Below are 141,052 nucleotides of genomic sequence, written 5' to 3'. Positions count from 1 at the left end.
GCACACACATGTGCACACGGTTGCGTACGTGCACACACACGTGCACGCGCACACGCTGTAAATCGACCGAGGAACACTCCATTCCCATGACACGTCAGCATCCGTTTCTGGGGCCGCCACCAGGCTTTACTGACATCACCAGCGACCCCCATTTCCATGACGTGTCACACACGCGTGTGCAGGCCCTGGCAGGGGAGAAAACAAGATCCCGAGTATTAACTCTTCCTTCTTCTCTCCGGAACCTCGATTCGACTCCCTGTTCCTTAGATTCGTGTAGCAAACGGTCTTGTGTCCAACTCCCTGATGCGGATACTCCGCACACAAATATGCACAGATGTATGCAAATTTATGCAAATATATGGACACACACACACACACACTCAGGGAAAACCTTAGCTTGCTTTAGCCGCACGACTAGCTCAGACAAGCCCGCAGACCACGCCACGCGCCTGCCTCCTTCACACAGCACAAGTACATGCGTGCGCGCCGCGTGGACCAGGGGCCGTGTCCCCGCTTGGTTATTCTGCGGCAAAGGGAAAAGCTGGCTTGTTCCCTCGATTCTTCCAGCAGCAAAAGTCGGTTGAAACAGTCAAGCCGTGCCGTCGGTGCTACCCCAAAACAGGACGTCCGTTTTATCTCCACGCTCACGTCGAGGCAATGGCGTCAGAACCCGCGGGTCTTCCTGCTAAAGGCCGCCCGGGATGCCCGCAGGAAAATCGAACCCAAGAGTTGGCCGGAGCCTGTGTCCGTGCACAGACGGGGAGCCGGCGTCCCGGGGCCAAGCCCCACAGCTCGCCGCCCCACCTCAGCCTGGCTCAGCCTCCAGGAGAGCGAGGGGCCCGGCCAGCTGCCCCGAGAGCCTCCCACTCTGACAACCGCCCCCCACCCAGGCTCGCGCAGTGCCCCTCCCGGGAGGGCTCGGGCACACGCCCTGCTGCGTACCCTGCTGGGCCCTCCCGGTTCAGTGTCAACCACACGGCGGAAGGGTCAGCGTCGGAGCTGCGATGGCCGTGAGGGAAAAGCCTGCGGCGTGAGGACTGCAGGACAGGGGACCCGGATCTAGGCTGGCCTCGAAACGCCCTCCGAGGGGCCACAGCGAGACACAACCCACGATCGTCCACACGAACCAGCCGCCACGGTTGGTGACCCGGGCTGTGCTGCGGACAGACGGGGAAGGCGCCCAGGAGCCTCCAGGGCAGGGTGTGAACGAGACGCAGGCCTGTCCTCCTCGACACTCGGTGACCCTGGCTGCGGGAAGTGGCGTTCTGTGCGGGCGTCCCCTCCCGCGGGTTGTTACGTCACCTGCACTGGGTGGAAGTTTTCTGGCCTGTTTCTAATAACCGGAGGCTGACAGCTGGGCTCTTCCCAAAGGAATCCGCTTACGTCACCCACGGGAATGACTTCCAGCCCCTCCTCGCAGGCACACAGAGGGGCCCTCGCGTGTTAGGTCATTATCACAAACACGTGTCGCCCCAGGACTGGGGTCACCCGTCCGGGACATGCATCACCTTCGAAAAGAAGCATGCATTTCCGTGCCTTCGTTGACAAGCACTTGTCACACGATGCTATTTAAAATATCGTGACATGGGGGCGCCTGGGTGGCTCAGTGGGTTAAAGCCGCTGCCTTCAGCTCAGGTCATGATCTCAGGGTGCTGGGATCGAGCCCCACATCGGGCTCTCTGCTCATCAGGAAGCCTGCTTCCCCCTCTCTCTCTGCCTGCTTGTGATCTCTGTCTCTCAAATAAAAAAATAAAATCTTAAAATGACGTGACATGTATGGGAAAGAATTTGGAAATACATGGCATGTGCTGGTTTACTCTACCGTGGCTGTAATGTCATTTCAAATATTTTGCTGTTTACCTAACTCCATGTCCCCAGGGTCACGGTCTGTCGCCAGAGTGTAATGTCCCATGTTGTCCAGCAGATGGTGGTAGTGCAGGAGGACAGCTGCCGCAGGCCACGCGGTCCTGGCCGTTCTGGGGCGACCCTGGGGTCACAGGGCCCTGCTGAGCACGGCATCCTGCCCACCCGTCCTGCCGTGAGAATCCAGACCCCAAAGCCGGCACTGACGGCCTCAGGGTCACCCGGACCGTGACGGAAACAGGAGAAGACAAAACCTCTCTCACGACGGCTTCCAGTCCGGGGCGGGTGTGCACAGTGTGCACAGTGCGAGTGTGCACAGACGCGGCCCGCGGCACTCGGAAGCCAGAAGCAGGGCAGCAGCCCAGACGAAGCCCCGGCGGCGTGGGACCCGCGGGCCGCTCTGCAGCCGCTGCCGCCCCGCCCTCCGTCTGCCTCCGTGGTGGCTGGTTTGCGTGTCAAGGTGACGGGGCCGCAGCAGGCCCAGACGAAACACGATCGCGGAAGGGCTGAGGGCATTTCCCTGAGGGCCCAGCGCTGAGTCAGGGCTGAGTGAGGACGGTCGCCGGCACGGGTGGGACGCACGCCGTCCTCGGGGGCTTCTGCTCGACCGCATCACGCATCCTCTGCCAACAGACGCCTGCTTCCGGGGCCTTCGACCCGCACGCCCGGCCTCGGGCCTCCAGCCGGCAGGACAGGATCCCTCGGCGTCCCAGCCCCATGACGTGGCCGCCAGCACCTCCTCAGAAACCGCTTTCTAGAAATAGAGGCTTCCTGCTGGTTCTGTGGCTCCGGGGAGCCTACAGCTGCCTCCATCCTCGCCGGCACACTGGGAGGCATGGCGGAGCGCATCTCCGGTCCGGAGAGGGGGGAAGACAGACGGACGCCCACGGCAGGCAGCGCAGGGGTCAGACCCCCGTCACCCGGCCCCGGCGGGGTCTCTGCTGTGGCAGCAGCTGCTCCTCGACAGTTTGCACACCTGTGGTAAGGAACACACACTGCCTGCAGGCCAGGGTGCACCCTGCGAGTGTGAGTGTGTGCACACGCATGTGCACACGTGACCGTCGTCCACCGTGCGTGCGTGTATGCACGTATGTGTGCACTGTCCGCTCTGTGCGTGTGCACGGGTGTCACCCTCCACCGTGCACGTGTGTGTGCGAGTGTGTGTGCACACGTGACAGTCATCTCCCCTCACATCCTGGGCTAAGCTCGGGTGGTTTTCTTTCTTCCATTCTGGTTTGTAAGTGTAATTCCTCCCAGTCTGGCTCACAATCTAAGGGGCATCAGGGCGGCCTCCCCTGACTCTCAGGCCCTGTCCTGTCCACCCTGCCCCCGCTCACTGCCCGGGGTGGGGGGCGGAACGTCTCACATCCGTGCCCCCACCCCCAGCTGTGGCTCCGCATCTCCTCCGCTCTCCCAGGACACACAGCCCACGTCTGCTGGAGCAACAGCCGCCGCGCCGTCCCTCCCTTCCGAGAGCCTGCATCTCGGGTGCACGAAAACCAAGCAGGGGGGCCTTTGAACTGTGCCGAATAAACGATCAGTACCTAGACGGCGAGAGACAGCTAGAGACCGAGACAGAGGCAGCCGGAGACAGACGGGGCGGGGGCCGCCGCCCTTCAGGGCCGGGAATCAAAGACCGCCGTGTCTGTAGCGACACATGGCTCGTACCTGCAGCCCTTCGGAAAAATCACAGCGAGCAGCATCAAAGAAAACTCTCTGTCAACACAAACCCTTTCTCTCCAGTCCAGCCTCCTTGATCCGCCGAGGCCACGAGTCTTCCCGTCTGTTCCTGGACAGCGGCCGGCCAGGAGCAGGGAACAGCGGGGAGAGTCAGAGCAGGGCCCGCGGGGAGAAAGGGCCTTTGTCCGCGGACTTCCACACACACACATGGACAATGGACACTTGGCCTTCTGTGTCCCTGTTCCCAGGACGTACAGAGGGAATCTGTGACAGGCAAGACGGGAGGTGGAGAAAGCAGCTTGTGCTCAGAACACTGCCTGGGAACTCAGTGATATCACGTATGAAATCCTTCCAGGAAAAGGAAGCGAGGGCAGAAGGGCCGAGAGCACACACAGCGGACAAGCGGCCGCTGCCACGGCCGTGCCCATCCCCCGAACACGCAGAGGCGGTGTGGCAGGCGGCCGGCCACCTCTCGGCGCTGCCTGCCTGCTCGCTGTCCCGACGGCGGCGTCCAAGGAGCTGGCAGGGCTCTGCCGCCCAGACGGGAACTATGGAAACCAGGCCTGTGTCCTCATTCTGGCCCCGAAGGAGCCCCGGTCCCGTAGGGGGTAGTGGGGGCTGGGCACCGCACAGCACACTGCACGCTTCCTCTCCAACACGGCTGGACAGACGGACGCACGGGAACCCTGACTGTAGAGCCACACGGGGGACGTTGCTGTAAGTCAGATGGTTGCCCCTCGAATCAGAAAAACCTCCTGACATTTTGAGGAGTAAAAACATTTTCTAAACAGCAACAACCCCCGGGGCAGCTCTTGACCGAAGGAGAACCGAGGTCTTCCCTTCTCGGTCCTGGGGCTCAGGCAGGGATGAGGAGGTGGGATCACTCCCGGGAAGACGGACTCCGGAGAAGCTGCCGACGGCAGCCACGAGCGTCCTGCCCCGACCTGCTGTCCACAGGGGCCGGCACAGCCGTGGCCCGAGCATACCACAGACCCTGGATCAGAGCTCACTGCTTCCTGGTGCAGGGCCCGTCCTCACTCACAGAATCTGCAGGCTCCTGGGTGCATCTGGCTTCAGAGCCGAGCAGGGCACCATCCCGGCTGCGGGGCGGGGGCTGCTCCTTCCCCACGGCTAGCTGGGGGGGGGGGCGAGTCCCTCAACAGGACGGCGGCTCCGAGAAGGAGCGGTCGCTGCGATGGGCATTGTGTGTCGCAGGCAGCGGCCACGGGAGCCACACAAAGCACCAGGGGCGGCTCTTTCTTAAACGTGTAGAGACGGTGAGAAAAGACCGAGATCGATTAAACACACACCGAACACGTCTGTGTGTCTGCACGCCACGGGACACACCCAGGGACGCGTGGGCGGCATGCCGAGGCTCCGCCGGGCCGAGCGGCACCAGCGGGACGGAGCAGGAATTCCGAGCCCTGGGGTGCGGTCACCCCGTGCCCCTCGGCGAGCGCGGGCCGCTGAGCACAGACGTGGACAAACGGGCTGCGGGGAGAGCAAGCCCCGGACGAAGACGGAGCAGACGCACCCGACGCATCCGACGCAGCTGGGTGTGGGGCAGGTTGTCCTACAAACTGGCGGGGAGCCTGCTGGCTGAAGTCGAGTGCTCTAAGGGCGCGAACGCTTCCTACAGATTGCCCTGATGGTCTCACCCGCGTGTGGGATGTAACAAGCAAGACAAACATGCAAAGGAAAACAGAGAGAGACACAAACGGAGAAACAAACCCTTAACCGCAGAGAACACCCTACTGGTCCCCAGAGGGGAGGGGGCGGGGGGACAGTGGAAACGGTGGGGATGAAGGCACGCGCCGGGATGAAAAATAGAATAAAATAACTGAAAATAAATAAAAATTGCTCCGAAAGGAACACTGATTGGGAAGCACACGAGGGCTAGAACACGCACGTGTCGGGCGCATCTGATGGTGCAGAGCGCTCCCCTGGGCCCTGCACGGGTCCTCCGAGACCAGCCCTCTGCTCTCTCGTGCGGGCGGTGGGGCTCACACCCGCTCCCGCAGGGCTCTCACCCGGGCCCCGGGGGTCTCCCAGCCCCTGCCACACGGCTGAGCGCCGGCCCGCTGCAGGTGCCGACGGAGTAGCCGGACCAGGGCAAGGGAAGCCGGGCTGGCTCAGGGAGGACAGCCCAGCAGACAAGCCCACGCTGACTGGCAGGATGGGGATAAACACACAGTGAGCTCTAGCTGCAGGCTGATAAGATCCATCAACGAAACCAAAGCCTTCCAGGGAGGAGACGCAGCCCGGATGCAGGGGAAGGGAGTGGGCTGCTGTCAGAGGCCTTCTGAGGGAGGGGATGGAGGCCAGGAGCCCCGAGGAGACCAGCGAGCAGAGGCCCAGAGAGAGCGGATCCCAGGGTCAGTGCTGTGTGGGGAGCCAGAATGCCTGGAAAAGAGGAGGAAAGGCAGGAGGGAGGTGCAGAGGGCTTGGTGGGGGCTGCACGTGGAGCCCCTGGGCCAGGGCCTGTGCTCCAGGCAAGGGTGTGGGCATGCTACCGGGGACTCTGAGGGGATGGTGAGTGGCCCTCCCAGGAAGGGCGTCCCTCAGACAGGCGCTCAGTGTGACGACAGCAGAGGGCGAGGTGGACCCTCTCTGGGGATGTCTGAAGTCCTTGCCGGCCTGCCTTCCCACGGAGGCTCCAAGACAGCAGGGGAGCTGGTCGGGGGGCGGGCAGGGCGCTGCAAACCCGCACGAAGGCCGCCAGAGGCCTGAACACCAAGCCAGGCCACCTCTGTGGAGCCGGGCCGGGTACCCCGTGCATCGCAGGATCGGGAGGTGCCCCTGGGGGGTGCACACGGCCCGCCCGGAGAGGGGGCGGTGGGGGTGACAGTGTGTCCCGGGCTCGAGGACCGTGGGGCGGCCGTCGTACGGACTGGCCTCAGACACGCTTACTCAGCCCCTGAGTAATAACCACATGAAGCGGAAGCTTCTAGCTCACCGGCTCTCCGGGGCGTTGCTGAGTGTAGAGAACTCGGCGTTACGGACGCCCAGACGCACGCGCCCCTGGGGGTAGGAGCAGCAGGTCCACGGCCGCTGGGCCGCTTCCTGGGAAGGAGACCCCCCCCTTGGTGCCGCAGGGGTTCCCTCTCTGTCTACCAGACGCTGGTCACGGGGCGCTGTGGGCTGCTGGTGGGGTTCAGGGCGGCGTCCCCACACCCAGAACAGACCTGGCCCTCACGAAGTGCCCCATCTTGCTGAATGCGACAGCCGGTCAGCACGTGGTCACGGTCTCGAGGCCCTCGGGTGGCGAGTCCGCCCGGGTATGTCGGAAAAAAGGCCACTCAGCTCGGGGCCTGCGTCCGAGCGTGGCTCTCTGACACCTGGAGGGCGCGGCGGGTCCAGGCGTAGGCAGGCGGGCGGGCTGTCCTGGGCAGGTAGGCCGCGGGGGCTCCCCCGGGAAAGGGCCGCTTTCCCGATCTCAGAAGTCAGGGGGCCCTGAAGGGGCCTTGCCATGTGAGTGTCCCCTTGGGGACCGGCCGACCCCACGACATGTCCGTGAGGCGTGAACGCGACCCTGTGCGTGAGCTGCCCGGTGTGGCATCTGCCGTGGCCGCTCAGCCCGCGGAAGCTGTTTGTTCCCACAGCCGGGTGACGGGGCTGGGCGCTCCGCAGTGCCTCCGAGTCTCGAGTCTCGGTGATTTGCTTCGCAGGGACGCCCGGATGAAACGTGAGCCGTGGCAACCTGTCGGTGGGGGGTGGGGGGACACCTCAGCCGCAGCGTCCGAGTTCATCTACAGACTGGCTCGTGCCCCCTTTATCCCAGAATGATGTCGCCTGCCTTTAAGGCTGCCCACAAATGAGAAAATCGCGGGAGTCCCACCGAAGCCAACGGAAGGGAAGGACGGGAAGCCGGCAGGTGAGAGCCAACGGAGCAGTGGACAGACCCGTCGGACCGCACGCTCTCCAGCTCGGGAGGACCAGGTCGGCCCCTGACGCCAGCCCGGGACTAGAACCCGTCAAACCAACGGCCGGATTTGGGGGATTCTCGGAGGGAAGACACAAATATCAACGTTGTCACTTACCAATTTGCAAGAAATCTGGCTGGGGAAGTGGGCTGCTGCTGCTCGCCGTTCTAATTAACCCTGCACTCACGCTAATTACGCAGCAGTCCCTGCCGGCCACGGGGCTTTAAATACTGCATCTGCTTTGAGGAACAACCTTTAAAAACAATTTAACAAAGAAAGAAAGAGAGAGAGAGAGAGAGGAAGGAAGGAAGGAAGAGGCAGATGACAGATGCACACAACACAGATAGATCTCAAAACCATTGCGCCGCATGAAAAACCAGAAGAACAGAAAAAAGCAAATGCCGTGTGTTTCCATGTTTACAAAATTGATCTCTAGTGACAGAGGCAGGATGCTGACCGCCCAGGGCCAGGATGTGGGGTCAGGCAGCAAAGGAGTCGGGTGAGGTCCGCAGGGAAGCACTTGCTCCGTATTTTGTACAGGAACTCAGGGTACCTGTATCTGGGTTCGTAGGTATTTTGTCAGAAGTCATGGACCTGTACACTGACAATGAGGCTATGTGGTTGTGTGTAAATTGTATCCTGATAAAGTTGATCTAAAATAATACATGAACGGAAAACTCATGTCCACACAAAAACCTGCGCACTTTATCCATCGTTGCCAAAACCTGGACCCAAACAAGGTGTCCTTCAGCGGGTGGTTGAGTCAACTGTGGTGTGTTCAGACCCTGGAATAGTGGTTAACCCTAAAAAGAAATGAGCCACCCAACCATGAAGACACGGGGAAACCTCCAACGTGCTTCACCCAGTGGAGGAAGCCAGTCTGAGGGCTACTTGCTCTGGGATTCCAACTCTGTGACCTTCGGACAAGGTAGAACTACAGACACAGTAAACAGATGAGTGGCTTCCAGGGGATGAGGAGGGAGAGGGAGACTTGGGGATGGAGAGGGAGGGCTGGGGATGGAGAGGGAGGGCTGGGGATGGAGAAGGAGGTCTGGGGATAGAGAGGGAGGGCTGGGGATGGAGAGGGAGGGCTGGGGCTGGAGAGGAGGGTTGGGGATGGAGAGGGAGGGCTGGGGCTGGAGAGGAGGGTTGGGGATGGGGGATGGGAGAGGGGCAGGGGGAGCACAGAGGGCTTACGGCGGCGGTGAGACTACTCTGTGTGACCCTGTCATGGCAGGTAGGAGTCCCCACACATTTGTGCAAACCCGAGTGTGCGACACCAACAGTGACCCTGACGTGCACTGAGGATGTGGGGGATGAGGACGTGTCCATGGGGGCTCCTCAGTGGTGACAACGCCCCGACCAGCGGGGATGCTGGTAGTGTGGGGAGAGGAGGAGGGGGAGGCTGTGCGCGTCGGGGGGAGGTGTAGGGGACTACCCCGTTCTGTGCTGCCGCCACAGCCGGACCTGCCGGCAAGGGTCCCTGCTGTGCTCCAGTGCAGAAACTGCCTCTGATTTCCCAGCCCAAGGTCACTGGGTTGGACACTGCAAGCCTTGCCGAGTGTCTGGGCTCCCTCGCTAGCATGTAAGCGGCGTATCATAAAGAGCTCGTCCTCAGTGCCCTCCTTGACCCCACTCGGGGTGTGTGACGAACAACCTCTCCAGGACGATCCAGCCGGAGCAGCACAGGCAGCGTCACCAGGACAGGTGCGGGACGAGAGGCAGCCCCGGAGACGGGTCAGCAGCGAGCACAGCGCCACGGGGACCTGGGCTCTACGGGGACCATCGCACCGTGCGGGCCCCCAGCACGCAACGCGGCCGTGAGCCCCGGCGTTACCTGCGGTGTTTGTGAAAACCCAAACTCCTGGCTCCCCGGGGACAGCTTTAATGGAGCCTCTCGTGTTGGGACCTAGGATTTTGCATTTTTTAGGAGTTCACAAAGGGCCTCTCCCGGACTCTGAGGTCTGAGAAGCCCCGACCCCGGGGGGTGCCTGCGGCAGGGTGTGCCCACGGCTGACCCGTCAGCGCTCCGATGGCGTTGTTGATGATGCAGGTACGGAAATGTGACCGTTCATGGGGTCGGGCGTCCCACAGGTCCCAGTAGCAGGGGACAGACCCGCCACTCAGAGTGAACGCAGACGATGTCCTGCCTCGGTGCTTTTTCTACCTTTCCCAGCCAGCACCAGGGGACAGCTTCATGGAGTTTAATGACCCGCTGTCGGTGATCAGCGGTCAGTGCCGGATCCCCTCCCGAAACGCTCCAGTGACGGGCTTCTAGCGGGACCGCCTTGGGACACGGCTGCTTACTTCCTGCTGCTGGAATGCTCGGAGGCATCTGCGGGAACCAGCAGGTCAGTCTGGGACAGCGCAGTGCCCAGGTCAATGTCCTGTTAGCGCCAAAGGGCAGGGCCACCAGCCACCAGCAAAATGGTCCCCAAGGAAGGCGCTCGGCGGCCGCTGTGCTCTCTGAAGAATTGAGCCCAATGACTCCCCTCCGCAAACACAGATGTCAGTTCATCTGCCGGAAGTGGTTTTAAGAAAATCTTCCTTTCTCACGGGATGAGAATCTCAGACCAGCGATGTGAGCTTTTCCCATACCCTCCGTGGGCCCCAACTTGTTATAAAGTTCATCATCTCCGCCTGCAAAGCCCCTGTGTTTTGTGGCATTACAGCTAACTGAAAAGATGTGAAAGGCCAAGAAAATCATTCCAATCTATTATCAAAATCCCAAAACTCAGGGTGGGGGCATAGGGGGAGGGAATGGCAGCTGTGCAAAAGTTCAGATTAAATTCTGTTTTTGCAGGGAAAAAAAGCCGTTAGGAAAGTAGAGACGGCAAGCTCGGGTCGGGGAGCTCCTGCGTCCCCTAGCCTAAGTAACATCCCCCAGCCCCCCGCCCCATGAAACAATATTTTTAAGAGGAAAAGAAATAATTTCTTAAAGAACCCCTACAAATTAACAATGGCATGGGCCCATGATCCTGGGGAGTGCGAACTGTAAGGATGCTTGGGTCTACAGGCTTCCCTTTGTAGGAGTAAGTGACCATGGAGACCCAGATGCGTGGCCGGCGTGGAAACCAACGCGTGGCACCACGGGCAGGGGAAGGGACAGGTGAGCGGTGGAGGTGTGGACAGGCACCTTGTAAGTGTGAAGAGAGCGTCAGCGTAAATGTGGGGGCTGGAAGGAGGCTCGGGGGTCATCATACCCTCATCCACCGAGGGGAGCTGCCAGCACAGGCCTGTGAGGGCAGGTGAGGACGCCTCTGGCTTCCCGAGGGAGGGCAGCTCACCTGGGGCTCCGCTCTGCCTGTCGGGGTGTGGGGGGGTGGGCAGAGAAGCAACCACGGCACAGATTCAGGAGCAGTAGCATTTCCAATGATTTATTTCATCGTGGCGTAAGCAGACACGGACAAGGCTTCACAGCAATTGCGCCCAGGCGCGAGAAACCGAAGCGTTCGCTCATTCCCTGCACGTACAGCGTCTGCGGGCCTGACCTGCGGGGAGCAGGGCTGGTGCATCTTCACTCGATGCCCCCCTGCAGTCTGTCCACGCTTGTTAGAGCCGTGGAGGGCGGAATCCTCCCAGGAGATACGTCCAGCCTGCACTGCGGCTCCCCGAAAGCAGAGTCCCGGCGCGTCACAGCGGCATGCCTGGCACCGGAGCGCGGGGGCCTGGCCGTGCACACCGGCAGGTCCGGGGTGCCGGGGCAGAAAGGCGGGTGCCGCTGGCGCGTGTGCGTCTCCCTTCCCATCTTCTCATGAATACCACAGCCCAGGAACAGGGTGAGAAGGTGGGATTTCTTGAATGCCCGACTACACATTCCATAAGCTGGGGAAGCATCTAAAATAAAACACAAGCAGCCCATCTGCTGCCATTCGGCCCTGCAGGTGCTCCCGCGAGCTGTGGTCCCAACGGACCTCAGCTTTAGAAAATACAGCCAAGGACCTCAAACACATCCCGTTTGAGAATTGTTCACAGGAAGTTACCCAAGAGCCCGCCCGATGAGCCAGCATTACCAAAGGCACCAGAAACGGCGCCGATGGGGCAGACGGCTGCGCTTCTTGAGTGTCTGCGGCAAAATGCACGCGTAAGAGTTCGAACCGCAGCAGCCACGCAGCCACGGCGTCTGTGTGCCCTCTTAGAGGGGACCCCAGGGATGCAGAAACCCCAACAGCAAGGCCCAAGTCCAGCTCAAAAGCTGCCAAGGGTCGCTTGGGGCTCAGGTTGTTCCCAAGACCAAGAATAAACGTGTGGAAGAAGACATCGCCTGCCCGTGTCTCTGCGGCTCGAGTGAGTCTCCATGGACAAGGGCTGTCGGCCAGCCAAAGGCCGGACCTTTCTGTCCACTGCAGTCTCCCCGGACAAGCCCACTGCTCGTTCGCATATGGGGACATGGGGAAATGTCTGCGTGCCGGGGTCACCTGCACGAGAGTTATGGGTGGTCCTACACACATCAGACGCGCTGGCCTCTGACAGACCAGTCTTCAGGAGTCTGCGGCAAAGCGAGCAACCCGGGAATGAGAACAATGAGTGAGAACAGTGAGGCGTCCCGACCCGGCGCTGGTGCAGGCCTGCAGCGTCCCGTCGTCTGCAAAGGGCCCTCCTGGGAGTATCAGCCGTCAGGGGCAAGTCTCGGCAGGGGATGCCCCCCAACAGCCCCTCCCCACACCACACAGTCCTCTGCATCGTGGCCCCGGCCCCCACCTGCTTGCCTGACTGCTGCAAACCTTGTGGTTACAATTCCAAATACTGGCCGAAAAGCAAAATAAACTGGTCCTCGTGGCATTTGTTTCTAGGAGGCATTTGTATTTAGAAATAAGATCCACGCTCTTCTACGTCCATCCACCTATCCTTGCCTTTCCCTGGGCTTGCTCGTGCATTCCAGTGCGGCAAACCCTGGAAATCCAGGGCCAGTTCCCGCAGGAGGGATGCCAGGTCTGGGGCCGGCCTTTGTTAAATTAAATCATAGAACAACACACAGAACTCCAGCTGGGCACGGGACGCTGAGGCTGTCAGCGCCTCCCATGTGCCCCGTAGGGACGAGCCTGCTTCGGAAACTCACTCCCACAGCATTTTGTTTCAAAACAGCAAACATCGCAGGAATGATTTCACGAGCAAAATCACAGTGGTAGTATTTCATGAATTTGAGAATTAAGGAATGAAAATATTGGCCTGGTTCCATTTCATATAAAAGCTTTAGCATAAATATAACATTCTAGATGGAAATGTGCTAGGACACAAGGCGCACATTTCTTTACAAGAACATTGTTTCCTTTTGCTCTAACTTCCCTTTCCGCTACCGTTTCTGCGTTCTACTCCTATGGAAGGCCAGGCTAGGCGAAGTCTGTCCTTCTTTTCTAAGATGAAGAACCAGGCTGCCAAGATACCTTCTTGGCTCAGGAGCAGTCTTGAGAGAGCACATAGGTCACCAGAACATACTCTCACAGAAATCCTAAACTCCATCCCTCTGACTTGTGCATCATGACGCAAGCTAGTCATTTCCAAACATACTTAACCGGTAACTTCCACAACCACAGACTCTTTACAAAGCGTAACTTATTTCCCAATGACCCACTGTTGCTACAGAGACGTCAACCCCCACCACTGGAGAAAGAACTGAAAAGCAGTAAGGGGGTGCGTGATTTCCTCTGGTTAAGTGCCGGTGACTGTCAACATGCACTTTTCCTATTATAATTTTTTAAAATGGCCTCAATTCAGAATCCAGATCGGTTTGCCTCTATTTCTGAGCACACACTTTACCCTTAAATTCTTAATAAACAGTAAACTCTGTCTACACCTGTTTGGAAAGTAAAATGTTATAACAAATGAGCAATCACTTGGTTTCTTTTTAACGCTCGTGACCCCTCAAAGTACTGAAATTGATGTTAATTCTATTAGGGTATTTTGGAAGTCGATTAGAAAAAATGTAGTTTACCTGCTACTTAACATTATAAATACACATTACGTCCCCCTTGTGTCAGCATACTTCCTGTCACTGCCACATCTTCCTGCCAGCATACTATTAAAAATTAATCTCTCTCGTCAGAATGGCCTAATACATCCTGCGAACATCGGTAACTAGTGGGTTCCAAATGTGCCTACATGTTCGTCTTTAGAAGTGCCAAGAGGGGTTTCAACCTTCTTCTCGGGGGCGAGGGGAAGGGGCACCTGTTTCTTTGTGCCCGTTCGAGAACAGGAAGGTGGCTGCTCATGTAGAGGGCACCTGAGGAAGGTTCCTTTCAGAACAGACAAGCATCCTTGGGGTCAGCTTTTGCTACTCACGGTCCGCTCTCTGAAGTAAGTCATTACTAGGACATCGGATATAATCATTAACACCCTTTAACTCAAAAGTCTGTAAGCTCTCTGGGTTGAGAGGTGAGATGGAGTGGCCCTTGAGAGGGGGTGAGGCCCCTTCTGTGGGATCCGCAGCAGACAGAGGCATCCTTCCCCGCTTGTTGGACAGGAGACAGGGACAGATCCCACCTTTCACGCTTGTGACATCGGAAACTAACCCAACCATAATAGAACATAGGATGACATGAGCCTTTTCACTAAAGCAGAAAAAGTTTCAAGAGCTCTGCGTATGGGTTATGAGTGTAAATCTCAAGCCAACAGAGCCCACGGTGGACTACTTCAGGGGCTCCCCCGTGGGGCGGTGGCCCTGAGCTATGTGCAGGGCCTTCTCCTGGTGCAGCGAGGAAGCTACTGTGCACACTCCCGTCTGGGACTCTCCATCCCACTCGGGAGCGTAACCGCCCCTGAGCACCCCGGACAATCCATGGGCACTCTGGGACCCACCCACTCATCCTCAGGCATCATCTTCCACTTCCTCCTCCTTCTCCCTCCGACATCCCATGCCATATTTGTAAGGTCACCTCTTTACAAACACCTTACATATTGTGCCATTGACCCCATGGAGCAAAGCGGTGCAAAAGGGAATGCAGAATAGGGCAGCAGACCTTAAAACAGCATTGCGAAAAGTCTTCAAGGCCCCTCGACAAGCTTCCAACTTCAAAGGGTTTAAATGGTCCCCATGGACCGTGCCCCCCCCCCAACCCCTCCAGTTGGATCTCCGCCCACGGGGGCGTCCCTGAGGGAGATGCCCAGGTGGACCCCGCCCGCCCTACGCGGCGCCCTCCTCGCCTCGGTCCGGTTTCTCCGGCAAGTTGAGCACAAACGGGAAGAGCGCGCCTCGGGCGTCCAAGGGGACGCGGAGCGGTGCGGGCTCGAAGCTGCCCCCTTCGCCCGCGCCCACGTCCGCGCCCGGCTCGCTGTCCTGCGGGGGCACGAAGCGCCAGGTGCCTGCGCGGCTCACGCAGTAGATGGTGCCGTCCAGCGCCACGCAGCGGAAGGGCTGCAGGCTGGACGGCGCGCCCGGGGGCCGCAGGTGCGCGGCGCAGCGGCTCCACTGCTTGGCCAGGCAGTGGTAGCGGAACACGCTGACGCCTCCGGCCTCCGCCGCCTGCGAGTCGCCACGGCCCCCGCCCAGGTCGAAGCGGTAGATGAAGCCATCCAGGGCCACCATGGCCGCGGAGCGCTCCCGACTGCTGCTGCACGGGCACTCCTGCCACTCGTCGCGCCGCGGGTCGTACTTGAGCAAGCGGTAGAAGAGGGAGCCCCCGGACACGTAGATCTCGCCATTGCAGGTGGTGGCTTCGTGCGCCACAGCGAAGGCGCCGCGGGGCAGCGGGGCCACGGCGGCCCAGCGGTCGGCGCGCGGGTCGTAGCGCTCCACGCTGAGCAGGCACTCACCGCCCACGGCGTACAGATGGCCGTCCAGGGCCAGCAGCTGCAGCTGCGAGCGCGCTTGGCGCAGCGGCCGCACGGTGCTCCAGCGCTCGGTGGCCGGGTTGTAGCAGAAGACCTGGTCCGAGGGGCGCGCGCGGCCGTCGGGACCCGCCGGCCCCACGCCGCCGGCCACGAAGAGGTAGTTGTAGAGCACGCACAGGCCGCAGCCCCGCGCCGGCGCGCCCTCGGGCAGCCGCGTCAGCTCGCGCCACTCGCCGGCCGCCTCGTGCAGGCAGTAGACGGCGGCGTCGCCCCGACCCTCCGCGTCCCCCGACGGGCTCTGCGGGCGGCTGCCCGCGCGCTCCCCGGCAGGTCCGAGCGCGGCGGCCAGCAGGCGGGCCCGGCCGGCGCGCAGGCGGCGGCGCAGCAGCAGGTCGCGCTCGGCGCCCGACAGGCGCCCGAACACCGCGGGCTCGCGCAGCACGTCCAGGTAGTGGTCGCTCATGAAGCGGTAGGCGGCGTCGCGCAGCTCGGACAGCCGCTGCCGCTTGGCCGCGCTCAGCACCTCGTAGCAGTTGGCCAGGCTCAGCTGCGGTGCCACGGCGTCGGTGGCGCGCTGCACGGCGCACGGTAGCTGCAGGCGGCGCGCGCCGGCCACCACCTCGGCCACGTTGTCGGGTCGCACGCCCTCCATGCGCCCGCTGTACGCGTAGGCCAGGAGCAGCCGCAGCGCCGCCCAGCCCACTCCCTGCACCCGCAGCACGTCCCGGGACGCGCGCGCGCGGAAGTAGTCGCTGCGAGCCGCCAGCACCGCCTTGTGCGCCCGCAGCCGGCGGCCCGACACCTCGATGACCAGGTCAGGCTCCCCGTGCGCCGGCCCGACGCCCGGGGGCACTGGTGGGAGGTCCCCGGGCTCCTCGGGGGACACGGGCTCCTCGGGGGACACGAGCTCTTCCAGCGACGTGGGCTCCTCGGTGGACACGGGCTCCTCGGGGGACACAGGCTCCTCGGGGGACACAAGCTCTTCCAGGGACGTGGGCTCCTCGGTGGACACGGGCTCCCCGGGAGACGCGGGCTCTTCCGGGGACGGGCGCTGGGCTGGGTCCCCGGGCTCCTCGGCGGACGCGGGCTTTTCCGGGGACACAGAATCCTCCGGGGACGCGCGCTGCTCGGGGTCCCCGGGCTCCTGGGCGGACGCGGCGCCGGCGCTGCCGACCTCCCACTGCCGCTCCACCACCCGCTGGCCGCTGCGACGCGAGGGCGGGGAGGACGCTGCGCCTTCCGCCGCGGAAGCGCGAGACTGCGGCGGGGAGCCGTCCCCGGAGCTGAAGCACAGCGACGCGCGGAGACTGCAGGGTGTCTGCGCGTCGGGCGGCTGCAGGCTGCCCTCTCCCGGAGCCGCGGGCGCGCCGCCCCGGCCCCCGGCCTGGCCGCACGCTCCCTGCGCAAAGGCGCCCCCGGCCTCGGCCCCGCGGCCGCGGTCGTCCCCGGGGTAGAGGGCGCAGGGGGGCACGGGGTTCTCCATGGGGACGCTTGCTTGCGCCACCGCCGCAGCCGGGCCCGCGCTCAGCAGCCCACCATGACCGCGCCCTGACTCGGGCTGCGCAAGGTCGCCCGTGCCTCCGGGGCTCTAGCTTCACGGGCTTTTCCTGGCCGGCGATCAGATTTCACTTGTGTGTGCACGGTTCCTCCGGCCCCCACACCGCTCCCCTCTGCCGCGAGGAGGAGTGCGTCAGCGCCTGCAGTCTCAGCGGAACTTCTGAAGGAGGCGTGGGCCAGCCCGGGGCCAGGGTCTCCGTGGCTTGGTCCCCAGGCCGGTGCACCGATGCTTCTCCCCTGGAACGCGCCGACGGCCTCCCGGTGATCTGCAGCCCCTTCTCTGCAGCGCGGAGCTACGGGGAAGGGCTCACAAACCAGGGCAGGCCCTTTTTTCCTGGGCCAGCGCTGGTCACTTTACTTTCATCCCATCAGTCCCATCACTGCATCCCAGGACCAACACGTCCAAGGCCGCTGCCTCTAAACTTCAGAACCGGGATTTGCACTTCAGTCCCTGTGGAGTGCACCCCCAAGCTTGCTTTTATTTTTAAGACTCTCATTTGTGATCCGGATTTCTATTAGTCTCCTGTCCGGCTTCAGCAGCTCTGGTACCTCTGCATCCACACTGTTCACCCCCCCCCGGGGGTGGGGGTGTCCATAATTCACTCGCCAGGTGGGTGTTAGAAAAACAGGATTCCTGCGGCAGAAGCAGCCTTCCTCACTCATCCGGCTGGAGCCTCCTCCTTTGTTGGAACATCAGATGTTTCCAGACGGTGTCAGCACACTCTTGTTCCTGTTTGTGGGAGAGAGAGAGGGTGTTTGAGTGTGCACTCTGCAGCGGGGTCACTGTGTGTCAGTGGGGTCTGCCACACTCCCCCACCACTGCCACAGTAGGGGACCCACAGTGGATGGGAAAGGGGACTGTGACTCGTCACTGCTGGAGAGTCAGATGAAGAAGATAAAGAAATCAACTTAGGGCTTATTTTCTCTCCTTATTCCTGCCCTGTTTGTGAGGCCCAGGGAGAACCCGGTTCAGGCAACGAGCTTTAAAAACATCCGGTTTCTCAGAGTTTGGAGGGGAGGGGGTGGGGGGATGGGGGAGCCTGGTGGTGGGTATTATGGAGGGCACAGATTGCACGGAGTGCTGGGTATGTGCATAAACAATGAATCTTGGAACACAGAAAAATAAAATAAAATTATTTAAAAAAAACAAAAACATCGGGTTGATCCAAACAAAACTCCTTTTTTATGGGTAAAAAAAGGCAGTCAAAGGTCAACAAATTCCTATTTTCAGCCTAATGAGATGTGTATGTAAAGGATGCTCAGTGGGAAGCACAATGAACCTTACTAATTTTACTAATATGTGACAGTTTTCCTACAGTCTTTTCCAGTTGGTTTAAAAACCGAATATTTGGAGAAGGAGCAGAGACACTTCTGTGGACTTGGCCTCGGAGGCTCAGCTCTGTAATCTGTTTGAACCCCTGGCTCTCGGAACGAGCCTCTGAAAAACCTCAGAGAAGCAATTCTCCAAATAGCCCACATGCAGCCAAAGAAAAGCCAAACCAAGAAAAAAGTATGTGTAAGGCAGATGTGAGCACCTGCAACGGAAGCATAAAATATAATCTTCCCTAAACTGGCAAAACCTTCTGAGACTCCCCAGCCTGAAAGGGGTCTTAGCAGTCTTACCACGAACATGAGGGGAGAGTCGAATTGTGTTCTAGCTTCCTAACGAAGGGAATACCAGCAAGAAAAACAGCAAACACAGCTTCATTTTCCATTACTAGCTAGGATGTGTTAGCCTCTCGAACGAGACGGGCGTTTCTTAATCAGCTTCCCCCGACGTCTCCGGATTTCTGCCTGTCCTTCCAAACACTGTCCCCTGAGGCTGTCCTTCCAAAGACGGTCCCCTGAGCCTTGCAGAAGCTCAGAGTTGAGTATGTCTACCTGTTCGCCCCTAGCCTCCCGCTGCTGGGTTGCTAAAAACGCTTTTCCATTATTTTAGCAGATGTGTCTTCAAGTTGGAAATGCAAAACCTTCCATTCTCTCTGCCTTTCCTGTCTTCTGTCTTTTCCAGAAATCCTGAAGGGCAGCTTCTGTGGCAGAGCCACTGCACGGAAGGCCATGGCCAGGGTGCACGGAAAGGCCAGGGGAGGAAATGCTGAGCGAGCTGGATGCCTGGCCCACTGGGGCATGTGGGTCGCGGAGAAGCCAGCAGGACAGACTCGCTCTGGTGTTTACTCAGCTGTGGCCCAGCCCTGCTGTGACACCATCTCTGCGCTGTCCACTCTGTCCCCAGCCGCCACACCCAGCGAGGTGGCCATGGACGCGAACCCCGGAGCGCAGTGAGGGAGAGCGGCAACGGCGAGAACCCCAGGCACGTGGCCCCCCGGAGGCAGCGGCACTCTGTCCGCGAGGTCATTCTGGGGAAGGTCTGATAAAACTAAGGTGTATTGACATATCTTACTAAAAACCGCACAGATACACAGAAGAGAGGTTGTCCGAGTCAGGGGTGGGGGAGGCGGGCAAGAGGGTCAAAGGGCGTGTGCACACGTGTGTGTGAACCCAGATGTCAGAAACTCGGAGAGCCGGCTGCTAGGAGGCTCCTTCTTTATTTAACACGTCTGTGCACCTCCCAAGACGGTGGGCCTCAGAGGACCAACCTAGTATTTTCTTTCTTTCTGTGGCCTGAGAAAGGGTCCCAGAACGTCCAGGCTCTTTGGCTGACCTGACGTCAGACTGGATAAAAACCTAAGCCCTCAAGGTTGTCTTCGTGTAAATCGTCGCAGACCTAGAGAAGAGCCGTCGACGGGCGCACCTCGCAAAGCTGACGTCTGGCCCGCTGTGTTTGCAAAGCGAGACAGAACGAGGCCAGTAACGGAGCAGGAGAGACACCAACACAATCCCAAGTCACCGGGGTCTGAGTTTTTAAAGTTTCTTTCCATGAATTTCTTGACTATTTTTAAAAGTGATTGTATGATTTCCTAAGATGGACATTATTTATGTATCTAAAGTGGGTATTAGTTTATTTAAAATTAAATAGGCTTCATTATTATAGAGGTTGCTTAAAAGACTCTTCGTTTTAAATTTTTATGGTCGGCATTTTGAAAAAACGTGTTTGTTTATAGACCCGGAGACGCGTCTGAGCGCCTGCGACACGCGGCGGATCTTGTTGCTCGCAGGGGTCCCTCTCCCGTGTCGTCCGCGTCCCAGCCAGCCTGTTCACACACATCGCCATCCACCCCGTTAGGTCCGGAGTCCCCGGGGATGGCGCCTGCAGCGGCCCACCGTGCGCCTCCCCAACACCAGAAAGACCCCAGGAAAGAGCCGGTCGTCGGCGTGAGGTTCGTGAACAGAGAACGCCGTAAGCGCAGGAGCCTCGCGGAGCCCCAGAAACCTGCAGGGAGCCTCGGGAATTCCATTTGGTTACAGAATGCGTTGATTTGCGTCAGCTGTTCATACAAACACGGATTTTCAAGATGATTTCGTCTTCGGGCCCCCGTTACAATGACTGGGCAGTTCCGGAGGGGCCCGGAGCAGGCGCCCAGGCGGCAGGCCGACCGACGCTCTTCACCCCCGGGGCCTGGGTCCCCTTCCCTGGGTACCCGACACGACGCAGAACAGACTTGCAGGAGGACCGTCCAAACGCCGGGAGCAGCATTTCCGAGGCCAGAGCTGGCCACGGGAACCGTCAGTCACGAAATATATCTTCATTCAGAAATGCAGCCCAGGAACGCCGCTGTCTGGCCACGGCAAGCGAGGGGCACGTGGGGTCTCAGAAGCGTGGGAAGCGGAGCCCGCGGGGTCTGCCTGCGAGAGATCGGTAACGTGCTCCAAGCAGGGCGAGACGCGGCGAGTCAGAGGCCCCGAAGCCCAGGCCGGCCGTGTATCCCGTGGAGCTCAGAAGCGCTCGGGGCGGCTGGTGCGGGAGTCTGTGGGTAATTACAGGAGCGCGGCTGCCCTTCGGTCGACCGAGTGACACCGATTAGGGTTTATCCCACCCGACGGCAATCTAGAATCCTGTTTCACGAAGGACCTTTCTAAAAGACCAGATGAGCTGTGACAGGGCCTGACTGCGCAGGGGCAGCGAGAATGCGATGGCTGTTGTCCCGTCCCGGGCGTGGGCTGCCCCAGGCAGGTTCTGCCGCGTGCGCGGCCGTACAAACACGCCAGGACCTTGCTCTCCTGAGCTCCGCTGCGCAGCAGAGGAAAGGAGAAGGGGCAGCCCCCCCACATGGCACGACGACGCCAGCTCCTAAGGGCCAGAACCGGAACCAGCGCCTGGCTCACGGGCTCGTGCCGGGAGCCCAGGCCCGATGTGTCTGGACGCGTCGGGTCCGTCCCTGGTGCGGACTGCGAGGGAGGCGACTGCAGCGGCATCCGCACGCTGGGTGCACTGAAGCCTCATCTTCCCGAGCCCCGTCCGTGGCCCAGGACAACTGTCCACGGGGTCCTCGAAACTGGCAGCCCCGCACCCCATGCTGGGAATAAAGCAGACAGGTGCGCGGGCACCTGCGCTTTCGCGGGCGTTATTAGGGGAGTTACGATCTCGGTAACTTGAGGGGGCGGATCTTCAGCAGGAGGTGATGGGAACAAGTAAACTCCTCGGGAATTTCCCGAATAAAAGCTTTACGTAAGAGCTGTTCTTCAAGTCCAGAGTCCAAGGCCCGTGAAGCAGACAGGGAGCTGCCTGTTCCAAGACACCAGACGCCCCGTGCCTTGTTCCACAGAGCACGGCCTCAGGTCAGGTCTGGCCGCTGGGACACGGCAACCTGCCAGCTGACGCAGGAGCAGGAAGGGCCCTGCCTCAGTGGGGCAGAAATCAAAGGCAGGCTTGTCTTCAGTCTAGAAAAGGAAGCCAGCTCACACAGCACCACCCGGGAGACGGAAGGAGAGGCCCCTGGGTCGAGCCCGGCCTCCGGCCAGGTTCATTCTGGGGCGTCCGGGGTCCCTGAGCTAATCAATTCCATTTGTCCCATAGCTGGCTTGCGTGCGATTCCCATCCCTGGAAACTGCAGTCTTCCTAACCAAAAACCAGAGCCTGCGTCACAGCACTGCCTTGGGTTTATAAAGAACTCAGCACAGCACAGTTCCTGCCCCCGGGAAGCGTGCACAAGTGGGCATTCCCGCCCTGGTCAGCACCGCAGACAGCCTGGGCCAGGCCAGAACGAGCGCCGACCATCCCAGCCGTGTCCAGACCGGCCCTGTCGCCAGCACGGCAACTCGGGGGTCTGCGCTCATGGCTCACGGACGAGGACTAGCAGGACAACCACCAGGGCCTTGATTTAGTAAAGGAGAAGATGCCTGATGCCCAGAAATCTCCAGTGACTAGACTCATAAAACCAAAAAACTTAGCAACAGACCCAAACAACGCCCAAGACTGTTCTAGCTGCTCACCCTGGGAGCAGGCCACCGAGTCCCCAAGGGACTGCCTCCTGCTGGGCAGGAGTTCAAGAAAGCTGGTGGGAGCCTGGGATGGCAGCCCAAGGTGCCGCGTTTGGCGGAGCTGTGCCCCCCACTCCACAGGCAGCTCTCGCCTGCTGTGCGAAAGGCTCCAGTGAGGGGGTCTCTGTGTCCGCACTCTTGACCGTCCCCCGTTACCGCCTGCCGGGAGGGAGTGAAGCGTGTAGAGAGATAAAATTTACAATAACCCAGGTGGACAGCTAGGTCAGAGTTTGTTTGAACGGATTTACTGTTCTGCTTTCTTCATCAGACCATGGTTTTGTTTTGTTTTGTTTTCCCTAATTCAAGAGTTCAGAGATACACAGCACCTTAGAGCTCCAGGACGCACAAGACGTTCCTCTGCTGGTGACGTAACGACCATACGGGGAAGGAGAGCAGGATCGGAAGAGCCGCTGCAGGCAGCTGAAGGGAGCGCCACGTCTTCCCCGCTGCGGCGAGAGCGGACATCGCCGGCCGCCGCCGCACCCCCGGTCCCGTGGGCGCCCGAGTCCCAGGCTAGCAGAACTGAACGGACGTGTCTGCGCGGTCCTTCCAGAGACCGTGGCCACGGTGGAGGACTCACCGTCTGCTCAAGCCCCTTCGGACACACACTCGGAATATGTTGAAATAGAAGCGTTTGTCCCTGCGGGTCCAGATTCAAGAATTACAGATTTAGCCAAACACACAGCGTGAACACTAAGGTTACAGATAGCATCGCGGAGCGTCTGGAAAGAGACACCTGAAGGGCAAGACCACGCTGCACGTTCTCGCTGTGAGATGCAGTTCTGAGCAGTCGGTGTGGGTAGACCCGACGCTCCCGCAGCTAATCTGTTCTGCACATCTGCTGACATCAAACTGAGTGTGCCCCAGGGATGGAAAGCTGGGGTCAGAAAGGAGCAACGACCTGAGCCAAATAAATCCCAGTTTTTCTCAATCATTCGACCTATTAAACCCCCACGGATACCTCAACGTTGATAAATAATTAGCAATCTTCATTCCTTACCCTATTTATTGGGCAGACGTCTACGGAACGCCTACAATGTAGCCGGAAGTGGACCAGGGACCCGGAGGCATCCAGGAACCCCGCCGATGTGGTCCCAGCCCCCACCAAGGCCCCGGTCTAGGGAGGAAGGCAAGCCTGAAGCCGTTCTCTGCGTTCCCCGGGGAATGAGAGTCGTGTCATGAAGGACACACTCAGAGTTCTGAGAGAGAATGACGGCTGGACTGGAGGAGTCTGGGGTCCTCTGAGAACAGGGAACGCACGCTGACCCCCGAGAGGGTACTCGGGGTGTCGGTGAGACGGGAAGCACAGCAGAGCCTAGTAAAGGGAAATCCTGCGATGGAAACAAGCTTGACCAGTTCTAGAAACGGGAGGCGGCTGGATGCCCTGGGGCACTCTGCAGGTCAGTGGACCGTCACGCCCGTGGAGCCACAATGTCTCCACGACAGTGGAAACCCCTTGGTGGCTGGTGGAGAAGGGAAGGGAGGGGGACCTGGCGGTAACATGAGAAAGATGGCTTTGTGTCCTTTTACACAATAAGAATTCACTGAGGAGCTTTTAGACTGATTTTGGATCTGCCAAAATTACTCTACCATAAAAAAAGAACTAGATTTACATGTATCTCTATGAATACATTTCAAAAACATAATTTTGCATTTTTGAGGGTTGGTGGTTTGTAATCCCATTTACACACATACACGCACAAAAGAACACTATGTTTTGGGAAGAAGACGATGGCAGACATCGGGTCTAGAAGTTACTTCCCAAGACGGAAGGAAGGAATGGGGTCTCCCACCAAGTCAGAATCATTTATTTTCCTTTAATCTCAAAGCATAAAGGGCAAAAGAGTAAGGTGTGACATCTTTTTAGGATACTTGTGTAATTATTACATTATTTATGATATTTTGCTTCGTTTTTAAATTTAATTTACTTATGTATTTGAAAGAGAAAGGGAACACAGCAGGGGCGCGGGAAGGGGAGAAGCACATTCCCTCCGAGCGGGGAGCCCGATGCAGGGCTCGGTTCCAGGACCCTGAGATCATGACCCAAGCCAAAGGCAGAGGCTTAATGACGGAGCCACGCAGGCATCCCTTGTTTATAATTGATAATTTGAGATGTTATTCTGTGTGTTTACATGGCTGCCAGGGGGCGCCTGGGTGGCTCCGTGGGTTAAAACCTCTGCCTTCGGCTCAGGTCATGATCTCAGGGTCCTGGGATCGAGCCCCGCATCGGGCTCTCTGCTCAGCGGGGAGCCTGCTTCCTCCTCTCTCTGCCTGCCTCTCTGCCTGCTTGTGATCCTGTCTGTCAAATAAATAAATACAAAAATCTTTAAAAATAAATAAACAAATAAATGGCTGCCAGTATTTATCAGTTAGTGAGTCTGGCTTAGTCCTAAAAAGTGATGGAAGCCACAGCCTCACACATAAGTAATAGGTTCATCTGCAGGGTAGGAATCCCCTTAAGTGGCCTTATTCCTAGTGCTGGGGTTAAGTAACTTATTTGTTACTCATTCGTTAAGTAACTTATTCAAGATGCTTAAAGTTCCAGTGCAATTTAAATATGGCAAAATTAAATAAAAGCTCACCTTTTGTCATCTTTAAAGTTAAGCCCTTGGTTTTATAAAGGAGCCTTGTCCAAGGTCACACCAGTTGCCTACAGAGTTTAATTAAAACCTGTGAAAGCCTGGGGCGCCTGGGCGGCTCAGTCGGTGAAGCGGCTGCCTTCAGCTCGGGTCCTGATCTCAGGGTCCAGGGATCGAGCCCCGCCTCAGGCTCCCTGCTCAGGCGGGAGTCTGCTTCTCCCTCTCCCTCTGCCCCTCCCCCCCACACACACTCTGTCTCTCTCTCAAATAAAATCTTAAAAAAAAAAAAAGTCCCAACCCAGTGCCTTTTCCACTAATGTCACTCGTTATTCACGGCTGTTGGGACGAGCTGAAGAGGAGGGACCCCTTCTCTCCCACGTCTGTTCTCCTCTGGTTTGGCTCGGGCGCCGCGCAGAGGGTCCGTGCCCCCCTCCCACCGCGCCTGGGCATCAGCACCTCCGCACAGGCCCCGCACGGAGGCGGCTACTTCCCGGGAGCTTCATGCTCGGCCGCGGCAGCTGCTGACCAGGAGCGCGGACTCCTCGAGGCCCGGGGACAAGGCTCACAGCGACCCGGCCAGACGCGCAGAACCGGCCTTCCTGTCGCGGGCCCCGCACGGCGCCGCAGAGAGATGGCGGGAGGGACCCTGCGGGGGATGCACGGGGTGTTCCCAGCCGCCGCGGGGCGCCCCCGGAGGGGAGGCAGCAGAAGGGCTCAGACCTCGCACAGGGGCCGCCGCTATCCCTGAGGGCACGAGCCGGCAGTCTGTGCCCGAGCCCGGGGGCGCGGCCGTGACCGCTCCACGCCGCGGTGCAGGGTCGCCGGGAGAGCGCCCACGAGGAGGGCTCGCAGCTCCGTCCCGAGGCCGACCGGGGGCGTGTCTGGTCACCTGCCGTCCTGGCAGGCCCTGCCCGTCCCGAGGAATAGCGTCCATCAACGAGTCGCCGACCTCACCATTTGCGTCGCGTTTTCTCCGCGTGAGCTTGAAGCTAACGTGAGGGGAGTTCGGGGTGAGAGAGGAAACTGCAGCCTCGCAAAGATGATTCTGGGGGAAAAACAAACAAATCCAGTCGCACTTGGCAAACGCCAGCCACAGTGAGCCATCGGGGTTACTCCGGGGCTGCGGCTTCCCAGCGAGCCCGTGAGCCCCCGGCAGCGGCCCCCGCCGTCTACCCAGGGTTTGGAGTTCCGTGAAGACGCGGGAAGTCACTGAGTGGAAAAGGGGGCTTTGAAGCACCGTGTATCCGACCTTGTAGACACGGGTCAGGCTGTGAGCACCTGCACGGTCCACTCTGTCCCCACGGCTCCCGCACGACCGGCCGCTTGGACAGGTCATCCAGCGCGGCCACGGTGCTCCACGCCTCGGACGGAAACTGCTCCAGAAAAGCAGATTTCAGGACAAGGACTTTCCAGAGCATCTCATTTGCAAAACATGGGACTAATGAACAGGGAATTTTACCACTGAACTACATATCGTCCCATGCCATCATGAAAACCCGTTCTCAGGGTTTCTAAACATTTAGGAAAAGGCCTCCCTCACGATGCTGAATTTAAAGACCGAGATCACGAGGTGGCCCATGCCATTAAAAGACAGAGAGAGAGAGAGAGAGAGAGAGTGCACAGGGGAAACACATGAAGGAAACACGGAGCAGGGCGCCTGACGGGACCGGGCGGCTCCGTCGTGAAGCACTTGCCTTCGGTTCACGATCGCAGGCTCCTGGGACGGAGTCCCACATTGGGCTCCCTGCTCGACAGGAAGCCTGCTTCTCCCTGTCCCTCCCCCTGCTTATGTTCTCTCTCTCTCTCTCTCTGTCAAATGAATAAATAAAATCTTTTAAAAAACAAAGACACTGAGAAAAGTGCCAAAAAGTCTAAAATCCTTGTTGATGTGTGACTTCTTTTTTCATAATTTTTGGTGTCTCCGAGCCACCTCTCCTCGAGGTGTACTACCGTCAGGATTAGAAACTCACACACACGCCCCTCTGGGTCTACACACTCTTGCCCATGTGTACACACTTATGTGAGCACATGCACATGCACATGTGTGTGTCCATGTACAAAATAAAACCACGCTGGGTCCGGCCGGGCCCCTGAGAGGAAGGGCGTACAGTGAAGAAAGGATCACACGCTCCTAAGGGCCAGGATTTCAGGCACATTGTCCTGAAGATGATGCATCACTTTTAAGAGTCAAATTTTGCTAACTCTTAGGGGTGACTTGGGCGGCATGTTTGCAGAGAAAACACACAAACCTAAATCCTGCCGAGCCTGAGAGCCTCCAGCCCCAGAACCTGTTCCCAGGCTCAGGACGTTGGGGCCCCCAAGAGCACCGGCTCCCTGCCTTTCCCAGAAACAAGTGAAACGGAGTCCACGGGTCAAGGCACTGCGCAGGGCCCCACAGCCACGGCACGCGGTGCTGTGCTGGGGCCAGGATCCTGCTGCGCCCTCCGTACGTCCAGGCCCTATCTCGAGTCCAGGAATGTCTGAGATCCAACTCTTCGTCAAGACGCCTACAAATCCCTCGACAGTGCAGCAGACTGCCCAGGCGACCCGTGGGTGTGGTCTGCAGACTGGCGGGGTCAGCCCGGCAGTCCCCTGGTGCTCATCTGCTGGGGCTGGAAGAGCGGGAGCAGCGGGCGAGGGTGTGCCCTGTCTCCGAGCCTCGTCCTGCTTGCTGCGGATCACCACCCCGCGGGTCGGGGGTTCCAGGGGCAGGACAAGTGCCTCTCAGCCCACACTCCTGGGTCGGGAGACACCAAGGCCACCACGAACCCACAGCCCACGGCCACGTCCAAACAGCATGAGACTCTGGACTGCAGTGCCCCTACGAAGGCCTGAGCCCCGCGTGGAGACACCCTGAGCCAGGGGTCCCGTCGGTGGGTCACAGCCTTTGCTACATCAACTGGGCCTCTGTGTCCTCTCTCAGGATTTCTCCTCGAAATGTGGAACCTTCCAGAAGGACTCAACAGCGGAGTAAACACGACGGCGTTGGCACGAAGACGCGTCCTGGTGACCGAGGGAAGAGACTGTCCTTTCTGTCCTGCCTTCTTTAGAACGAGAACTCCGGAGCTAGAACCATTTAGTCCGACGTCCATATTCCGTCTGAGGGACTCCCGTCTGCCCCAGAAGGGCAGGAGTGTGCACAGGGGTCAGCCCGCGCCCAGCGCCACAACAAGCCCGTAACACAGTGTGACGTGAGCTGTTGCCCAGACGCACTCCACACAGGCCATCTGCCCAGGATGGGGGAGCAGAGCTCCAGTCTGCACCACGAGCCCCACCCCCGTGAGGACACGGGAGCACCGTCCTCCTGGCAGACGAGGCCTCTACACCTGAGCTGCCCCATGCTCTTGATCAGGGTCAAGTTCTTTTTCATCATTTAGTCACATAGTCATTCAACAAACATCTGATAATACAAGCCTACCGATGCCAGGCCCACGCGTAGGCCAAGCAGAGCACAGGGAACAGGACACAAGGGACCCTGGCACACAGGTTCCCGTCCCAGCAGGGACGCCTACCCCACATCAGCCCCCTTGCCCACCCGGTGTGACTCGGGGAGGCAGGTGCGGAACTGGCTTTGTGGGGCTCCTAGTCCTGGCAGGGCAGTGACAGATACACCCCAGCCATTAGAACCAGGGACTGAGGGAATGATCACAGACAGGGGACAGGTTGTGGGGGGACAGGCCTTCTCTGGCACACCCAGGGACCCTCCCGGAGGAAGCGGTGTATTGGGGTCAAACAGGCAGAGCAGGCCTTGAGAGGAAGCCGGAAGGGCAGAACAGGCCCTGGGCCCCTCACAGAGGGAGCTGCTGGTGGACAGCGAGGAGCCGGAGCTGGACGGACGCACAGGCGGATCGCTGGGGCCCGTGGTCCCTCCCGAGGGGGCCGTCACTGCAGCACATCCCACGCTGTCCCCAGCAGGTGAGGCTGACCCCCCAGCGTCGGTGCTCCTGACCCGACGCCGCCACGGGGAAGGGAGTCCGCATGGCAAAGGGCAGTGCAGCTGGTCCTGGTTCTCCCCCTCGGAGGACTCGCACCCCGGACCCCTGCCCCACCGTGCGGACATGGGGAACACCGGAGGGCCCTGGGGGAGAGGCCGCACGGACAACTGGCCATGCCCCGTGTTGGGGTGCCCCGCCTGGGCTCTGGAAGCAGGAGCATGCCTTGGAGAGGTCACCCGCGCTGCCCTCGGCTGAGGGAGGCCTGGAGAGCTGTCCCCCCATGACGCTGCCAGATCTGGGAGCCGCAGACACGCAGCTGTGCTGGTGGGGGGCAGTCCGCAATGACCCGGAGCGCCCATGCGGGGGTGGCTGCGGCACACACTGCCGCGGAGTGGGGCGGCGGGCTCGGCCGGGGGCGCCGCCAGGAGCAGTGACTCCCGCAGCTCCCACCGCTGTGGGGCGCGTGGGGTGGCCAGGCCTGCGCTCCGGGACCCCCGCTCCGCCGGCACAGAGGCTCGCGGGCTGCTGCTGGGGTCGCCCTCGGCGGCTCTGATCCAGTGAGAGCGGGCAGGGGTGAGGCAGGAGGTGTTCTGCTCTCAAGGGAGATGCGGGAGGCACATAAAGGAAGCAAGCCTTGCGGGGGCCGGGGTTGGAAGTAAAACCGGCTCCTGTTGGTGGGGGCTGCAGGGCTGTCGATCAGCAAAGGAGCTTCGGGGAAACGATCACATTCGGAGGGCACTCGCCGTCTGTGAGAGGCTCCGGATATCAGCGGGGACGGGGGGGGGGGGCGGGTGGTCGCTCAGCCAGAGTGAGGCCACTTGGACGCTCTCGAGGGCAGGCCCCACAGACTCGGTCAACCACAGCTTTTAGGAATTTTTAGGACTTTCCATGGCAGTGGTGGAGAAAGGAAAGGCCCGGGGCCGTGACCTTTGCAGGCAGGGCTTTGAACGGTTGGCGCGAGGCCCACGGAAAACCCGCCAGGCCTGTCAGCCCACCACAGCGGAGGAGCTACTGCGTGGGCCCCAGACAGCACAGGAGGAAAACAGGAAACGGGCTGAGAAAACCATCAGCGGCAAACACTGGCCACTTCTTATGGAAGAGAAAGGACTGGGAAGGGAGAACCAGGAGTCCAGAGAGCAGAGCCAGGAGCGCTGGAAAGTCATGCCCAGGAATGAGACTGGAGCCTGGTCCAGGAACCACCCCGTCCGCCGGCTGCAGCGCACCTTCCCCGCCTGGCTTGGGAACAGGACAGTGCCCGCAATGATGCATTTTCCGTGTCCACGTGGCTGGGCACCGCGGCCAGACACTCCCTCGAGCACCAGTGTATACTTGCTGAGAACGTAACTGGTCAGAGGGGACTCACATTTAAATCCATAGACTCGGCTAAGACAGATCCCCCCCGGTGCAGGGGGGCTCATCCAGTTGGTTGAGGCTGGGGCGGAGGAAAGGCTGAGACCCCCAGGAAGAGAGAGTCCTGCCCTGGACGGCCTCAGGCTCCAGCGGCCACACCAGCTCTTCTGCGGAAGGGCTCTCGCCAGGAGCACGGCCTGTGGACTGCACACCGGCCACCCCGTGATCACAGGGGCCGATACCTGCCCATAAGTGAACCTCTCAACCTCTCTGTGCCCAAACACGGACATCCTGCTGTTCCAACACAAGGGTCCGCTGCTGTGGTCCAATCCCTGCCCATCACGGCCGCTGGATGTCTGGGGCAGACAGCGCCTCTCCTCGGGGTGTGGGTCTTTGTATGAGGAATGAGCTCAAGGACTAGGGCCCAGGGGGTCTGCTGTCCACGATGAGATCCTGCGGTCTGAGCCTGAGGCCATGGCAGGGTGAGATTTGGGGGCTGGAGCGGGAGTCGCGCCACTGCACAGGGGAGGGATGTGGATTTAGCGCCGAGAGGATGGGGTGTGGCAGCCGGTGAAGATGGCCCCGCGGATGCGCCCCACGGACGCGTCCCAGCCAGCATGATCTCCTCACAACGAGAGGGCATTCCTCCAAGGAGGGCAGGGGCCACGTTCCCTTCCCGTGATCGGGGCAGGCCGGGAACTGTGAAAGTGCCGCAACGGGACTTCCAAGCCTCGTTTAGGAAAGGGGGTGCAGCTCACGCAGCCCCATCTGCTCGGGACACAGTCCTGAGGAGCCGTGCCCCAGCATGGAAGAATTCCTGCACACAGACGCTGCTGGGCAGGGGAGTGCCCCCGGGGCGGCCATAGAGACAGACAGACAGACAGGCTCCCAGGGCCCCAGCTGCTCCAGCCCCCACCTGATGGCGTGAAGCCGGTCTGGACCCCAGACACCAGAGACCAAGAGCCTCAGGGTGGTCCCAGCTCTCATCCTTCAGACTAGCCCATGTCCTGCACAGTGGCACAGAGGTGAGCTGTCCCCACTGAGACCCACTCAGACTGTAGACCTGAGTAAATGGGTTTGAAGCCGCTCCCTTAGTCTGCTCCAGCTGCTATCACAAACATACCGTGGCTTTAATGGCTTGTAAACAACAGACTCTGATTTCTCGCTGCTCTGGGGGCTGGGCAGTCCTAGATCGGGGCCCGGCATGGCTGGGTGAGGGTCCTCCCCAGTGGCCGACTTCTCGCTGTGTTCTCACACAGCTGAGGGTAGAAAGAGGGCAGGCTCACACCGTCTCTTCTCAATAGGGCACTAACCCCGTTCAGGAGGGCACCTTCCTCATGACCCAATGGCCTCCGACAGGCCCCACCTCCAAATGTCATCGCACAGGGGCTACAGTTTCACATGCCTTCATGGGGGACTTGAGGGACACCCTCTGTCACTGGAACAAGGCTCTCACGCCCATTTGGAGAACGGTGGGCTGCAGCTTTGACAACGGGAAGCCCTTAACCACCCCCACGTCAACTCTGTTTGTAAATGACCACCCTGACCGCGGCATGAGAAATGGACCAGAGGGGACAAGAGTGACGTCCAGCGCCTCCGGGGACAACTGCCACTGTGAAAGCAACAGGCAATGGTGGCTCCAAGGTAGCAGGGACAGGGAGCACACACACAAAGGATTCTAGTCTCAGACTTTATCATACAACAGTAATAAGAGCGTTAAAATTGGCACTGATCATCCCACTTCATGATTTCCCTTTATGATTCAGTAGGTCCCAGTTCTGTAAAATTAACCCACATCCTACTCCAACAAATCCTAAAGCATAAAGCCCCATCAGCTTACTTAAAGAGAAAAACACAATTAATTGAGGATTAACATTATCTTAAGTTACAGATTATGACTCTCTGCTCTCAGTGCTCCTCCCTGGCTTTCTTTCAGTTTTTGTGTGTCCTGTTCCTCACCACAGGGCCTTTGCATATGATTTCCCCTGGAACTCTCCTTAGCCACTCTCATCCTTCTGACCTATGCTTTCTTCGTTTATTCCTTTCCTTCAGAGCACGTGGGTTGTTACTACAGGTGAATTTACACGGCCCCATGCTTACCACATTTCACCTTGTAGAGTCTCGGCCGCAAGAAGTGGGGACTGAGTCTACTTCACTTGCCGTTCTATTCCTAGCACCTAGAATGGTGCCTGACCCACGGAGGCACTCAAAAACTATTTGCAAAAGAAGGAAATTAATTTTTAATTGGTCAGCCATTGCATAAGAAATGGGATGGCTTCAACTTCCAAGGCACTGTTTATTTTAATATCTTTTCTAGCACGAGCCAGGTTCTTGGCAAAAGATAAACTCCTAGAAGTTTTTATTTTATTCCAAAAGTTACTGCTGCTCTGTTTGAACTATATTGCAAATATGCACTGGATACGGACACTATAATTTTAGCATAATTATAATAATTGCAAGAGGAAAAACCCCAGTCAGGGCCACAGTGGAGACGGTAATCGCTTGAAGTCCAGAGAAGAGCAGATATGACCCTAAGTCACCAGGGGAAGGTGTGCAAAATGGCACAGCGGTTTTCTGATCTGCAAGCAGAAGGCCCCACCGGGCACCTCCGAAGCCCACTGAGGCAGCCATCTTCATGGGTCACACAGCTCAGATGTAGGGAAGCTTGGGGGCACTGCAGCTGCCTAAGTGATTCCAGATGCCTTGCAAAGCTCTTCTTACTGAGCAATTTATGCTGTTGGCATTTAGAAAACAACAGAAATATGATTCCAGATGGAGGCGTTCAGAGCTTGGAGAGCCTCTGTTTTTTGGTACAGGAACAAAGACTCCAAAGGTGTATTTTAAGCTAAAAAGAGACCTTCACCTTCCCAGTGCCAAAGCTGCTGCTTGTATGGGGACCCACGGAAGTAAAGTCAGAAGCAAGGGGGACTGTCTAGAAAGATCGCCACAATTCCAGATCCTTCCATCCTCCTGCTAAGGCACAAAGTGGTCTGAGGGTCAAGGTAGGGCCTTTCTTGAACGAATGCCCAGATTATCAGAAAGGCAAGAGGGCCATATACAGAGTCGCCCAGCCTGGAGGCTAAGATCCACAACATTCCACTTCTGTTCTCCCCTCCCAAACCAAGACTGCTTTAAAGACAGGCAAAATCTTCTAACTCTTCTCATTGTGTTCTAATTATATTATCAGCAATGTCTGCACAGTTGACACTAAGAGCTCAAAAGACTTTTAATCTCATTAAAATTTTTGCTTAGTTATCCCCTGAAGAGACAGTTGGAATAACAATTACCATAAATTTGCAGACAATGGCCAGTACCTGGCAGAAATCTGAAGGCAGGGGGAAGCTGTCTTCTGTGGGTTTGGAGTATGGAGAGGGGTATTCTAATAATAGGACGCCATTAGCTCAGGATAAAAGGCTCAAGGGCACCGTTGGCATCCATTAGGAGTTCCTAATTAGAGTCTGAGTAACTGCCACTTAATGAGATGGAGGGAAGTGGCCAGAGAACAGGCTGGGAACAGGGCGAACCCTTCATTCCCTCGATGCTCCAGCGGGATGAACAAGAATTTAAGACCTGCTGGTCACGAGCCTTTAGTGGTTTGAGCAGAAATGCAGCGTCTTACCAAACTGGCTTGTTCTTTTTCTTTGCCCTTAGAATAAATATGGGGGGGGGAGTAGAGTTTGAAAATATGGTTTTGTAGAAAATTAAGAGATGGTAGATTATTTAAACTCTCCTGATTTAACGTTATGGAAGCGGTCCCTCCAGAGCTAGGGACCCTCCGGCAAGAGCTGCGCGGGCCGTGCAGGAGCAGGGGTCCCCAGCACGTGGGGGTGCCCACGGGCGGGAAGCGAGGCCGGCACCGAAACTCCCTCCAGACGTGTTCCGGGGACGGCGCGGGTGAGCCGGTCGCTCGCAGCCCGCATCCACCGCCCCATCGTGATGTCGGGCACGTTCGCACAGGCCACCAGCGGAGGCGCCGGGCGGCCGGGCTCGGTGCCGGGATAAGCCCCCCGCCCCCACGAGCCGCGGCGCAGGCCGGCGAACCCCGGGGGGCTCGGGGTCCTCAAGCGCGGCCACAGGGCGCAGAGCGGCCGAAGGAGGAGAAAGGGCAACGCGCCGTGGACGTGGCCCCCGTCCCTCCGCTTCCCCGCGTCCCGGTCCCCGAGGGACCGCTCTCCCGCCCCCTGCGGCCCCACGAGCCGCGCGCTTCCGAGGCGCAGCGCGCAGGCCCGGGCCAGCCCCCAAGAACGCGCGGACCCCCGGCCGTGCCAGCCGCAAACGTGGCCACGGCGCCCCCCCCCGCCCCTCCCCGAGCGACTGTTTCCCCCGCGGCGGTCACCGCGAGGGCAGCGCGGGGGCTCGTCGTCCTCGGGACGCGGCGCGGCTGCCGAGTCCCACCCGCCTCGTCCCACCAGCGGCGCGCCCCGCGGGCGGCGGCCGCCCCCTTCCCCGGGAGTCCTCGCGGATCGGCCTCCCACCTCCACGCCGGCGCCCCCGGGCCGAGACCGCCGCCCGCCACCCCTCTGCCCACACCTCCCCCGGGGGGGGACCGCCCCGGCCGCCTCCCCCACCTCGGCAGCCACCCCCTCGCCACTCCTGCTTCCCCAGTCCTGCGCCTCCGGGGGCGTTCGGCCACCGCCTTCCGTCCTCGGGGCCCTCCCCTACCTCGCCGCTCCGCGACGCGCCCGCCACCCCCGCGCCCCCCGGAGCCGGGACTCCGAGCCCCAGGCGGGGGTCTCCGGCGCGCATGCGCGCGGCCCTCTTCCCGCGCACCTGTGAGAGCGCCGGAGGCGGGGCGGTCCCCTCCCGCGCACCTGTGCGAGCGCCCCGCGGGTTCCCCAGCATCCTCCGGCGCCCGCGGGGGTCTTCCGGCTCTTCCGGCGCCCCAGCGAGTGCCCCCGGAGGGTCCTCCGCCGCTTCCCGCGCGCCAGCGAGCGCCCCGGGTCCCTCCGGCGCCTTCCCGCGCTCCCCAGAGCGCCCGGGGTGTTCCGGCGCCGCCAGGCCCGCCCGGCGAGTCCCCCTGCGCCCTCGCCCCCGGGAAGGGCCCTCCCCCAGCCCGCGCGGGGCGGACGGCGGGGGCCCGGCGCTGGGCACTCACCTCGGCCTTGGAGGCCCAGCCGCCCCGCCGAGCGCGCCCAGGCTTCGAGCCGCGGGGGCGGGAGCGGCCACAGCCTCCGCCGGGCGCGCGTGCACACGGGCGCGCAGCCTCCGGGCTGGAGCGCGAGCCCGCGCCGCCCCTGCCCGCGCCGGGGACGGAGCTGCGGCTCCGCGCGGGGCCCTCCTCCGCCCGCCGCCCGCCGCTCGCTTAACCCTTTCCGCAACCGTGGCAGTTCCTGCAGATGCGGGCGCTCCAGGCGTGGAGAGCGGCGCCACCTGTGTACCCACGACGGCCCACGCGGAGGGGCGCCGACGGCGAGGTGGACCCCGGCTGCACCTCTTGAATATTGCTTGAACCCCCCAGCCACCCCACAAGAAGCGAAGACCAGGTTCCCGCCGGCGCGCTGGGGTCTCTGCCAGAGGCCACACTCTTTTGTGTCCAGCGGCCCCTCCCCCGCCCATCCTCTGCCAAGCCCTGAGATAATGGGCTGTAGTGTGTATATATTTTGTGCGGGAAATTAGAGACATGCATTGTTGACATATGTAGTGATTGAAAACCTATCGCCTGCCTCCTCGTAGATTCCAGAATAAAAAAGAAAAACGTTTATCACGCTGCAGGAAACCTGGAAACTTGTTCGGTCCAGCAGTGTGGCCTCCAGCATCCCCAACTCCCTTCAGCTCCGGCTGCAAGTGCAGCCACCCGGCCGGCTTGTCGGGGCCTCAGGGAGAAGCGGACAGCTGCCCATGGATGGGGAAGACATTTCCACTGACTTCAGCGGCTTTTTATTCCTGCATACAGCTGCTTCCTGCCGGGGTCAGTTCTAGTTAACACCGGGCCCCCAGGGTCAATGCTATTTTTAAAGGTTTTGTGCAAAATAAGGTTGATTAGATTTCCACAGGCAGAGAGGGCCTCAGACTCTGCTTTGTTTCAAGTGTTGCTTCTGACAGTCTTTGCCAGCTTACTGTGCTAGGAGGCTTTTGGATTTCCGGACCAGGGCTAAGACTATGAGAGCATCCTTAATTCATTCAGTGGCCAACCAGAACACGCCAGGATTTGGATCCACGACAGCGGAAACCAAGCACACCACTGGGGTACGTATTTTTACATCATTGGTTAACTCTAGCAGAAAGATCTTCTGGGGGCTGCCATCATTCCCATCATGGCCCATGTGAATTTTGTTCTGTTCACTTCAAAAATACTCCGAAATCTCCTGGGGTCTTTTCAGTGATGTCTGTTTACCTCACGTGGAGCCCGTGTCACTAGCTCACCCTTCCCCACTGACGCAGAGACACCAGAATACAGTTTCATCTCACTTCCCCAGCTGGGCCTGCAGGCCTCACTCCCGGTCTTTCTCAGAGGAGCTTTCGGCCGACCCACAGAGTCAGAGCTCCGCGTGGCTTCCCCGCCCACCTGTGCGGGTCAGTGTCCAGTGGCCACTAGCTTTCCCCACCCACTGGTACTCTTGCCAGCGAAGTACTGGCCCATCTCCTCCACCATTCGGCAAACTTCCAGGGGTCCGGTCATGTGCCATAATTAGTTTTTCTTTTCACTTCACAACGCTTGCTGTATACTAGATTCTCGGTAGATGTTTACTGAATAAAAGAAAAAGTAAATGAATTAACTGAAAATATCCATCCATCCCCTACACCATCTGGCAGATAAGGTGTGTGGGGAGCCCCATCCATTTTCAGACTGTTCATGTCTTATTTTAAAAGACGTACTACGGCCCCAGTATGGTCGATGGGAATTGTAGAGGAACGATCCATGCACTTAATGAATTCCGTCCAACTACAGGGACCTCCAGAGTGCCTGAATCCGAACGTGGGACATAGCAGCATCAAGAAGACAGACTTAACTTCAACATTAAATAACATCTATTTTAAGAGTACTTCGAGAATAGTATTTTACTATTTTCAATTTTCCACGGCTCAGAAAGAGCCAAATCGTGCACGGCAGTTCTGAGGAAATGTACAAATACATCACTGCAGAGCTGTGGAGAATGTAAGTGGAACCCGGAACTGTCCTGGGTAGGGCGGTCTGCAACCCCCTGAATGCTGGGGTCTGTAGCAGCCTGAGCTCCAGGCCTGGGGGACTCTGAACCCCATTTGGAAGCTGCGTGGAGAAACCGAGAGAGCACGGCCTTGGAATTCGGCAGGTTGGATCTCAGAGCCCCATCCCACCATCTGCAAGTCTTGAGAATTCTGAACAAGAGACCTGACCTCTCCGTGCTCCGCTCTCCTCTTCTGTAGATCGGGGACATGACTGTTCCCTCCGGCGGGGACAAACCGAGGTGATTCTGGCAGTGCTCTCAGTGCCGCGAGTCCTAAGTGCAGGCACAGGCCAACTGCTCTCCTCGCTTCTGTCGGAGTCCGTCCCCCGCCGAGATGACTGTCAGCAAACGCACTGGAGCTCTCCAGGTCTGGACTCCCCCAGACTGGGCTCCTCATGCGCGTGCAGGGCTTAGACTAGACGAGGTACGTGGCTGTCACTGAGTCACAGGTTCTGAGCCCTGTTAGGACGTTAGATACCGTTTTCCTACTGGTGCTGTTACCAGAAAGCATATAATTTCCCCAAAGGTTTTAATAGCCCGTAAGAGTGTATGCATTCCTGCCTTCCAAAAAAAAAAAAGGCAATTAAACTCCACGAACTGTCAGGAATCGATCCAATTGCTACAAAGTACTTTGAGTCCCTTGGCATGAAAAATTAATTAGAATATCCTGCGTGGGTGTGGGAACAGCACTCCGTGCTTCATGTAAAACGTCTGTCCACGCTGTACCAACGTGAGGCCGTCTCCTCCACCAGGTGCCCTAAAATTCGCCATTCCCCACCGCGACGGCCCCCTTCGTCTCTGATGGACTGGGGGCCACTGACACTGTTGGGAAAGCTAGATCTTGAATACTGTGAAGTTCTTTCCCTCATGTCTTGAATTTTCCCAAGTATCTAATGAGCAGCATCTGAGAAATTTACACTCGGGAGAGTATGCGCCTACGTCCCCCGAAATGCTGCTGACGAGGGAGGAGGACTTGCACCGCGTGCTGCTGACGTCACCCGGACTGCGTGTTACAGACGCCCCCGGCGTAGGAGGATACCTAGAGCCCCTGATTTGAACGGGACAACCGAGACCCGTCTGTTTCACCTTCTAGAGCAAGTCGTGACCACAGCTTGCCCAGTCCACGGGAGGGTGATGCCTTGTTGTACTGAATGTCTCCCTCCCGCTGTCCTCTATCACACTCCGCGAGATGCTGGCACCTGGCCTGTCCCTTCCTTCACTCGGCTGCAGGCCACCAGGAGGCCATGAATCTTTGTCACGGGGGTCGATACGGCAGCCAGTAAGAGACCATTAAGCTCATGAGTGCTGATACTGGTAAACCTTCTTTTGGAAAAGATATAAAAATTTAACAGTTATTTTAAAGTATTTTCAAGGTATGTGTTCATGTGTTAGAGCAAATTACTTGCAATGAAATCTGATTTCACCTAAGTCTCCGTAGTAGTACGTTCATGCGTAAGCGTACGCGTACTTGTGCAGAACACCTGGTGGAGATGTGCACGCGCCACGCCAGAGCTGGGAATGTCTCCCTTCTGCCGTGCAGGAAGGTGGCCTCCGGAGAGATTAGTGTAACTCATCTGCCGCGTGGTGGGTCGGGGATTCTCACCCCGTCCAGCCCCAAAGCCCTTCCTCACAGTGAAGCACGGTCTTCTCGAATGAATCAATCTGATCTTCGGAGTAAACATCAAGAAGGCTGATGAGCACAAAGGTTCTTATGGACTAGGTTGTGCCTCGCTCCCCACAGATATCTGCCGGAGTCCTAACCCCTTGGTATTTGGGGAAGGCAGCCAACCAAACATGAGGTCATCAGGGTGGGCCCTAGTGTGTGACGAGTGTCCTTCCAGGAGGAGGTTCGGTCACAGGTGTGGACGGGAATAGAGGAAGTGACAGACGCAGGTAGGAATGACGGACGCCAGGAACACCGGAGGTCCAGGTCCTCTGACAGCCCTCGGGACGGCGTGGCCCGTGACACAGGGGTGTCAGCCTGGCCTCAGGACCGCGGGAGCATCCAAACCTGTGGTCTACGTCCCTCCCCACCCCTAGATGGTGCTGACTCTGGGCAGCCCCTGGAAACTGACACAGAGGTTTCTCGTCTTCTCTGTGCAGGCCGTGCCTTCCAAGCAGTCCGCCGCGAGCAGTCAGGGGTTTTGGTTCTTATTTGACATTGATTGTGGATGGGCCTTTCTAAAATACAGTAAAAATGAATTGGTAGAAAAAGGAGGATTTAGAAACGACGTACGAAATACGAAGCCATTTCCTTCATATGAAGCTAAAGGGGCTAGACCCGGTCTGTGTCCAGCACGCCGCACGCCGCGTCCGGTGGGGGCTCTGGGAGGTGGCCGTGGCCCGGGCTGTCCCCTCCACCACGGACAGCTCCAGAGCCCACCTGCCAACACGCGGGCGTCCGGTTGGTCCTCGCGAAGCCCCAGACCACAGCACTCAGAGTGGACACGGGTGGACGTCTATTGCCCACTTTTTGCAGGCGATGTCTTCTTCTGGAATCAGGCAATGCACTTGTGAAAACTAGTCTGGGGCGAGGGGAGGGACGTCTGAACATGGTTCTCATCTCCGGTGAATCTCTGCAGAATCCAACAGCCTTCCACCAGACGGCTCTCCCTGCTGCTCTCTGGGATTCCGGCGGGCGCCAGAAGCCACACCGGGACGGCCTACCTGAAACCTCTCAGGACACAGGGTGCTCCCAAGTGTATGTTTACAAAGTGTCGGACCCTGATGCCTGCACTGCCACTTCCCCTTGCCTGGCCGCGTCAGCCCTCAGCCTCCGGGGACACAGGCGGCAGCTTCTGCGGGAGGAAGGGCCACGTGCGGAGGGCGCCCCCCTTCCTCTTGGTCGCTCCACCCACCACTCCACCTGTTTCCTTCTGCAGAGGGAGAGCCAGGCCACCGGAGGGCAGGGAGGGGGCGGCCGAGCTGGGGCAGGCCACCACGGGTCCAGCTCCACCTGCTTCCTGATGAGCTGCCTGCTGGGTCTCCCTACCCCAGCAACCACAACCGGTGGGGTCCCACTCCGGAGTCTCGGTGGAAGGGGATCCCCGGGAAACCCCCGGAATCGTCAGAATGCGTGTGGCTCTGCACCCTTCCGGAGCCCCGCTGGGAGTCCCCTGGAGCCATCAGACGGGGCAGGGGGTGGGGGTGGGGAGGGTCCTGGTGTGGGAATGTCCGTGGCCCTCCCACGGACGCTCCCCAAGTCCCGGGAGTGCTCCTGCCTGCACAGGGGCCCCCTCTCCCAAGCCCGTTCTGCCTCCTGCCCCAGGGTCTCTGCTAGGACTCTGCGGCTCAGTGGGTGCAAAGCTCCCAAAGCCGCTGGTTGGGGGTCTGTGCCCGCCTCCCTGCCGGGTTTCCTGTGCAGGGACAGCTTCCCGCATGTCTGCACGTGAGCAGATGGGAGCTGCGTCGTTCTCTACCACCCTGCCACAGTCAGCCCCGCTGCCCTAGCAAATCCAGCCCCGCTTCCTTCCTTCGTTCCTCCCGCGTCTGGGGGCTGCGAAGTCCAGGGTCATCACGGTGTGGCAGACCGGCCGGCGCAGGGAGGGTCGGTCCTTGGCTGTGTCCTCCTCTGGCAAGAGCGACCTCTGGGTCTGCTTCTCTGATAAGGACACTCATCCCAGCCCCCACCCTCAGGACCTCGTCTGTCCTGACTTGCCCCCCAGAGACCCGTCTGCAGGCGCCGAGCTGCTGGGGTTAGGGCTTCAGCCGGTGAATCCGGGGCCCAGACCTGCAGTGCGTAGCAAGCCCTCGGAGAAGGGAGGAAGACACACGCCGCCCTACCCCAAAACCAGCACTACTGGATTGTTCCGTTCTTTGTGCCTTTTATTTCCCCCTTGAAAGTGTGCTGTTTTGCTCTTAAAACTTGGGGGAAAAAAAACCACAAAAACTGCATGTGGTTACATTGGATGAGTGTGTTAGGGAAGGATCCACGGAGACTCTGCTGGCTACCCCGGCTCTACCGGCCCCTTGTTTCCAGCTGTCTCCTCTCTGCGGGGGCCTCCTGCTTCCCCCTACGTGGCCACAAGGTCAGGCCCCAGCCCCGGGCCTCCGCAGGGCAGGAGCGTTCTAGGAGGGTGCATTCTGAAGGGACAGGGCTTGCACCCCAGGACCTACTGCCTCCGCCTTGCACGAGGGTACAGGGTCCCCTGCAAGGACTCAGCAGGGGGACCTCGGGCCGCTGAGCCGCTGGTGGACTCGAGAGCCGGTGCCTCCAAACCACGCCCCAGCTCCCTTAGAGAACAGTAACGTGTCCTGTGCACAAGGCCTCTGGCCTGGGTTCAAGGGGCCTGCGTTTGGGGTCTTACCTGTGCCAAGTCCTTGGACATGGGAGACCCACCAGGCTGCAGGTGTGCTGTGGGAACAACTGGGGGGCTTAAGCTCTCAGAGGCCCCTGCTGAGGTCAGGTCACCCTTACCCCTCCCGCCGCCTGCTCTCGGCCGGCAAAGCAGACAGGACAGAGAAGAGGTCAGAAAACGTGTCCCAGGCCTGGAGAAGTCCACCCTGGACCGCGGCCAGAGAGCGGAGGCCGCGCCGTCGGGGAACCCTCCGGGGTCAGGCGACACTGGGGTGATTCTGAACAGGGAGCCGCACGCTGGGGAAGCTGCTGGGACACAAGCAGGCGGCTGGTGCGTGGGCTGCCGGTCACCCCCAGCAGCAGGCCTCTGCCCGAAGGAGGAGCCACCTCGTCCCCCCCCCCCAGTGGTAAAAAGACCCTCCAGACTGCTTTCCTGTCCTATCCTCCCCTTCTCCCTGAAAGGCCTTCATGGCCCACGACAGTGTGAGACGGAAGCTGGAAGCCTTCTCAGAGACCCCCCGTGCGGCGGCCCGGCTCGCTGCCCCTCTAGCGGGCGTAGTCCTACATGCATCAACACCGGTGTTTTTAACCCACAGGACTGTGCAGGGTCCCCGTGGTTGCTGTGGCAAATTGCCAGAAAACTGGGGGCATCAAACAATACCGATTTATTTCTTAGGAACCTGACCTGGGCCTTGCTGGGCTGAAGTCTACATGTTGGCAGGGCCGGGTCCTTCTGGAGACTTGAGGGGAGAACCTATTTGGTCGTTTCCAGTACTCGGAAGCCCTTTCCTCTGCTGTCACGGCCAGTGGCGGGCCACCTGCGGCCCCCTCCCAGGCCCGTCTGCTTCTCTGACCCGCCCGCCTCTCCCCAGCAAGGACCCTTAGGACAGTACCTGGGCCCCAATGATCCAGGCTCATCCCCTCATCCCAAGATCCTTAATTGATCCCAGCTGCGTGGGCGGCTCCCGACAGCGTCCCCTGCAGGCAAGCAAGCCGCGCACTCGCCGGAAGACTAAACACAGTCAAGAAGCGGGGAAGCCATGGGAGATGCAGAATGACCAGGGATGGCAGGGCTGCTTGCCGGACACGGAGTCCCGGGGGGGAGAGGCGTCCGTCAGGAGCCGCTGCTGCAGGCCAGCCACGTGCCAGGCACTGAGTGAGACCTTCACCCATCACTTGGTTTAAATCCTGTCGCCCTTGTGAGGCAGGAACTAAGTGCATTTCACAGATGACACAGGTGAGGATCAAAGACACAATTTGCTCAAGGTTTGATGTTAAGCAAACCTAAGTGGCAAAGCTCCTACTTGAACTTCAAAGCCCCTGGGGCGCCTTGGCAACACAGTCATTAAGCATCGGCCTTCGGCTCAGGTCATAATCCTGGGGTCCTAGGATTGAGCCCCACAAGGGCTCCTTATTCAGCAGGGGACCTGCTTCTCCCTCTACCCCTCCCCTTGCTTATGCTCTTTCTCTCTCTTCCCCCTGCCTCTCTCTCTGACAAATAAATAAAAATAAATAAAATCCTGACTTTCAAACCCTCTGGTCTTAAGCCCTTGTCTGCTTTTTCTTAAAAGTGAAAGAAAGTTTCAGAATGCAGACACAGACCAGGCAGGTGGCTTCCAGCAATTTCCTGGCCAGTAACTTGGACAGAAGGAGGTGTGAGTGCTTTCCTGGAGCAGGAAGTACAGACACATATACCTCCCAGCACACCGCCTGCCTGTTCTTCCTGGAAATTCAGAGCCCCTGATGGTCAACCACAGCCCCTGGGGACCCTCCAAACCCAGCCTGTGGATTCCCATCTGAAGGGATTCTGTCTGGGGAGGAATTCCACAGCGGAGCCCGTCACGATCTCTGATTCCGTGGGAGGCTGAGCCCGAAGTTACCACGTGTATAGGTCTGGTGTGCACGTGTGGACCGTGCCTAACGCAGAGTGTGGCCGGCAGGAGTTTCTCTCTCTCTGAGTACGAATCCGTATCTGCTCTTGCTTCAATGTGCTTATTGCCCCATTAGTCTGTATCAGGAGTTCTGTGTTGGGACCTAAACAAGGTATTTCTTAAATGTTTTTTAATCTTTTAATGTTTATTTTTAGAGAGAGTGTGTGAGCATGAGTGTGAGCTGGGGTGGGGGAGGGGCAGGGGACCAGACAGAGAGACAGACAGAGAGAACCCCAAGTGGGCTCCACACCCAGCATGGATCCTGCTACGGGGCTTGACCTCACAACCCTCAGATCATGACCCGAGCCGAAATGGAGAGTCTGGTGCTTAACCAACTGAGCCACTCAGGCCCCTAAATAAGGTATTTTTATGTTCAAATTCGAGCAGCAGCGCAGGGGCCAGGCAGGAGCCCGGGACTCTGAGAACAGAGCAGAAATCCCATATGTTCACACCAAAAAAAGAAATCAACCAGCTGATCTCCAGGGGAGCACGAGAACACGGAGACCCGGTGTTCTGGCCACGGCACAGCAGACAAGGGGCTGTCCTGTGCTCCGGGGCATCCGGCAGCATCCCCGACCTCGGCCGGCCGGCTGCCCCTTCCAGTCCTCTGTCAGTGCCCCCAACAAGTAACGACAACGAAACGTCCCCAGAAACAGCCAACTGTCCCTGGGGGGCGGGCAAATTGCCCCTGGTTGAGAACCACTGAACTAGAGATGACGGAACAGGAATCCCACATATTGGGCATCACGGTGGGGAATAAAAAAGAAAAACAAGCAGTGATTATTTCTGATAAGCAGAAAAAAATAAACAACTCCTCCGTTCCGTACCTACCCAGAACACGGTGCAGGGCTCTCCCTCTGCCTGCGCGCGGGTGAGCCACACTTCCACACCCCCACACCTCTGAACCTGCCAGCGTGGGGCCGGAGCACTTACCGGTCATCTCTGATTCTTGTGCCCTCACTTCCCGGGGGCTCCCCCAGCTCTGCGCGCAGCCACTGCACCGAAGCAGGCCAGTGGGCACCCGGCACGCTCCCTCCTCCTCCGCCAGCACCTCCGTGGGCCCGCCCCCCACCCCTCCCCCCACTCCCCCCCACCCCCGCCCACGCTTTGCCTCCACCGTCAGGAGGCATTCTGGAACACCGCGCCTGCCGTAGGGCTGCTCGTCCTCCTGGACGGCAGCTCGTTCTCCGGGGCTCAGCTCGGTGCTCCACGCAGGGGGGTCCTTGGGAACGAAGCTCCTGGAGCCCCGCGGGGCCTGCGCTGCAGGGGACCGGGCGCAGACCCGCAGCCAGCAGGCCCCTCCTCCTGGTGACGCGTTCCCATCACTGGCAGTTTAGCACCAACACCAAGGGGGACGCTCCCAGGTCACGTGAAACCTCCGATTTCTGTGGCCAGTCTCTGTGTGGTTTTGCTTCCAGCCCTTCTGTTTGCTCTGCGGCCTGGCCGGGCTCCAGGCAGCCCAGTTACACAATCCCGCCTTCACAGAGCCCCAGCCAAGGGTCTGTGCCGCCCCCTCCTTCCCTGCAGCCCCACCCCCCACCGGCCATCCCGGCACCCGGCGGTTCTGGTCATGGCCTGGGCCGACTCCGATCGGGCTGTCGGGCACCAGCCGCCCGTTTCTGCTGCTCCTGGCCGAGTCCCCTTCGGCCAGACTCCCGAGCGCCCCGAGCACACGGGAGGGACCCAGGCCGTCTTCCTCGCACGGCAGTTGTCTTTAATAAAACCACAGAGTCAGACTCAGAATCTGCACGACACGCCCAGAAACCACACCGGAGCAGCAGGACAGCTCTGAGACGCACCCGTGGCTGCCCTGTCGCCATGCGAGGTTGGCGGAGGTCGCAGCCCTCATGTGACAGGGGCCGAAGAGGGCAGCCGCCCCTTTCCTGCCCTGGCTCTGCCCTTTCTCATGAGGGGCCTAGGACTGGGCACCTTCGTGGGAGGAATAAGAGAACAAGTCACTGCTGCGGGTCCGGAGGGCGAGGGACACACCTGAATCCACCTGGAGGGACCAGTGCGATGCTCTCAGGCCGCAAAGAGGAGGCAGAAACGTGCCTTCAGGCCAGCAAGAGCTGTCAGATCCCAGAGAACCACCAGCTTGTCAAGGGTTCATCCTCCCCGAGGCTCTTAGGAGAGAAGCAGCAGGAACAGAGTGATGCAGACCCCAGCGGAGGGGCGGGCGGCCCTGGCCAGCTGCCTTTCTCTTCTTCCGCCCTAATCCACATTGCCCCAACTGCTCCTTGCAGGCAGGCGAGCAAAGCTAGCACGGAGGAGGTGTGCGGGCACGAGTGTGTGTGTGTGCATGCATGAGCGTGTACGGGAGCTGTGGGGGCAGGATGTGAGAGAGAAGGGGTTGGGGAAAGCTTAAGAAGCGCTCTGTGCCCTGAATCGGAACCACGCACGGGGTGGGAAGGGAGTTACTGCCCAGTGCTCAGCAAAGTGCCTAGAGACGGTCCCAACACGGTGCCGTCGCTGGGTCTTCCAAGGCAGCCTTCCGCAGAGACAGAAAGCGCAGCGGGTACGGCGTGCGCACGGACCGCCTCCCTCAGGACCCCGCAGTGTGAAACGTCTCACAGAAACTTCCACGTCAGCCGCGAGGCTAGCTGCTTCCGAACCACTTACCCGTAGCAAAACCCAGGTTTACGAAGAGATTTTGCGCACGTAAGATCCAGAAGTCACCAAAACACTGCACAGTCTTTAGGGCCTAGAAGATGTCCGTTTTACAGGGACTTGACAGGGATGAAACTGGCTGAAATGACCTCACCTCCCTCCCGATCTGGGACACGCTTACCAAACTGAGTATACAAAGTACCGATCGACAGAAAATGCTTCAGAACGTGACTTAGAAAATCAAACAGGATGACTGCTACTGCGGAAATCCCGTTTCTCTACAGCCGGTGCGAAATAGCCCAGAAAGCAAAGCCCGTCGGCCGCTCCTGGCCGGGGGCAGCCCTGCCGTCTTGATGCAGGCTGTCCTGCGGCAAAGTCGCAAACTGCCCCCACCCCAGAGGTTGCACAAAACCGGGAAGAGGGCCCTGGGGTCCTGGAGGAAGCCTCACCCGGGCCTTTGTGGCCAGTACTTGCTGGCTCCGCACCTGGGGCTCACGAGGCTCTGAGGACATGTCTTCTCTCTGCCGGAACAGGGACCTCTGGCAGCCGCCCCTGCTCCCCCCTCGCCGCCCCCGCTCTGAAGCAGGGCCACAGAGGAAACGGTGATTTTGGAAAAATGCGTTCCCAAGATTTGGACTGCAGGGAAGACTGTGCTCTCAGCCAAAGTGGTAGACACAGGAGGCCGTGTGGGAAGAGTCCAAGCGGGTCAGGTCAAAACTGGGTCCCTGCAGGGGCTCTGGGACACATGCAGGTCAGCGCGGGGTGGGGGGGGATCAGATCTGGCCAACCCAGACCAGCTGCCCCCTGACAAGGCACTGGGGGCAGAGACAGGAGGAGGTGTGGGTGCCCTGACCGGGATGGGGTGCAGGAGCTGGGGGTGTCCCTCACGGGGATGGGGCAGGAGGAGGTGGACAGCAGAAGCAGAGGACAGCTGTAGGATGACCTCACTACCCCCAGGTGGCACCAGGACACCCCCACCACAGGAGGCCTAATGTCCCCCACACCGGGGCGCTCTCCCAGATGAGCCCCGTCACATGCGCACAGCTCCTGGCCTCAGGACGAGGTCTGCGCGTCTCCCCTCCCCGAAGCCCTCCAGGACATCACCGTTTTCCTGACTTGCTGTTCTTGGTGCTTCTGGGGGTGCACCCAGCCGCTCCCTGACGCAGCCGGGCCTCGTCCCGCTCTGTCTGGTCTCTCCACACCCAAGTCAGCCAGATGGGAGCCCGCTCCCCGCAGCCAGGTTGGGGCGGCTCCCATCTGGGCCAAGCTTACCAAGGCTGTTTTCACCAGTAGGTACAATCACAGGCATCCAGAAGGCTGGGGCAGGGTTGGGGGAGCAGAGGGCCAGGGGGCAGGGGGGAGAGGCAGAGAGGCCACCGCACAGGAGCAGGGGGAAGGCAGTTGGCCTGCACTCCTGGCGTACCCCAAGCTTCCCCAGCAGCCCATAATCTGCTGAGCCTTGGAGCTGGGCTACTCATCCCCGGACAGCTGCGGGAGCTGTTGGGTCCTGCAGTATGGGGGGTGGGGCTGGGACCCCGAGGGCTCACTACTGAGCAGGTGGCTGAATGCCCCAGGTGTCCGGGGACAGTCCAGGGGCAACCCGTAGATTTGCAGATGTTGGTGCCCTGCTAGGATACCCAGTTCCCAGCCAGCAGATGTTTCCAGGACCCAGATACCCTCCCTTCTCCCCAGAAAGGGCACGGACAGACCCATCCCACAGGCTCACCCTCTCCTGCCTCTCACCAGTTAGTCTAGCCCACGGCACGTGTCCACATTGCTCTGCTCCTTCAGGGGCTCAGAGCACCCACCTCCCAGCACGTGGAAAAGGCACGTGGACCCGCTCCTGCCCTCGCTGCTCCAGAGGTGACGGGAGGGTCTTGCCCTGCCCTGCACCCCGCCCACTCTGGAGGGCCCTCCTCCTGGGCCAGGCGCTGGCTGGCTCGGTGGGGCAAGCTGCCTGCGCTCGCCGGGCTGTGCAGGCCGCCGCAGAGGGCTGATCACGGACCCGTACGAGCCTCCCCGGGGAGCCCTGCGTTCCGTTGCGATTGGACCCTGGCTCCTCGTGGGCACCAGCGCCCGCCGCCAGCCCCGGGCGGGAGCCATTCTCTGCCTTCCGGATCGCTGCCCAGAGGGGCCCACGTGGCGCCGGGCAGGTCTGCTGGTCTGCTGGGAGTTTTCCCTTTGGAAACCAGACCTGAACCTCAGCAGCAGTGAAGGCTGTGGGTCAGGTGCACCGTCCCCGGGGGGACACGGAGGGCGCAGGGGCCGCTCTGAACTCTACCCTTGGGGCTGCAAGTTCGGGGTCGAGGCCCCACAGAGCGGGTGTCGGGTGAGGCCTCCCTGGCTCAGGAGGTCTCCTCACTGTGTCCCCACGAGAGTCCTGGACGGGAGACAAGAGTCCGGGGCAGGCGCGGGGCTCCCATCGCCCTCGCGACCTCATGACCTCCCACCTCCTAACACGGCCACCTCGGAGCCTGGGGTTTCAACACATGGATTTCGGGGGGCGCGTCCAGCAGACAGCACTGGCCCAAACCCACCCCGGCTGTGGTCTGACACAGACGGTCCCGGGATGCCGGAGGGGGGCCAGCCCCACGTGGAGGCACGCGGACCTACCAGCTCAGGGCTTCGGTCTCGGAGCCACGGAGGCCGCTGCCCCAGGGTCTGCGAGGAGCATGAGGGAGCCTGGCCTCGCCCCACGGCAGGGAATCCCAGCCTCCCCCAAAACATGGCGGGGGACAGACACCACGGCAGGAGGAACTCGGGGCTCTGCAGGGGAGGCGCGTGAACAGAGAGACGACGGCGGCCCCATGGGGGGACCCTTCACCGCACACGCCCGACGCCGAGCCCAGCCAGGCTTCCGATACGGGAGTGCGACACGCGGCATCCCACAAGGTTTGTCCAAATACATCAACATCCAAACGCAGAGGTAAACCCTGGCTGGTACTGTTTGGGGTTTACTGTCATTGTTTTTATTATTTATGCCATAAGAAAACTGGGGGTTGTGAGTTTTTTGAGATACTGAAGAAGACCAAACACCTTTGGGTACCAAGGTTTCACAACGTGCACACGGGAGAGCTCGTGTTTCGCTCCGCCGTGAACACACGCAGAAGCCCACGGTCTCACCTGGCGCGGGTACCCGAAGCGGGTCAGCCCCAGATTCCTCTGCGGTTTACGTGGAATTCGTTCCACTCGCGACGTCACTCAAAGTGCAAACCGGCGTGTCCGTGAGTCCCAGACACGAGACGAGAGTCCGTGAGTCCTCTCGGCTTCTGCCCCAAAGCACAGCGTTCCCGCACACCTCGCAGACCTCATGGCTGTGTCACGGCCCCGAACTCCCAAACCAGCAGGCAGTGCTCCCGAACCCCAAAGGGCCCCGCAGGCCACCCCCGACTTGCCGGACCGGAAGTGCCCCTCCGTGTTTCAGGGCAACAAAAGGCAATTCGAAAAGTGTATGTTTACATAAAAAGATTTTATTGATGACTTAAGATAGCAGCTAACGATTTAAGAAAGCTTAGGGAGATATTACTCTCGGGGAGGGGGGTATATATGCACCTTGGAAAATATTTGGCTAAGTCATAAAATTAGCATTTTTAGTCATTTGTAAAGTGCTGAGAAATTTATCTCCAGTGACGCCTGCATTAATGGTTTTAAAGCACTAAGTACGACGCGGATACGCGAGCCCCACGGCGCGTCATGGATCTCAGCGCTCGGCCGCGCACCCGGACATGCGCCAAGTGATGGGGCGCCTGGATGGCAGGGCTGCCCACCTCGGCCCGCGCCCCACGGCCACACTGACCCGCACCGGGGCAGAGCCGACCGGCGCCCCTTCCATGCGTTTCCTGCGACAGGGAGACACATGGCACCGCGGCGTCCGTGCCATCAGACACGAGGAGGGAGGCAGAGCTCAGCGTTGACGCTCGAGCGTACACGTTGTTGGGAAGGTACTGAGTGTTTTGGTTCAAAGCAAACATCATTCGGGAAATGTTACAGATCTCATATCGACTAAAACGTTGACTGTTAATTTTTAATTGACAAAAATGCAATATAAAAATACTACTTTGTTAAAATATACAATACACACAGGACACCACTTTGGAAAACCCAGTTCACCTCAGAAAGCAAACCAGTGCCGCAGACCAGGGTGTGTTCAGGCTTTCTTCATGGTTGCCCACGCCGGGCGGGAGTTTACAGACAGTATAAATAGAAGCGGGACTCGGAACCAAGCAAAGTCATTATTCTGAAAATTGTTACTAAGGGTCCCCACTACTAACAGGGTGTGTTTTGCCAGACGTTCTCAGTCCACAGATTAAATTCTCGGGGTAATGGCACAGGGGTGGGTTGGGAGCCCCGCGTGCCTGCGGCGGTCAGGAGTGTGGGGTGCTCCCCAGCAGCTGCCGACGGCCCCCACGGGCCATGCGGCTCCTCTCATTCCGCACCTGCGGCTGCTCCTGGAGGGCGGGCACTAGCTCGCCGGAAAACCCCACCACCGTGATATTGCACGCTTCTCCCCCGAACACCTACTTCCTCCTCAACCAGCACAGACGCAGTCTACAGCCCTGGTCACCGACCCGGCGGAACGCCGCCCCCTCGGCAGGCCCGGGGCTCAGGCGCTCAGCAGGGGGATCTGCCAGACCATGACGGAGGAGGCCAGCTCCTCCGGGCGCTGCTGCCGGGCCTTCCTGCTCACCCGCCGGTGGCCCTGGCCCCCGCAGGCCACCAGCACGGAGCTGGCTTTCGCCCTCCTGGCCCGCCGCCCCCGGCTCGGCAGGACGCTGGGGAGACGCAGGAGGTCGTAGACCACACTCTCCTCCGATCGGGGCTCCAGGGAGCCGGAGCCCTGCGAGGCAGTCAGGGACCCGGACGACGAGGAGAAATCGCTTCTGGGAGTCCCGGAGCCCAACGAGCCCCCCAGCCAGATGCCATCCGCACCGCCCTGACTTGGCCCGGGCCCCTCACCGGGGGGTGCCTCCTGCTCTTCCTCTGGGGCCTCTGCGCCGGGCGGTGGGCTGTCCGTGGGCTTGTCCTTGTCTGTCCTGACGGTGGCAGCGGCCATGACCAGGAACTTGACGGGCCCGTTGTGCGCGTGGTAGGAGACCATGCCTCTTCCTGAGCCGTTCCGCACACGCCGCGTGCAACAGACAGGGTCACAGGGCAATCAGCAAGCATGCCTCTCTCGTCCAAACCACCGAAACACACGCAGACCTCGGATACCAACGGACAGCCTCAAACCAGAACAGCGCGTGGCCATGTTCTCGTGGCCTTTTACTGAATGCCCCCGATGCTTTCAGAGTGATGGTCAGGACTCCCGGCACCCGCGGTTCAACAGCGGCCCCCCCACTCCCCATACGGGGCTCCCCTCACTCGCACTTGAGAAACAGATGTGATTTTCCTGAGTCTTGACAGAAAAATCAAATGCCGGAAATGTGTCTGTTTGAGGCACAAGATGCTTAAAATGCCAGCAGCTTCCTGCTGTTTCTTGTTACATGAAGGCCCTGTGCTTTAGAACGAGTTCCTTCCATGGTTTTAATTAAACTGGGGACTCTTCTTTCTAGCTATCTGATTTATTTACAGATGGGGCACTTTTCAATTTAAGAGTGGTGTGAAGTTAATTTTAAAATCTTCACCTGACCTAAGAGCGCATGTCAGAAACTACCCAGAGGTCTATTCTGAAATAACGATCCGTTCCCATCCCCAAACGCCCTGACCCTATGGGTCATCAGGTGGGAACAGGGTGTCCACACTTCAAGCACTGCACAGGTCAGGTGACAGGGACTTGGCAAGCGTGCACCCTTCTTTACCAGGCGCTTTAAGGCCCGAGGCCCGTTCCTCCGTGAGCACAGTGGCAAGCTCGCAGGTACTGGGGGCGGGGGGGCAGAGGGGCAGGAAGGCTCAGACACCAGCGAGCAAGGTGTCCCCAATGTGACAGCTGGGGGAAAACATGTCCGTGTCACCAAGGGAAGGTGAGCACATGCGTCTCCTACACGCCCATGACTCCGCGCCTGGTGTGTGCCCCAGAAGAACGGGGGCCGGTATCAGCGGAGGTGGCCAGATGATCACGCCTGCAAACGCGTCTCACTGCCAACAAGCGTGCGTCTTGGCAATAATGTTGAAACAAAAAAAGTCACGGAGGAATATGCATGGTAGGAGGCAATTTTAGAAAATGGGAAAAACAGCAAAAATACGAATTTGGTTTTTGGGGGTAAAGACTGGCAAGACTTTAGAGAAAAGTTGATGATGGAATGAGGTTCTGCATGGCTGTGGGGGGAGGGGCGCCAAAGGGAGGACTGGCACGTTACGCCCGGGGGGCGGGGTCGCCGGACAGGGACCCCTCCAGCAGCACTGCGGAACTGGACGTCGTCACACCTGCGACTGTGTGTGTGTGCCATACACGGATCACAGTAGAAACAGAAATGAGGACAAACAAAAGGACTCCTCAGCCCGACCAGGTGCCCCTGGATTTATGGAAAGATCTATCTATGACAGGCCCGCCACAGCTCACGGAGGACAGAAGGGCGTCTGGAGCCAAGGAAGTACTCTGCGGTTGTCATTTGGAAGAAACTGTAGGAACAGAATCTTCATGATCATTCTGGTCAATTTCCTACAGGTTCTTTCTCTGAGACTTTTCCTCCCACGGCTGATAGTACGGAACCAGTGTAAAATTTAAGATCTTGGTTTTACTTCCAGAGCTCACCTTTCTCTGTGTCGTTCATAGCTTTCCACAAACATCATTTTTACCAGCTTTGTTATATTCCAAAACGGGAGCACAACCACTTTCTTAAATCTCTCTTCACCCTGATTTTTAGGTTGTGTCCTGTTCTGTGCTGAGAAAAACTGAACGCTTTGTCAAATATCTTGTTTGCATCTTGCTTTGATCCTCGTCTCGGCTGCCTCCCGAGGCAGATTTCCGAACTGAAACATCCTGACTACAGACACACACACACACACACCATCTTCAAGCTCACGTTCCCCAATCCCAGATCGCTTCCCGAAAAGACTGGACCTGTCCAAACTCCTGCCGACACGGCAAAAAAGCCCGTTTGGATGCTGAGCTTCCTTCTTTGTGATATAAAATGTAACAAGCGTCCGCGGCCACCAAGCAAAATCCTCTCTAAATGACAGAAACTAATACATGGCCATAAAGGGAACGTGCAAACACGTCCTGGGGTCGGAGTGACCCTGGGCCGCTGACATCAGCACAGACCACATGTGTGCACTGAGCGCTCAAGTCTACACTGAAAGGAAACATGCGAATTCCCACTGCGTCAGCAGCTCCCGGCATGCGGAAGCATGAAGAGGGCTGAGTGAGTGCCCGGGCGGGACGGGGGCCCGGGGAGTGTCTACTCACCAGTCACCTTGGGGATGCCCTGCAGACGTGGGACGGGCAGGGCCACCACGACGCCCAAGCTGGTGCCGACCATCAGCAGGCCGTGGCAGACGAGCAGGCTGGTCACCGACAGGCGCTGGTGCCCTGCACAGAGAGAGGGAAGTGGGGGGGTCTCGGCCACTGCGCGGCGCTGGGGGCAGGCGCTCGGTGCCCGACCCGGACATGCCGCCGCCTCAAGCCTGAATGCTACCGTGCCACCCACGGCCTCCCGGGGCTCTCCGGCTACACACTGCGCTCAGTCCCCCTGCCCGGGAAGACAGGGACCGGGGCTGGGCTGCCGTCCTAGGCACGCCAGCAGCAGGAGCCACCGGGCCTTCCAGGAGAGAGGGGCTCCACTGCGCCCAGGACGGACGTGACCCGCAGCCCCACTCAGCCATGGGGGACCTCCCGCAGCGTCTGCCAGCGGGATAAGGGCGCATCTGGGCTCAGCATGGGAAACGGTGTGGGAAACGTTCGCAGGGCACGGCAGAGTCACAGGGGCCGGCACGGCTTCGGCTGCTTGTCCCGTTTGGTTTTATGGCCACGGCCCCAAGGCCCAGAGATGTTGCACAGCTTGCCGTGCGCAGGGCAGCCCAGAGGCTGCTGCTGGGCCGTGGGACTCGCCAGGACCACGCTAGGGCCACGCTTCCGAGGAGAGTCCCTGGGATGCCCCAAGTCCCACTGACGGCTCTAACGCCCACATGTGGACAAGAACCGCTGTTTGCTCCTGAGAAGCGACGGCAGCATTTTAAAGACAATGTGCTGCTTCTCCTCTGTAGAAACGAAAGTCACCTCCAAGGACTCTACGTCCCACTGAAGTCCATCTTGCAAAAAAATACGGACACAAATGGTCTAATACCAAGGCCCAAGGTAGACTGATGCGACTATTTGTATGTACTTTTTTGCAACAACACACACACACTCACAACGAAAAACCAAACAAAAAAACCCTAAGACCCCCCAAAAAACCCAAGACCCCCCAATAAAAAAACAAAATCTACAAAAAAAAATTCAGCTTTATTTCTCAATATAGACTTCTATGTTTTTTTTTCAATTTATTTATTTTCAGAAAAACATTATTCATTATTTTTTCACCACACCCAGTGCTCCATGTAATCCGTGCCTTCTATAATACCCACCACCTGGTACCCCAACCCCCCACCCCCCACCACTTCCAACCCCTCAGATTGTTTTTCAGAGTCCATAGTCTCTCATGGTTCACCTCCCCTTCCAATTTACCCAAATTCCCTACTCCTCTCTAATGCCCCTTGTCCTCCATGCTATTTGTTATGCTCCACAAATAAGTGAAACCATATGATAATTGACTCCCTCTGCTTGACTTATTTCACTCGCTGGATACAAAGTCAATGTGCAGAAATCAGTGGCTTTCTTATACACTAACAATGAAAATACAGAAAGGGAAATTAGAGAATCGATTCCATTTACTATAACACCAAGAACCATAAGATACCTGGGAATAAACCTCACCAAAGAGGTAAAGGATCTGTACTTGAGGAACTACAGAACACTCATGAAAGAAATTGAAGAAGACACAAATAGATGGGAGACCATTCCATGCTCTTGGATCGGAAGAATAAACATTGTTAAAATGTCTATACTGCCTAGAGCAATCTATACTTTCAATGCCATTCCGATCAAAATTCCACTGGCATTCTTCAAAGAGCTGGAGCAAATAATCCTAAAATTTGTATGGAATCAGAAGAGACCCCGAATCGCTAAGGAAATGTTGAAAAACAAAAATAAAGCTGGCGGCATCATGTTACCTGATTTCAAGCTTTACTACAAAGCTGTGATCACCAAGACAGCATGGTACTGGCATAAAAACAGACACATAGACCAGTGGAACAGATTAGAGAGCCCACATATGGACCCTCAACTCTATGGTCAAATAATCTTCGACAAAACAGGAAAAAATATACAGTGGAAAAAAGACAGTCTCTTCAATAAATGGTGCTGGGAAAACTGGGCAGCTATATGTAGAAGAATGAAATTCGACCATTCTCTTACACCGTACACAAAGATCAACTCAAAATGGATAAAAGACCTCAACGTGAGACAGGAATCCATCAGAATCCTAGAGGAGGACATAGGCAGTAATCTCTTCGATATCAGCCACAGCAACGTCTTTCAAGATATGTCTCCAAAGGCAAAGGAAACAAAAGCGAAAATAAACTTTTGGGACTTCATCAAAATCAAAAGCTTCTGCACAGCAAAGGAAACAGTCAAGAAAACAAAGAGGCAACCCACGGAATGGGAGAAGATCTTTGCAAATGACAGTACAGGCAAAAGGTTGATATCCAGGATCTATAATGAACTCCTCAAACTCAACCCACACGAAATAGGCAAACACATCAAAAAATGGGCAGAAGATATGAACAGACACTTCTCCAATGAAGACATACAAATGGCTATCAGACACATGAAAAAATGCTCATCATCATTAGCCCTCAGGGAGATTCAAATTAAAACCACATTGAGATTCCACCTTACACCAGTTAGAATGGCCAAAATTAGCAAGACAGGAAACAACATGTGTTGGAGGGGATGTGGAGAAAGGGGAACCCTCTTCCACTGTTGGTGGGAATGCAAGTTGGTGCAGCCTCTTTGGAGAACAGTGTGGAGATTCCTCAAGAAATTAAAAATAGAGCTTCCCTATGACCCTGCAATTGCACTCCTGGGTATTTACCCCAAAGATACAGATGTCGTGAAAAGAAGGGCCATCTGTACCCCAATGTTTATAGCAGCAATGGCCACAGTCACCAAACTATGGAAAGAACCAAGATGCCCTTCAACGGATGAAAGGATAAGGAAGATGTGGTCCGTATACACTAGGGAGTATATGTTGTTTTAAAAGCTAATAGTGTTTACGTTCCCAGGAATTCTGGACATCTGCCTGTTTGAATGATGTGGTTTTGGAGACGGGTGGGCACTGTTTATTTTGCATACAGGTATAAAATGCCTAGAAAACACACAGGTACAGGTGTGTGGGCAGTTTCGGAAGCACATGAGACCAACGCACAGCCAGTATGACTGAGTGACGCAGCACGTGTCGGAAGGCTTATCCGCAGGTTCCTCATAACACACCCCCGGAGGGAACAGAAGCAACAGCGAGCCTCGCCGTGGGGGAGGACACGCACCAGCTGGGGCTCTCTCCATCCCAGAAGAGAACCACAGCACGTGGGCAGGGCCCAGCTGCTGGCTAACCCGGGATCGGCCGCCGCTGACCACTGCTGGCTAACCTGGGATCGGCCGCCGCTGACCACTGCTGGCTAACCCGGGATCGGCTGCCGCTGACCACGGCTGGCTAACCCAGGATCAGCCACCTCTGACCTCTGCTGGCTAACCTGGGATCGGCCGCCGCTGACCACGGCTGGCTAACCCGGGATCGGCCACCGACGGACCACGGCTGGCTAACGCGGGATCGGCCGCTGCTGACCACGGCTGGCTAACCCGGGATCGGCCGCCGCTGACCACTGCTGGCTAACGCGGGATCGGCCGCTGCTGACCACGGCTGGCTAACCCGGGATCGGCCGCCGACAGACCACGGCTGGCTAACCCGGGATCGGCTGCCGCTGACCACGGCTGGCTAACCCGGGATCGGCCGCCGACGGACCACGGCTGGCTAACGCAGGATCGCTTGTTCTGGCAGCAGGTGAACTTGGCTTTGCTGCATGCCACCCCCAACCAGCACTCACCGAGCCCCAAACGTGTCACCCCACCCCCTCCGTTCCATATTCTTCTCTCTCCACATCCAACACCAATGTTCCCCTTTCAGAGACCAGCCTTTCTAGAACTTGACCCCTTATCCTGTTTCTTCCGCATCAAAGGTAACTCTTCCTCCAGCCCCTGCTGCGGAAGCTGCAGACACGTTCAACATTGTTAGGAACCACCAACCACCAGCGACCATCAACGAGCAAAACAAAACCTCCCCCGGGTACCACCAGCCTCCCTCCCTCCCTTTAAACTACGGTTAAACACATAAACACGTATACGCAGGTACCTGGCCAGAATACAACCGGCACTGAATTTGTGGATTTTGATAACTTGCTTTACTGCCCACGGGGGCAGGGGACCCAGATAACTTCTCAGAGGTTTTCACCAGGCATGTCTGGGTCAGCTTTTGCTGTTAACTTTTCCAAACCAAAGTCTAATTTCAATCTCTTTACCTCCCTGGTTCCCACTGGTCTTCAAACGTCTGCAGCAAAGCTCCTCCCTCATGCATATGCACACGTATGTACACACATGTATACATGCACACACGCACTCACCCACACTCACATGCACACTCCTGCACCAACACATGCACACACACACACCAGCACTCGGGCCTTGAGCTCGGCCGTGCCCTGCCTGGCTCCCCTCCTGGCCTCCCGGCACGCACACTGGAAGGCCCTCCTGGCTCCTCACACCCCCTCTTTCCAACTCCGCACACTCCTCTCTCCTCCGGAGGCTGCTGTCTGATGTTCTGACCGTGTCTGACGTTCTGACCCACACTTTCGGCCCTGCCCCCATCCCTCTTCGCACACCGGGCGGGATTTACTCCCCAACTGCAGCCCCTTTCCCGACTCCCCGTCCACGCCCCAGACCCTCCTTTTCTCTCCTACAGGCTGCTCTGCTCAGCAGCACCCAGGGCAGTGTCCTGGTTTTCCCAAACGAGCATTTTGTGACCCCATGTCTGTTGATGATTTTATGTTCTTTCCAAGAAACCCAGGTCCCAAACCTCAAGCGTTCTGGCCGTTCCTCCCCTCATCAGTCTTGCCCCAGGGGACTCTGCTTCTCCCTGGGTTCACGCAGCCGCGTGGGAGCCCCGGACCACAGGCGGGGCCGCACCGTCCTCCCCCACATCGTCCGCTGGCTGCTGCCGGATGCTCCTTCCAGGCTCAGCCTTGCCAGACTCTTCCTTCCCTCCACCCCCTCCCCCTGCACAGCTGCTGCCTGCTTGTGCACACATGTGCGACACGCCTGCAGGTCCCAGCCACGTGCTCATGTACACGAGCCACGAGCCTACAGGGGCGGCCGGGGGCCTGCACGCACCAGTGACGTGCTTACACGCGGTACCTACACGCACGCATACAGCAGCCACGCACGCCGGCCACGTGCTCGCATTCAGCAGCTACGCACATGCACCCGCTCCATGTTCATGTGTAACACACACACTATCTACGTCTCACACGCACCAGATACGGGAGGATACTCTAGCTACACACTCGTGTGTATCAGCTCCGTGACACAGAAACACACGCTGGCCAGAAGCGCGAACAGACTGGCCACGTGACCACACGCTACCTCCAAGTGTCTCCCTATTCATGACATGCTCACACACGCCAGCTGCCTGCCTGTGCTTCCTGGCTCCAGCCTGAACACACGCTGGCCACACGCTGCTGTATACGCTGCACACGTGACACACGTGCATGTAAGGTAGCTCATGTTCACACACACCAGCCACGTGCGCACACTTGCCCCACGCATGTGCACACTTCAGTCTCATGCACACACGCGTTAGCCACCCGCACACACACTAGCCGCATGCGCACACACTAGCCACACACACACACTAGCCACCTGCACACACTAGCCGCACTACACACTAGCCGCACGCACACACATTAGCTGCGCGCGCACACTAGCCGCACGCGCACACACTAGCCACACGCGCACACCAGCTGCATGCACACACACTAGCCACCCGCACACACACTAGCCGCACGTGCACACTAGCCGCACGCACACACACACTAGCCGCACGCGCACACACTAGCCACCCGCACACACACTAGCCGCACGCGCACACTAGCCGCACGCACACACACTAGCCACCCGCACACACACTAGCCGCACGCACACACACTAGCCACATGCGCACACTAGCCGCACACACACACACTAGCCGCACGCACACACACTAGCCGCACGCACACACACTAGCCACATGCGCACACTAGCCGCACACACACACACTAGCCGCACGCACACACACTAGCTGCACACACACTAGCCGCACGCACGCACACACACTAGCCGCACGCACACACTAGCCACCTGCTGTCCCCACAGCCCCACTTCTGCACCCGCACCTGTTTTACCCCCTGTTGGGGGCACCCTTCCCACTCTGTGCCTGGGGGGCTCCCAGCCAAGATGCGGCGTCTCTGGCGTCCCCCAAGAGCCCTCCCCGCCCGGTGAGTGTTCTCCTTCGGTCCGTTCTTCCACGTGAGGTCCTTGCTCCCCTCATCTGGTCTCACTGGGCTCAACTACAAGCAACGTCTACGGTGAAGCGCTTCTGACCTACGGGAACCAAGCTGAGGCACAGACTCGCCCTGTGTCCTTGCCCGGAAGGGGCCGGGCCTGTGCAGCCCACCCCCTCTCCCCTGGGACCCCCCGGCCGGTCCGATTACCTGGCAGCATGTGGTGAACGGGGGTGGCTATGTTGACGTCCTGCAGGTGCTTGAGCGTCTCCGTGTGGAAGAGGCGAAGCGTGGACCCAGAGGTGAAGGCGATCCAGACCCCCACGCCGGCGATGACCATGTGAGAGACCACCATGCCCTCCTCCTGGTGGGCCTCCAGCTGGTTCTGGGGAAATCAAGGAGACGCGATGCCTGGGGCTCCGGGTACAACCAGAGACTTACCGCGCTGTCCCCATCGGCCACCGCTGGCCACTGCCGGCCCCCACGCCACAACTGAACAGCCAGGTGAGACAGCCGCCCTGACCGTGAGCGTCCAGCTGGCACTCCAGAGGGGCCCAGCGCGACCCCCAAGGACCTACGGCGGGGGGACCACCACTCCCAAGCCACAGACACCTCTGTCCCCAAGACACAAGGTAGCGACCAAACGGTACTTGTTCCGCTCCGAAGCAGCGGTCCCGGTGTTTCCCAGGGACCCTGACCCTCGCGAGCTGCCGGGGAGCAGGGGCGCTGGGAGGTCAGGGATCATGAAGGCCAGCTGGTGTACAGCCCACAGTCCCCTGGCCTCGGGAGAGCCCTGGGAAGGCCTGTCTGACCTCACTGCTCCGAGCGCTCGTGGGTGGCCCGCGGGTCTCTGGGTCCGCCCCAGCCCTGGCCTGGTCCCCAAAGGCCACCTGCTACTTCCCTATGAGACCAGGTCTTTCCTGAGCGTCTGGCCGAGCTCTGCCCCATGACCCCATCCTGACAGCCCTGAGCCACGAGGACCCGTGAGAGGGGAACTCGGCCACAGCAGGGATGGGCCAGGCCTGGCGGGCAGCGGCTGGCACCCCTGACAGGTCTGGAGGAAGGGCGAGCAGGGGTGAAGTTTGCAGAGTCGGTGTCAAGACGCCGCACCTTCGGAGCAGCCCCTAAGCCCCGCAGCCAATCAAATCCCGCGCGACCCTGCAAAGGGCAGGGAAAGCAGACGGGCTCGCTTCTCTGATTGCCGGGCTGCTCCTGAGCGTCACGGAACGGGGGATGCTCCGAGCCCGTCACCCTGCCGAGCAGGCGTGTTCACACGTGCTGTGTGCCTACCCCATGCAGAGAGCGGCCGCCGGGCTCCTCCCCTCACCCACCCGCGTCCTGCGGAGGCCGCCGGAAGCCCAGCCGGGCGCGAACATTTCTGCCGCGGTCGGGGGCAGAGCCCTTGTCACCCGTGCCCAGAGAGACCCAGACGGGGCGGGACCCCACTCTCCGAGCTGGCCTGGACCACCCCCCTCCACGCCCATCACGGGAACAGACGCGGCCTCACCCTTCCGCGGACTTCTCGGGGAAGGAAGTTCCATTTCTATCTCTGGGGACCAGCACAGAATTCCTGAGGAAGCAAAGGGTCGCTACACCCCACAGCCACATGTCTGCCCGTGGGGCTGATTAGTGGGACGGTGGTGGCGGGGGAACCATGGGAGGCCGTGGAGACTGGCGGGCATCCCCGTACGTGCCCCCTCGCCCCTGCCAGGACAGGCCGGCCCTGCCCACCAGGACCCCCAGACATCACCATAGCATAGGCTGCTGGCCCTCGAGCAATGCCAGCAGGCCCGGGGTGGGGCCCAGAACTATTTCTAGAATGTTCTCATGAGTGCTGCTGGGCCCCGTCCACCTTCACGTTATTTGTTTCCTGCTGTTTGTCTTCCATCCTCTGTCTAACTGGTCACGTCACGCACCTCCGTGCCATGCTCCCTGAATGCCACGGGACTGTGGGGGTGCGGGGGTCACGCACGGTCCGCACTGTGCTCCCTGAACGGTGCGGGAGAGCCGGGGTTGCGCAGGGTCCATGACGGCTGCCGCTACACTTTCTGCACTCCGTGGCCGGTCACGTGTCTTCCCAGAGCTGTGCTCTCTGTGGGCCCGCGGGCCTGTGGGGTTGGCCCGGCTGGCTCCTCCACGTAGGTGGTCTCCAGCAGCAGCCCCCAAAACTGCCGGCAAACTGACCTTCAGAGAACACGGGCCATCCCAACAGAAAAGACACGTGTGCCCCTGAGAAAGCCAGCCAGATGCGACGCCTTCCATGGGATCCCCCCAGTACGGTGACCCCGAGGGGCCTCCTCCGAGAGCTTCCAGGTGCGGGGGAGAGAAGTCCCAACTCCTGGATGTTCCCACCACATCTGTGCCAACTGCACCTCCCACCGGGCCATCGGATGTGCCCACACCCTTCTCCCACCCAAGATGCTCCAAGAACTTTCCTTTTAGGGATCCCTGCTCTGCTGGGCCAGCCCGGCCTCATGGGGTTCTCGGGTGGGAATAATTTACACTGTTTTTGTCCTGCCTCTATATTCTTGGCATCAAAGCCATGATTGCTCTCTTCCTGCCAACTGCGTGGCATGGCCAGAGCTCGGACCTGTCGGCTTCAGGAGGCAGGGGCTTGCAGGATGCTGGAGACGCACATCTAGAAGGAAACCCAGAAGAGCCACCTGTGACCAATGGGAGGCGTCTGGGCCTCGCGGGTCTGAGTGTGGCACCTGGTGACCTTCCTAGGGTCTCCCTTCCTCCGCCGCCGTCCTTGGGCTCACGTGGTCAGAGCCAATCTACCTGGTCTGTGCGGATCCGCCGCTCCCCTGACCCCCGTCCGCCGCCCTCCAGCTCACGGGGGGCTCCGGGCTGCAGGCTGACATCCCATCTTCTGAGACCCCAGAACACGCCGCCACGTGTGTCCCAGAATAGGCTTCACGCGTGTCTTAAAACACGTCTCAGAGGGCACTGGCCAAATGGCTGAAGGTCCTACCCGGCCGCGCCGGCGGTCCTCCCCCAGGAGAGCGTGGACAGACGTCTTCCGAAGCCCACAGTGTCTACAGTTTATGAAGGGCTTGTGGAGGTTCCCACCAGTCACGGCAAGGTGCCCGCGGCGCGTATGCACGGACGACGGGGGTCCTCCCCGAGCGGCCTCCTATCTCGAGGGCCGTTCGCATGCTGGTGGGATTTCCAGTCAGGACCTGACTCATTCCGTTGGCCGAAAGCAATATTTATTATCTGAGCTCACTGTGAGGGAAGGCGCGGAATGATGGCGGACGGCTCGGCTTCTCTGTGCTCTAGGAGAACTCCTCCTCAGGACGCGAACTCTTGGTCACAGAGATGGACACTATTTTCTGCATTTGTCATTTACAAAACTTTCTTCTTGTACAAACACATACACGTACCAAATGGGAACAAAAAACGTTCTACAACTTCACCACATTCACTGTTGCTTTACTGTGACAACTTCTAGGCATGGGTCACGCTCTGAAAACCTCCCCCACGGCAGAGTAATGAGAACGTTCTACTGCTTTCCATCTAAGTTTGTGACTTTGTTTATGTTTTACAATTTCCTCCATCTGGAACGTGGAGGAGGGTTAAGACCCGGGGCCTGCGCACGGTCCCCTGCGTCCACGGGGCGGGCTCTCTCTTGACCCTTCACTGAGTAACGCCAGCCTTGCACTGACCGGAAGGGCCCCTGACCAGGGCCGATTTTCCCCATGTCCTCGAAGACCCTCTATTACATTCACACTAAATGCATCTTTTGCAGTCATGTCTGTGTCTGTTAGCGGCTCAGTAACGCACCGTGCCCCCACGGAACGCGCAGCCGCATTACCTGGTTAAGCAGACACACCGACGGAGGCACGTCCTGCTGGTGCGGGGCCGCGGGCCGGGGGGGCCCTGACCACCAGCGTCGCAGCTCAATGGAAATGCATCCCTCCCGGGACACAGACTCAGCAAAGACGACTCACCTCTATTGTGTGCGTGTCGGTGCGGATCGTGAACACCAGGCCTCCGGAAGCCGCCCAGAGCGCGTCCTCTGCCATGACGAGGCTCCTAACTGGCAGGACGCCTAACTGTATCACTTCCTGAGGGTCGGAATTCCAGGATCCATCTTAAAAGAGAAAGTTACTTTCATTCAGACTCTGCTATCCGTGCACAGGACCTGGGGGCAAGGATCACAGACCACATTTGGCTGGTCCTTTGGTGTTTTTAAGGAAGGCTTACACCCACCCTGGGGCTGGAACCCATGAGCCTGGGTCTCGGGTCACAGGCTCTACCAATCAAACCAGCCTGGTGCCCCACACATGGTTTTAAACAACAAGCGAAATACTGCTGGTAATTCCGAGGCTGTCGCCTGGGTCTGGGTGTCCCAGGTTCGCAGAGCGCGTGTCCTCGCCGTGAGGCAACCGGAGTGACGGTGCACGGAGCCACGTGCAGACCCCGGCCTGGCCGCCAGGGACGAACCACCCAACTCCATCTCAGCTTCCTTCTCTGCAATACGGGGACAACTCTGCCACGCGCCCCCGAGCTGCGTGAGAGTGTGGGGGGGACAAGGCGGACAGAGGCTCGGCACAGCGCCCAGCACAGCCGCGTCCGGCGAGCCCCGCCGTCTACAGCGACGCGCACAGAACGACTCGGTCATCAGGAGGGTCTGCACCCGAGACAGCGTGGGACAGTCTCACGTGTCCCCGTCACCGGCTCTCCCCTCTGAAACTCCCCTCACCACGCACGGTGCATCAAGACCGACCACGTCTTCACTGAATTTCAGAAAATAAAAAGCCAGAGCTGAGGAGGTTTCCTCTCTTCTCGGGAACTCCCTGCATTCCCGACACACAGGCAGGGATGAAATAGTTTGGTTTGAAAATATGTTCAAAGACCTACTGAGGGGGTCTGTCCCACTGGGCATGAAGGGTGAGTCGACAGGGACGGCAACAGAAAACATCAAAAGCCAGAGCTGACGAACGTTTTCAAAGTGACGACGTAACTACCCTGGGAAACGGTGAGACGGATGCTTCGCTTCTTCAGGTAACCATCGCTTAAGCCGTCATGCCAAAAACACGACAGCTCCGAGTCCGGCCCCTCATCCTCCCAGAATAAGCCGTCTGAACACGGAAGGCGGCAAGGTCCCGGCCGCACACCGAGGGCTGCTGCTCCTGCTTCTGCAGGAACCGCCGACCCTTCTAATGCGATCCGTTTGTGAGTGACCGTCCCGAGCCGAGCGCGCGGATTCCAGGACGCCCCGAGGCACGTTCTGCACTTCGAGACGCACGTTCAAGTTATGACTCAGCGGCAGTGGGAACAGTTCTATGCTGCAGTTAAGTCCAAAAGATGCTCTTGTGCCAGGTGCCCTGGGGCGTTGGGGAGGGCACAGCCTTGGGCCCTGGGCAGCAGGTGGCAGCTCTAGCCGACAGACCAGCTGCCTGGGGACAGCCTCTTTCTGGAGTCTTCACTCCCCCCCTGAATGCTGCACTGGGCTGCCCAACCGGCGGCCACAGGACATGCCGATGACATACTGAGCTGACACTTAAAAATCTGGCAATTTCCTACAGATTTCCAGATTTCAAGCTCCTTAAAAAGTTGAAGACTCTCAACAGAGCTTGGCTGAGCAGTGGTGGACGCGTGAGGGCCTCCAGCCAGGCAAGCCTCCCACCGCGGAGAACAGCTGTTTTAGTCCGACGTGCAGCAGAGAACCGGGACCCGTGGGAACAGCCGCCCGCAGAAAGCCAAGCCAACAGCGCTGGCGAGGACATGGAGGGCAGGGAGCCCGTGTGCACAACCGGCCCAGCCAGAGCCGACGGGGAGAGGAAACAGTGTCCCACGGTGACTATTCATCGTACCTGAATCAACATGCGCTTCTCTCTAAACGCAGCCGAGCCTGCACAGAAGCCACGTGTCCCAGCCGCTGCACTCACTGCACGGGGCACACCTGCTGTCCCCTGCCCACGGGACGGCCACAGCCACCCCCGGTCTTTCCCACCTTCCTAGCTCTCCTCCCAGGGGGCTGCAGCAGCCCTGGTGTCCCCGCAGGGCTCCCATTCCCCTGGACGACGGGCCCCCCTCAGGTTTGGCCCCATGGCCTCCGTGCAGAGGCTCTGACCCAGTGCCTCCCTGGGCTCCCTGGGCATCACGAGTGCCCCGAGGTGGGAGAAGCGGGACTCGCTCCCATCGGCAGCCACTGGTGATGAGCCCACGGTCACCGGAACCGAGCCAATACTCAGGATGTCCCTGAGACGGTGACCGACAGTGGTCCAGCACCCAGAGGTCCCAGGGAGGGCCACGGGCAGGCAGACATCAGGAATGCAGGGGCCCAGGGGCCCATCAGGAATGCAGGGCCCCAGAACGAGGGCACAGGGAGGCCGGCTGCTGCGGCGCGGTGAGCGACAGGCTAGAGAACCGGGGCTCCCAGGCAGCAGGAGTGGGTGTGGGCAGGACGCGGAGCGGCTGGACGTCTCCAGCCTCCACCCCTGGAGCTGCAGCCTGGGGGCCCCAGGAGGCTACAGACCCGCTGTGCCCCTCTGGTGTCCCTGAACCCCCTGGAATGCTGGGTCACGCCTGAGACAAGAGGGAGCCTGGGGTGGGGATGGGGGTGGGGGCAATGGCCAGTGCACGCGTCTCAGGGTTCCCGGCTGTCGGGCTGGTGCAGACCAGCTCCAGCCACTCCCACGGGCGGCCTGCAGCTCCCCCCACCCGAGAAGACAAAGCTCCGCGGCCTGCGTGATGCAGGGGCCACGAGAAGGCCGGGGTCCCGCCCACCGGGAGAAGGACGCGTGTGGACATCGGTACTTTGTGGAACGGGGACACGTCAGCCAGGAGACCCACGTCTGAAACCACTTCCCGCCTGGGCAGCTGGGATGCTGGCGCTTCACGCCGTCCGCTCGGGGTTGAGGAAGCCGCACGTGCCTTGGGACGCATGGTGACAGACACGGGGACGTGACCCAGGGACGTGAAGCTCCGTGCAGAGCCAACCCCCAGAAACACTACGAGAGCATGCAGATGGGCACACGGTGCAGACACGCTTACCTTCTGCCCTGGTATAGACGGCCACGGCGCCGTTGACCAGGCCGGCATACAGGTTCTGGGGCGTGCAGGCGAGGCTCATGACCGTGGACTTGTCCGGCGTGAAGAAATGCTGCAGACGCACCTTCTTGGAGCCTTGGCTGCTCTTGTACACGGAGATGCTGTGAGGGGGACCGGGGGCCGGTGAGCGTGTGCTCGGGGGGACCGGCAGCTCCCGCCCCGCCCCGTCCCGCCCCAGCCTGATTGGAACGCGGCCGCCACCCTGATCTCGTCCCACTGCTGTGAAGGAGAAACCATGGAAGAAACCACTTCTTCTGAGGTGACTTCACAGCAGGAAAACCTCGCCGCGTGCTGTGAACGGGCCAACACTCCGCCCGCGTACGGCCCAGACCACGGCCCTGTCCTACCCCAGACGTGAGCAGTCAGCCGCTTGGAAAACAGGAAGAGACAGGCAGGGGGAAACCGCCCGGCGGAACTAGAAGGTCCCCTGCGGTCACTCCCACCGGCGGCAACCTGGCCGTTCCTGCCGTGTGGCCTAAGCCCTAACAGACGGGCAGGTGACCGTCCGTCCCCACTGCCCGAGCTCCTCCTCAGGGTGCTGGCAGCTCACCTCCCCTCCTCAGTCCCCAGGCAGACGGTGGGCACGCCCAGTGCCCCCTGGGCCGCGGCCTCGGGCTGCGCAGGCCGCTCCTCCGTGGGGACAAACACCATGCACAGGATTCGAGACTCCACGTTGAAGCACTCAATGACCTTGGGCGTGGAGTTTTGAAACGAGATGATGGCGATCTGGCCCATTTGGTTGGTGCAGCTTCCGATCTGGGTCGGGGGTTGGGGAGGAGAGAGGAACGTCTGGGCATCCACGGCACACCGACCCCTGCCTCCGGTGCCCAGTGCCGCGGGGACATTCCGGGTTGCCACGGGAACGGACGCGCCTCCCAGACTCCAGAGCCACTGACACAGTCTGCTAATGGAGCCCGCTTCTTCTGTTCAACGAATGGGGTTACTTTCCCTTTTAATTTTCGTAACAAGAGCACAGTGTGGGATTGTTTTTAATTCCTCTTTCTACCCCGGAGAAGCCCTAACCCCACGTCACACAGGCTCACCCCCGGAACAAGGACTTACAAAAAGAGCGCGTGTCACGCACCTCCCACGGCCACCGGCGTGAGCGTAAGGCGGTGTGCCGTGGCCACTCCCGTGAATCTATCTGCCGGGTCCCACAGGCTTCGTGCCCAACGTGAGGTCCAACTGCTTTCTCAGTGGGAAAGAGTCAGATCTGGCTAAGGGAAGCATATTCAGGACCCAGAGCGCTCAGGGTCCTGCGGGGAAAGCCGGCCTGGGGGCAAGGGCTCCCGGGTCCCGTTTCCTCTGGGGGTCCCACCCCCTCCTTACTCATACTACCGTGTTTCCACGCTAGAGACGCGTCCTGCCAGGGGAAGGGTGCCCACCCATGAAGCCCTGCTCCGGCCGGCGCGGACGCAGGCGGACACAGGAGCAGGAGAGGGAATGAGGCACCATCTACAGTCCCAGTGACGAGAGGACTTCTCTGCTAAAATTCGAAAACCTCAGGGAAATAAGCCCATCCTCTTTCACAGCTGGGCGCATGGAATGACCCGGTTACTCGGGCCATTCCTCCTCGATGCTCGGGGAGGAGCCCCGACCACAGAGGCTGGGGCTGTGGGGAAGTGGAGAGGTCACCCGAGGGCTGGGCACAGTGCTGGAGGACAGCAGGGCACCCATCAGGGAGCAGGTCTGGGGGGGGCCCGGGAGACCTCAAACACAGCACACAAGGACCATCTTCCTTCGGAAAGAACCAGAAGTGCCCACTGGGACGGCAGCATAATTCTAATGCAGTATTTCATTTGGAACAAATTAATTTTAATTGCAAAGTTTCCAGTGTAAAAAGCCAGCACTGTCTTAGAAGGAGGGGAAGGTCCCATGCAATTCAACCACCCAAATTGAAGAAATACTTAAATTACTCTCATATTAGCTAAATTGGTTGTCTCTGGGCTGAGGCTACCCCACAAAGCTTTAGATGAAAAAGAAACATTTTAATTCCTGAGAATTGGACATTTTTCCAAAAGCGTTCAGTCCCCTCGTGGGTGGTTTGGGACTTTGGTGTTTATAAACACAGCCCGGGGCACACAACGACCACCGCAGGGTCTGGGACCCCCTCAAGCCCACACCAGCTACGGCCACGGACTCCTCGGGAAGCCGCCCCCGGCGCGCAGCATCTTACCCACAGGAAGCCGTGCGCCGCGGCCAGGGGATCGAGCTGAGCCTCGCTGTTTGCGCAGGGTTCCGGGTTGTACGCCGCACACTCGATCTAACGGGGAGACAGCAAACACCCACACGTCAGAAAGGGACCGGGAGGCGTCCAGATGACAGTGTCTGGAGTGGAAGACAGACTTCGGACACTTAGTCACAGAAACGGCACATTATTACTTTCTAAAGGTTAAAACAGAGAAAAGAACAGGTGTGGGTGTGAGCCTCAGAAATCCGCTTTTCAGAGGCAAACGTCCGTCTCCACTCTCGTATCTTCAGACTCCGCAAGTGCCGCAGACGTCCGTCACGGGGCGCACTGCCCCTTCCGCCCTCTGCCCTCCCGGGACCTCCGGGGCGGAGTGTCGGCCAGAGGCCAGGAAGGAGAAGTAGGAACGGATGTCTCTGCTCGTCGCACACAGAAAGACACAGTCACGTGCCTCTGAACGCGCCCTCCGCGGTGCCAGGACAGACAGCCGGGCACACGGATAAACCCCGCGTCAGCCCAAGCCTGCTGTACTCCGTGCAAACATGAGGCCTCTCCCTGTGACCCACTGTGGACACTGAACACCGTCAGGCAAACGGCAGCAGAGGGGACGGGTTTGACACATGTGCCCTCATGTAACTAATAATGCCTGGAATGTACCAGGTTTGGCGAGGAACCGCCACCTCCCGACGGCCGCTGGGCAGGAAAGCCGGCTTTCATATTCATCCTCTAGCAACCTTAATTCCTAAACAAATACCCCAGAGAAATGCGGACAGTGGTTGACTTGGGGAGACCACGTGGGACTCTGCCCAGACAAGGAGGCACCGTCTCTATGCACAGTGGACCCTCCCTCCAGGCCCCCCGTCCATCACCTTGAACTCCTGCTGCTTGGCCACCGTCACCGGCATGTGTCCCACGAGGAGAGGGTGTCTTTCCTTCTTGATCTGATTCCCGTCATCTTCCACGCAGAACCAGCCCATGTGGTTCTCCTCCTCTGCGGGCGTGTGAAGGAGAAACGGGCAAGGGCAGACCTGAGCCACCTGTGGGTCGACACGGCCCCGTGGGCCCCAGACGTGGACATCACAGCCTACGCCAGCCCGCAGAGCTCAGCACTGTTGCTGCAGCACCGCACGCTGTCCTCCCAAAGGCAGGCCTGGACAGTCACCGCTTTATTCTGGAAAGCGCGTCCTGTCTCCTGCTCGCTGCCCCCGACTGCGAGGACGCGAAGGGCTGAGAATGTCCCGTAAAGCACCTAGAGCTACTCGTCTTTGTCTTTCTTCAAAGCAACTGAGATGTTCAGATTCAAATACGACGGGCACAGTGCAGAGCTGCCGCGACAGGCAGAAAACCGTGGAATGAAACACGGGAGGGGGCACGCCTGGGCGGCTGTCGGTGCCACATCTGCGGTGGGCTCAGGTCACGATCCCGGGGTCCTGGGACCGAGCCCCGTGTCGGGCTCCCGGCTCAGCGGGGACCCTGCTTCCCTCTCTCCCTGCTGCTCCCCCTGCTTGTGCTCTCTCTCTGTGACAACAAAAATTAAAAAGAAAAAAGCACGAGGAAGCGAAGAGAAACCCTGCTACGGAGTAAGTTGTCCGTCTCGGCCCTGCAGGGAAGAAAGGGGCCGGTTCTCGGGTTCAGTCGCGCTCATCAGAGACTGGGCCGTTTCGGGCTCGCGGCCTCTGGTAAGAACCTGACGTGACAAACCATGAAATCGTCCCCAGAGACAGAGGGGCGCAGGCAGCGGCGGGAAGGCTCCCGTCCGGCAGGAAGCGCAGCCCTGGGCCCTGGGGCGAGCAGCGGCCGGGCCGTGTTCCCTCTGTATTTCAGTTCCACGTAGTGACAACAGCACACGGGGCCTGTGTGTCACGGTGTGCTCGGGGTCACACACCGTGTGTAAACGACATACGCCCAGGCCTGTCTGACTCACGGCTCAACAGACCGCAGGGCCGCAGATAGAGGAGCGGAAACACAATCACCAAGGCCCCTCGTGGCAGCGGAACCAGGGGCCCTCCTGTCCGTGCGGGCAGGCGCTCCAGGGACCGCTCAGGGTTAGGGACAGAGAAGCAGGACGTCCCACCTGTGGGGCTGGGCCTCCTGCTCAGCCACACATAAAAGTCAGTGCCTGTTTTTCCTAGAATCCCTTCATTATGATGTAGATATCGTAAAAACAACTCCTGCTGGGGGGCGGGGGGCCTGTTGGCTCGGTGGGTGAAGTGTGCCCCTCCTGATTCCGGCTCAGGTCCCGGGATCAGCCCCGCATCCGGCTCCTCCCTTCCTCTCTCCCTCCGTCCCTCCCCGGCTCTCTCAATAAATCAATCAATAAAATCTTTTAAAAACAACCACTCGTGCTCGGGTTCATTTTTCCTGCCTGAGAACATTCTTCCAGGCTGTCTGGGGGGCTCCGTTGGTTCAGCACCCAACTGTGGATTTTGGCTCAGGTCGTGATTTCGGGGTCCTGGGATCGAGCCCCGCATCGGGCGCCCTGCTCCGCGGGCGTCTGCCGGTCTCCCCCTCCCTCTGCTCACTCACATCGTCTCTCTCTCCGTTAAATAAATAAATACTAAAAAGCAGAAACATTCTGCCGGGGGAGCAGGACTCTGCTGCCAGGGTCCTTCTCGTGCGCCGTCCTCTTGGGCACGGACACCGCCATCCGGAGAGAAGCGGCATCGGGATGCGCCCGTGGCCCCCGCCTACACACGCCCCCCGAGCTGGGGTTGCCCCGTCTTACCCAGGGCGAGCTTGGCCATCTGCAGGCTGTTGAGCCAAGACTCTTTGATGGCGGGCGTGAAGGTGTTGAACACCGCTGTGAAGAACGTGGGCCGCCCCGACCTGCCGGGGGAGCGGAAAGGCACTCGGCGCGCAGAACGCGGATCCCGTGACCCGCCCTGCCCACCCCACCCCCGACGATGCCGCGGAGCCGCTCTCTGAACCCCGCCGGGACGGCCGCCCGCCGAGTGACCACTGACTTGTCCTGCTTCCCCGGGAGCTGCAGCTGGATGCGACAGCAGTCCGCGGCTCGGATCGCCTCCTCCTTCTTCAGAATGAGCCTCTGTAACCCCGACGTCCAGTCGTGTGCCACGGACTGGTTCAGGTTCTGCGAAGGGACAGGCGTGCGCGGCGAAGCTCTCGCCAAGGCAGGCTCCCAGGGAGGACGGAGTGTGGCTGGGGCAGGAGCCCGGGGGAGACCGACCTCCCATAGCGCCCTCCTAACACGAGCCCCCTACCCCGGGGCTTGGGCGTCTCCAAAACGGGACGGAGGCTGGAGTCCGCTTGTGAGTGAGGTGACCCAAGGACGCTTGCCCCCCACCCCCTGCCATCACACTGGTTCTCAAGATCAGCCTGATTCTCCCTCCGCGGGGAACCCGGAGGCCCGGCCTCGCCGTGATGGCGACCCGGACGTGGACACGGAATTCCACGCCGCGGGGCCCGCCGGTTACCTGGTAGTTCCCTCGGAGGCTCCCGACGAGCTGCGAGATCTGCCCGACCACGTTCAGGTCATGCAGCAGATTCTGTAAGTCTTGATAGAGCTGGCCGGGCCCCACGTACACCTGGTCTGTGGACGAAGCAGCACACGGCGCCAAGTGAAGCCACGCTCGGGGCCGGAGGGTAAGACGCCGCGGGACCGAGAATGCCTATCGAGGGGCTCTCGCCAAGCATTCTGCGGACTTTCCTTTTCTAACTTCTCGTTTTGGAAGGACTTCAGACTCAGAAAAGATTCCGAGTGTCCCTGTGTGCGCCCTTCACGCCGCGTCCCGTGACGTTAGAATCTCACAGAAGCACAGCGTCGTCGCCAAACCCGCCACGTCACGTGGACAGGACGCCGTGCGCTAGCCCGCAGCCGCGTTCCGGGGTTGCCAGCTTCCCAGAGCTCGTGCTCGGCTCCTGGACCCGACCCACAGCCCCGCACGCACTTGCCTCCACTCCAGGCCAGGCCAGCTCCGGGGGCGCCCGTCCTCCAGGACCTGAACATCAGGACCACGGCCGCTGCGCTACCTCACAGAGCCTCTCACACTTGGGGTTTGGCCAACATCTTGTCGCTTGCATTTCTAACACACTGCTGAATTTCCAGTAACCGGGTCCTCCAGCACCAGCACGAGCTCCCCAGTGCCCTTTCTCCAAGGATAACAGGACACAGAGAAGGACAGCGACAGGCAGGGAAGAGCCCCGCCCCCGCCTCGGGGCCTCCTCTGTGTGGGGGGGGGGGGATGTTCCTCACCCCCCAGGACTAGGCCCCGTCCCCCTTTCTCCCGGCGAGGACACAGGCCCCACACGGACACGCAGGCAGGCCCCGACGCCAAGTCTCAGGCAGAACCCACCCCTTACGGGACACGGGGTCACAGCTGCCTCCTCTTCCGCGTTCACAGAAACAGACGGCCTCGGGCCCCGCCAGCGACCCGCAGGCCAGGGAGCAGATCGGTCCTTGTTGGATAAGGTCGTCTCCGGGCTCCGTTTCCGCGAGGCCAGCGCGACTGAAGCGGACGCCGCCCTCAGAACTCAGCACCAGGCCGGGCCGGGCGGGTCGGCAGCGGTTCCCAGGCACGAACGCGCGCTCCGAGCGGACGCTCTTCTCAGGGACAAACGCCGCGGAGAGAAAATAAAGCTTAACGGGCTGGGACGGTTCTCAGGGCCGGCCCGGAGGAAACCAAGCGCCCCGGCCGGTTTCGGGCACCCGTCGCGTGGGGGAGCTCTCAACGGGGCTGCGCGAGGCGTCCTGCCCGTTGCTCGTGCGCACGGCCCCGCCGAGTGCGGGGCTTCGTCTGTCCTCCGGTGCGGACTGTGTGCGGACGCGCGTCTGCCGGCAAAGCGGAGCCGTGCGTCCACCGCGAGCTTTCCACAGCGGCCGTCCGACCGCTGCCTCCTCGCCCTCGCTGCAGAAACGCCCTCTGAGCCATTTTTACCGGATCTTTATGCCTCCCCCAGGCCTGGTTTTTCAGGATTAATATAGACAAATTCTACGACCGATGGCCTATCAAGTGCTTCGGGGACGTTTCACAAGAAAGGGAGCAAGCTGGCCAGTGACCATGCGCTACGCACACGGCTTCTCCTTACCAGCACGTCCACGTGACCTGAAGCGCCGGCGGGGGCCACACACATGAGCTTTCCTCATGAGCCGCAGACCCCGCGAGCTCACCGGCGGCGAGGTTACTCCCGCTCCGCGGGCTGCATCGACCTGCCCACATCTGGCCTCTGGTTGAGTTGTTTCAGCTGTCACACGGGAAAGCCGCAGACCCTCTCACCGCGAGCCCACGGCCCTTGAACTTGAACAGGGGCGGCTGTGGCTCACAGAACAGCGCCTTCTCCGCGAAAACCCCGGCCCGCCTGCCCTGTCCAGCAACTAGCATCCCCGTTTGTCTTCTCAAGAACGTCGCGTCCGAGCGCACACCATAACCACTTCTGCTTTTCGTGGGCGTGAGCAGGAGACTTCCGTGCACACAGGTCTGAGCTGCCTTGAGCTGGGGAGCCCTGCATCAGGGCTGCCTCGCAGGGTCGGTCCTGAGCCTGCCGCACCATCACGGGCGCGCGAGGAGAGCCAGGCCGCGCCGTTCGCGGCACGGAGGTGGGGCCCGGCTCTGCGGTGGGACATGAGCAGGGAGGCAGGCTCCAGCCCAGCGCGTGAGACTCTGACCTCGGTGACAGCCCTGCAGACAGATGTTCCTCCCACAGAACTCCCATGTGCCCGTCGTGAAAGCACGTGTCTCAAGAGACAGAGACCACGGAACGCTGGGTCGGACGTGTCTCAGGGGCCAGGCTGTCGGATCTCACCACTGGGACTCAGGAGTCCCTCAGGGAGATCCCAGGGAGAACCCTGTGGGCACCTGGGCACAGGTGTGCCTTCCCGGCCACCTCAGGGCCACCCCGGGGCTGGAGGCGGTTGGCGTGCAAGGCACGTGCAGCTTGCGTGCTGCTGAGCTGCCCGTCGCTCCCCACGACGCACGTGGCGTAACCCGGGCCTGCGCGTTTCACCCGCTGCCCCTTCCAAAGCACGAGGCACCGGCTTGCTTCCTGTGTGTGGGCCACGACCGCTGTCTTCCAACAAGCAGACCCCCCGCGCCTCTCTCCAGAGTGCGAGTCTTTCCTTTGTCGGGAAGTAGCCCGCTCCCCGTGCTTTCCCCAAGGGCGAGGAGAGCAGCGTTCTACATCAGGAGAGCTTCCGGAGCTCCCCAACCTCCCACCGGTGTGAGCCCAGCTCCGGGGAGGAGTGGGCAAACGGTTAGCACGTAGACAGGCTCGAGCCGCAGGAGTGTTCCCACGAAATGCGTGCGCACGCCGGCGGTGCCACGGGAGAGAGGGACACGCCGATCCGGAAGTCCTCGGTGGCTGACACGGGCGCGCCGCCCAGACGCCAAGAGCTTGCCGCGGCCTCCCCACCCCACACCTCCCAGAGACCCCTGGTCACTCCCGGATGCCATCTCCGGCCACGACTCTGGACGGCGTACCAGCCCAGGATGCAGGCGCAGACCGTGGGAGTCACCCTGAGGACGTCGCAGCTCTCCAGGACTGCCGATTTTGGGGAGCAGCCAGGCCGTCTCTGCGACGGCGGCCGGGGGCACAGGGAGCCAGAGGCTCACACCATGTGGGGAAGTCAGTCATCCCGGAGCCCCACAAGCACGCCACAGCTTCACGTGGAGGCCACGGACCGCTGTCACCAAAGCGATCAGGGAGACGCTCCTCATCCTCTCCGTCCCCCCCACGCAGCCCCGGCCCAAACAGTGCTGTGCTTTCCGAGTCACTGTGGTCTCACTCGAGGCAGCTGCGTCCCTCCCGTCCTCTGACCTTGCACACCTCTGGCTCTCTCAGGAGGTGCTGTCCCTGTCCACAGGCCACGGTGAGCACCAAGATGCTGGGGGAGCCTCCCGTCACCCAGGGCTCCCGCGGGACAGACTGCCGAGGCCTGGCGAGTATTTCTAAAGCGCCACAGCAAGTGGGGCGCTGCCTTCCGGGGTACCGGGGGCAGAGCTGGGGCTTCTGCTCTGCTGCCAACCGGTACCTCTGTGCACCCCATTCTGGCTAAAACCTAACCCACAGCCACATCCCCCAAGCACCGCATCTGTGACTTGTCTACAGTTCACTTTCTGACCACAGCCCAGCCCTCTTCCTGCCCCAGCCTCTCTCTCCAGGACCCTCCCTCTAGAATCCAGGATGCCCAGGTCTCCGCCAGCTCATCTATAGCAATGACGTGACTCCCTCCCTTATCCCTGACCCCTGGCGCCCACCACCAGAGCCCCCACTTTGAAGCCAGATGGCAGGAGGTCTGGACACGTTGAAAACACTTGAGCAAGAGTGGACACAGTGGACAGAGGCTCTGGGGATGGGAGGGGACACTGGTCCAGCAGGGATGGCCGGGCTGGCTTTCTACTCCCCGTACAGAGTTGCTGGTGGCAAACAGGGCAGCTTTGCTCCTCGGAGCTGCGGTCCCTCACCGCATGCTGCCCGGGAGAGGGCAGGTCACCCCCGAGGCAGTCGCACCCTCTTCCCACGGCGGTTTGCTGGGCACAGTGTGCGGCGGCTCCGGGAGCAGCAGATGCAGGTCCCACACCCCAGGAGCCAACAGCGTGTGGCCCCCAGCACAGAGCACGCGGCCAGGCTGACACCCACCATCCTCTTCCAGCACAAACGATGGGGAAGTGCCGGGCCCGGCCCCTACAGACCACAGGATCGGCTTGTGCACACGCACACTCGGCCACACCGCTGTCCAGGCGCCTGCTGACCTCCTGCTCTCCTGGGGACCCGCTGGCAAGAGGCGATGATGGGTCTCTGCCAGGGAAGGCTCCTGAGGACAGGAGACCCGCTCGCGCCCCGGCTCCGGCGGTACCGTCTCTGGAAACTGCGAGAGCTCCAGAGGCCGCGGCCTGGAGCTGATCCGTCCGGACCCTGCACGAATCCAGCTGTGTCAAGCAAGAGGGCAGTGTGTTTTCCGGTCAGCCGGCTCCCCGGGCAGCGTGTAGCACGGTAAGTGTGAACGTGGGGATCCCCGCCGGGCACCTCATGTAAACCCGCCTCACCTGCCCTCCCCCAACCTGAGCCCCAACTCACAAAGAGGCCAAAAACAGGTCAGTCGCTCCAGAAAGTAACACAGAATTTGGCGAAGGAATTCGGAAGGTCTGGAAGCTGAAACCAGCCATGGGCTCCCAGAGGGGCCTGGACAAGCCCGTGGACGCCAGCCTGCAGGCCAGCGCAGACAGCAAAGCGCAGCACCAAGAAAGTGTCACAGCTCGGAGACGGACGCGGCCAGGCAGCTCCACACTCCACAGGGGGCTCTCCTGGGGTCGGGGGAAAGGGCTGTTGGGTGCAGACGGTGCCTCCTGCGTGCGGCTCCCACGAGGCCCACGGCAGTGACCTCACCGGCTCCTGTAGCCCGGCTGCTAGGCCGTGACACCCGCGCTCTGTCTTCAGTGCTGAACAACAGACCGAATTCCCCAACGCTGAGCTCAGAGCTCAGTCATCCACACGGCAGAGAAGTCACACGGCTATAGAGGAAGCAACGACTCCTGCCTGGCGCCTCAAACTAACTGAGGGTGACAAATGCAGAAGAACCAGAAGGAACAACAGCACTGTGGGGGCATCTGAAGCCCTTCTAGAAAACTCCGGAGACAGCGGAGATGCCCAGGTAGGACAGACGCGGGTCTATGCACGGAGCAGCACGGCTCGCTGTCCGCAGGCTGGTGGGAAGGAGATCCATATTCTGGACGTGACGTGCACAGAGCAGCTCCTGGTCTGGCCCCAACAACGCATGGACCCTCATTGCTGGAGGCGTGTGGGCAGGGCGGGGCGGGACAGTCCTTCCTGCCAGTGAACCTGCCGTTCCCTGTCCCTGACTGGAAACCTGAAAGCGCCCCACGGAGGTCTGGCTGGAGTTCAGTCGTCCAACACACAGAATTAGCATATTTCAATTTGTTAAATTTTTTTAACCGAGAAGGCATTTAGAGGGCCGCATACTCCACACCCATCATTCCAGGCATTAGAGCTAAAACTCGGATCCCCTCCATGGACAGGAAACCAGCAGACAGGGGTCCGCACAGCTCGGGTGCGGCACTAAGCCAGGAACGCAGAGAACACTCGCTCCCATGGAGGCCGGCTGCTGGGACCCCCCGACCCGCGGATCGCTGCCCACGGGCCTCCCCGCTGCCCGCAGCTGTACGGCAACAGCCTGCTAAACCCCCGCAGTCACACACGGAACGCGTCCGACACACAGCGGAGATGAGTGACGCGTTCCGGAAACGGGAGCAGGAGCCCGGGCCCACGACAGCCTGAGGCTCGGGAAGGCGCCGCTGCCTGGACTCCAGGGCCCAGAACACGGCTTCCCGGAGGCCTTCTCATCTGGAAAGCTGCGCCCGGACCATTCCCAGTCCAACCCTTTCGTGGCCACAGTCTGTTCGTGACGGGGGACGAACAGCACGTGAAGGCTCCCTCCCGGCACTACCGACGCGGGACCCGTCCCCGCCGTCCTGTCTTCGTTCCTCCAGAAACAGTTTACGGAGCGATGGGCGGTTTTTCTGTGTTCCTGCTCGGACTCCACACTGTGTGGTCCTGCGTCCTGCCAGGCGCGTCACGAAGCCGTACAAGGAAGAGGCTCTGCCGAGCGGTGTCTCAGGGTCTGCGGCCCACACGGCACCACACCGCCCGCTCGGGGCCCTTCCTTCCGGACAAAGCAGTGCCGCTGGCTGGAGAGCCACAGCGAGTGCCACGCCAAGGCCCACGCAATCCCGAGACAGCCCGGAAGCCTCCTGGAGTTCCTGCACCTGTGGACGGCCCCGGACCCACAAATGGACCAGCCTCCGTCCTCCAGAATCCCGAGGGAGCGCCACAGGCTGGAAAGGTCCAGTCACAAAAACCCTCAGCGCTCCCTGGGCACAAGCTCCCTCCGTGCTCCGGGTGGTGTCGGACAAAGGCCGGCGGAAGGAACCGACGAGTCAACAGGCGCGTTGTCCGCCTCCAGCTCCTGCAATCCTGCTCCTCCTCACAAGCGGCTCCAGCGGCGGCTCAGAGAAAACCGTCCCTTCTGACCTCCCGAAGCATCCTGCGCCCCGGGCTCTGTCGAGGACCAGATCCAAGCACATCAGCCGTGTCCTTGCATCCATCTCCTCGGGCGTCGGAAGGCTCCGTCAAGGGGTCGCCAGGACGCGGCGCTGGGTTTTGAACAGGCCTTCGATAAACAGGTAGGTAGAAAGATGCAGTTTCATTAAAAATTTCATTCAACCGTGATTCCAACTTTCTTTTCATCTGCCCAACAAATCCTCACGGGGCGCCCACCGCACGCCCAGCCCCGAAGCGGGAAGGAACGAGGGCTAGCTCGGTGCCGATGCATCCGCACGCACCCCTCCGTTACCAGGACCCCGAGTCCCTAAAGTAAGGCGCCGCGGTAACGGGCCGCACTGGCAGAGGGTGCAGGCCTGCGCACGGGCCGCAGCACGGACAGCGACAGAAGTGACGTCCACACGCGGCCTCCACCGGCCACACGGAGCGGAACCACCTCGATGGACGGCAGGCGGGCCTGGTCTTCAACCCCCTCCTCAGGACAGTGTCCACACAGACGCCCCCGAACAACGGTGCTCACGAGGTTAGCGCTTGCTTCTTGGGAGGGACGGGGAAGGTCAAGGCACGTCCGAACACAACCGTGTACGGCCCCAAGCGTGTTCCCAAGACTCTTGAACTTAGGGTGTCGCATCAAACTCCTCCTCAAACTGAAGAACGAAGAAAACCTGACAGTCTCCCAAGGGACACATTTCTTCTCGCTGACCACGGGAGCTGCACGTGCCATCAGGGACAGAAGCTCGTGGGAACGTTTCCGGCGCCCGCGCCCGCTCTTCCGGGGCCGGTGCACCGTGAGCAGCTCAGCTTTGACCTGTCCGGGTCCGTTCCTACGCAAGCTGCTCTGACAGACCCGCAGCCACGCCTGGAACGTGTCGTGCCGTGTCCTCTCGGACGTCGCGTGTCCCCTCGCTGATGCCCCGTGAGAACACAGGACAGGACCCGTGTGTGGTGCGAAGTGTGCGCTCCTGCCGTCACTGCGGCTTCCGCGCAACATCAGGTTTTCACCGTTAAGTTTTTGGGAGAGTCAAATCACGTATGAGGATTTTCAACGGACGGGGGTCGCTGCCCCTCACCCCAGAGTTGTTTCAGGGTCAACCGTATTTTAAAAAATCGAGTCCCCCTCCCATATGCTTTCCCACAGTGCTAACGGACTCGAGTCTCGTTCTGCGTTAGCTCCACAGAAGATACGAATAAAAACTCAAGTAAGACAACGTAGCGATGCCGTACGGCCCAGTGTCCCTTGTACGACCAAAGCCGTGGGTCAGTGATTCTCCGTGGTGACTCGAACACAAGGAGGCAATCCCACCCGCGAATACCTTTGGACGTTGCTGCCGTTACCAACACAGGAAGGCACGGTGCTGCCGGCAAAACCAAGACGCACGTGGGATTTGCACCCAATTCTGCCAAGCAATTTACATGGACTTTTCCGAACTTTCGAGATACGCAAGTGGAACGTGAGTACACCCCGGAGACCCGCGTCCGTCTGGGAGAACCCCCTCCCCGCCCCGCACGCTCAGGACATTCCCGCTGTGGAAACTGTGACACGTTCCGGGACTTTGATTATTCGTGGAGCCCGTCAGCAATGCCTATAAGGACTCAGCGGTCAGTGATTCAGGACTGTAGGACCCGTAACGTGGGGCCTGGGGACGCGGTCTTCCAGGCTGATCCCCACCCGAGGGACCGACGGCTACCATCACGCGAGCGAGAACAACGGGAGACCTCCCAGCCGATGAGACCTGATGTTCCTCAGGCCTGTTCCGGGAGTCCGAGCGGACGGGCCCAAGAGGCCGGGAGAGCTGCAGGCTTTAAAGGCACCTCCTTCTGAACACGCAGAAACAAAGTCATCAGAGAGCCTGTCTGTCCCACATATTTACGGCACGAACATTTAATATCAAGGCTCACTCCTTGTGTGAAAAGGCTGACTGCGGGTCCCCACTCAGTGTCTTGTGTGTTCCACGCCTGGGGCAGAGGCCAGCACCAGGGTGAAACTCAGCCAGGCTTTAATTGGATTAAAAAAGAGAGACAGAAGCACCTGGGGGGCTCAGTGGGTTAAATCCTCTGCTTTTGGCTCAGGTCATGGTCTCAGGGTCCTGGGATCGAGCCCCTGCACTGGACTCTCTGCTCAGCGGGGTGTCTGCTCCCCTCTCACTGTCTGCCTCTCTGCCTGCTTATAAACTCTCTCTGTCAAACAAATAAAATCTTTAAAAATAAAATAAAATAAAGAGAGATGGAAGGAGAAAGTCAGGAATGCTACAACACATTCAAACTCTCCAGTCCCGAGACCCTTCGGCAATTAAGGCCACACGCGTCACACACCTGCCACACGCGTCACACAGCTGCCACACACGTCACACAGCTGCAGAAGCACTGCCAGTGTCAGTGCTCGTCTTGGCTGACCGGGACCCGGCACCCCCTCCCCGGGGAGCTGCGGGAGAGCAGGGGCTGCACCATGCCGGGGTGCACGGCAGAGCCAAGCCCACAACCGAGGTCCCCATGCTGCTGGACGTCCACGCACGCTCGGGAGACGGAGGTAGCGCCCTCCCTGCTGAGTGGGAAAACGCAGAACGGAAATCACAAACCCGGGGAGACAGCACGTCCCACAGGTTGCGGCTCCCCTGCCAACCCAAAGGGCGCATGCCCATGAGGTGTGCTCAGAGAGGAGGGGCCGGCGGGCTCTCCGTCGACGTGTACCAGCCGGCGCGGAACAGGGCTCCGAAGACGGTCTCGTCCAACAGCCCCACCACCCCCGGGGGCCCGGACGCTGCGGAAGCCGAGCGAACAGGGCCTCTGAGGCTGGTGTTGACGCGGCCCCAAGACGCACGCACAAGAGTCAAGTGTCACTTACGCGGCTTGGCGTTGGCGACCACCGCCAGGCTCTCTGGGGGGTGCACGGGGGGACACCGGTTTTCTCCAGCGCCGCTGCCGCTGCCATACTCTACCACGTCCACGTGTCCGAGAGGGACGCTCCACTTCAACAAGTACTTCCGGCCGGGGGCCGCGAGGGCGGTGCTGTCCGCGGTGCTGAAAGAGGAGGCCGCAGGTTAGCAGCCCTCCCCGCAGAAGTCAGGATACCTGTCGTCCCTTGACACTCGGGTGAGAAACACACCGTTGGGTCCCCCGGGGACCTCGCAGGGGAGGGCAGGAACCCTTCACTGCCTAATCCAGGGGGACGGGGGAAGACGGAAGGCTTATCTCCCAAAAGCTCCCGCGTTCCCATGAATGCTTAGAGGGGACAAGCCAGAGGCTCCCTGACGGACGGCTGGGCAGATGCTCGTGTGTTCTGGCACAGGCTGCTCTCGGGGGAAATGTCCGCTTCATTTCGGAACTCCTCTTTACTCCCGGTGAGAGCAAACCTCGTCTAATAAAGTCAAATCCTGCCATCAGACTCCGTGATGAAAATACGTAGGTAAAAATTAAATAAAACAATCCCATGACCTGTGTAGGTTATTTTCTTCTTTGGCCACACAATGAGGTCTATGTGCGGAGACCCCACGAGCCACACCTGCTCCGTAGGGGAAGATACAACAGCAAACACCTGCGTGACCAGCACCCGTCTGGGCTGCCGGGCCACCAGCCACCTGAGGTCCTCCGCGTGGCCAGAAAGCCCCCCTTCCCCCGCCAGGGGCAATCACTGCTCCCCACTTCTGGTCACTGTCCCAGTTTGCTTTCTGCAAGACGTACGTATCTTTTTCAGTCAAAATGTACACAGGAATAACCAAAAGTCCAGACGCTGTACTTTTAACCGAAATGCTGGACCTGTTGGTGCCCGAGCTGCCCGACTTCCCTCTGATGTTGGAAGACCTTACTTCTCCATGTCTAGTCTGCGGAGGAAGGGGAAGGAGGAGACGGCAACCCTCAGGGACTGTGTGCTCTAGGGATTCTGCAGGCTCTGTACGTAAAAACAGAGAAGCCCAAGAACTCGACCCCAATGTCTACTCATCCTGTTTGAATCTAAAATCTTCACTCCTACTGAGTTTTGGGGGAATCTTCCTATTCTGATAATCCTCGGGGTCGCTAGAACATTTTGGCCTGACCGAGGTGGGTCCTCCCTGCACCGCCTCCCGGGAGTGTCCCTCAGAACATCTCAGTGGCCACGGAACGGCGTCCCCTGTTTCCTCACTTTGTAGAAGGCTGTCGGAACATGGCATCCCTGCCACAGCCCGGGGCGTTACTCTTAGGAAAGCCCTGGTAGTGAACACAGCTAAACCCCTTTCTAAGGGTTTGTCCACTTCTTGCTCATCTTGAAAGTATATTGTCAGCTCCAGGTTTTTAAAAATGACATAAAATTTTTCCAAAGACCCAAACTGACCAAGGGGCATGTGCTGGAGCACGCACCTGGGCCGCCCCCGGGACCCCGCAGGACGCAGGGCGGCAAGCAGCCTTCTCGCTACATTCAGACAAAGCTTGCTTACGAACAGCAAACACCCACGTGTGCACCGTGCTTCGCTGTCCACAAAGTCCTTTCACCGTGTGACCTCATCTTTCCAGTGTGTGCAGAGAGCTGACTGCTTTCCCTGGAGGGGGGATGCTTCCTGCACCGTTAGGCCTGGAAAGCAGTCTGTGCCATTAGCTTCCATGTGGCAGGAAGTGGCTCTCGGGGTGGGAACACGGGGAGCAGAAGGCACTTCCTGCTGGGACATGCTGCTCAGACCTCTCCAGGCCCCCAGGCTCGGCCCATGCTTCACTGACCTGCTCCTTTCCACACGCGGGTGAAGGCAGTGGCCAAACCACACCAAGCGTGGCTGCTTCCAGAGGTCCGGGTGTGGCCACGGCAAGTTCAACGACAAAGGCTGAGCCATGAGTGTGAATCAAGCCACTTCCTGACATGGGGCTGTCGTTAAAACTGGCACATTTGGGGGCGGCTGGATGGCTCAGTCGATTAAGCAAACTACTCTTGGTTCTGGCTCAGGTCATGATCTCGGGGTCGTGAGAGCGAGCCCCGCACCAGGCTCCACGCTGAGCAAGGCGTCTCAAGATTCCCCTTCTGCCCCACCCCCACTCACGCTCTCTTCCCTCTCGCTAACAAATAAAACGTTAAAAAAAGGGCCTATTTTCCAGACTTACTCTGTGCCTGTCTCAGAGCCACGGACGACGAGGAGGAACCATCACAAACACTGACAGCAACGAGGCAGCCCCGTGCCAGGCTGTCCTCAGTGGGACCCCCGAGTCCCGGGGATCACCGGCTTCCCCGCCAGGACCCTACATAGTGTGCGCATGAGGCTCAGCGCGACGGGGGGACTTCCCGGAGCCCTGGGAAGGCGGGGCTGGAATCGGGCCGTGCCGGGTCAGCCCCCGGAGGCTCACCCACCCGGACCCGTGCTGGGACTGCATGGGACCAGGGGCCGGCCACCACGGGGGGACCACAGGCACCGTGCTGGCTCCGATCTGGGGGTGCGCTCATGGAGGCCCAGCACCCAGGCCCCCTGACAACTCACAGGCCAGTTCCGTGCCGCTGCCACTCAGAGCACGAGTTCAAGCGGCCCCTGGTTTGGCGCACACGTGGGCGCCCAGCGGACCCCGGGGAGGCCCCGCTCACCGTGCACTGACCGTGGCACACATCAACACATCGCTCAGCAGGAAGACACGGCGCTCCTTGGTTTTGACGATCTCTCCCCGGTCGTTGTACACGGTTTCGATCATGTCATCCGACCGCACGAGGTACCGATTCCCGCTGCTGAGAAGCTGAACATTCAAAGTCACAGTTGACGCGCTCCCCGCAACCGAGGTCATCAGAAGGACAGAAAGCGTGGGCGGAAGTCTTGCAAAATACAGGAGCACAGAGCGTCAGGGCTTTGCAGGTTTTCCCCTTTACGGAGAATTCCCGCACTTCCGATCACCCTGTGTGTGTTCGCTGTGTGCAACGCTGAAAGCAGCTTTTTACTCTGTGGTTTCAGTGTTTGGAGTTACCTAGAGTGAGGGAAGTCTGACCCCCGCAGCCCTTACACAGTCCTCCAGCCGAGAGACACGGACCCCGGCACGGGGGCCCACCCGTTCTCACCCGTCAGTCGTACGCCTTCTTAAACAACTTGCCCGAGTATGAGCCCCAGCCCTTGAGACTGTCGTCCGCGGCCGGCCGGCCGGCCTCACTGTCAGCCTGTTCTCAACATGTGCACGGGGAGGACGAGGCCGTGCGCACAGGTACGGGATCGCCAGCGAGGGACACGCAGCCCTTCCTCGTCAGCCTTACTCTGGGCCCCACACACGCCCGCAAGCGCGGTCACCAGAGCCAAGCAGGGTCCTAAACCACGTCCCTGGCACTTAATGCCGCATTCAGCTCACAGAAATTCCTAACCAAATTATTAAGAAAGTCAGGAAAAACCTGTTCCTCAAAATGCATTAAAGTTCTCGTCGTGAACCCACGGAGGGTCACAGGGAGGGCACTGGCCCAAAGGACAGAAGCGGAAGTGACCTTAGCGACGTAGGTACGACACGGAACTACTCAACACTGAACCTCTCCCCGTGGACCGGGGCTGTGAGCAGGTTCGAAGTCCACGTCAGCCCAGGCTGCTGTCCCCGGACAGGGGCTCGCCCGCGTACAGCAGAAACACAGCTCTGCCCAGGAGCTGCTTTCCCGCCGCGGCTCCCTCCCGTTCCCACAGCTTAGTCCGAGCACGGGCGGGTGCAGGTCAGAACGAACGTTGACACACCCTCCGCTCTGAGCGGAAACACCGCATTCTGGCAGCGAGATTCAGACCCTGCGAGGCTGTGGTGAAGGTGGGAGGCCCCTCCCCCGAGAAAGCGTGCCCGACCCGCCGGACGCGCTCCATCGGCCTCTGAGGCAGGGCCGGGGCCGCGGCGTCCGCACAAAGCTTCCAGAAGGTGAGTAGCGAGTGGCGGAAAGAAGGGCGGCTTGTTAGCACACGGCACAGGGCGTCCCCGCGCGGACTGGGGGCCCGGTCAACCTTGGTCAGGTATCTCTCGTTTATGGCCTTGGCGACGTGCTTGATCTCGCAGCGCTGGTCGGCGTCTCTCTTCCTCTCGTTCAGCTTGTCTGCTAGCGTCTCCAGCTCGGTCAGCGCCATCTGAAGGGGCAACCGGTCCGGGTGGCCTCGGGACGTGTTCTTCAGCATGTCCTGGGGGAGAAGCACGGTCAAAGGGGTCCTGGGACTGCCGGGGCGGGGTGCGGACCGCGGCCCACACGTGCTGCGCTCCGTCGGGGGAGGGGAAGACAAGCACCGGGAGAGAAGGAGAAGCCGAGTGACCCGCGATCCGGCCACACACGGGAACGGCTCCTTTGGCACAAACAAAAGGAACTTATTAAATGGCTTTGCTGATGGAAAAAACCAGCATTTCCCAATAAAGGCACCATAAATATGAACGGGCCACATCTTAGAAGCGCCCCGCCCTCCCTAACCACGCTCAAGGTCACTCCTAGCCTGCTTCTCTCCACCCCCGTCGGACCGACGGACCCAGGCCCTGGAGGTCAGCTTCCAAACAGAGTCGGCGGCATTCCTCCCGTGCCCGCACGCAGGACCCGACTCTCCGGGGGCCGGGCACCCCCTGTCCGCGTCCGCAGGCTCCCAGAGGGAAGAGGAGGCTGCCAGGAGGGGCCGACAGTCTGGTCACCGACAAAGTGGCACCACACGTGTCAAACACGGGAGTCGGCTTTCAGGAGCAGCATCTGTGGGATAGTCACGGGCCGTCCCCCTGCTCTGACACCGGACACGGAGTGGGTCTCCGCTCACGCACGCAGGCCACGTACGGACGCCTGCAGACGGAAGCAGACGCGTCTGGAAGCACCGTTCTCAGCCGGCCCCCGATGCCGGAATTCGACGGTGCCTGCCTCACCTTTCCACCTGCTTTTCATCTGAAGGAAAAAACCTGCAGAAGCCACGACATATTTCCACTCTGCGTGGGCTGTACGGACCCTGCCGCACGCCCGCGTCCCTCCGCGTCACTGTACGGACCCTGCCGCATGCCCGCGTCCCTCCGCGTCACTGTACGGACCCTGCCGCACGCCCGCGTCCCTCCGCGTCACTGTACGGACCCTGCCGCACGCCCGCGTCCCTCCGCGTCACTTGAATCCTATCGAGGCAGCAGACTCCTCAGGAGAATGCCACGGGCTCCGACAGTGCGAGCTGGCAGGGTCGGCCCCGTTGCCAACCACAGTCAGGACACAACGCCAGGACACAACCATGTAGGGAAAAAGGACGTCTGTCTCTCCGTCCAGACCGTGAGTCACACTGGCCCAACACGGGACAGATAGCAGCAGTGGGACACAGTGAGACAAACGTTCCTATGGGACCATGTGTCTCAACCCAGTGGGCCCAGAAAAGCCAGGGCCATTCAGCTTTACCAAGGGTCAGGGAAGCCTGGGGGGGGTCCCAGTGCTACCAGTAACACGCCCCAGGAGAGCTGGGGTCAGCGCAGAGACAGGGAGAGCAGGCTGCCCGATGGGCCAGAAGAAGGAGGAGGAAGCACGCGGGTCCGCAGGCCATCCCTCCCTGCGTGCACGGAGCAGACTCAGAAGGGAGGGGACACGCGGTCTAGTCTTGCAGCCCGGCCGCCGGCCCCCGCGGTCCCCCAGGCAGCAGCTCCCGGGAGCACCCGTACTGGGAGCGGAGCCCCTGCATGACCCAGCCGCCCAGACTGCACACTCTGCGTCCAACCATGCATTCTCCTGAGCCCCACACCCACCCCGAGTCCCCCAACCTGTCGGGGGAGCCACTCACAGGGATCCTGGAGGTCTCAGGTCAGGCTCCTGAGTCCCAGGAGCACGGGGCGGGGGGCGGGGGGCGGGGAGGAAGGACCACAGAGGGACCGATCTCACTCAGCCACGGGCACAGCTGTGACATGAGAGCTCCTGGACCAGAATCAGAGAAATGTCACCCAAGACCGCATCCCTGCTCTTGAGCACCACGAGGCGCAGAGCCTGTCCTCTGGTGTTTTGTTCTGTTCCCCACGGCCCTCCCCCCTCTTCTAAAAATACCTATTTTGGTAATACCTGGGCCAAAGGCCTACCAGGACTTACTAACAGTTAACCAAAAGCTGACAAACAAGACTGGAAACTACACCCGCTGCAACAAACGAAGAACAGAAACCTTCCGCGAGTGCGGCGTGAGAACGCAGCAGGGTCTGGGCACACGCCGTGGACGGGGTGACCGGGGTGACCGGTCACGCACCGGCACGCACCAGCACAGTCTGCATGTGAGGTTGAACGCGCTCCCCACGATCACAGGGCGGTCGTGTCCTTGCCCTTGGTCCGTGTCCCGCTCTAGCTAAAGAAGGAACTGTCTAATTGGCTCCATCCTTCATCCTCACTGAACTGCCCGCCGGGGGCCGCCCACACGAGCAGCTGGAGGAATCAGACCCATTTTCTGGGTATCCTGACGGCTTCTGTTGTTAGCCCTCCAGCACACACGACGGAACCCGAACCCGGATCGGACACGTACATAACTGACGCTCGCTAGAACACGGACGTGGAAAACAGACAGAGACTAACGGCCCCATGAGACCAGCCACGGACACGCGGATGTCAGCGGTCGGGGATGCGTGTCCTTGTCACAGCTCTGTGACGACGCGGTCTGGGAGGTCATGTTCCACAGGGATCTGGTCAGTCACAGCCGTAGCCGTAACCTCGAGGGAAGGAGCTTTGGTGACGTCACCGAGGGCAGGGCCAGTCCGCCTCCGCTGCGTCCCCAGACACGAGCCATGCCGAGCCGCCTGACGAATCGGTGGAACCCACACCCGGGGGCTGCCGTGGGCTGTCCGCCTCCGTGCGGCAGGGCCCCGGCCGTGGGGAGGGCGAGGCGTGTGCGCGGACGGAGCGTCCCACGGAATCGGTGCCTCACATCTGGCCCCGAAACCGGATTTGTTGGAAAGAACACAGGCACCAATCTGAATATGCTTAGTTTCCAACCACGTCGCGTCCACAGGTGAGCCTCTCCACATGGCGTCTCTGCTCCCTACACCGTCTGTGGACCACGTTTACGAAGGGCTCGGCTTGTCGGAGTCTGGACTCGGACTCCCGAGCCCGCCCGTGCCCTCTGGCCGCAGAGGGTGGGTTCTTTCCCACCTGAGCCTAGACCCAGACCCTGTTGGCTGCGGACGGGGCGGATTCCTTTCTGTCCCCGGAGAACCTGCATCCACCCCGTCTGCCCGTGCAGGAGTGGGCCGGTGAGGGCCCGTGTCCACACTCGGGAGCCCCCAATCCTGCCCCCCCCATAACCGCCCGGGGAGGGAGGAGCTCGGAGACGGGGCCGGGAGCACAGCGGCGGCGCGTGGGCAGACGCCGGGAAGGGCACGTCCTTACCTGCAGCAGCAGAATAAACTGCGGGAACCTCTGTATGGGCTTCGTCATCAGGCTGTAGAGCGTGACGCGGTCCGGGCTGGACTCCTGGCACTGCTGTGAGGAGAAGCGGATGCTCGCACTGCGGCCGGCAGGGACCCCCCTCACCCGACGGGGACCGAGCGCAGACCGGCCGCAGAAGCCCACACCCGGCGCCGCCCGCGTGCTCCCGCCTCCGAGGGCCGGAGCACGGTGGCCGGTTCCGAGTGGAAATCTCCCGGGTTGGCATTCGAGGCTCCCCGAGGGCGCCCGGCCCCCAGGCGGGGCTCGTCCACCTACAGACGCATCTCGGCCTTCTAGGGACTGACAGTTTCCGAGACGCTACAGCCACCCGAAAGTGCGCTGACAGAAAGGAGAAAAAGAGGCTCCCGGGGGATTCCGTCGGTTGGACCTTCGCCTCCCACTCACGTCCTGCCCCCGGGGTCCCAAATTGAGCCCCGCATCGGGCTCCCTGCTCAGCGGACGCCCGCTTCTCCCTCTGCCTGCTTGTGCTCTCTCTCTCTTAAATAAATAAAATGTTAAGAAAAAAAAAGGAGAAGAAAAAAACCGCACAGAACCCCAAACGAGAGCCGGCAGGGCTCTTGACGGCAGCCAGGCCCACGCTCTGGGGGAGTTCTCTGCAGCAGTGACCGCTGGCCAGGCTTGGCTCTGGGGGGAGGGTCTCGGGGGAAGGGGCGGGGAGGGCAGGCTGTCCCTGAGTCTGTGTCCTGCGGAAGCTGCCCCAGGAGCAGCCATGGCAGAGGACGTCTGGGGTGACGGCTGCCACCACCGTGCAGCAGGGGCCACCGAGTCCCTCGTCATGCCTCCGTGTGCCAGGGAGGGACGCGCCGCAGGCCGGACCACCGCACAGGGATGGGGTCTCCAGCTAGGGCAGCGGTGTGGCCGCAAGGCAGAGTGAGGGCTCAGCCCACCACCACCAAGGGCGGCTCAGCCCCCTAAGACTGGTTCCCGGGTGGACCAGGACGACCCACACCTCGTCCTCAGGCCACCGGCAGGCGGTCACACGGCAGCGGGGGCTGCCCCTGGCCCCCCCGGTGGACAACCTCCGCAAGATGGTTACAACCTCCTCCAAGCAAGTGACCGCCTGACCGTCTGTGTGTCCTTCCCCCAGGAGCGCATGGGATACAGAGAGACCACCGAGCCCGAGACCCTCGAAGCGGGGACTGACAGGATCCCCACTAACGCTGACCGGAGCGTAACCGGCTAGCGAGGGTGCCACCCGCGCCCGCTCCCTGAGGTGGCAGCAGATGGAGAATTCAGTTCAAGGAACAGGAGCAAGCTTCGGCTCAGGGTTTAGGATGGGAGCTGGGCCTCGTGTGCGTAGGTCTGGGGTCGGTGGCTGGCCACGGTGTGGGGCCGTGGGCCAAACAGCCCAGGTCAACTGCGCATTGTCAGCGTCAGAGGCACCTTGCCTCTCACTGGAGCAGGGACAGAGCCCATGGCCCACGGGGGGCTCATCCCTCGGGGATCAGCTCCCTGCTCTGACCTGAGGGGCCCGGGGATCTCCACCCCAATCCCAAGGCAGCTTCCTCTGCGATCGGACCTTAGCTGTCCGTCTGCCCGCCCCTCCGCACCCGTCCCGGGGTGTGCACATGGAGGTTATTTCCCGAGAGCCCTGCCATCCCTGAAGACTCACCACTTCCAGCTCTGACCCAGCCCCTTGGTACCAAAGCTTGCGTGACCCTCGACGTTTACAGGCAACGTGCATGAAAGCTTCACCACGAAGCATGTGCACACAGAACGCGTTATCGGAGGGTGTGAAAACCCAAAATGGGAAGAAAAACCAAGAGCTAACCTTTAAGAACTCGAGGAACGCAGGCTTTGTAGCACACGTTTTCTTGAGGATTGCCACCGCGGTGCTGAAATTATTCACGTACTCGCTGTAGGCGTCCAGCACCATGGACTTGGAAAACTGAAACACCAGAGAGAACGGAAAACCGTCAACGGCGTGCAGAGCCCAGAGGCTCACTTGTGGGACAGAAGAGAAGACGTGAGACCCGCCCCAGATGGGACCTCTCAGTCGCTGGGATGTTTCCACAGGACACGCTTCCTTACGACCCCGTGTGATTTCCTTTCTTCTTTAAGCAAACTTGCTCGGACTTGTTTGAACAGATGGTCGGTCTCCCCCCGCTCTGCCCGATGTGCTTGTCGGCACCCCTGCTCAGACCCCCGACGGTCCAGCCTTCAGCTCAGCGGCAGCCCTGACCAACACCTGCCCTTAATGTCCGGCCGGTCCTCGCTCCGTGGATTTCACCTCTGGGGGGGCCACCCCACAGGCCCCAACAACCTGACTGGCAGGCCCTGAAGGTTCCCGGAGACGCTGCGGGGGAGGCAGGGCACCGATCCCCTCCTGCGTCTCTGGCTGACGGGCCATGCTGCTCCCCGTCCTGTTTCCCTAGAAACGCCAAGCGGCCTCCCGCTGGGATTCTCCTAAGATCCCACAAGTTCTCAAGATACACAGTAAAATCCATCCGGGGATCTGACGCAACTATCACGGACAGAAAAAAAAAATGCTTTCTGTATAAAAATCAACTACAGTTTTTCAGGCTTTTCTTCCTTTTAAAGAAGTTACCAAGACAAATATTTCAACAAGTGTGAGCCAATGCAGAGACCGACACACAAAAGAGCCGGAAAACACAACGGCCGCACAGCCACGCTCTGTTCTCTCTGTTCTCCGTGAGGTGCCGCGGGGAGAGCTCTGCTCTTGCGCGGGGCTCGAGGCGGCCCGGACTGCGCACGTCGTCAAGTCCACGCTGTTCCACGGGAAAGACGAAGGCCTCCCGCACCCCGACAGCAGCGTGGGCTGAGGTTGGCGGCTCCTGCGCCGCCGTCCCTGGAAGCTGCCCGTCTACACAGAACACTCGCCAAGCCCAGCACACGGAGTTCACCAACGGACCAAGACCAAGGGTTCGGAACTGCCGGTGCGCACCGCGGCTGCTGGTTTCCAGGCAGCTGACCTCCTCCCCCGCCACGAAACGTGAACGTGGCTCGCCACGTCCTGTGTCGCCGGCGGCCTCAAGACGGCTTCCGCGCCACAGGTCCCCAGGCCGCAGAGCACTGGCTGGAGCGAACATGTGGGGAGTTTCCACATGGGGTAGGGAGCAGGGCGAGACCCAGCTGCCCCGGGGCTGGGTGGGAGAGAGCGGCGCCCTCCACCGAGCCCCGGCTTGGCCACGAAAACCACATTCCCACTGCCTGGCGCGGCGATGTTCCGGGACACCCCAGCGGCCTGCGGACAGCGTCTGACCACGTGTCCCAGAGCCCCCCCCGCCCGGCACGGTGGCCACAGAGAGCAGCCAGGCCGCCGCCGACGCGGACCCCCGGCACGGGCACGGGCGGGCGCAGCAGCCCACCGAGGCCACGAAGACGTCCCCGATGGTTTCCACGGAGTCCCACTCGGCCACGCGGCCGGCCAGCGCGATCTGGAACAGGCCGTGGCACTGCAGCAGCTCCTTGACGCGGAAGAACACCAGCCTCAGCTTCCTCTCGCTCAGCATCTTGGGCTCCATCTCCGACAGCGGCCTCTCGTATTGCTGGCAAAGACACGCGGCGCGGACGCTGGGGGGCGCGTCGCAGACACGCGGAGGAACCCCCTCTCGGAAGTCAGGGTTCGCGCGAGCCACGCGGCTCCCCACGTGTCCCCGGGTCCTGCCACGCCGACCCCGTCCCGGCTGGTGCGCGCATGAACCCGCGTGGGCGGACGAGGCCCGTGACAGCCACGTCCCACCACACGACGCGTCCGTACCTCCAGAATCCTCTTCAGGGCGCCCACGTAGTTCTTCTCGCTGTCGACCACGGAGCCCAGGATGTACCTTCTCACAACCTGGTGACGCGGAGACACGGCAGTGAGCGGAGCACGGCAGGAAACCGAAATGTCGCTTCTCGTGCAGCACGAGCTTCGTTCCCGAGTCCTCCGAGCGGGAAGCAAAGGACACGGCCCCGGCCCTGAGGGTGTGCTGGACGGCACATTCCGGGCACAAAACCTCCTGGGCCCACTGCCACGGCCACAGGATAGGTCCAGCCTCAAACTGTCAACGGTGGGGACGGCGGGACAGGCCGCGCTGCAGCAGTGATGTCAGCCGCTGGGAGCCGTGGGGCAGAGTCTCCCAGGCTTGCGCTGGGCTGGGCTGCGGCAGCTCCCGCCCTGACTCAAAGCCGCGGGTGGCATCCCAGGTCCAGGGGCATCGCTCCCGCGGACCGATCCAGGGGCATCGCTCCCGCAGACCCGCGGAAGCAGAATCGGCCTCCGAGGTCAGAGGAGACCTTCAGGCTCAAGAGCTCAGGAGCGAGCACAGCCAGGCGGCGGAGGGCACGGGGAGGGGATGAAGCCGCCCCCCTCGCCCTCACGGCTGCGGGCCAGTCGCACCCAGGGGACGGCGCTCTGGGCAGTTCCTGGGAAAGGCTGCACGGCTGGCAGGGCCATCAAGCCTACAGAGTCTGGCAAGTTCCTTTGTCCAACGAGTGAAGAACGAGCACAGAACCAGCCGGGCCTCTACACCCCGCGGCCCCGGCCCGCCCCTCGCCCCTCGCCCCGCACAACGCCGGCGACAGAGCCCAGCGCCCCCCGCGGCCGGACACGGCGTCGCCCACCATGGGGAGCTGGCAGTACAGGACGTCCCAGGGCCGTACCGTCCCACGAAAGGCGACTGACAAGGGAATGACCCTCCACAAAAAGGACCCTTCAAACCCACAAAGCTAAGACAGAAACCAGTGCTCCTCGGGCACGCTAGAGGTCAGGGACGCACTCGGTGTGGACGGGTCTGGGTGGAGAGAGGCCCCCGCGGTCAGGAGTCTGAGCGCCGTGAGGAAGGCCAGACCCCACCGCCCAGTCACTCCCCGACGAGCAGCGGCCTGTCTCCACCGTCCCTTTCCCTGAATGCAGATTCCCAGATGCTGCAAGTCTCCTCAGGTAGAACATCTGGGGTCAAACCCAGGAAACTACAGACACTTTTAACAGTCCTGAGAGAACTCAGAGGCCAGGCCCCACGTCCTCTACACAGCCGTCCCCTGCTACGTCTCGGTGCCCGACCTGTGCCTGCCACCAGGGAGGGCCCGGCTTCATCCCTCTCCCCTGGACCCCGTGTCCTCCGACAAGGGGACCCAAGTCCAGTCACACGGTATCCCCCAGGAATGAGCATGGAGACCCCATCAGTGGTCCGAGTCCCACACAGCATAGGAGTGGGGTGAGGAGACCCAGGTAGACAGACAAAGGGACACGGAGGGTGTAGTCAAGAACCCAGGTCCCCTCTCCAGCGGGTGAGGCTGGACAGCGGGGGGTGAGCCACGAACGGGCACAGCCGGCACCTGCTGCGCGGGAATCGCAGTCACTCGTCCCCAGGGAGCACCGCGGAGCGCAGGGCGTTTACGGCTCACCCCACCAACGACTCGGGATTTAAGATTTCAGGTTTGGGGATCAGAGGCTTGGCCCAGGTGTGGGGCCATAGGGTGCCCAGGGCACGGCGTCGCCCCTACCACCAGCCTCCCGGGAGCCCCGGCGACCTCCTGCGGGACGTGTGCGTGACACGGACTTTGTGACACGCAGCCGCCGCTGCCCCGGGTCTTCCTCCGCCGCCCACTCGCTCACGGGGCCGCACGACCCCCCGACACGCCTCCTCGGTCTGCCGGCCCCACGCTCGGGCTCCCCTTCAACTCCGCGGGACGTTCGCTCCTCGTCTGGGGACGGCTGACAGCCACGGACATCGCCCAGTGTGGCTCTCTGTCCAGGCTGCGGCCCCAGCTGGGTCACCACACCGCCCCGTCCCAAACCACCGTGCGCGTGTCTACCTCATGCTGCGCGTCCGCACCACGGGCACCACGCGGACCCCGTGGAGAACAGCCAAGGGCCCCCGGAACCTCCAGCTCCAGGGCACACTCTGCTCGGGAGATTTCTCTTCCTTTCACCCAGGGATCGTTCACGGACACCACCGCGTTTTCCTCCCTCGCCTACCTGTTTCCAGAGGCTAAAATGGCAGACACCCCGCGGACTTCATCGGTTTCGGAATGTGGGTGCGGGGCCTGCGACTGCGCCATTTGCCGACGCTCGCCCAGCGTCTCTAGCTGAAGTCGCCCCGTCAGAACCGGTATAAATCGCACCCACCCCCGTCTGCCGCTTACTCCGGCAGTGGTGCCCCAAACGCCCGTGGGCCAGGGAGACCGCGTCCAGGCCCCACAGGGGCCGCGGGCAGGGGACGGCAGGGGTCTGACGGGGAGACGGCGGGCTCGGTGAGCAGCCGGCACAGCCCCCCATCCTACCTGCTGCTGAGACAGACCCTCAGGCATGGGGGTGAGGACAGCTTCCGGATGTTTGCAGTCAACATCGATAAATAAATTCTGCTCCTCTTCAAGACAGGATCTGTGATCTTAACAAGAAATCAGAAACGGTCATGACGCGACAGCACGGTCACAACAACAAACCATCGAATGCCGGCTTTGGGCACTTTGGTTTTCCGTGCTCAGGTTCCATCGGGCCATGGTTGAATGGAAACTTGGACGTGCCCAGAAAATACCCTTCCCACCCGAGGACCACAGCGTCCATCGACACCTACAATTTTCAATGCGTGGAAGTTTAATTTTAAAAGCAGTCATGTCCTCTGAACACCTCTGAACCCTTCCACGTGTTGACCTGGGCAACGCCGCACTGAGAGCGAAGGCCCGCGGAGAGCCCACGCTCGGTTGCCAGCGGAAGCTAAGGCAGACTCGGCGTCCTTCTGGACTCTGCCCTGCGCTGCGGGAAGCAGAGCTCGCACCACAGCAAAGCGCTGGGACCGGAACTCGGCGCGTCTCTGAACACTCGGCGTGCCGGCTGGAGACCAGAACGGCAAGGGATCCACAGCCGCGGGAGCCGAGAGACCATGGAACTCAGAGCTCCACACCCGGCTGCGCAGAAGTGTCCGTAAGGAGACAGTCCAAGCCCGCGGAGTCCACACCCCTGCGAGAAGGGCTCACGTCCGCAGCGAGGGCCTCACCCCGGGCCAGCCAGAGTGCGGAGCTGCGGGGCCCCCGTGAACGGCCGGGCTGCCGGGGCACAGCCACGTTGGAGGACAGTCGGGTGCCTTCTCACAGCAGGTGACACAGTCCGACCCCGCAGTCCTCGATCCTGACCCAAAGGACTTGAAAACTTGGGCCCGCACCGGCCTGCCACGGGAGCTCCCAGCGGCCGGCTCCTGATGGCCCGGGCTTGGCGACGCCAAGAATCCCTTCGGGAGGTGACAGACACATTAACTGTGGTCCACCAGGAGTGGGTGGTGTCCGGCACTGTGGAGAGAAAAGCCTTCGAGCCACGAACCGACGTGGGGCGTCTTACAGACGTGTGCCCACGTGAAGGGCGTCGGTTGGAGGTGTCTGCACACGGCCGGGCTCCGACTCCGACAATCTGGGGATGCGAAGCCACAGAGAGAGTGACGAGAGCAGAGGCCGCCGGGCGTGCAGCGCACGGAGAGAGAAGCCGGCGGAGCACAGAAGGTTCTTAGGGCACGATGCCCCTCTGCATGGCACAGTCACGGCGGGCACCTGCCACCGGCCCTGTGCCCAAACCCACAGAACGCGGCACATTGGACGGAAGCTGCGTGGCCTCATCAAGGGTGACAAGCGCACCACAGTGATGTGGCTGCTGGGGTCGGGGGTTCTGCGTGGAGGAGGCTGTACACAGAAGATCTCTGCGCCCTCTGCTCAGTGCTGCTGTGAATCTAAACTTGACCTTAAATAACCAAGTCTTAACAAGAAATAGAAACAGAACCTTCTGGTGTCCGGAACCCCCCCCGGGTTTCACGGATCAGTCCCAGGACCACCGAGTCGGGCGCGTGGGTGGGTTAAAAGCTCCCACCTCCTCACGACCACGCCCAGGGTAAGAACCACCCACTCAGTCCCGTCTTCCACTTCGCAGCTTGGGTGACTAAGGTCGTCGGGCTCAGGCAGGCACCTGACCCACAGCCACCCGCCTCGGGGGTCCCCGTAGACCGTCTCCCTGCCCGGCTCGGGGCTTCCCACCTGCAGCCATGAAGGACCTGGTCCGAATGAGGGAGCGGCCCCTCTTCACCGCGGCCTTCGTCTTCTCCAGCCCGTCCTTCGTGCCCTCCCTGGCGGCCTTCATAAGCTTCTGCATCTGCGAGAGGAGGGAAAACGTGAGAAGAAGCATCGTCGACGAAAATCTACTTGCTGCTTTTATTTTAAAAGACGACTGTCAAGAATTAAAACGTCTCCTCGGGTCGGCTCTGTGATCAGGGAGAGCTCGCTTGCTGTGCGTGTGCATGCGCGTGCGATTGTGTGTAATTGTGTGTGTGCGCGTGCATGTGTGTGCATGCGTGGCCTGGGCCATGTTTTGTGTGTTTAATAGAAAAGAAAGAAAAGCGAACTTGACTAGCAGCCCCTCCTGCACCCGCCGCGTGCAAGGCCGATCCCGTAGCTCCGGGGACGACTCACAAGGCACAGAGTCACGCAGCGGGCCCGGGTCCCGGCACACACAGGACACAGCCCACGGCTGTCTGCTGAGCTCCCCGGGGGGCAGGGCCATCGGCTCAGGGGTGCACATAGGCTGCGTGAGCGGTCACAGAGGGAGGACAGCCCGTGGGAAGCCAGAACCCCACTTCCCAGCAGAGCGCCGTGTAGAGGTTCCGGTTCCCTGAACCCAGAGCCCCGCAGCACACACAGGTCACTGGGGCTCTGTACCATGACCAGCTGCTCTGTCTTCTCACCTTCCTTGTTCCTGAAGGCTCTGAGATCGGAGGTGCTCACCATTGGGCTCCCAGGGATTCTTTCAGAGAAACCCAGATGTCCCCCTCCACACAAGCCTGCGTCCGGCCCAGGGGACCCCCACACTGCGTCCGGCCCAGGGGACCCCCACACTGCGTCCGGCCCAGGGGACCCCCACACTGCGTCCGGCCCAGGGGACCCCACACTGCGTCCGGCCCAGGGGACCCCCACACTGCGTCCGGCCCAGGGGACCCCCACACTGCGTCCGGCCCAGGGGACCCCCACACTGCGTCCGGCCCAGGGGACCCCCACACTGCGTCCGGCCCAGGGGACCCCACACTGCGTCCGGCCCAGGGGACCCCACACTGCGTCCGGCCCAGGGGACCCCCACACTGCGTCCGGCCCAGGGGACCCCCACACTGCGTCCGGCCCAGGGGACCCCACACTGCCCGCCACCCTGGTCCTCCCACCGACTCTCCCAACACTAAACACACTGCAACCCTGTCGCCAGCTCCCTGCCCCGGGGCCAGATCGCCACAGCCTGGGTCCCTCCCCGGGGGCATGCACTGGTATCGGACACGCACGTGACCCCGGCTGCCCCTGTCTTCGAGTCCCCCGAGCGTCGCCCAGCTGCAGCCAAGCCCTGCCCACACTCGCCAGGTGGGAACCCGCTCCAGCCTCCACAGGGCACGGCCACCGCAGCCCCTCGGACTCCTGCATCGGGCCTCCCCTCCTGGGCACGTGCCCTTCACCGCCGCACCACCTCCCCTGTGTTGGCTGCTGGGACCTCCTGCTCACACCCCCACGGCTTGTCTGCCTGTGGGGCGCCTCTGCTTCGTCTCCCGACCCAGACCGCCTTCCCAGACCGCCCCCTTCTTACCCCATGCTGGACTGCTAAGCCTCCATCTTTACCAGACCCCAGTCTGGGGCCCCCGGACAAGAATCAGAGAACGACAAACAGACGACTGACGGGGACCAGCCTGCACGGCACCTAGTCCCCAAGCAGCAGCGAAGCCCCAGCACCTCGGGAACCGCACTGCCCGTCCCAGCAGTCTGGAAGCCGAGCCAGGGCCCCCAACCCATCCTCACGTCTGCCTCTTTCTGGATGAAGGGGGTCAGCCTGGCCTGGCCCCAACTACATACCACGTTATCACTCCCTGCTCCCAAAGTCATTCTGCTCACCCGGGCCACGCCCTACCTCCGCACCTGCTTCCAAACTCCTCCACCAAGCTGGCCTCCATCACACCTCCCCCGTGACCAACGACTGAGCTCACGATTCTCTGGGGAATCGCGCCAGGCCCCTGACGCTCCCACGTGACCTGCTGCCTTACATTCTGCACAGGAACCAGCCCGAGGCTGAGCTGAAAGGAGGAGGAGACCCCCAGAGCCCTGCTCCTGCTCCGGGAGGCCCAGGACGCAAGAACGCTCCAGAATCAAGCAGTGACTCTCACGGAAGACACTTTTAGGTGAACGTCTGTTTTCAGTTAGATGTCACTTGACACACATGGACAGACCGTAGGACATCGGCAGGACGCGGGACGGGGACGTGAGCAGTACTTGACCGTGCCCTTTTAAAACACAGCTCCGGGGACGGCCGCCACCTCGCTCAAACCCAGCCGCTCCTGAGCCCCTGGGTCTCGGGGGCCCTTTAGACTCGTAAAAGTATTGAGGGCCCCATGAGCTCTGTCCCCCCGGCCCTCACGGGTCTACGTTGACTGGACGTTAAAACGTTGAGAAAACTATCAAGCTTCAATGAACACTCATTTAGAAATGACAATAAACCTGCTCTGGGTCGTGGACGTAGCGTGTTCAGGGAAAATCCATGTCGTTCCCTAACGGCCCGACAGGCGGCGCAGGTGCGCACGTGTGGGAATCCTTGGGGCATCTGAGAGAGGGGATGCCCGTCAGGGGGTGGGGGGGTGGGGGGGTGACACCCCACGGAGCCTGGGGGACACTCCCGTCCGCGTGTAAGAGAAGGAGGCAGAGAGAGGGAGGGAGGGTGAAGAGCGTTTCAGGAACAGTGGGAGCCCCTCCGCCGGCCGTGGTGACCTCTGGAAGCCGAGGACCACACTTTGGGAACCAGGGATGGTTAGGAAGGGCCGACGTCGCTGCCAGGCGGCCTCTCTGGGGAGCACGGCCTGTTTCCGAACACGCATGACCCACGCAGCTGGTGAAAGCACGAGCCGCCCTACCTTCCGTTCGTGCCTCTGCTTTAGCTGCTGAATCTCTGCGGCCCCCACCGCGGTGGCCATCAAAGCTCTCATCTTGCTCTCATAGTGCTCCTTGAAACGGGCTAGGTCATGGGAGAGCTACAGCACAAAGAGACACAAGCTGTTCACAGACGCACGCCTCCCCGTCCTGAGACACAGTCTTACGCTGGCAGGACGCGGCGGCGTCGTCCGGGGACCCCGCGCCCCACGGGGAGCCCCTAGTTCTGGTCCACCGACCCCGAGAGCTACAAATGTGGGGGAAAGAGCCGGACCGGGAACTTTTCTACGCCAGACAAAAGCGAACACGGGCACCAAAGCCTCTGGGACCTCAATCCTGTGCATTCTGAGGACATTAAAATGACCCAACATGCAAGTAGAAAAGGTATAAAGTTATACTTCTGGGTCAGCACCAAGGCAGAAGGTACCCGAGTTCCAGACTGCCCTACATACAGGGTGTCGTGATCTGGGAACGGGCAGCACAGACTTCTAAGTCTCCAAGTGACGTCACATCGTCTCAGCCAGGGGAGGGCAGGGCTCCTGCAGGCACTGCCCAGGGGGTCGCGCGTCTCCGATACGGAAACCGAAGTCTCGCCAATGCTTCCCGTGTCGACCCAGGAAAAGACGCCTGATGCAAATGTTCACTAAGCCTCCGTGAGCTGCCTTGTCCAGCACGAGAGCCCTCCGTGAGCCGTTCTAAAGTCACGACTTAGAACGAGAACGCCTGGGCCTTCCCTCAGCCCGTCCCTCCTGCTGGCCATGCTGCCGGCCGCCCCAGGACGTGGCCAGGCTCGGGCAGGGGAGGGAGGAGGACGCCCCATGGTCATCCCGCACGCGAGAGCCACCTGCTGCGGAGCAGCCTCTCCCTCTGCGCTTCGGGGCGTCTGCCCGGGCACCCAGTGGGCAAGGCAGGCAGGCTCGGCTCAGAAAGCGCGTGAGGCGCCCGTCGGCCGCACCCGATCCAGCCGCCACCAGCGGGAAGCTGCAGCGCACTCTGTCCTCCTGACCCCGGCCCTAGGCCAGAGAGGCGGGTGCGCACGGAACCTGCTGCCTCCGCGGGCCTGCGGCCTGACGCGCGGCCTCACACGGCGGCACGGGCAGCCGCGGACACGGCCTGAGCGCCCTTCACCCCTTTCCCCGACGGCACAGCCGCCGCCACGAGACCACGCGTCTCAGGACGAGGGTCCGCCCCACCGAGTGCGTCCAGGGCCACCGCGGTCCGCCGCCCAGCTCCGATCTCACACTCTGACCCTTGAAGCTCCTCCCCAGACCCCCAGGAGGCAGTGGCACACGCACACGCACACGCACACGCTCCCCTCGGGACGGAGGCGGCCGCTCTGGGGCTGTCCTTCGGCAGCACGGGCGTCTCACAGACACGAGGCCGTCCGCGTGCCCGGCGCACCGTGACCATCCGTGCACAGCACAGGTGCTGCGGGCAGCGGTCCCGAGCCTCTGGGTGTGTCTCTAAGAACGGCCGCCGCGGCCACGCTCTCGACGCAAGCCGGGGCCCCTTCGCTCCCGCCTGCACCTTCCTCACGCTAAGTGGGCCGCGCCGGAAGCAGCGACACGTGGCGGCTGCAAACGTGCCCTCGTGCTGCCCCCGCACAGCCCCAGCACATACTTGCTTTCGGTGGCTGCTGCGCAGGAAGGACCTGGGGACCCCGTTCTTGCACTCGGAGTCACTCTGCTCCTCGTAGCTTTCGAACTCACTGGAGCTCCAGCCGCACTCCACCGAGCTGTTTCCGCCTTCCTCTCCGTTCTCCACGTCGTCGTAAACCATCTCATCTGAGGGCGAAAAGGCCACAGCAAAATACGAAACACAGAATCGGCTCGTTAGGGTCTGTGCGTGTGGGCGGCTTCACTCTAGCCTCGGGAGCGGGGGTGGGGGGCGTGTCCGACCCCGGGGCCAGCGCAGCACCTCTGGGGCGGGGCAGCGATGGGAGGGGTCGCGAGCCCCCGAGAGCGCGCAGCCCCCGGTGCAAACTGAGGGCCGCTGGTCTGTAAGAAGCCACAGAATCGTACCAGATAACTGTTGGCCGTACGAAGAGAAATGCAGGGAACATAGGTAAGTGCGTGACGGACGTATGGATGAGAGAGATTCAAATATGACAAGGGAAGTTCATGAGAAACAAGTGAATCTTGCCTTGGTGCCAGCAATGGTTTAATAAATCTGCTTTTAAGTGTTTAAAATGTTTAAAAATGCCTTTAAAATGTTGCAGTCACGTCTGCCGTTTCAGAATTAATAGAGAACAGAGGTCTATGATACCAAACACAGTGACGAGGGTTCTTTACCGTAACAATTCCAAAGGCTTTAATTTCCACCTTTTACTTCGTAATCTGTATTCATTCTGCAAAAGGGAGCTCACGGAGCCGAGCTGCCTCACGGTACGCCCACGGCAAGGACAAAGTCTTGACGTTCATCATGAATTAACTAATCCGCTTCCTTTCTAATAGATGCCAAGGCCACAGATTCACGAAAAGTAATCCTGCGATACATCCTAATAAAAAAATATGCAGTGGAACAAAAAAATGCAGATGGGCTTCCTATTTTCAGTGCCGTGCTGCTGGGGACGGGAGTTTCTGAGAATGAAATGTCGCTCTGCAGACTTCCAGGATGTCACGTGTCTCTGGTTTCTGTTATAAACACGTGAGCATAAACGGTTCTTTCAGACGGCCTTTCTCCAGCATAAATGACCCGTTAAGAGTAATTTCTGCTTAAGTTAGGACTGAAGGAGAGCTCTCACACCCCAGGCACAGCGGACCGCCTTTCTCTTAGCTGTGTTAGCACTCAGCGGTCAGGACGTGTGACAGCGACTCTGCTCCGCGCTCTGCCACAGGCAGTGCTCTCTGGGCGTCCCCCACGCACGCGAAGCTTCCAGGGCTCCACAGCGTCTCGTGAACGACAGAGGGTTGATGCTGGGTGAGCTGTGAGGCCCTCCGGAGTTCCCGGGTGCACAGAGGGACGCTTTCTGACGCTGGAGAAGAAACGCAGCCGCGGGGCACGTGCTCCTCCACGGGCCAGTGAAGGGAGAAGCTGGTCCACTGGCTGAGTTCTCCTGGGCTGCAACCTCGCTACCTGCCCCGGGCCGGGACTGTGCTGGGGGGGGCACAGCAGCCCCTGAATTTGCGTCATGCCAGTAAACAGTGTACACTACCCTGGTTAAAACAGTCAGTTTCCTGCAGTGTGCACTTGGCCGCAATTTAAAAATATGTAGATGCTCCCTGCCGTATGGCGTGAGGGTCCTCCCAGGGCTGCGACGGAACTTCACCCTCAAAGGCCTTATTTTGCACAAAGCACGTGGGCCTCCGCTCTCCCTCGGACACGTCTGTGTGTCCACGGTTCACCAAACAGCCGAGGTCGCGGGCAGCCTGAATCCTGCAATTATACTTCCAGGGAACCTCAAATATCTAGTGCCATCTTCACTGAACGTGTTTAATTACCAAACACTTTATGTGCACCAAAGAGCACCATGGAGCAGGCCGGTCTGCGGGCCCCATGTACAGCATGCCAGCGCCTGCTCCCACGGAGGCAGCAGCACAAAGTGACCCACGCATGGCCAGAGCCCTGTGCCCTCCCCCAGGTCAGCACAAAGCAGTCCCAGTCCACGGGCATCCACTGACCTCAGAGGTGCTCATCCAACGTAAAGGTACCTGCACCCTACCCCTGGGGGTCTTGCTTTTTGCTCAACCCTACTTTTAAACATGTGTGTTTGTAAATATATATATATATATATATGTCATTTACTCATTTTTAACTGCAGCACAATGTCTGCTGGAAGAATTCACTGCCATATATGCGTCCTTTCCCCAGGTGTGGGGCCACTGCGTTCCCCGCCTCTTCTGCTCTTTACAGATCGTGCCACAGACGAGCACCCTTACACACGTGTCCTGGACATGGGAAAGAATTTCTCCAGAAAACACACCTGCCAGGGAACCACCAGTTTGTATCACCATCTGCACATTAGCTAGGTCTTACTGAAGTGTTTTTTTTTTGTTTTTTGTTTTTTTTCCCAAAATGTTTGTGCCACCAAACATTTAATAAGCAAAGAGCAAAGGGCCACCGAGGGGACCAGGACCTTCTGTGATCCTAACAAGGGAGGGTGCTGGCTGACGTGGGCCCTAAAGCACACACAGCACACACGTCGGCGCCCTACACGGCACTGTCCTCACAGGGGCACGGCTGGCTCTACCCAGCACCGCTGGCACCCTCACTAGGGAGACTACTGGTAGACCTCTGCTGCGTTTTGGTTTTGGGAGGCCCCAGATCACCCCGTCTGGGCTGGGAAGGGCCTACCCGGACGCACAAATTACCCAAAAATAAATTTCAAGCTTGTTTTTGCAGAAACCAGTTTTTAATTCCCACTTCATTTGCAGCATGCATTTAAATAAAATACCTGCCTGCACACTCCTTCAGAAAACACTTCAGTTTGATTTCCGAAGGGGCCCAAATGTTAAGTGTGTCTCCCCCTCGGTGTAGGAATCTGGAGGGCAGGGACGAGTCTGTTGGCTGAGCCTGCATCAGTGCTCAGCGTGTGATAGCGTCCGGACACAGGGCGGAGTGAATAAATTACCACGTGTTTTAACTCACCATTTAGTACGCTGGCTGTAGATTACAAGGACAGGTTGATTCTAAGAACATGTCCTTTCTTAGCCTGAGGACGTTTCCTCCTATTAGGAGCTTTTAACACTGACTGAATCCTATCAAGTGCATTTTAAGCATGCTTTGAGATGAGAGTAAGGTTTATGTCCATTCGTCTGCTCCTGTGGAAAAGATGGTCAAAGAACCTGCTAATGTTAAGGGATCCATAAAGCCCCGAGACAAATCTAAAGGGCTAAGGTGGGCTTTTGCTTGTTTGTTGGGATTCTGCTGGATTTTATTTCTTTACATTTTCATTAGGATGTTCAGCATCACCCCTTTGGGTGAAGGGGGTTATAAGCTTCTACTGAGACCCTCAGGAGTGACCTGCTCCCTGTCCTCTATGGTCCATTGGAACTGCGTGTAGAGCAGAGGAACTGCCTGTCACCTGATGGTTTAGCCACTCTGAGACGAGGACACGGGTCTCGGTGGGCTGTCTGGCACATCAGTTAAGCAATTAATTCTAGATCGGGAATCATTATGCATCAATGTTTTCTACGTCAGATGCAGGCCAAGTGTTTCAACTGAATGATACCACGTTGTTTCCAGAAATCCTTCATGGTGTTTATGAGTTTCTACGGATCCACTTTCCTTCCCTCCCTGCCTCTCTCTGTCCAGTAACACCCTTTTTTCCCAACACTACTGGAGGCTTGTCTACTTTCACAGAACTGTTCTTTCATTATGCTGATAACTTTCTATTCTTTGTTTTCTGTTTATCACGTCTGCTGCTAGCATTTTTATTAAAAAAGATTTTATTTATTTGTTTGAGAGAGAGAGAGATCACAAGCAGGCAGAGAGGCAGGCAGGGGGGTAGGGGGGAAGCAGGCTCCCCGCTGAGCAGAGAGCCCAATGTGGGGCTCGATCCCAGGACCCTGAGATCATGACCTGAGCCGGAGGCAGAGGCTTAACCCACCGAGCCACCCAGGTGCCCCTACCATTTTTATTTTCTTCTATTTTCTCTGAGTTCCCTCTGCTATTCTTTTATATAACGGAGTTGGAAGCTGGCTCATTATTTTCCTCTTCTGTTATTAACAAATGCCATTGTGTCTATAATTCATTATTTTAAAGTATCCCATAAAAACTTATGTAATGTTTTCACTATTATTCAAGTCAAATATTCTTAATTTCCATCCTATGTTCAGCCTTGTCTATGAGCTAGATATTAGTGTTATTTTTTAATATTCAAATGTTTCTTTTTATTGATTTTTTTTTAAATCAGAGAATGAGGTATGAACACTAATTCTCTGGCATTCGCTCACAATTGCTCTGAAAAATGCTATATAATTTTTACAAATATTCCATGCGTTTGGGAAAAAAGCGCGTTCTGAAACGATTAGCTTCAGGGCTCTGTACGGGATCTTTCCGTAGACAGTGTACCACGCTCTTCTGCGGTTCACTTACTCTACATCCAGCGTCCACGACCATGGCAGGAGCTTTCTTAAAATCTCCCACTCCGATCACGTACTCAACTACGGCCAAGTCCATCTCGGTCATGTTTTGCTTTATACGACTGGAGACAGTCTTGTTAGGAGCACACAAGTTTAGGACGGTTACGGTTCTCTCTTGGGAAGGGCTCTACGCCGAACATTTCACAGACTAACGTCCAGTATATGAGAGTAATACTGGCTATGACATTTAGTTGGAACTGGCCTTGTATTTCTTTTTCCATCCATTTACTTACCAATGTTTTGTATGTGCATTCGGCTGTCATAAAATCTGTGCCTAGCTCTGTGAATTTATCCAACCCAAGATCTGGGTTTTTTCTTTTAGGGCCAATTGGACTCAATTTATCTTTACTATAAAGAGCAGAATCCTCGGACTAATTCTGCCATCTTTTCTCATACTATCCGCCATCCTTTCTTATTTTACGTTTTCTTGCTTCTTACAACCCAGACTCCGTTTTTCTCTACTGGGTTGGAAGTTAAATAACCCACTTCTCTTCTCTTAGCAATCGCCCATAAATGCAGACCCAAACGATCACCGCAAAACACGCGCAATCATCATTCACAGCCTCTCCCTGAGAAACGCACAGACGGCAGAAGCGAGGGTCAGCCCGCCGCCTCCCCAGATGGCCGGTGCCTTGCCCAGGGCTTCAGCCCCACCCTGTGGCCACGCTCGGGGATGGAACACCACCGTGGGGCCGTCTTCCTCACTGCCTGCTTGGACTCGCTCACAAAGTCATCATCTGCTCTCTGTTCTCTCGACAGCTCGTTAAGCTCAGTGCCTTCTCCTTGGAATGCAACGTGAAATCGTTTTAGAGTCTGGCAGTCAGTCTCCCCAGTCTCTATCTGATACTGCCTTTGTTTCCCTCTTTTCACACACTCGTGTTTTAGAATTAGGGGACTGAGCTGTGTGCGTGCCAGGGTACGGATTCAGGCTAGACCCGGCTTTAATTTTGTATTTCTGCAATCTGAGAACTTACGTCACTCTTTAATTCTAGAAAAGTATTAGGACTTCTTTCTTCTATTTTCTCATTTAAGTCATTTATTACGTATATACTGGTACTTACAGCTTCCACGTTTTTTTACATTTCCATTCCTATTTTTCACATCTTTAACTCTTTCTGCTCCTTTATGTTAATCAATCACCCTCATTAAAGGCCTATAATGGAAACACACACCTGTGTGCACAGACCAATAATCCACTGCATGGCACCAAGGAGACGCTAGACAACATACAAAACGGGGCCATGAAACACACGTGAGCTGCGTGTCTACAGACTGTGTGCAAGCTGACAAGTGCTTTTTCACACCCAGAAGGGAACACTGGGAACTGAACCCTCTAAAACTTGATCACAGACAATTCAAACCTGGTTCGGAGTCCGAATTCTCTCTCGGCACGTCATCATAAATGGCTTCTTCTGGATCTGGAATACAAAGAGGGAAACATGAAAACCTGACCCGACTCACCAAGTACAGTTTACACTGTTAGGACCGACCACAGCCTCCTATGATGCTGTAATTATTCTGAAAGTCAGTTGGTAAGGGCTAATTCGTGAGACCTACGGGAGCACGACCCCTGCTTTCGGGACAGGATGTTTTCTTGGGATGAAGGATGACACGCTACTTGACCCAGCTGGGACTCTGGCTGACAGGAAGTTTTGTGGGGAATCAAAAGTTATACCCAGATTCTTTTACTGTGGTAAAGTTTAGCGCACCTGACCTGTGTGTTATTCTAACTAGCTGCCTCTGATGTAATAAAACGAGTAAAGGGAAAGTCAGACAAATTTTACTTTAAATAAATTCTCTAGAGAACTGGAAGATATTAATTTCATCCTGTAATGAACCCAATTTAGCAGCCCCTAGCAGAATCATCTACTTATGCTAAGTTCCTTGTTCGACAATGTCATAATTAAAACCAGAACAACACATTCTGGGAGATAATTTAATAATTAGGAGACAGTTAAGACAATTCTTCCTTGGAAGTCGATCATATAAAATAATGACACAGAAATTAGTGAGCCAGTGGAAAATAAAGAGATAATTAGAAAAACCATCTTTCGTTTTCTTTAAAACTTAAAAATCACACGTAGTTAAAAATACCTGCGCTTTCTAAACCCCACGTGGACCAGAAGATCGGTCTGCCATCTGGACGGTGGGCTGCCTTACCCGGCCCCCCAGCCCCCCACCCCTTGTCGAAACAGTAGCACGAAGAAGCGTCTTAGTGAGAATCCCGAAAAACCTATCTGGTTGATGTCCCACGGTGACTTGCTGACTATGGGCCCGGGTCACAGCATCGGTCCCCAAACAGAGGACGGTCACGACAAAACCCAGACACTGCGTGAGGAAGAACCCAACGAGGAACAACTACTTGCAGGGATGGGGTGAGCAGAGGGGTTCAACGGGAGGGAAAGGAGGGCTGCGGGGAGCCGGGACAGCACCAGTCAGTACTTGGGGTCAGTGAAGACGTTTCTAAAGTGTTCGACCTGAAGAGGCCACGGGATGAGCAGCAGAACCTGACAGACACGCACTCGGGGGCGGGGGAGGGGCCTGCCCGGCTCTCGGTGGCTGTGGTACCTACTCTCCATCCACGCCGTGTTGGCCGGGTCCGCAACCCACCGGGCGAGGGCACTGTCCTCCTTGTGCGCCCGGTCGTCGCTAAGAGAAAACAGACCACAAAATCACAACAGTGGACGCTTCCCGTCATGAGGCCACAGGCCGTCCCCTAAGGGTACCCCTGCTTCCCCGTCCGTATCCCTGCTGTTTCCCCGGATAGCATCACGGGTGCTCCGAGCTGAGCCTCCCGTGTTCTGAGCTGCTGCCTGTGCATTTCACGGTGTGGCACGCCTGCGCACACCCGCAGTCCAGACCTGTCAGCAGGACCCAAGCTTGGGATTCCCCATGCCGTCCCGCTCCACTTTCTCAGGGCACCTTGTAAAACCAACACTTAGGAGTTAAGCCCTTAAAAAGCTAGTGACCTCTCTTCCACTCTCACCTAATAAGTGACAGGTGCTGGTGACCTTGCTCTATCTGCTGCGGCGGGGGACCCCCTTGCCCCAGCTCACACCCCCGGGCCTAGGACGTGTCAGGGATAGGTCTGCTGACCCCACTGCCCTCGTGTGGGTGGCCCCGGCTGTGCCTTCCATCAGAGTCACCCTGGGATTCTCCATCCCCCAAACCAGTCACCGGGAGGCTGGGGGAGCTCCCATGGACACATGCAGGAGGCTTCTGCCTCTCACTCAGCGGGTCCTAATCGGCACGCCCCCAATTTAACACCCAGCTGCGGCTTCTCAACACAGAGCCTGAGCTCGAACTTCCGTTCCGCGCTACCGAAGATGCCGCTGAAGGCTCACCGTTTGCACGGCACAGGGCACCGTCTGTCTGGCAGCACAGACAGAAGACAGACAGAAGACGATGTGACGTCCCTGCTCCAGAGGACGACAGTGGTCTTCCGTTGGGTGCCATACGCGGTGCCAAGCGAAAAGCCACACCAGAGTGACCAACGGGCCTTCCTGACCACCGGGAACAGGTTAGCGGAGAAAGCAACAGCACACCCGCCACCCGAAGTGAACACCGCTCATGGCACATCGGGCGGTCCGCTCACCGCGTGGGGCCCCAGGGGCCAAGCCACGGGGTCTCACAGAGGGACAGGGATGTCATTCTGCAGGTGATGGAAGCCATGGCAATGCTTTACTTGGAAGAAGGAATCAGAGTCCCTCAGCAGACGGAGGGCCCCCTCGGGGAGAGGGACAGCTGTTGACAACACCGACACAGCTGCGATTCAGGTCTCGGGGGCACGCGGTCTCGGGGCATGCTGCAAACAAACACTCGGTGCCGCGTAAAGCCCTTCAAGGGAAGGGACAGACACTGGAACACGGGGTCAGCACCCCGAGAGAACACAGGACACGCTAGAGACCGTATGGAAAAAAGCATCAGAGAGTTGATGCCACACTTCACAGTAAATGACAGGGATGGGGGGGTCACTGCAGGACGGTCTCTTCCATTATCATCATTTCTGTTTGCTAAAAGGTCACTTGAAAGCTTCGATGTTTGCAAGACTGAGAGGCCCGGGGGGGACGGGGGGGGGGGACGCCCTGCGGGCGCCCGTGAGGCCAGAACTGCTGTCTGCCCCGCACCCCGCGAGGAACTTGTCGCGCTGAAAGAAAACTCTTACACCTTCTACATCTGAACTCACCTCAGAGTAACATTAAGCAAACAGAGAAAATGTGAAGCAAGTACAGACAATATTCTAAACAATTCCTGAGTGTTTCTATGTGTTTAAACAAGGTCGCGCTTTGGAGAACGGGTCGGGGTTAGCCTCTCACGTCATTTCACGCCCTCCTGGGTCTGACTCCTCGTCCTTCGGCGGACCCACTCCCCAGAGTGGAGTTTACATCAGCAGGGACAACGCGCCCCCACGCGTCTTTCATCACACTCGGTCCTCACGAAGGTCCTGGAGGCGGCAGGCGACAGTCGCGAGGTCATCCAGGTAGAAAGACCTTGCAGGTGCGCATCTCTCTCCAGAGGCCCCACTCGTCGGGGCAGGGGTGCGCCTACTTCCAGAGGCCAGCCTGCTGCCCAGAAGGAAAAGCCACGTGAGCGTGAGCACCGCAGGCCAAGGCCAAGGAGGCCGGGCTGCGCGCCATCGGGACGCCCTAGACGGGAGCCTGTGCTCTCACCGTCTGCTCTGCCGATGCCTGCACGGACACCGGCTCACGTGCTCTCCTGTCCCAGACACCCAGCACGTGCCGGGCACTCAGGAAATGCTGAGCAGAGGAAGATCCAAGGAACGAGGCTGAAAGTGAACAAACACGCACAGCAGGCACCAAATACAAACCGGGTGACGGACAGGCCACCGCGTGGTCAACGCCGCTCAGACAGAAGGGCCCTTCACGCGTCAAAGGTTCCAGAAGAGAAAGGAGGAGACTGCAGACATAGACGCTTCCATACGACCGGAGATGTCACAATGAGAAACGCGTGCTCCACCGAGTAAGCGGCCCCAGTAAGTGAAGCAAAAATGCACAGAACTGAAGACCGAAAGGCGCTCAGGAGGACAGCCGGAGACGTCGCCCCGGCAGCGCAGGGCTGGGACCTCGAATCAGCCAGCCCCGACCAGCATCACAACACCCGTCAGCCCCGCGGGCTAACCCACGAAGCTCCTGGGAGAAAATGCGGCGAAACTGCCGCACGGCACGGACTTGCCGGCCCTCACTGGGCAGGACGCCAAAAGCACAGGCAATTCCAAAGGGAAAAATATATGTTAGACTTCATCAAAATCAAAAACTTTTGTACAGAGGAAACTACCAAGAGAGTGAAAGGCAGCCCACAGAACAGGAGAAAACGTTCACAAATCACGTGCCCAACAATGGATTAATGCTGAACATTAATGCTGAGCAGATAAAGAACACCGAGAACTCAACAACAACCAAAAACCCAGTTCAGAGGTAAGTAAAGGACTTGAAGGCATCTCCCCAAAGAAGACACACAAACGGGCCAAAGGCATGCGGGGGGCCCATGTCGCTGCTCATCAAGGAAATGCACATCAAAACCACCCCGAGGACCATTTCCCACTCAGTGGTACGACTATGCTCTTTAAAAATGGGAAATCAGCTCCTGATCTTACGGAGAAGGCGGGACCGTCCATGTGACCGGCGCGGCCCCAGCAGAAGACGGTTGGCTGTTCCTCAGGAAGTTACACAGACTCACCCGAGATCCGGCCGTTCCGCCCCCAGGCACAGAGCCGACGGGCCGGGAGCAGGCGCTCCGGTGCTCGGCCCCGGTGCCCGCTTGAAGAGGAAGGAAGCCCTGACACATCCCGCAACACGGGAGAGCCTTGCGAATGTGACCCGAAGGGAAATGAGCCCGACGCGGGGACAATGGCCGCGAGTCCAATTCCAGGGGCGGCGCAATCACGCAAGCTCGTAGCTCAGCACGGAACGGCTCTCCGGGGCCGGGACAGGGACGGCAGATTACCACCCAGCAGGGAGTTTCTGTCTGAGAAGATGAAAAGTCCTGCAAGCAGACAGTAGTGATGCTTGTACAGCGGCGTGAACACACACGAGGCCGCTGGCTTGTAGACTTAAAATGGCAGAATACCACGTTATGCAGATTCTAACACAATTTGAGGACGGACGATGCAATGTGCCAAAACCCACAGGACAGGACACTGGAAACAGGCATGGTGCGTGGCTCCCCAGCACGGCGGCCCAGCAACCGCACACGGGCACGCCTACCACACGCCGAGCACATGGCACGCTAAGCTTTGGTACACGTGGTCTTTATCTCTGAAAAACCCTTCGTCCAGCAGCAGGGGGGACCCAGGAAATACGAGGGAGGGCCCAAAGCAGTCCGTTGTATTGCAAGTGTGCTCGCACCGGCGTCCTGAAACCGGCGGAGCAGTTCGCCGGGAAGAGGGGATTTTGCGGGGCACCCCGCGCAGATGACCGCGTCTTTGAAGACGAGCAGTATGAAGGAAAGATCTGCAATCAGATCGGTTTGGAGGACTCCAGACCGAGGTGGGTCCAACGCGGGGAAAAGCCCCCCTCCCCCACAGGATGCTGAGACCCTCTTTGACACTAAAGCACACGGAGCCCGAGGAGGGCTGCAGCCTCCTGGACGACCCGCCTGTGCCCCCATACTGCCCGTCTCCCCAGAACACAAGGGACAGCCTGTGGGGTCCTTGTATCCTGGCGAGCCCATCTTGGGAGCCCCGGGTGACACAGCAGGAGGCACAGAAGACACAGTGAGCCGTCCCGGACCTGGGAGGGAGGGTCTCTGGCTGGGGGCGTGCCTGGCCGGTCACCTCACAGCACCGAGGGCGGGCAGGCCGGCCCCCCGTATGGCTGCATTCCACATCTCAGGAAAGGGTCACGAAGTCAGAGCACGTACGGAAGTTAGTAAAGATACCTGCTTGCTGGATCCTCGGAACGTAAGGAAGTAAACGGGCTGTCTTCTGCTGCTTCCTGAGTTTCTGTGAGGAAAGGAAAAAACTCAGTGGGTTTAGGCTTAGGGTAAAAAGCTCAGGAAGTGGATTTTTATCCTTAAGATGCTTTTATATTTTTTTCAATGATAAGCTTATCTTACCATAAAAATGACTAAATGACAGATTTAAAGGTTTTTCAGGTTTTAGATAAAATGTATTTAAAACAGGATTATAGTAAAAAGTGATACATGAAGGCCGCTGAAACCGCTGGAATTAGCCGTGCCCCAGAGAAACCGGTTTCCTCTCAGTGCTTAACTTCCGCACGGGGATTCACGACTGTGATCGATTCACGGCAGCCTCCAAAGCTCTCACGGGACGAAGTCTCGTCCCTGGTATCTGACAACCAACCTTTCCCGTCCTCACGCACGTGCACACACACACTCACGCACACACACATGGGCACACGCACACACGAGTCCGTCACACGTGTCCCAGCCGACGGTTGTTCTCTTACCTCTGGGTCTGGTTTACCAAGAGGGTGATGAGCTCAGGACAGAAGTCCATGAGCTCAACTGAGGATGGGCGCTAACGGCCCCACTGGGACACCGTCCCCAAAAAGCCTTTAAGAAAGAAGCGACGGTACAATGCTGTCCACGAAAGCGGGGCACTGTACTTAGCGTGGAGACCTCGGCCATAAATGGGCCCCTGATCCTGCTCATTACTAACAAATGCCCTTCCGCGGTGGTGGGAACGCCCAGCGGTGCAGCCGGGGCCACACGGACACGGACTCACCGTGTTCTCAAGGCCACAGAACGGTAGGCATCTGCCAGGGACCACGGGTCAGGTCACAGGCAGGGTCAGGATCTGAACTCAACCCTGCGCCCCCTTCCAAACTCTGCTCTTCCCACCACACCATGCTGCCCCGAAGAATGACCCCCAGGACCTCCCAAGAGACAAAGCTACTAGACAAAGTGTTGAAGAAAGGACATTAACCGGCAGCAGCCACACTGTGCACCGGGATTGCTGCCCCAAGGCTGGGCCAAGGGCATCACTCCCCACCCCCAAACGCACACCACCCAAGCCTCATCTCACTGCCCACCCAAAATGATGTGTTCTTTCCCTGCGCTCCCCGTTTCAAGAAAGGAGATGCACCCGGTCTACTGTGTGCTCAGACACGAGACCTTGGATGAGGAGAGGTCAGGAGAAGGTCCGTGTGCTCGGAAGTTCTCTCTCTGGCCACACTAACTGCTCATTTCTTGTTGTTCTAGAAAGATCTGGAAGCTCTCGCCAAGAAGCAGAGCACTGTGAGTTTCTGGCCATTGGAGGATGACTAGTGAACAGAAGCAGAACCTCAGAGTCTTTTTTCAGAATAGGTTTGGGCGCCGGGAAGAGACAGACTCTTCCTGTTTCTGAGGGTCCAGGTGGGGCAGCTTCCGTGCTGGGGGCCTGAGCCCTGGCACAGCCAGGAGGCACCCGCAGGTGGATGGGAGAACCACAGGGTACAAAGAGTGAAGAGGCCGGCCAGCAGCGCAGGTCCAGGCCTCGGACCCCAGTCTCCCCCGATGTGCAGGCTTTCCCATGACCCCAACGGAGAGCCTGGTGCACCGGTTTGTCTTTGAAGGCTCAAGAGACAACCAGACCTGTCTTCCTGGCACTGGGGACTGACCACAGTGTTTGTTATGATAGGGTTTTATTAACAGCTCTAGGAGGATGGCACAAAAAGCAGCCAATGGTTTTTAAATATACTAAGTTACTTAAAAATAAATTAATATTTAATTATTAAAAATAAACAATCTGAAAATAAGCAAATTAACACAAGAACATATTCCTTAATCTTTTTTTGACTGCAACGCCTACTTCCTTATTTTCAGATAGTTCTTAGTCTTTGGGCTACAAGATACGGACAGCATTGTGGACCGTGGTGAATTTCCAAGATCACTGCCAATTACACCAGGAAAACATATGGGGAAACATCAACCCTGAAAACCTTGTGCGTTTCCCAGTGTAAATTCGAGATTCTCTTTAAAGATGTTTTGTCTCCGTTGTGCATAACTGGGAAGGAAAGAACCCGTTTACTGAAACCTCACATAATCCAAGTTAGGATTCTGGTCTGGGGGTGTCTTGTCCCTCAGAAGCCCTGTGCCTGTGTCCCCGTGGCGTGTCCGGGGCACAGAGCACAGAGTTCAGGGAGAGGAGAACTCAGCAGGCTGCGTTCACGGGGTCCGCTTGCACAGAACACAGCACACTTGCTGGGGGCACAGTGCTGGGCCCTCAGGAGCGTCTGGACACCTGTGCCCGCGGCAGGGGTGGCAGGTGCCTGTGGCCTCAGCAGGAGCACGGACGGCTCTGCCTCGGTCCGCTCTGGCATTTCTCGCTGAGCACCCAGCACCGCGGCTCCCAGGGACAAGGCTAGTTCACGGCCCGCGGTGCGCAGGGAGGAGCAGGGGCGCTACCTTCCTCGTGCGCGGGCACGGCGCGGACGGCGACGGGGCTGGAGTAGGCGGGCAGGAGCAGCGGCAGGCTGCAGGGCACGGCGTAGCCGCAGGGCACGGGCACCGAGTACCCGCTGGGCACCGGCTGGCTCCCGCCGTCATCCTCCGCGTCCGCATCGAGGGGCAGGGGCTGCTCGTCCTGGAAGGGCGCGATGTCGATCACAGAGTAGGGGTTGACTCTCGCCGGGGCCTGGAGGGCGGCGGGTTCTGCCGGGGCGTCCGTGTCTGTCCCCATCCCAACCTCACCTCCTGGAGGCAAACACACATGCATCAAGGTGGGGGCACCGCTGACCTGCCCTCCTAGGGCCCAGGCAACACCGGGCCGCCCAGGAGACGCCCACAGCTGGGGTGCTGAGGGGCGCCCCCGACTCTGGGGCATCAGAGGGGCGGGCGTCCGCGGGGCCCGGCGGCTCCCAGCACAGCCTCTACCGCGAGATGAGCGAGAAGCCGCTGAGCTCGGGCCAGTGCGCGACGTGCAGAGGGTGCTCTGAGGGACAAAGACACGGAAGCCCCAGCCCGTCCTCCCCGTCCGGGAGTCCCAGCCGACAATGCCCCCTCGGAGACCCACGCGGATTTCCCTCTCCGACGGCGCTGACCCCAGAACCGTTCCACGCCCCCGCGGACGCGGCACCGAGGCCGCTTTCACCCGCCAACACCCCAGTGCCCCCGCCCCCACGGGGCAGGAGCAGAAACGAGGGACACCCGGCCTGAGCCGAACCCGTCTCTCAGGCTCAGGCCCCGGAAAGGTCACGACAGCCCCACTCCTGGACACCCAAGGCCCCCGTGCCCATCCCACTGGCCGTGGGGCGAGGGAGTCGCTGGGCCGCGCGTGCCGGTGGCCGCGGGGGGCCCACCTGAGCCGGAGGGGGCGTCTGCGCCCGCGCTCCGGGCCGGGGGGGCGTCCGCAGCCTGTCGGTCTGCTTCCGGAACCTCATCTCCGCTGTCGAAATCGAACTGCTCCCCCTCGTCGTCCTCGGTGTCCACGGACTCACGCTTCGTGGCCTCGTCTGCAGGGCGGAAGGACACGGTCAAGCCCGGGGGAAGGGAGAAGCGCTGTCAGCGACAGCGGACATCGGGGAGGCCAGGGCAGCAGGGCGGAGATGAAGGAGAGGGAAAATCCGCCCACAACAGACATTCAACCTCCTCACGGAACGGACGTGGCTCCCGCCCCACGGGTCCCCAGACCCCCCGGTTCTGCCCACGTGGCCACCTGCAAAGTACATCGCCACCCGGAGGCAGGGGACCTCGTGCTCCCTGCGCACATCAGGCCACCCTCCGGCCCTCTGGCCATACATTCCTGTCCGAGGATGTGCGGGGCAGGGAGAAGGGGGCTCAGCCTTAAGGATGTCACCGAGGGGGTCTCTGGTGGGCACTGGGACAAGCATCTGAGACTGGCCATCTCGGGACTTATCCACCGGGATGAGGCCTGGACCCCCATGCTTGGCTCACAAAGCGGGAGGCAGGTGGACAGATGCCCAGGCAGCCCGTGAGGGGTCACAGCGCCCAGGCTACGGAGCTGGGGTAGGGGACAGAGCAGGACGTGCAGGGCACAGCATGGGAGGGAAGGGCCTCTTCCTCCTCACTGCACCCCAACTCTGAGGCACAAAGTCAGAACACGGAAAACCCCCGAACTGGACATCCTTAACCACCAGCGCACCACTCACTGGGTGACAAGACAGTCGGCTGGTGTCTGGTGCTCAGACAAATCACGAAAAACCAGAAAAAAGCAGTCACTTTCCAGGGAGAAGCTCTGGGCCATTAAGGTTACATTCCTGTACACTCACGGGAGGGGCCCCCCGCGGGACTGAGGGACCCCAGACCCTAGAGGAATCTAGGGGGTTCCCTTATGAAGTAATGGGCACTAAGGGGAGGAAAACGTGAGAGAGATGACCTGAAGGTCAGCACAAGCAGAAATCACTCACCCAGCAAGCAAACCAGCGCCCAGCGTGACCGGGTTTTCTCTGAGCCGCCGCTCAGAGGGCCCGAGGCACAGAGAGCTCCGGCTCTATGAGGCTGGGGAGGGATCTGCCGGGACAGGCCCCACTGCCCCAGGCCGGGTCCCTTCCAGATGGTTCCACCCCGACTTACCAGCCAAACGGCTGGTACACATGCCCGACTGTTTCCCAAGGCGCCTACGGGGAACGCAGGGATCTGAACGTGGTTATTTTAGAACTGAAGACACGTGAACAGGATCAGAGGCTGCGGGTGGTGCATCTTAGGGCTGAGGTAACGGAGACATCAGGAACCTCGCCCTCCACACCCCTGTGCTGAAGCCGCAGGGCTCGCTTCCGTGCTCTGTCCCCGGGGCTGGGGTCCAAGTGGATTCCTGGGATGGCCTGGGGCCTTACAGATGATGGGAAGGGGGTCACCTCCCCAGTCGGTGGGGGGTGGGGCGAGGCCAGGCCAGGATGTCCCATCACAAGGGTGGGTGGTCTCCACCCCTCCCACTCTGCCCAGAGCCCCCCGAGCACCCCTCGATCCCAGGTCAGGGCCTGGGTCAGCAACAGACAAGCAGCGTGGGTGCTGAGCAAGCTACCGAAACAAGCTTCCGTGCCCCTGGGCCGCTGAAGGACGCAGGCACCTGGTAGCTCCTGAGGGGGCGTGGGGGAGACTGGGGGGGGCAGGACAGTCCCTATCAGGGTTTTAGGATGGAGTCATTCCTGGGAGGGAAGCTGAGGGACGTGTGTCGACGCAGGAGTCAGCCTAGGAACTCCAGCTGGGGCCTCACTGCCCAGGCAAACCACTGACGGTCCAAAAGAAAAAGTGCTTTAAATACCAGGTGTGTATTCTGTCCTTGAATCTTTGGAACCAGCAGCAGCTCTAAGGGGTCGTGCCGAGGAAACACTTTCTTATTGGTGACAAGTAACGGAGAGCTCAGGCTGGCCCCTGCGAGGGGGCAGGCAGGAGGGACCTCTCGGCCAGAACGCCACGTCCACGGCACACATGGGGCCCGCCCGGCAGGCTGGGACCTCACCCTCATTGGCTAAAAGCAAGACAGTGGCAAATACTGACATGGAATCAAGGAAAGTCTTCAGAAAAATAGGTCTTTACAACACGTGATTCCGATGAGAGTGTGCAGTGGTGCCCTGTGCACGGCAGGTTGCCAATATTCACGCGAGCCTTCTAATTCTGTATGTCCTGCACCTCAGACATTCTACCCTGACATGTCTGCCTTGAGGAAATGACCAGAGGCTCACCTGCGTGTCTTACAGTAGAAGACAGAGTCTCCAAATCACGACACGTTTAACAGTGCGTTACTACTGAAACCATTAACATTCTTTTGTTGAAGTTTATTCAGTAATTTGGCAAGAGGTTCCTGACACACTAATAGTGTTCTTAATTGGCCCTTTCATACTCACTTAATAGAAAACAACAAAGATTGGCGAGGACTGGACAACCGGAACCCCGGTGCGCCGCTGGAGGGGACGTGAACTGGAGCAGGCGGTGTGAACACCGTCCGGGCCAAACATGGAGCTCCCCCACGGCCCAGGACCTACTTCCAGGTGGGGATTCACGTGGAAGCGTTAAAAACAGGCAATCAAGCAGGTGCTTGTACGCCCATGCAAACGTGCGACCACCTACGTGACCTTGCAAACACTGCTATTAAAAAAGCCTTGGGGCGCCTGGGTGGCTCATTGGGTTGAGCCTCTGCCTTCGGTCATGATCTCAGGGTCCTGGGATTGAGCCCCGCATCGGGCTCTCTGCTCGGCAGGGAGCCTGCTTCCCTTCCTCTCTCTCTGCCTGCCTCTCAGCCTACTTGGGATCTCTGTCTGTCAAATAAATACATAAAATCTTAAAAAAAAAAAAAAAAAAGCGGGGCGCCTGGGTGGCTCAGTGGGTTAAGCCGCTGCCTCCGGCTCAGGTCATGATCTCAGGGTCCTGGGATCGAGTCCCGCATCGGGCTCTCTGCTCAGCAGGGAGCCTGCTTCCTCCTCTCTCTCTCTCTGCCTGCCTCTCTGCCTACTTGTGATCTCTCTCTGCCAAATAAATAAATAAAATCTTTAAAAAAAAAAAAAAAAAAAACACTTTAAAAAAAAAAAAAAAAAAAAGCCTTATGACCACTGACCCCATGGGCCTGAATCCCGGGCTCCCCCATGCAGGGAGAAAGGATTCCTGTTTAATGTGCTCAGGAAGGAAAGTGAGTGGCAAAGAGCTTTTCTTATGACCGACCCACACTGACAGGTCACTGTCACTCACAGTCTGCTGCTCCCGTCAGGGGCCGTGCCCTGATGGCTTTGGACAATGACTCATGTCCACCATGGCAGGGTCACACGCAGGAGTCTCACTGCCCTAAACCCTCTGTGTTGCACCTGCTCCTCTTCCCCACCACCCCTGCTGCCTCCCCACCGCTGGGCAGACGGCTTCCCGGGATGCTGGGGGATATGTCCCCAAAGCCAAGGCCCGTGGGTCATCCACATCTGTCCCCTCCCGTCACTGGGCTGCTCCTCACTGCCGCGTCTGACATCATGACATTACACACTCCTGGCTTCCTGCCACCTATCCAGCTGCTACTTTCCGCCGTTTCCTCTCAAGAACTGATTTGTGTCTCCCAAAACCATATGCTGAAGGCCAAAGCCCCAGTACTTCGAACACGGCTCATGTGGAAGTCCGAGGTCCCTACAGCAGGCCCTGGTGCCACAGGACTAGGGTCCTCATAAGAAGGAATCACGACACAGACACACACAGAAGGACGACACAGGAGCATATAGGGAGAGAAAGGAGGGAGGCCTCTGAGGAACCTGCCTTGCCCACCCCTGGACCCTGAGCCTCCTGCCTCCAGGCTCTAAGAGATGACATCCGTGGTCCTGTCCGCAGTAAGTGGCATGGCTGCCCAGGCAGGCTGCTCCTTGATGGACCCCTCCTTCTGCCCCCACAACAAGTGCTCCAGAGTAACCGACACACTCCCCATGGGAGGCCAGGCCTGCCCACAGCCTTGGTCTTCATCGGCACAAAATCCACCGTGCACGCCAGACCTCCTGCTGGAGCTCTGGAGTCACATCCAAGGAGCTCTGCTTGGATTCCGGGAGCCCCCTCCAGCTCAGCCATTCCTCGGTCCCTCTCCATCCGTGCACACTCTCCCTGAGGTGAGAGGTCCACAGTGGGAACCTCAGGATCCCCCCAGGCCCCGGGCCACTGCAGGGCCATGAACCAACCCACGGAGGAATCCCTTTGCTTTGGACTCTCCTCTTCCCGACTCCGGCAACATTCCTGATGTGTCCCGGGGCACCACCCAGGTCCTGCCCACAGCTCTCCAGGCAGAGGAGCCGGGCCCCGACTCAGACCCCGTGCCAGGCTGGCCCTCTGGTCAACGCCCTGACAAGTCAACAACCTTGTCAGCAAGCACAGCACCAGGGGTACGGTCTGACCCACGACCGCCCTCCTCCACAGCTGAGCCCCCGCCTCAGTCTAGCAGCAGACTGCACCGCTGGGGCCGGCGCACTTCCAAGGAAACGAGAGTTCACACTGGATCTCTCAGGTCAAAAAGGTCTTAGCGTCTTCCCAAACTGCAACAAAGGCTCAGTCACTATAGGCTACAATGTTACATTTCCCACCGGGACTTAGAGTCCTGGGCGGAGACAGGGAGGGAGACACTGCCTGCCTCCCCCACCCCGGGCCGGCCACCCTCTGCTCCTGTAACGCACCGGTCTACGCAGCTGACACAGAGCCTGGGCTCAGGAGGGGCTGGCTCGGGTCGCTCACCCCTCAGGGGAACGGGCCTCCAGGGCTCAGGGACACATAGGCGCCCCTCCCAGGTCGTTCGAGCAGACAGCCCTCAAGGGCTGCTGAAAACCCACAAACAGGTCTGAAAGCCATGCCATGGAGGAACTAAGACATTGAAGGAAAAAAACAAGAGAATATTCATTTTTAAGCTCAGAGATAAAGGCGACACATTTTGTCCCTGGGGCCAGTAAGACCACATCTATTATAACACAAAAAAAGCTTGATCCAAGATAAGATGTTCCTCTCATTTCGAAAGAAAGCTATTTGTGCTCTATTTCTTACTATCATTAGAAAAAAAAAGGGGGCTTTGCAAAGCAGCAGGCGCAAACAGCTCCCCCAACAAGGGGCCATTCATGGCCACCATCCTTGTCGGCCTCCTCCTGGCTCCGGACATCCCTGGGGTGGCGGCTGCGTGTGCACAGCGGTGTCCCCAGAACAATGCCACCATCACAGGCCGCCGCCCCTCCACCCTTCGCACACAGCTTCTGTTCTCTGTGTCCTGTTGGAGCCCCGACCCGTCATCAGCAGGTGCCACCCGGCTGTGGGTGAGGCCACGTTCCTCTGGCAATGGGACAACGGAGTGGTCCTCCTTCCCTACCATGGTGGGGGGGGGGTTTGCTATGAGTTCTGGGAAGGCATCAGGAGACCACGATGCCTCCTCCCAAGAGGCAAGACCATAAACTCGAGGCCCCGAGTGCCACAGCCAGCACAGGAGAAGGGACGGCCAGGCTCTGGCCCCACATGGGTTCCTCCCAGACTCTGGCTCACTGCCCTTCAGGTCCTACAGCCTCCCGGCATGCTGGGGACATGCACATCTGTCCGGGCACATGTCAAGGGAAGGCCCGGGGACGGCCCCGAGCAGACCGCGCCCTCCGAGCTGGGAGTGACGGCACCAGAGCCTCCGCTGCCATGCTGTGGTCTCTGCGGTCTGGCCAGGGCCCAGGACAGGGCCCCTCCCTCGCCATCCTCACATACAGAGCAGCCAGACAGAAAAGGTCCCTGCTCTCGCTGAGCGAGCCGAGCGCAAAAGGAGGCAGACCTGGAAACCACCTGCTGCTCCACGCCTGGGGTGGCGAGAGCCTACCTGTGGTCTCTCAGTGAGGAGGTCCGCCTGTCCTCATCCCCACGTGGGTCTGTGATGCGTCGGGAGGAGTTGGACCTCACAGGACTCCGGGCAGGCGCTTGCCCTGAGGGGGTGCCCAGGGCCCGGCAGGAGGCTCAGACACGGCACCCCAGGGTAAGGGAGGAGCACTGGGCGGGCAGGGGCTCAGAGTCCCACCTCCTCGGGACGTGTGGCCAGACCCTCCCCTTCTCCCCGAGGGCCCGCAACGTCGGAAGACGACGGTTACCTTCAGGAGCAGGGGCGGGCGGCTCGGGCTGGTCCATGGCGCAGCTGGGAAACGTCAGTCCTTGGGCTCCTGCGGGAGGAAAGACACCACGGTCACCACGGGTGAAGGGCCGACGTCAGCCCCAGTCACGTTGCTCACGGAGGGCCACTCCCGAAGGACCGCCACTCGCCCCCAAAATCACGCCTGTGAGCACGCAGAGTCCCCGGGGGCCTGATCTCCCCCGGGTCACGGCCAGGAGTTCCCTCCACACCGGGCTTGCTGGCGGACCCCTCCCAGCCCGGCACAAGGGTCGGGAGAAAGGAGCCCAGGGCAGACGGCTGCCCCTTCTCTTCCTTCAGCTTCGGCTTCGAGTCAACAACTCGCTGCCCAGGATTGCGGACCAGGTTGACCGTCCCCTAAGCCTTCAGTGGTTAAGCTCTGGGGTCTAGGCCAGGTCTCTGCACACCCGGCTTTATTCTTTTTCTTCTTCTTTGCACTTGGTTTCCCGATGTGCTTTCAAAAGAGAACAAAGTCTGAGAATATGAAACCAGCCCTACTGTGAGGATGTCCGTGCCCGGCTCTCGAGGGGCCGTCCTGTTGCCAGCTCCCTGGTTCGCAGGGACTACAGCACCGGACACCTGCCCGGCTCCTACGGCCAACGCCCAGGCTCTGAGGCGGCCAGGATGGCACCCAGGCGGGTGCGACGGTGACGATGCCCCAGCCCACACCTGCCCGCAGCGGGGCAAGCTGTAGGTGCCAACACAGCTGCGGTGCCCACCATGACGGCTCTCAGCCTGGGCAGCACAAGGGAAGCTGGTGAGGGCCCCGATGGGGGCAGGGCCCACCGTGCCCTCACGGCCGCCCCTCTGCGCTGTGCTTCAGGCCTGTCCGCCAGCTTCGTTCCGTCTCTCCTCCAGGACACGGGCTCCCGTGCCAGTTCCAAGTGAAGGAACGGAGGTGTGGAGGGCTTCTGGGAACCCACCCCGGGGGAGACCCAGGACACACGGAGGTCCATGCTGGGGCTGCACCCCTGCCCTCCTACAGGCCACCGGGAGCACAGGGACAGCAGCAGGGGTGGCCTCGGCCGCTGTAGGGGTGAAACATCTGAACACAGGGGGTAGGGACAGGGCCCGGCACGCGGGGGCACTGGGCAGGTGGCAGCGGGCACTGGTCGAGTCACACTGCGGTCCGTCATCTGTCCCACCCCCGGCCCTCGCCAAGGATTCGATACAACATATATCCCTCGGGGGCCCACAGAGCCCACGGCAGAGTTCACCCTCCTGGCCAGAAACCATCGCTCGGTTCCCAAAGCAGCGAGACGCACGCAGACTGTGGCAGTTACGGGAGGAAATAATGCAGGTGGGAGCGCATCTCCCTGAGAAGCGGCGGCCTCGGGCTGCGGTGACCTGGTCCACAGGGAGAGGGACAGAGGCACGGCGACCCTGACACCGAACTGCACACCCACCACCCCACGTCAGCCAGCAAATATTCAACCAACGTCCACTGCATTCCAGGCACCGAGCGTGGTGTCCGCAGGGGTCACGGCCTGTGATGCAGCATGGACGCCGGGCGGACATCTCTCCTGGGCAGCGGTGGCGGGAGGGACAGGGCGCATGTCTGCAGGGACCACGCGGCCCTCGGAGCTGCACGGAGGGGAGCGCCTTCTGCCCCGTCATCTCCCAAGGAAGTGAGTCCCAAAGTCTCCCAGGCTTCTGCGTCCTACAGGTGAGCTTGCAAAGGGACAGGGACCTGGCCAGCAGCGACACGCTGCACTGCACACGAGCACATGCAGGATGCCAGGGTTCCCACCGATGCTGGTCCCACAAGAAAATGCCGGGCCGGTCCTCACCCTGGATCCGGCCCCGCCCGGCCGGTGCGCCGAGACCCCACAGGCACCGCGGGGAACAGGAAAGACGCGACATATCCGCAGGAAGAGGGGACAATGGACTCCACAGTCGCGAGAGGAAGTGAGGAAGAAGGGAAACGTATTTTTAGCCGCCCGAGAGGTGAGGACCCGGGTGTGCAGCTACTCAGCGCGGTCGCCACAGACGGGGTGTGGGCACCCGGCATTTTCGGAGCTGCGTGGAGAACAGCCCCAAACAACAGCACCCCGGGCGGCCGGAGGGGTCCTCGGGCTTTCGGGCAACTCACAGCCTTCTCGTGGGTCCGACCTCAGCACGGGTGCCGCTGGTGCGCGAGGCCAGCGGGGGGCACCGCCACTGAAGACATCCTTCCGGCCGGGGACAAAGGGTGGCGTTTCTGCCCCAGGCTCTTCAGCAGGAGCTGGGACACACCAGCCACCACGGCCACGTGGCTCCTCCTGTCTGAACACTGGTCGCTCGTCCTCAACACTTTTCTTCCAAACCACAGAGCACAAATCTCACGACTACCAGCTGTCCCTGAGACACCTGAGGGGCCCCTGCGGGTGCGTGACCGGCCCCAGCTGCGGCGCGGGGACTGGAAGCCAGCCTCTGGTGCCATGATCTGTGTTCTGGACACGGCGAGCGCCCAGCGGCTCGCAGCACGCTCCGTGACACCGCTGTCCCCACAGCAGCGTCCGTGGGAAGCCGTGTTCCTGAGAAGAACCCGCAAACACACGCTTCTGCCCCCGGATTTCCGAGGCCAGCGTGCACTCAACCCCGACAGCCTGCTCAGCACCCGGGAGGTGTCCTGTCCCTCTAGGCCCTTGAGGCCACACCGAAAACCCTGCTTCCCCTGCAGTCACGCAGGGGCCAAAGCCGCATCTCTGAGCCTGGTGGCACTGGCACGTGGCACCCTCCCTGGGGACCCTCGGCGCTTGCAGACGGTGTTCTGGGGACCGAGCTGGACCGCAACCGGCTCTGTCCAAGACTGACCTCGGCCAGAGCACGGAGCCTCGCCGACACAATGCGGTCCTCCGACAGACGGCGGCAGGACATGATTCCAGTCTGGGCCGTGCGACTGCGGTCACTTTCCAATTTAAGCATCTTAATGAAAGACTGCATTGTGCACCCAGATCGCGGTTTTAAACAAAAAGATGACGTGTTCGGTCAGAGCAGGAGCCCAGAGGCTGAGCCCCGCGGGACCATTTCACAGGACTTGTCTGCAGGTGGTGTGGCTCCGCGTCACAAGATGGTCTCTGAGGCCGGGGCAGCCCCCAGATACCCCACGTCACTGTCCCTGCTTTTTCCCACATTGCAGAAATGCTCCCGAACCTTGGCTCCCACGGCATTTCTTGGCGTCTCATACCCTGCGTGGGACGGGCAAGCGAGCACCCAGGGCACGTGAGCGGCAGGACGCCGAGGCTCAGGAGACAGACGCTTCTCACAGCCTGTGACCACAGCAGCGCTCGGCATTCGGGGTTCTGAGGACAGCGGGACACTCCCAACCAGGGTCCCTTCCACAGAGAAGCAGCAGAGAGAACACGCAGCAGGGGGCGGGGGACCTGGGCTCTGGGGACACCCGGCTCCCCAGACCTCCCCCAGCTGGCCAGGGCTCTGCAGCTCCTGCCTCCATGTCCTCAGCCATGCAACCCACCTGCGGGGGTCCAGCTACAGGGCTGCCGGGGTTGGGGGGGACTGTGTCCCTGAGGCTGGAGCAGTGCCCCCGAGGGAACAGGCTCACTCACCGCCCGGCAGGCTCAGCCCTGCTGAGCACACAACCTCTTGTGCACTGTGGGCACCGGCGGTGGGGCGGGGAGGGGGGCTCCCTCACATCCACTTCACCCGTCTCCCCAGTCTGGGTCACGGAGAGATGGGCTGCAGGTGGCTGAGCCTGTGCCCAGCCCAGACCCACCAGAGCCCACCACCATCACCAGAGCAAGGACACACGTTGGCCTGTCCGAGTCACAGAGCGCCCAGCGCCCCAACCAAAGGGGCTGGCTCAGAGCACCGGCGTGGAAACTGCCTGGACAAGGAGCCTCGGGTCCTCCCGCCTAAGAGGAGAGGACCCCAAGGACAGAACCCGGGGACGAGGGGACAGGGAGCTGGGTGCTGAGCAGTGTGTGCCAGGAAACCCCAAGGGCCCACGGCCGGTGCCCTCCCTCTGGGACTGCCTCTGGACGGACGTCACGTCAGGAAGGCCCTCCACCCACAGAGACCGTGGGGGACAAGGACAAGCACACAAGATCTCACGGCGCACATCTTGCCGGAATGGCACCCGCTAAGTTTAAATTCCACGGCAGACCAAATGCGCCAACCTCCCGCACAGAAAAACACAGAAAACAACCGTTTTCACAGTTAAGGTGATGCACAAGGGAAAGGGAAGGACGGAGGATCTTCCCACACGCTTGCAGGGAGCTCAGCTGTCCGGGACTTCTAGCCCGTGAGCACCTGGGCCTTACCAGGGAGGCTGCGGTGAGGGTCAGGATTAGGTTAGGGTTGGGGTTGGGGTTCGGGTCAGGGTTAGGGTCAGGACAGCACGCGGGGCTGTCCGGGGTCCGCGTCTTTCCGACTTGAAGCGAGGCCCGAGTGTCAGACTGACGCCAACCCTAGGTCCCTCCCCTCCTTTATTCACTGGCCCCAGAAGACAAAGAACTAAAAGAGAAGCAAATGTATTCTGGCCGCCAGCAGCCAAGTGGCTCTTTCCCAAACAGCCCAGGGTCCAGAGTACAAAGGTGAGGCCCCTGAGGTCGCATCCTCCAGCCGGAGGCGGGGCCGGGGCACCCTGTCTGCTGTGCTCAGCTCTCCACCATCCTCAAAGCCTTGGCCCCTGCCTGTGCCCTGCACACCCCTCCCCCGCACACTCCGACCCGGTTTGGGTGCTCTCAGCCCACTCCCCCACCCCGACCACCGTCCGCAGGCCCCATTCTGCCCCCAGCTACGAGGGAAGGACACATCTTTCTCCTGGAAGCCTGTCCCAGTGGAAAGGACAACACCCAGCCTCTGTGGAACAAAACCTCCATGACTAATCCTGACTAGGAAGGGCCCCCATTCATGGCCTGAGGAAACAGAATCCTGGGGTGTCCTGGGATGGAAGAGAATGCCCGAGCGGTGACCGGTGGCTGGAGGGGCAAGCAGGGACAGCCCAGTCGGGACAGCGGTGACTGAAAGTCGCAAGAAAAGGAGCCTCAGCTCTCAAGAGAGGGAAGCGTCCTTGTTCGCTGCTCTGCTCTCCAGCCCTTGCCAACCCAGAGTCAGGACGGGGCACCACTGCTTTCTTCAAGAGAGAGTGAAAGGAGAGCACAGGGGCCGGTCCCTCTCCTCCTCCCTCGTGCCTACCCCACAGGGCCGGCTGTGGCTCCGGATGGGGCCACTGCACCAGGCCTCTCCAGACAGGGCTCCATGTCGAGGCTGCGGGCGGCTGCATGCAGGTTGGAAAGAAGGAATGCACGTGACCTTCGAGGGATGCCCCCAAGCTCTGATGAAGGACTAACACCTGAGCCATGCCCTGCGCGTCTGTGGAGCTGAAACAGCTACCTAATTGTGTACTTACGGCTGCTAAGAAGGCACAAAAGGCAGAGGTGGTTCACTTTTGAAACCTTGTAAGGAGGGAGGAAGAGGGAGGAAGGAGCAGGGAAGAGAAGGGGGGAGGGGAAAAGAGGGAGAGGGAGGGAAGGCAGGAAGGGGAGAGGCAGGGGAGGGATGAGAAGGGGGCCAGGGGGAGGGGAAGGGGGCAGCTGCAGGTGCTCCTGGTTTGGTCCTCATGTGGGCAGCTACAGACCCAGGTGGGGAGGCCCCAGGACCCTGCAGACCTGTCCCCTCCCATGCTGTCCCTCCTGTCCTCACCTCTGCTTGGGGCATACTGCCTCCTCCCCCTCCTCCTCACCCCTCCTGGCCTCTTCTTCCATCTCTTAAGTACCCAAACTACAGAACTCGGTTGTGGGATGGGCGGGGGCTGCCCCCCGGGGCTGGGGTCCGCAAGGGCTCTGCCAGGATCTGCACCCTCTGGGGAGGGGGGGACCAGACGAGACTCACAGACGGCAAGTGCTTCGCGACCAGACAGCACATCCCCGGGGAAAGCTCCTGAGACGCCCGCCCACACGGTGACCCCAGCAACAGGGCTCAGCCAAACCTCCCAATCACCTGGACAAAATTCCAACTGCTTCAAGTGACCACAGCTTACTGGGGAGTAAGTTAACTCTGTCTTTAACAGATAATGTTGTCCAGAAACGTTTTCATTAAGTGTCATGCTCACAAAACAAAACAACAGAAAGTTCCTCCTGGAGGGAAGAAAGCCTCCCCTTGCCTCCCTCAAGTGGCGCCACCCACCTGTCCCTGCCCCCAGGCAGCCTGCCAGCAAGGTGCCCCTATCTCTGACTAGTGCTGGGGCTGGTCCCCTTCCACAGCCTGCTCGGGCCACCCTGTCACTCCCCACACCCGCTGGGACGGAACACCCCAGGAAAGGGTCAGCTCAGGCCGCGACCCCCAGTGAAATCGCAAGTCCCTCCCCTGAGACCACGCGCACAGAGATCTCCTGCAGAAGGTGAATTCCAAGTTTAAACACCACCCTCGCAGTCAAGGACACCAGGCCTCAGAATGGAGGTCTCTGGGGAGGCTCCGGGGCCAGAGTCCATGCCCCTGGTTGCCCGCTGTGGGCGGGAGGGGGGGGCTCCACATGGGGAGGGGCTGCCCTGTGCTCGCATTCCCACAGTGAGGGTGCCGTGTACAGGAGGTGTACTGAGGGGCTCCCACAGAGAAGGGCACCGTGCCGAAATGCTACTGCATCAGTCAGACCCAGAATAAGCACCGTCACCCCAGAGCACAGTGAGCTGCTCCTCAAACACCAAGGGCCAGCAGTTCTGCCAGTGGTGGGGAGGCCCAGCCCTACCTGCTTCCAACCCCGCCCCGGGGGTGCTGGGGCTGCCGCCCACACCCAACGGCGGCTGGGGCCACACCGTGGACCCCAGGAAGAAGAAGATGAGCAGAGTGTCCAGATGGCACAGTCACTCTGACCACGCAGCAGGCCTGTGGCAGGGACGCAGACATAGAGCCAGCTAAGACTCCAGGAGGCGAGAAGGAGCCCAGAGCGGGGAAGAAGGGACTGCTTCCCGGAGGAAGACTGAGAGGAGGAAGGCCCCAGGGCGGAAGGAGAGGCGGCTCACCGGCCAAGGGGACCTGCAGCCCCCCGCCAGGGCAGGGCCTCATCCTGGGCTCAGAGGGGACCCACAGAGGTGTCTGATCAGGTGACTGATGTGGCTGGAGCACCGGGGAGGACGGCCAATCAGATGGAGGGCAACACTCGGGAGGCCACGGGGCAAGAGTGGAGGCTCATGACCACGAAGATGCTGATAACTGGGAAACTCGGGACTCCGTGAGCAGCAGCCCTCCAGAGTGGTGGGCATCTTCTCCTGGAGCCCCACCGAGTCTTCGGGTAGAGTTCGCATGACAGATGTCCAGAGAGAAAATAAGGAACATTGGCCTTCAATGGTACATTAGACTAGACGGACTTAACACAGAACAATTCACTCCCAAAGCAGAATATACATTTTTCTCAAGTGCACACGCATGTTCTCTAGGAGAAAGCACAGCTTAGGCAACAAAACAAGTCTCAACAAATCTAAGGAGACTGAAATCGTATCTAGAACCTCCTCCAAACACAAGAGTATGCAACCAGAACTCAACCCCAAGAAAATGGGAAAAGACACAAATATGTGCAGATTAAATGATATCCTACTGAGACACCAGTGAGGGAAAGAAGAATCCAAAGAAAATTGGAAAAAAAAAACCTTGAGACAAATGAATATGGAAACATTAACACCCAGAAAACCAATGGGATGCAAGAAAAGCAGTTCTAAGAGGGAAGTCTGTAGCAATAAATACCTATATTAAGAAACAAGAAAAATCTCCAATGAACAACCTAATTTTATACCTCAAGGAACTAGAAAATGAAGAACAAACTAAGCCCAAAGTTAGTAGAAGAAAGGAAATAACAAAGATCAAGGTGGAGGAAATAAAGACGAAAAGATGATAGAAAACCTCAGTGATATGAAGAGCTGTTTTTCTGAAAAGATAAAACTTGCAAACCTTTCACTAGACCTACTAAGAAAAAAAGAGAGAGGACTCAAAGAAAAGCAAAACGACAAGAGGAACCATTCAAACGACACCACAGAAACACGAAGCATCATGAGACAGTAACGTGAACTATTATAAGCAAACAAATGATCCAAACTAGAGTCCTTACAAACAACCTACAAAGACAGAATCACAAGGAAACAAAAAGTCTGAACAGACCAATTACTAGTAAGGAGATGGAATCAATCATCAAAAACCTCCCCAAAAAACAAATACCCAAGGCCAGACAGCTTCACTGATGAGATCTACCAAAGGTTAAAGTTATAATGCCAATCCTTCCCAAACTCTTCAAGAAAAACAAAGAATGGGAAACACTTCTAAATGCATTTTAGGAGGCCAGCATTACCCTGACACTAAAACCAGACAAAGACAGTACAATGAAGGAAAATTACAGGCCAACAGCCTTGATAAAGCTGTAAAAACCCTCATCCAAAGTGTGCCAAACCAAACCCAGCATGACGAGAAAGAGATCAAACACCATGATCAAGCGGGATTCATTCCAGGGATGCAAGGATGGCTCAACATCCGCAAAGCAATCAATGAGACATGGTACTCACAAAAATGATAAAATCTTATGATTGTTACAATCGGTGCAGATAAATGTTGACAAAATTCAACATCCAGTTATTAAAAATAAAAAAAAAAACAAAAACTCTCAACAAGTGGGTCTAGAGGGAACATCCTCCAACATAATAAAGTGTCCATGTGGTAAGCCTGCAGCTCACATGCCCTTCAATGAAAAGCTGAGAGCCTCCCCTGTAAAAGAGGAACAAGACAAGGATGTCCTCTCACCATGTCTATTCAACACAGTCCTGGAAGCCCTACCCTCAGCAATTAGGCAAGAAAAGAAAAAAAAAGGCATCTAAATTGGTAAGGAAGAAGAAAATAATCATTGTTTGTAGACAACATGACACTACCTACAGAAAACCCTAAAGACTCCATCAAAAAATGGCTAAAACTAATTCAGTACAGTTGCAGGACACAAAATCAATATGTGAAAATCAGTTGCATTTCCATACATAATAACAAATCATCAGAAAAATTAAGAAAACAATCCCACTTACAACCACATCAAAAAAAAAAAAAAAAACTAAGAATAATTTCACCAAGGAGGTTAAAAACCTATACAATGAAATCTCTAAGACACTGATGAAGTAAATTGAAAGAGACACAAATTAAAAAAAAAAAAAAAAAGATATTCCATGTTCATGGATTGGAAGAATATTGTTAAAATGTCCATGTGACCCAGAGCTATCTACAGATTGAATCCAATTCCTATTAAAATTCCAGTGGTGTTTTTCACAACAATGAAACAATCCTAAAATTGGTAAAGAACCACAAACACCCCAAATAGCCAAAGCGACCTCGAGCAAGAACAAAGCTGGAGGCATCACACTTCCTGACATCAAACTACATGGCAAAGCTCCAGGAATCAGTAAAATGGTCTGGGAGCAGCATAAAAGCAGACACACAGAACAGAAGGGAGAGCTCAGAAATAAATCCACGCATGTTCACCTAATTTACAGCCAAGGAACCCAGAGTGCACACAGGACAGTGTCTTCAGCAAATGGAGCCGGGAAAACTCAACAGACATGTGCAGTGTGTAAGAATGAAACTGAACGTTACATCACGACATACACAAAACTTAACTTGAAATAGATTAGAGACGTTAACATATGGTCTGAAACTATAAACACCTAGAAGACAATAAACGCCTAGAAGAAAACACAGTAAGCTCCTGGGCACCAGTGTTGGTGACGACTTTTTGAATCTGTCATCAAAGGCAAAGACAACAACAGCACATTTAAATAAATAAATAAAGACTACTTAAAACTAAATACTTCCACACAGCAAAGGAAACCATCATCAAAATATAAAGGTAACCTAGCAAATGAGAGAAAATATTTGTACATCATGTATCTCATAAAGGGTTAAATGCAAAGTATATAAACAATTCATACAACAGTAGCCAAAAAACCACCTAACTAAACAATGGGCAGAGGATCTGAATAGCTTTCCAAAGAAAACCTACCGGTGCCCAAAAGGTATGTGAAAAGATGCTCAACATCACTGACCATCAGGGAAATGGAAATCAAAACCACAATGTGATACTGTCTCCCACCTGTCCAAATGGCTAGTATCAAAAAGATGAGAGACAATAAGTGTTGGCGAGGATGCGGAGAGAGGGGAAGCCTCCCGCACTGCTGGTGGGAAGGCAAGCGGGTGCAGCCACTCTGGAAAACAGTGTGGTCCTCAAAAAACAAAAACTAGTACTACCATATGATTCAGCAACCCCCTTCTGGATATTTACCCTAAAAGAACAAAAATAAGACTTTGAAAGGGTATGTGCACCCCCACGTCCACTGCAGCCTTATCCCAACAGCCACCATGTGGACAGCCATCACATGGTGTCCACTGATGGCTGAACAGAAAGAGAATACAGCGTCTGACACGTGCAGGGGGTGCTCTTCCGCCGTCTAGAGAAATTCTGCCGTTCACAACAACGTGGATGGCCCTGACGGCAAACTGAACTAAGAAAGACAAATCCCATCTGATCTCATCTTATGTGGAATAAAAATGAGCTCATAAGTACAAAGAACAGATCAGCAGTTGCCAGGGGTGGAGACTGGGCAAAATGAGCGAAGGGTGTGAGAGATCCAAAATTCCGAGGATACAATCCATAAGTCATGGGATGCTCTGTGCGGCACGGAGACGAAAGCTAACCCTGCAGGATGGGGTCCAGGTTCCCCAGCAAGCCAAAAGTACAGTGTTCCTATGAAATCTTTCACAACAGAAATGGTGTAAACTGAAGAAGGAATGACCTTTCATTCATGTAAGAAAATGAGTGAGCATGTCAGACCCCAAAATTACTTCTCTCTGGCTCTTCTTAGGCCTCAGGACACAACATCCTACCAGATGCCCAAAATACACGGAGACAAAGGACAGCGGATGCTCACAGACACAGTTCAAAGCGCTGGTGGCCAGATGCGGACAGCAGAGCCCAGGAAGGAGCTGGTTGGGGCGCATGCCGCCTGTAGGGGTTCCCCACAAAACAGATGCTGAATGTGATGCCCACTTTTTGACTTTTTCATTAAGAGGGAAATCCTCTTCAGGTTTCTTCCTGCTACTGGAACTTGATAATAACATAGATCTTTGGAAAACACCAAGTGTCTTACCATGAACTTTGAGAAGAGTGGTGGAGACTTGTAAATGAAACCTGCTGAGGAGGTAGAAGTTGAGAGTTCCCCCAGACACAAACATCAGCGGTCCACTGCGAAAGGCACCTTCCTCAGTAGGTGGAAGCCGGACTACCTCGTTCCCCCAGAAACCTCCTCCTTTGTCTTGCTCAGGACAACCCACAAGAGCTCAGACTTACCTCAACTCCTCCTTTCTGGCATTCCCAATAACGAACCCACCAGCAAGCCCTGTGAGCTCCATCTTCAACAGGTGCCCAGAATAGCACTAACCCCTCCTTCCAAGGCCGCCCATCTGGTCCATCCTGGAGCCCATCTCTGCCTGAGTTCCTGGAAAAGCTTCATCATTGACCTCCCTTGCCCATCCTCAACCCTGTGTCATCTGAACTCAATACTATAGCCAGGATGGCCCAGTGAAACAGGGCCCCACGGGGTCACAGCTCTGCAATGGCTTTCTGTCACACGATCATCACCTCCCTGAGGTCATGTCCTAAGCTGTCTCCTGTGACCACAGGACCTTCTTGCTGCTCCTGCCCCAAGGCCTTTGCACATGCTTTCCCTTCTGACAGAAGGCTCTCGGTGTGATCTCACTCACCTTCTTTCAAACTTCACTCAAGCATCACCTTGCCAGTGAGGACCCACCTGGCCCCGACGTGACTCTCAAGCACCACCGTCCCCACCTCAGCACACCAGCCCTGTCTCTTGCTTTCCATTTCCAGACCAGTTAGCACAGCCACCAGACCATCTCAGCAAGGGGGCAGTGGAGGCCTACTCGGATGGTTTCACCACACACTCCCTCCCGTTTCCTAGAGCAGAGCCCTGGGGGAACTGTGGGTGACTCTTACAGAGTCAGGATGCCTGGGACAATGGGTCCACCTATGGCACCCTGAAGACCATCAGGAAAATGAGCCAGAAGACGAATCCAGTTGTGGTGCCTGGGGACTCAGACAGTTAAGCTGCTGCCTTCGGCTCAGGTCATGATCCCAGGGTTCTGGGATTGAGTTCCGCATTGGGCTCCTTGTTCGGCAGGGAGCCTGCTTCTCTCTACACCTCTGCCTGCCACTCTGCCTGCTTGTGTGCTCGCTCTCTCTCGCTCTCTCTCTCTGATAAATAAATAAAATCTTAAAAAAAAAAAAGAGGAATCCACTTGCACAGGAAACCTTGCACCTTCCTCGACGGCAGGGGAGCACACACACCGCCTCCCCTTGCGGGGTGAGCTCATCTGAGAAAGCTGAGCAGAGAAGCAGCCCAGGGTCCAACTCTCCCTCTGGCCAAGGTCCTGGGAAACAGGCATCTCTCCTCCCTGCACCAGCCGCCTGTGACAGACGTCCGGCATCCCCCTGCGCTGGGGAGAATGGCGCACCTGCCCTCTTTCCTGGGACATCAACACAAACCAGGGTTTGCTGCACAGTTTTCAGGGAGGAGCCTGAAGCAGCAGCAGCCGCCACCCCGGTGCGGTTTCAGTGTGGCCCGTGCGGCTCCTTGTGGACCGAGAGCTCCAAGGAGACTGGTGTGCCCTGCGGCCTTGGAACCTAACAGCAGGGGCTGAGACGTCAGTTCCAAATGAACACTGGCCTCTTCCACACGGCACAGCAAAGCGGAGAGAATTTCTCAGGGGTGTGGCTCTGGAAGAAGAGCTTCTGCCGGCAGAATTCACAGAACCCACGCAGATGACATTTCGCAGCAGCTCCGCCCTGGGAGCAGGCGGGGCACGCAGGGCATGGTCCGCGCCACCGTGGGCTGCTTCCCACCCGGGCTGGGCTGCTTCCCACCCCCGGTTGAGCCGCTGGATTGAGAACCAAACACGAAGCGACTTTCTTACCACTCGCGCAGCAAGAGGACGGGGCAGGCGGGAGCCCAGTCGCCGTCCTTGGGAGGGAGCAAGCAACAGCCCACAACCTCCCGGCTGTCTGATCCGGCAACCCGGCCAGGCTCAGACCTGCTCACACGGGGAGTAAATTCTTTCTACCCCAGCTCAAGGCTTCTCGCGGAGAAACAAACTCCGGCCTCAGAAATGTGCTCATCAATAGCTCTGGAATTCCCTGGGTTGTGTCTACACTGGCCCACACAGGGGTCCCGTCCAGACGGCTCAGCCAATGCCCTAGGGTTTCAAGCCACTCTCAAGCTGCCCTTAGAAAGGCAGGACCTGGTCTGATGAGGCAGAGCAGTGGGGTGACTCTGTGTGCGGGAAACTCGGACCACATCCTCCCTGAACACCAACGCTTCCAAGCCCAGGCTTCCAACCTCTGCTCACTGGGCACGGAGCAAATCAGCGTGAACACGGCGCTTCCGTTCGCTCGTCTCCTGTCCCTTCACATCAGCTCCGGTCCCCGCTCCATTCTCCCTTGCGAGAAGTAAGGAAGAGGAGATGACAGAGCAGTCTGCGAGCACAGCTCACTTCTATCCAAACAGAAGGCCTTGGCCTTCCTCATCCGGGTAGCCCCAGGCTGCCCACACCGAGGAAAGAAACACAAGTTCGGTTCTCACATCTATATATGACTTTGCAGTTTTACATTTGGTATTTCTATCTCAAAGTAAATGTCCGCATTTCTTTCTTAAAAATCATAATGTCCATGTGTAAGGGTCTGGGTCTCCGTAGCCAGACAGCACAGCTCTGGTTCAGATGAGGATGGAGACAGACCCTCTTCGCAGGAAGCAAAGCCCAGACCCTCAGGGATCCTGCCACGCCTCACTGGCGAAGGGTTCCTTTGCTCCATGGAGCTGTGCGAGGGCAAAGGATGCAGGTGCCCTCCACGGTTCATTCTGTTTTCTTCATAAATTCCCAGGTCAAGTCACAAGTGATTCACCAGGTCAAGATTTCAGAGCCCAAGATGGGCCACCAGGTGCTCAGCACCCCTACCCACCCCCCACCATGGGGCCTCAAACGTGCCCCTCCCCACGCCCAACAGCAAGCACACTCCCTCTCCGCTCTCCCCCGCACACAGGCCCCAGCACGCTGTTACAGCTCTGAGGCTGTTTTACGTTAAAAAAAAAAAAAAAAAACAATTGACATTGGGGAGGGTATGTGCTTTTGGGTAAATGGGAAGGGGAGGTGAACCATGAGAGACTATGGACTCTGAAAAAGAACCTGAGGGTTTTGAAGGGGCGGGGGGGGTGGGAGGTTGGGGTACCAGGTGGTGGGTATTATAGAGGGCACGGCTTGCATGGAGCACTGGGTGTGGTGCAAAAATAATGAATAATGTTTTTCTGAAAATAAATAAATTGGAAAAAAAAAAAAGAATTATTAAAGTGGAAGTTGATACTACAAGGACAGGTATTGCCCCCTGGTTGTTAAAATGTAAATACTACTAATAAAAAATAAGTAAAAATTAAAAAAAAAAACAATTTTTAATACTGGAAGAGGGTTCATGGAAGAGAAAGGCATGAACACACACAAAGGATTTTTAGTATTTCAAAAGATCATTTTCCTGCTAATTAAAATAGGAAATAAGGCACAGACACCCCTTCCCCAGCAGGTACAATTCATGGCGGTGACTTGGAGGAGAGCAGGAAATACAAGAGGAACAGACGTTCTGATGACCCATCATTTCCATCATCAAGGTTTTGAAACTTCACACACACGCAAAAAAGAAGCCCAAACCAGCGTCTCGGCCTGGCGACGCAGAGCAGTCTGAACTGGAGGGACAGGGACAGACAGAGAGCTCGTGTGTGTTGGCCGAGGCCGGCGGCACAGGAGAAGGGGCCCCGCTAGCTCTCCACCTGGGCCTCCCCTGTCCTCAGCCAGCAACCCGATCATAGGCCTGACCTGTCACAACTGTCACAGGGTGGACACATGGCCACCCCAGGAGCCAGCCCTGCCCACACCCTCCTGCAGAACACGCTCCGCTCTCCTGCAGGACCCCGGCAGCTCTCACAGACCTGGAACTGCCCTGTCTGCTGCAAAGCTCCAGGATTCCCTCCTCTTGTCAAAAGTACACTGGTCCAAGGCTTTCATGAAAAAGGGAGAAGGCAACCTCCTGAATGGTTATCACCTCCTTTCCTCGTCTGTCGTATTTCTCTGCACTCACCTTCCTACCTGGGCAAACTGTGAGTCCCAGATCAACGGAACACAAACGTGCTCCGATACCTGACTCTTTCCCTGCAGCCTTTTGAGGACTCCCTGTGCAATAAAATACTGTATCTCATGACAGGGTTTTAAAAGTATCATTTAAAGAATAATACAGCCCATCTCGCCTCCGTTTTAGTTGTTCTTCATTAGGCAGAAAGTTTCTGTGTAATAAGCCATAGGTACTACCTCCCAGCAATTTCATAAGGAGTAAACAGAAGCTGTGTGGGATAACCTGACTCACCCAGGGCTGGGCAAGCAGTTCCAGAACGCACCCCAAGGCTCCTCTCAAAGCCCGTTGAAATCACCAGCGTGCCTCTATCCAAAAGAATTCCCAAAGACTCTCCTTCTGACTACACCACAAAAGAAACTACAGAGAAAATATGGCACTTAGGAATGTCTAGATGATACAGACAGTAAATTTAGGGAAAGTCAAGCTCAACTTTTAAAAGGTAGAAGGCTATCCTGAATGAGTTTGAATTTTTCCTCTATCCTATTCTAACTCTTTTGATGGAAAGACTAACCAGTTAGGAAAGAGCATCTTAGACAAATGACAAGACACCATCAAAGTCTGTATCTGATGACAAAAAGACATGATACACTGACCTAACGATGTTGGCCACTAAATCATATCCCTGAGCCAATCAAATGAATGCTGCCAGATTAAGGAGCAAGTGATGTTTTAAAACTACAAACAATAAATCTCATCTTCCTTCTCTAATAAGTTATTTCCTAGGAAACATGTTCAGATTACATTTTGTAAGCAAAAAATGAGCAGAGAAAACCACGATCCCTGCAACGTTCAGCCTGTGGAGAAACTAAGTAACTCTTGCACCTGCGGGGAAACTAAGTAACCCTTGCACAGGGTCCAGAATGCAGCAGGCTACTCCAATTTCACTCTGTGGCTCAACTAGAGCCAAAAGAAAAGCCCCAAAGGTTTGGGGTTAATGAGAAGTTTTACCTCTAGCGAAAGTGAGTCATGGCCATGAATAGTACATGACATCAAATATATCTGCTGTTGTTTTCTGAACATTGATGCCCTGGGATAAGCTGAATCATTTACTCAAATGTTTATGTTCAGAACTTCGGGTCCCACAGACAAGGGTGGCCATGCGGGAGGAAGTAGGCAGCCCCCCACCAAGGCCGGCACACCTGCTTCAGTTTCTGGGCGAAGGGGAAACACCTGTTTTTTAAGTAGCGTTTGCCTTCATCCTAAAGCAGGCCAATGACTTTGTCTTTGGAGGAAATGGGAAATTACTCTTCCAAATAAACACCTCAACTCATCATTTCTCCTGCAGGATCCTGACAGCCCACTACCACCAACCCTGGGGACACGGGGCACAATGCTGAAGGTGGGGGCAGCCGCTCACGGGCTTCTTTACTGCCACACCTGTGCGTGGCTGCGGGGATTGGGGGGGGAATAGCTGCTAAATGTGGGGGTGCTGCTCATGGTCTGCTACCTGCACTGTCGTGCCAGGGCACAGGGAGCACCCCACTGAAGTTGGGAGGCTGCCTGTGATCCTTTACCCGCACTGTCTGTACCCAAGGGTGCAGGGGACACTTCGGGAGCTGGGGGACTGCACCGGCCCATTACCGGCGCTGGCTGTGCGCAGGGGAGCTAGGAGGACGCCCCACTAAAGCTGCGTGGCCGCTCAGGGCCCGTTACCTGCACTGTGCGCTGGGCAGAAGGCACAGGGAGCACCCCGCTGGAGCTGGGGCTGCGCTGGGTCCGTTACCTGCACTGCTCCTGGGAACCAAGGGACACCCCGCGCCGTCTGCGCGCGGACCCGCAGACCTCAGGCGGCGGGCAGCCCGGGATTCACAGCCCGGCCGGACAGAGCGAGCGCGCGAGCGTTCAGCAAAAGACAGGCTTTCAGAGGAAAAGACTCATCCGCGGCCCCGCGACTAACTCGCTGGACGCTCCCTCCAAGGACCCCCGCCTCCACCCGCCGGCCCGCAGCCTCCGCACCGCAACCTCGCCTCCCCCCGCCCCCAGGACCCCTGCTCCCTCCGGCCGACACTCACGCCCCCACCCAGACCCCCGCTCCTGCCCTGGGCCCGCATCGTCCCCCCGGGATCCCGCCTCCCGGCCCGATCTCGCCCCTCAAGAACCCCGGCCCGCCAGCCCGCACTCACCCTGCCGGGACCCCCGCCCGCCGTCCCTCTGAGCGCCCCTCACCCTGCCCCGCTTCAGCCGCCGGGGGATGCGCCCCGGCCCCGCCCATAGGGAGGCAGCTCCACCCCCACGCCCTGATTGGCCGGATCCGACGGTGCCGGGAGCCCATTGGATAGCGCGCCTGCCCGTCCTCGGCCGCGCTCCACCCTCACGCCCGCGCATTCCTGCGGGGCCACGTGGCCGCCCGCGGCCCCTCCTAAGCCCAACGCCCGGCCTGGCTGCGCACGCGTGGGCGGGGGTGGGGGGGCGCAACCTGGCCCGGGCAGGGCCCTCCAGACACCGGCCCTTTCCGGCGGAGCCTGCCGGCTTGCACGCGTGGGCGGGATGGTGGACAGAACAGCGCCCCCCCCAGACTCCTGGCCCTTCCTGCTGACCCTCGGGCTGTGCACGCGTGGGCGTGGTCGTGGGCAGGACCCCCCACCCACCCACTCACACAACACCGGGTCCTTGCCGCGGACCCTGGGGCTGTGCACACGTGGGTGGTGTCGGTAGGCAAGACCCTCCCCCACCCCCACAGGCACCCTTCCCCGCGGACCCTGGGGCTTACACGCGTGGGTGAGGTCGTGGGTAGGACCCCCCAAACTCCTGGCCCTTCCTGTGACCCGCGGGCTTGCAAGCCTGGGCGGGGTCGTGGGTGGGACCCCCCCCACACCAGACACCCACCCTTCCCCCGCGGACCCCCTGGGGCTGCAGACTACAGGAGAGCACCTCCCCTTCCCTTGGGGAGCTCTTCCTGCCAGCAGGGGCGGTCCTGGCTCTGCAGAAGGTCAGCTGCTCCCAGGCCCGCCAAGGCTTGGGCGTTAGGATATGCAAGGATCTCACACATTTCCCAGGCAATTTTTTTTTAAAGATTTACTTATTTACTTATTTGACAAAGAGGTCATAGGTAGGCAAAGAAGCAGGCAGAGAGAGGGGGGGAAGCAGGACCCCGCCGAGCAGAGAGCCCAACTCCAACTCGGGGCTCGATCCCAGGACCCTGAGATCATGACTTGAGCTGAAGGCAGAGGCTTAACCCCCTGAGCCACCTCGGCGCCCCTTCCCAGGCA

At 59.0% G+C, this 141,052-nt stretch overlaps 2 protein-coding genes across 4 annotated transcripts; both read right to left on the bottom strand.

Annotated features, from left to right (window-relative positions):
• Nucleotides 1-10,816: 10,816 nt before the first annotated feature.
• Nucleotides 10,817-16,716, bottom strand: KBTBD11 (kelch repeat and BTB domain containing 11). Its single transcript, XM_044226022.1, has 2 exons — nucleotides 16,336-16,716; nucleotides 10,817-16,161 (listed from the first exon to the last, which is right to left on the bottom strand). Exons 1-2 carry the CDS (start codon nucleotides 16,714-16,716, stop codon nucleotides 14,587-14,589), a joined length of 1,956 nt encoding a protein of 651 aa, XP_044081957.1. The 3' UTR covers nucleotides 10,817-14,586.
• A 33,307-nt stretch (nucleotides 16,717-50,023) lies between these two features.
• Nucleotides 50,024-140,568, bottom strand: ARHGEF10 (Rho guanine nucleotide exchange factor 10). Of its 3 annotated transcripts, none has more exons than XM_044225746.1 (29): nucleotides 140,554-140,568; nucleotides 122,601-122,669; nucleotides 116,385-116,537; nucleotides 115,492-115,779; nucleotides 113,023-113,086; nucleotides 108,698-108,774; nucleotides 107,487-107,543; nucleotides 101,663-101,826; nucleotides 100,027-100,143; nucleotides 97,133-97,247; nucleotides 95,399-95,505; nucleotides 92,892-92,969; nucleotides 92,500-92,679; nucleotides 90,942-91,058; nucleotides 89,111-89,203; nucleotides 85,761-85,931; nucleotides 84,395-84,540; nucleotides 81,704-81,879; nucleotides 72,264-72,379; nucleotides 71,793-71,920; nucleotides 71,555-71,655; nucleotides 69,699-69,820; nucleotides 68,818-68,904; nucleotides 67,192-67,397; nucleotides 66,585-66,742; nucleotides 63,533-63,675; nucleotides 59,790-59,964; nucleotides 53,359-53,481; nucleotides 50,024-51,119 (listed from the first exon to the last, which is right to left on the bottom strand). In XM_044225746.1, exons 2-29 carry the CDS (start codon nucleotides 122,635-122,637, stop codon nucleotides 50,617-50,619), a joined length of 4,002 nt encoding a protein of 1,333 aa, XP_044081681.1. In that variant the 5' UTR covers nucleotides 122,638-122,669; nucleotides 140,554-140,568; the 3' UTR covers nucleotides 50,024-50,616. The 3 variants fall into 3 exon arrangements, with proteins under 3 accessions (XP_044081681.1, XP_044081682.1, XP_044081683.1); XM_044225747.1 differs by lacking the exon at nucleotides 140,554-140,568 and adding an exon at nucleotides 139,967-139,999 and having other exon boundaries at nucleotides 89,111-89,200; XM_044225748.1 differs by lacking the exons at nucleotides 100,027-100,143; nucleotides 140,554-140,568 and adding an exon at nucleotides 139,967-139,999.
• Between the last annotated feature and the right edge of the window lie 484 nt (nucleotides 140,569-141,052).

This window comes from Neovison vison, chromosome 11, assembly GCF_020171115.1.
Source record: "Neovison vison isolate M4711 chromosome 11, ASM_NN_V1, whole genome shotgun sequence".
NCBI lineage: Eukaryota > Metazoa > Chordata > Mammalia > Carnivora > Mustelidae > Neogale > Neogale vison.
Note: the sequence above shows the minus strand (reverse complement) of the source record. Positions and strands in the feature narration are given on the sequence as shown.

Excerpts from the sequence above, each read along its gene's own strand:
- ARHGEF10 (XM_044225746.1), bottom strand. The coding sequence starts at position 122,637 with ATGGACCAGCCCGAGCCGCCCGCCCCTGCTCCTGAAG. Across the intron at positions 97,248-100,026 it reads AGCAGAGGCACGAACGGAAG|ATGCAGAAGCTTATGAAGGC; the intron begins GTAGGGCGGCTC and ends CTCCTCTCGCAG. Across the intron at positions 71,921-72,263 it reads GCCTCCGAGGGAACTACCAG|AACCTGAACCAGTCCGTGGC; the intron begins GTAACCGGCGGG and ends GTCCCTTCGCAG.
- KBTBD11 (XM_044226022.1), bottom strand. The coding sequence starts at position 16,716 with ATGGAGAACCCCGTGCCCCCCTGCGCCCTCTACCCCGGGGACGACCGC. Across the intron at positions 16,162-16,335 it reads GCGCGTCCCCGGAGGATTCT|GAGCCCACGTCGCTGGAAGA; the intron begins GTGTCCCCGGAA and ends GTGTCCACCGAG.